Below are 142,881 nucleotides of genomic sequence, written 5' to 3'. Positions count from 1 at the left end.
TTGCTTCAGGCTGCTCAGGGTGACTTAAGATCCCAGCATCCTTTTTAAGAACTCCCCCCCTCAGTTTTGCTGCAGCTAGGAAATCCCAGAGGAGGCTGATGGGATAACATGTGACAGTTTTTGTATACAGATGCAGTAGGCAGAAAGGGGGCGACCACACATATAGGCTGTGCTCATCTTGAAGCAGCACCAGTCCCTGCCAAAGCAACAGCATCAACCTTGCATTCACACACACCAAAAGCTGCTCCTTGCCAGTCGCCTCCCCGATCTCTAACAGCTCCCCGTTTTCTGCACAGATTCAAAATGTACAAATTATTCCTTTCAGGTCCAGCTTTGTAGACACATATGATGTCAATTGCTTTTCACACTGACGGAAGAACACAGAAAAAGAAGCCTATCATTTTGCTTGGCAGAGCAGAAGGCGGCGGCCTGTTTTCAAGAAGTCGCTTCCCTCTCAGCATTCTTACTTTGGTTTCGTGCGTTCTGAGAAATTGCTACATGGCAGGACTTCTCACCTGGGATGTCATTTCACCTTGCATTGAAGAACCAAATTACAGGCTTTCAAAAGGGCCCCACTTCTCAGGATCCACTTCTTGAGCATCATCATGTCACCCTTTTTTGAAGGGATGCCCAAACTACAGTGGTACCTTGGGTTAAGAACTTGATTTGTTCTGGAGGTCCGTTCTTAACCTGAAACTGTTCTTAACCTGAAGCAGCACTTTAGCTAATGGGGCCTCCTGCTGCTGCACTGCCGCCACGCGATTTCTGTTCTCATCCTGAAGCAAAGTTCTTAACCCAAGGTACTATTTCCGGGTTAGCGGAGTCTGTAACTTGAAGCGTCTGTAACCCGAGGTACCAACTGTACTGAGGAGGCAAGAAGTATTCCAGGAATGAGGTCCTCACAAACCGTAGTTCCTGGCTACTCATAAGAGTGGCGCCGTTGCACCCTGTTACCATTTTGCTGCTCCTGACATATGATATTGAGCAAAACCTGTTGCAGATATTAATATTGCACAGCTTGAAGGGACTGGATGCATACAAAATCACTCCTTTTGGAAATGAAGCATTGCCCAGACCCATTAGATATTATTAAAAAGTTTACTTGCAGAACTTTCTTCAAAAACAAAACAAAAGCTCAAAGATGCATCAAAAATATCCACACATTAGCTTGTGCTGTACAGCACAGGCTCAGCATCTTAGAAATAGCTTTAACTTAGAGTTGACAAATATGGCTCTCACTGTCTCTCTCTCAGGTTCCATTGCCTGCATTCCAGCCGGAATCTTGCCTTAGGCTGTTTACTTGGAGAACTTCATTTACAGCCTCACTCCATAGAGCCTTGGGAACAAAGAACTAGCCATTACCCTATTGCATATTCCATTTGCAATATTTTTCACATGATCTGAGGTTAAGCACTCACATGCTAGCTACTAGAGAACAACAATTGGTTGATTATCAACTCAGTAAAAGCTCAGGGAAAGCTCTTCTTGCTGTTCTTTAGCTTTAGTGGAATTTTCCAGTTAAAGCCTTTCACCAATACACAGGCATTTCCATTTCAGTGTGAATTAATCCAATTATACTTACCAAAGCCTTGCTGCAGGATCAGACCAAAGGCCCATCTAGTACAGCTTCCTGGCCAACAGATGCATATGGGAAAGCTGCAAGCAGGACCTTAGTGCAACATGCGAGTGGATCCTAAATGGTGTGTCTCTCACAGACCGAAGACAAGTACAAACCATAGTTCATCAACTCTGAAGTAATAGTAAGCTAAAGTAGATGCAAACCTTAAAGTAGAGGAGGAAGTATATAAGCCCAAGGTATGTTCCTGATCCTGCTACCCATAATTCAAGCATTCAGGATATTTGTGGCATAAAAGTGTAGCTACATCTTTGATTATCTTTCTTATGTAAATCACTATACTGTAGTAGCTTACATACATTTTGATAGGACTGAAATTCAATTAAAGGAATGATTTGTACTATTTGTACAGTATACATTTAGATAATGGCGTGAAAATATTGTATTATAATTTATCCTAGATTTGAATCTTCTGTCACTCCAGATTTAATGGGGGGAATCAATTTATCGCCTTGATCAATCATGGGCTGTTGCTAGTCTTTGTGGTATGCATGCGCTATTTGAAAATCCACCTGATGTAATTTTGATTATATCCTTAATACCCTTCAGACTTTCAAAGATGGCAAGAAAAAGGGAAGATTACATTTCATTTTCTGCACTACCAACAATATGCTAGTGTTTGAAATAGCTTAAGGAAATGAAATGGAAAGACTATATGAACAACATTCTAATAGGTGCTTGATAATGTAGTACCAAGCCAATACCCTATGTTAAATATTTGACATTTTGCAGTTCCCGAGAGTTACTTATGACATAAACCAGCAATATCTCTTTTCTTCTGTGAAGATTAAAAATCTTTACTCTTCACCTAATGTGAAAACTGAGCAAAAAAGAAGACGACGTTTCGATTTCCATGCCTTTGCTTTCCGTCTTCTTTGTGTTTGAGACAAGTTTCTTATATCAGCATTGGAAATGGATACTCTTGAACCAATTTAAAAGCAATTCCAGAGCTTTGAGAAAACATATACCCAGCCTAATGTGAAGACTGCATTATACTTCTGAAGCTGAAGACAAAGCAAGAAATAAAGCGCTCAAGAGAAATAAGCAAGCCTGCATGCAAAACACTCCATTTCTCCTCCACACTTTGCTATTCCAGATTTTACCATACAGGTGCCCCTGATATGAGGTAAAATCCTTCTTCCCATTTGGAAGGGTGGTATGTAGGTAACCATAGCTGCAAATGTTGGAGAATTTCAATGGGAATGGGAATTGCTGGTGGTTTCTTATTTGCCCTATACTGTGGTACCTCGGGTTAAGTACTTAATTCATTCCGGAGGTCCGTTCTTAACCTGAAACTGTTCTTAACCTGAAGCACCACTTTAGCTAATGGGGCCTCCCGCTGCCGCTGCACCACCAGAGCACAATTTCTGTTCTCGTCCTGAAGCAAAGTTCTTAACCTGAGGTAATATTTCTGGGTTAGCGGAGTCTGTAACCTGAAGCGTCTGTAACCTGAAGCATATGTAACCCGAGGTACCACTGTATTCAGAGGAGAAAGCAGTCCAGTAGATATGATCAGTATTTGCTGTAGTTATTCTTTTCAGTCTCTCCCTCTACCAACTTTGCATTGTGTTTCTTTTGTACTGAAATGGATGGGCTTTGCAATGAGTGCAATGAGGGAAAGGCAAGAGTGGTGTGGAGTGATGTAAGGACAATATGCTTAATAGCACAATTAATAGTGTAGAATCCTGGCACAGCCAACAGAAAGCTAAAGAAATATTGTGGCTTTTGTCAGAAGGCGAACTGCAGCGGAATGGAAACAGCGCTGATTGTGACAAACACAGGACAGAGTGGAAATTGATGCCTTACATCCCTAACCATAGTCCACTTCACAGACAACTCATGTGTAGAATTAGAAGTAGGTTTGCCTTTATATGTGAACTGAATCAATTTTTCCCACCATCCCTATTTCTGAGTACACGTTTACAGGATTGCACCATTTCTGGCACACAGAACCAGAGGAGCCAAATCCTGATATGCTTTTTTTGATCACTAATTTGAGTACCTGGTTTGCAATTGTTTTATGGGGTATCCGGTTGCACTTTTCCATTCCCTAGTTTCTATTTCAGGCACCTTTAGGGGGCATGTTGAACTCTGTGACTTTTTCAAGTCTGAACCTGCACCTTGTACACAGGAATGCCTGTTCAATGGGCTGGCAGAGAAAATGTAGAATGGGAGTGCATTTGAGCAGGTTTCCTGTGTTCCTGCTACCTGCAAGGCAGAAATTCATTATGTTAACTTTTTTTCTGACATGAAGATTCAGCAGTCAGCCTCTAACACAGCTCTTCATACATACCCAGTGCAGGAGCATGGAACTTCAGGCACAGAAATGACCCGGAGGGCATCTAGTCCGGTTTTTCACACACATCCCACTTTTCAGTGGTGGAAGATCAATAACTGGCAGCCGAAAACGCAAAAGGCTGACACATCCACCTACACTACAGGAACCTCTTGCAGAGGAAGAGAAATTAGGCCAGGGATTTCTGCCTAGTAAAGAGCTAGAATAATTCACACGGCTCCAAAAAAAAAAAAGACTGCATCCAGCTATCTTTGTGGAAAGGCAAGAGCTTGACACCAAAATGCAACCACAAGGTTTTGAAAAAGAAAATGGCATCCGAACAAAGATGTGCAGCTACATTTAAGTCTCATTATTAGGGATGAATCAGGAGTGGGGGTTTTCTTCATTTTCACTTTTGCTTCATAATAAAACAACTTCCCCAAACTTCCCCAACAGCTAATGAATGCGAGGGTGGAGATTTGGAGGAAGCTTGAGCATAAGTGGAAATATGAAAATTTAGCATTAGCAGCAATCCGTTTCCATTAAATGCATTTTGGATGCCTGGCAATCTCCTCTGCTATAGCAGGGCAAAAACACTAACAGAAAGCTATAAATGCATTTAGGGGTTTGGTCATTTCATATTTAAGCTGGTTACACTTTGCAAAGAGAGCAAAGGTTTTTGTTTTTTTTAAAGGCCTGGATGGAATAACCCTGGTCTCATTATGGTGGAATTTTGAAGAGACCTTTGCCAAGTGGCAACAGGAGTGTTGCTAAGGTTCCAAGAATGTATATACGAAGCCAGTAACAGAAAATGTGCTTTTATCTGCTATAAGCACTGATAAATGAGCATCTAATTAAAGCTGACATTGATCCTGGCACCGCAATTGCTCTGGTCTCAGACAAAGAACTCAGCAAGGACAGAATGGAGCATCACATCCCACTGGGCAAAGCTTTGAATCTGCATGTTGGAGCAGTTTTCTCCACATCTCCCTGCCTAATTATATCCCGTGTCTGAAACACAAATAATGGTGCATTCTTCAAATTGCATTGAGATTTATGGAAGAAAAAGACAATATACAGGGTTGATACTGCATCAGGGGTACTGTTCTGAGAGCTGGGTTGTTTTTTCTTCTTTTTTAAACAACCCAAGATAGCCTTTCTTACCTCGTTGCCCAGATGTTGTAGTCCAAAACATCTGGAGGGCACCAGCTTGACAAAGCCTGCCCCCAGGAGGTCTGCATTACCATATTATCTAGAGAAAAGTATTTTTGTTATGATTCTTGTTTTGCCTTTTAACCCATTCTCTCTCTCTCAAAAAAAAATCCTTTTCTCTTTGCATCTCACAGTGGCCGTATCTGCACCATACACTGAAATAACATTCATACCACTTTACCAGTCATGACTTCCCCCGAAGAATCCTGGGAAATGTAGTTTACCCCTTGTGGAGTTAAAGTTCCCAGAATTCTTTGGGGAAGCCATGTGCTTTAATTGTATGGTGTGGATATGAGCAATGCATTCTCCTCTGCACTATGACAGGACTTGCTGAACACCTATCTTTCTGCAGTTATTACCCAGATGTAACGATCATGTGAGTACTTCACACCACAGCAAACTTCACTTCTAGAGCAACTACTCTTTTGTTGACCACCAGTTCGGAAAAGAGGTTTAAAGACTCTCTCAAGGCAAATCTTAAAAAAAAAAATGTAGGATAAACACCGACAACTGGGAAACACTGGCTTGCAAGCGCTCCAATTGGAGAAGAGACTTTACCAAAGGTGTCATGGGTTTTGAAGATGCTCAAACTCAGGACGAAAGGGAGAAACATACTAAGAGAAAGGCATGCTTGGCAAATCCTCACCGTGATCAACTCCCACCCGGAAACCTATGTCCCCACCGTGGAAGGACGTGTGGATCCAGAATTGGCCTCCACAGTTACTTATGGACTCACTTTTAAAACCGTGTTTATGGAAGACAATCTTACTCAGCTACGAGTGATCACCAAAGAAGAAGAAGAGCTTCACACCACTGACTTTATACTTGCACCGAGCTTCTGTAAGTAAAGAGGGAAGGGGGACCTTGAGTCAAATGAACTAAATGCTGAGCCTGATTTTTCCGGATCTTCTATAATCTATTCTCATTCTCCAGCCAAAATGGCCTCATCCATGCATGAGCAGGAGGTATCAGCAGGCACATTTAAACTCCAAAGATTCCTGATGGACAGAAAGTCTTTATAGGAGGGAGGAGAACCCTCATGGGAGAACCCACAAAACGCTTCATAATAACTAATCATACTCTGTGTAGTTTGCTGATGGACAGGAAAAAATGAAAGCCCTTTGGGGAGGGAGAATGAAATGGAGGTTTCTGGGAATTAGCATAGCTGTCTGGAAGCCTGGATGTGAGCAATCCACACTGCAACCATTTGTTGCATGTCCTGCTGCTACCTGCTACATTGTGAGATAAGATGGCGCCCGGCACTCTTCTGCTGCACCGATGGACGCCTGTGCCGATAGAAAAAACCTGAGCTCTCTTAGCTCTCTTAGCAGAGTCCTTAGCAGAGTTTTGCAGCAGCAGAAAGTGTTGCCTTGTGTGTGGATAATAAATCAGACTGAATGCAGGCTTCTTGCTAATCTCCAACAGCCTTTATTGAGAAGAAAAACATCATAAATCAGCCCAGCGAGAGAGCGGACATCCTTTCATCTCTCAGCCAAAAACGAAAGGAAACTCCCACACAAAGAAAGATTCCCGTATGTGAACATAACCACACCTCAGAATGTGAGACGTCACACAGAACTGTTTAACCCTGTAAGTTCTGATTCTCCTCACATACATTTCCCACCTTTTTTGTGAAAACAGCTGAAGCCCACCTTTGAAACGTGGTCCCGACTAAATGTCTGCATCATCATGTCATTGTTGTTCCTCCTCTTCTTGGACCAAGGTAGATTCTGGAGATTGATGCCATCCTTCCCGCTTGACCTATTTCAGCCAGCTACACTGCATAGCCCACTGCATTGGTCTAATCCAGTGTGTGATGTGCCGGGAGAGGGGAAACTTGGTGTGTTGGCACTAAACACAACAAGGATGAGTGGCGACCATTGGAAAAAAAACTGGTGAGAAAAAGAGAGCGAAGAAAGAAAAGCGGTGATTGACAAACAGGTGCGTGTGGTCAACCTTCAGAGCAAGGAAACGAATGGAGAGCTGTCAGAGATGCCACTGGTGCAGAGAAAAGAGGAGGGGTCAACAAAGAGGGAGCTATGTGGATGGCGCAGAAAAAGTAAAGAATAGCTAAAGGAAAGGACCAGAGTTGGAGCGGGGGGTAGGTGAGAGCCCACTATGGAATAATAGGCAGATAAAAGGAGACATTTTGCTCACAGAGCACAGAGTTCTGTGGAGCTGCAGAGAAGAAACAGGTTAACAGGAACAGCATTAATATTGCATCGAAACTGCTTTTCTGTGACAAAGATGCAGGCCTCCTGAGTTAATAAAAATGGAAGGCATGGCTCAGAGTTGATGCCCCTTGGTCTACTGGTTAATATTTAGCTAGGTTTAAACCTGTTTGGTAGCAGTTGTTGCTACTAATCTTGGAACGCTCTCTTTGCAGCTTCATCGGGTCTGCTTATTTTTAGCTGAGCATCATTGCTAGGCAGCGAGCAATTTTAAATTAGCATACAGTTAAACAAAGTAGCATATGCAAATGAGGAATGGCCAGTTTGATTTCCCACTCTGGGAGAGGTGGAAAGTGCTGTACTCTGCCTCAGTATCATCTGTAACAAAATATAAATTTGGAAACCATCATAACATAGGGAATTCAAGTTGCAAAGCAGCCTAGCTGTGCTAATTAGAATTCTATTTCATTGCTTCAGCTGAAATGTGATTCTTCACATTTTAAATATCAGTGTGGATGTATCTTATATGCACATAAAGCCCTTTATCCAGGCCTAGCACATATAAATAATTTTGATAAATGCTCCTGTAGCTTTAACATTCATTTTCTTGTAGCTGCTCCTATTGTTGTGCCACAGTCCAATCATAAGTGGAATTTGATTAAAAAAAGTTTTGTGTTTATGCATTGGCTTTTTTAACCAACCCGATCAGCATCCACGTTTATTTTTAAAAAATGTTATTTGGAAACGATGAGTTTTCTTGGATTAATTTGTGAACACGATCTAGGATTTCTCTTGGGTGGGTGGTATTCAGCTATGGGGGGCAGGGTGGTGTACCCCGTTTTGCTGCTTGAAGAGAAACAGGAACACACCACCACACCTCTCTTTCCTGCATTGTGTGGCTGCGCTCACACTGTGTGGTAGTGCTTGTTGGAAATTCAAGCCCTTCTCACGAGAAGCTGGCAGCAGTCTAGGCACCCGGCTTGATTCCCTGTTGACCTCCCTGGCTGCATTCCCCAGTAGACGCAGGCAAGGTCTCGATCGGCGATTCTTTTTAAACGTGAAAAGAACACACCCCTCTTTCCTGCCTCCCCCAGGCAGGGGAAAGAGATAGACAGAAACGTATTTACATGCTTTTATTTTCTGTCTTTGCAGCGTTACAAAAAACATGACTGCTCTCTTCAAATTCCAGCAATGTTTCGACTAAAACTTCCTGTACATCCTGTACAGCTCATATTACATTCTGAGGTAATTCCGGTGCTGTGCACTGTGAAATGACTGCCCCTCTGTTCCCACAGCAGTCCCAACATTCCCATCATATTTACACTTCAAGCTAGGACTTTGCAGCTGCATTGCTTCATTATCATAACAGTGCTGACTTCTGGTGAGATGTAGCCAGTCTCACAAGATCTCGTGCACTCTGCGAGATCTCATAAGATTTCAGTGAGATCCTGCCGGAAACTGCTGGCTGCACTGCTTCTCTGCTGATGGCAGCGGTGGTGGGGCAGAGGAGGCGGAGGCAAGCCTTCCACCGCTTGAGGCAGGTGTGTTGGGCCTGGGAGGGGGGGAAGTTGCATAGCTAGGAAAGCCAGTCCTCCCATATTGTAACATTGGCTGCCTGCTTCATAAATCCTGCAGAAGGGAAGACCGACGTGTGAATCAAAACAACTGAGCTTTTCCACAACTCTTGCAATTACAGTGGTACCTCATGTTACATACGCTTCAGGTTACAGATGCTTCAGGTTACAGACGCCGCTAACCAAGAAATAGTACCTCGGGTTAAGAACTTTGCTTCAGGATGAGAACAGAAATCGTGCTCCGGCGGCACGGCGGCAACAGGAGGTCCCATTAGCTAAAGTGGTGCTTCAGGTTAAGAACATTTAAGTACTTAACCCGAGGTACCACCGTATAGGTAAAATGCCTGCTGTCCTAGATTTCTATCCCTTTCATGGCATTTCACAGAACTGGTTTCCTTCACATAAACATGTGTGGAACACTTTGGCTTCTCAAGAGCATGGAGATGAATGCTCAAGCAAGTTGGATATTTATTCCTCCCCACAGCCCATCCTAACCCTATTAGTGGGATTGCACAGACATTCCTCATCATGGACTGGAGAGTACAAGGATGGATACAGTCCACAGGAAGCAGCTTTCCCCATAATCCAGCTAGCAAAAGTGCCATGATGACTGTAGAGCCTGCAGTGACCAGGCTTCATAGCCGTGGCCAACTTTGCACTGTGATTTCTCCATGCAATCCTATGTGAAGAAAACAAGGAACGACCTCCTATGTATGAAGCGTTCTTAAGGATATTGAACCCCTTTGAGAGATGTTGCCTATGAAATATTTAAAGAAGAATATTGCAAATAGGCTAGAGTGAAGAGATTAATTCATGGATTTATCCAGACCACAGCTGCATTGATTTTTCTATAGAATCCCCAACCAGAACACTGCTTGTTCTAATTTGTTTTCAATAAAGTATCCACCACAGATCAGTTTTTGCACTGTATTAAAAGGGTGATTGGTTTATTTTTAGTGCACTAAGTGATTAGAGCCAGGTTAGAAGTTGAGACAACAGACCTGCAATTATTTAACACACAGCACAGTTTGATGCATGGTTACTTGGTGAGACCCACGGTGTTCGACGACGCTTACTCCCCACATATTTATTAATTTGCTAGTGGGTGGATTTAGCAATGCTATCAAGGAGAAGAATATAGCAGATGGGCAGGTGGATGTTTATTTAACACAAGAAGAGCCTTGCTGGACTAGACCAAAGGCCCACCTGGTTCAGCATCCTCTTCCCAAACTGGCCAACTGGATGTCAATGGGAGGACCACAGGCAGGACATGAGCACAGTCGCACTACTTATGCTCTTCAGCCACAGCAAACTAAAAATAAGTTTAGAAACCCACAGGATCCAAAATTTCAGGTTGTGGAAGATGACAACAGCTGGTGGTACCAGTTCTCTGGAATTCTCTTCCCCTGAAAGAGAAGCAAGCCCAACATTGCTGTGTGTTCTGAGAACATCTCTTGTCTCCCTAGTTTTCCCAAATGAGTCTTATTTATTTCCACTGTTCTTAATTCTTGTTGGTTGTTACATTTCAATACTGTTTTTTATGATCAGCATTGTGTTTTATATTCTATTTCTGCATGTGGTTTGGGCATTCTCTGAATGCAGAGAGGTTTTTCATTTCTTAATCAGGCTTCCTTTGGCATGTGCCTGTTCTGCTAGGCTGCATGTCAAGGCCTGGGGATATGGAATGTGGCATATTCTTCATTTTCACGATCATGTAGGGTGGAGTGGAGAATTCTCTTCCAAATAAGATTTATTCATTTGTTTACAAAATATATATATATAGCAAGCCTGAAAATATGCGAAATATCAGCAGACATAGTGGAGCATCATTTACAGGGGGAAACAGGGAAGCAGGACTGGCCTGCCCAGGAGGCTTGCTGAAGCCGCCACCTCAAGCTTGCAAGGACAGTGTTAAGTTGTGGGTGAACATATGAGACGACACAGCGATTCTTCAAACAGCTCTTGTTTATTCACAGGCCAGGACAGAACTGAACTGAAGGGTTCACCCAGCCTGCTTATACAGAGCTCAAGTGCAACGTAACTGTAACAACTTTCTAAAACTATCCAATCACTGAACGTCACTTTCGATCCTTCATTTGCATAACTATCTACAGTATCCCCCTGCTGGCCCAGGGTGAGAACTTCAGTACATAACAGACAGCAGATCCTCCCACCCCAGAGAGCCACCTCTAGCGCTTGTCACCCTCCTCTTGGGCTGTACACACATCACTACTGTCTGCTCTTCTCCGGTGTCAAGGCTGGAGTCCTATGCACCTGCACTGACCCCAGCATGAAGAGACAGAGTTGGTTGTCAGTGAAGTTAACTCTTCATTCAAGGAAACAGCATACAACGCAGCAGCACTTCCCAGATGGTCTTGGTCCTTTGGTGTAGTTGCCAGGACTGAAGGTCCCTGCCTTACACACCTCTGTAACTTCTTCTGGATGTTGCCCAAACAGTCTCAAACTGTGTCTGCACACCCTCTGGTCTCTGTTCTGCACTCCTCATTATCTTGTGTGTTCTTGGAGACCAGGCAGGAGGCAAACTTGTTGCAGTCTCTTGATCGCCCTCCTCTGCTTCAGCCTGACCTGCTCCCTGTCACAGGTTTCTCTTGATCAGTAAACCCTGTTTTTCTTTCATTATCTAGCATCTCTTCCCAAGCTTCCCTCTTTGACCTCCTCTCAGTGTCCCACCACCAATCCCCGGGCTCTGAGCCTTCTTCCTCTGAGATCTCCCTTGTGGATTCCCATCTGGCACCTCCCACCAATCCTCATTGTCCAGCCAGCCTCTGACATCTGGCTTCCATTTTACTCCTCAACCACCTTCCCTGTGCCAACCCTAGTTTCCTCAGGCAAAGGCACTGGGGGTGGTGGTGGCAGTAGCAGTGGTGGAGCTGGGGCAGCATTTTCTGTTTTGCACCAAGTGTCAAAGTACCCTGGGCCAGCTGTGCAGAACTTTGGTCCTCTGCATAGCTCTGTTCCCCTGCTTGCATAACTTGCCAAGTTACCTCAGCATAGAATTGTTGTGTGTATGCAAAAGATGCAAGTCTTATCTTCAGGGAATGGGAAACTGAGCCCATAAACTCTGATCAAGTTGGCAATGTATGCTATTTGCAGGCATTATAAAGTTATTACAGATAACAAAAGGAAGGACAGGGCGTGTGGGAATGATGACTTGCTCTGCTAGGCACTTGCGGCTTAAGAGAGAAATTTTCTGTAGCTGGGGTTGGTCTCTAATGAGCTGCTCATCTTTTATGGATTAGAAATTTCCAGTATTTAAGCAATGGTGAAGGTATATTAATTAATTTTCCTCAGATGTCTCTAAATGGCCTTCAGACACTGCCAAGAAATAAGATAAGCAGTGGAACTGTGGTTTAATTATTTACCCAGCAACAACTAGGAATCAATCTAACCTCTCCAGTTTGCTGCCAAATCGTAATCTCCATTCTGTCCATTCAGTTGTATGCTGCTAACGTCAGAAGACAGGAGGGATTTTATTCTTAACAGCTGCTCAGTCTCCAATATTGTTTTGGTGAATAATCCAGGCACAAGTGTTCAGCCTCTGCTTATTATTTGAGGGGTGGGAGTATTAAAAATTCATCACCACCTAAATTCACACCCTTAAATCAAATTTTGTAACGGGTGATATTGGCAAAAATAACTCGTCAACTTTCCCCCTTTTTTAAGGGAAAGCTGTCAACTTTCCCCTTTTTTAAAGGGAAATTCCCTTATTCCAAATAGAATTCCCTCGCAAGAAAAGGGAAAAGTTGACAGCTATGCTGTCTGGCACGTTGCTCAGCAATGGAAGGACCCTCCTCTAGTGGGGAGTCAGAGGGGGAGGAGAGTCAGCAGGACTGGTACTGTCTGTGTGCACACTGTGACTCTCAGTTTCTAATCCTGTCCTGGAAGAGCCTTCTTCTCCGGATCCTCTTGATCGCTCAAGTCTCCTGTTTCTATCAGCTCCCAGCTCAACCCTTCTGCTGCCTGCTCCTCAGTGTCGCACCAGCAGGCTCCAGGCTCTCAGGTGTCATCTTCAGAGCTCTCCCTGGGGGCTCTTGGGCTGACAGCTCCCACCACTCCTGCTCATCCAGCCTGTCCCTGACACTCTTAGTCAAAAGCTAGGCTCTCCATCCCAAATGCCCTTATCAATCCATTGGTCACATCCATTTTAATGTGGACTTATCTGACAGGGTTCTTTGAGACCGAACTGATAAAACAATTCTGGTTCCATTTCCTCACTCAAAAAAAAAACATAAATCGGATGGACACATTTTAAATTAACGGAAGGGAAATATATAAAAATGCAAAGTCAAATCTCCACAGTATATCTGTGCACTCGGTCTTGGCATCAGCACCTGTCCAGGTGACATACAGTCGCCGTAGAAACATAAACATGGGATGCATTAAACAAAAGCTAACACAGAGAAAACTCTTCTTAAGCGTCTCTATCTTTTCGCAAGTAAAATTCCATCTTGCCGTATTTAAGGACCCAAATTTTACGTGCAAATGTTAGAGCCTGACTACATAGGATTGGGAATCATGTTGTTGCAAATCGTATCAGAGATTCTTGTAAGCATTCTTTGTTTATCTTTATTAGGAACAGGGCTTTTTTCAGCTGGAACTTGCTGGAACTCAGTTTCAGCACCTCTCAGGTGGGTGCCATTGTCATTGTAAGAGAACAAGGGGGTTCATGGTGAGTTCTGGCACCTCTTTTTCTAGAAAAATAGCATTGATTGGGAATGCTACTCATGGGGAAGAGAGGTTTTGCCCATTCCTCCCAGCCATGCCAACAAAGAAAATAATCCAGTTCACGACAGGGCAAAAGCTATGTACACATAATGTTGTTTTGTACTGGACTCATTAGCATGAGGATCACTATACCTAATGCTGTTTTGTACTGGACTAAATTATCGGGTAAAGGGACACGGATGGCACAGTGGGTTAAACCACAGAGCATAGTACTTGCCGATCAGAAGGTCGGCGGTTCGAATCCCCGCGACGGGGTGAGCTCCCGTTGCTTGGTCCCTGCTCCTGCCAACCTAGCAGTTAGAAAGCACGTCAAAGTGCAAGTAGATAAATACATACCACTCCAGCAGGAAGGTAAACGGCATTTCTGTGCGCTGCTCTGGTTTGCCAGAAGTGGCTTAGTCATGCTGGCCACATGACCCGGAAGCTGTACGCCGGCTCCCTCGGCCAATAAAGAGAAATGAGCGCCACAACCCCAGAGTCGGTCACGACTGGACCTAATGGTCAGGGGTCCTTTAAATTATCAGGAGCACACAAGAAGCCACACTTTTATTTGGAAGCATACTTCTACCCCAAAGAGTTTATTGCAGTTATGTTTACCTCAGCACTGTACTACCTGTTGCACACATAATTAGCAATGTAAAATCAATTTTTGGAAATGCCAGGGCAGTGAGTGCCAGTTTTACTTTCTAGCTTGGAAAGTTCACGGACATGGTAATTCAGCATTCAGACATAATCCAGGGACACAAAGAATATGTCACTGCATCAATAGAACTGGAACAATAATTTATATTTTACTAAGTTGCTTTACAAGGAAGAAATAAAGCCTTAGTGCTACAATTAGGTATACAATTCATATTGACAGAATAATGAAAATGTGTGATTAAAATGTGGCCCTGTGTGGAGGAAAATCTGGATTTGTGTGTAGAGCAAAGCAATCACTGCTGTAACTTACTGCACATAATAATTCATTGCACCCTGCAGTCGTTAGTTATGAGATCAACAAAAGAGATAGGATTCTTCATTTATTCCTAAGCACTGCCTAGGGTCTGGTGCAAGGCATGCTTGCAATATTTATTTAACATGAAATGTAAAGGGCTAAGGATATGCAAAACTCATAGTAAACATTTTTAACTTGTACAAGAATCTATGCAGAAAGGCAGGAGGGCCAATAGATGATAAAATGTAAAGCTGGAAACTGCAGAAAAGCTGAATGAATTATTTGCATTTACCTTTGCAACAGAAGAAAATGAAAAATGGCTCTACCAAATGTGGATGGGCATTAGGACCTAGGGACGGGGAAGAAATTCGACTCAGTTCACACTGAAAAGTGAATCTACCTAATTTGCACTTCTTGAAAAAAATACACAAAACAAAACACAGCCAACCTTCAAAATTTGCACATCTCTGAATTTTGCAGTATGGTGTGATGTTCACAAAAATGCCTATACTAGGGTAAAGTATGCAAATAAATGCACATCTTGGTGAAAATAATGTATAGAAGACGCAATATGTTTGGGGAAAATTGTTTTGCAAAAACGTGTATAGTGGGGGGAAATTCATAGAAAAATGCCCCTGCCAGGGGAAATTTGCACTAAAATGCTAATGACTTCCCATGATGACTTTTACAATAATAATCTTGAACCGATGTGCAAAAGTGGAGAATGGAATTGACGTCTGGGAAAATGCAAAACTTGGAGAAACTGAAATTGGCACATTCCCTCATCAGGATGCCCTGTCAAATACCAATGGCAGAGGTCTCTTTTTAAAAGGGGGAAGAAAGCAGCAGCAGCAGCAACAGCAACAGGGGACTGAATGGGACCTTGATCATTATTTTTGAAAGGCCCAAAAAGGTCCTGGGGGAAAAAACCACAGGCATCATGACATAAGAGAGCGAAATCAATTATAGACTGATTAATACGGCCTTTCCAACCTGATGCCCTCTTGATGTTTTAAACCACAACTCCCATCACAGGGAGGATAGGGATCTATATGAACCAAATGGATGGTTTGGGGGAAAGAGAGATAAACAGTGGGGTGGTTCAGATGCAACAATTTCAGCTTACTAAAACATGCCTCATTAAGCTGAGAATGAGTGTCACGCCAGTACACTCCTCACTCCCACAAAAAGGCTTCAGCACTTCTATCATGGCTTGTTCAAGCTTGTTCCTATTAGATTCAAACTGGAAATTGCCACTTAATCTCAGATTTAAACCGCGATATGATACCAGGATCTGATCATTCATGCGCAGCACTCACTAATAAACCATTTATTTGGCCCAGCTCATTATGCTGGAACCAGCCTCACATGTGTGCTGTTTTTCCTTTCTGCAAATAAACCGAAGTCAAGCTGAGGTATCTGAGTTGAGGTAAAACCCTGAAGGATGTTTATACGTGACTATTAGGCATGGTAGCTAAATGGAACGTTCACATTCAGAGGCTGCTTGCCAGTGAATACAAGTTCCCGGTGAGCAACATTAGGAAACAGATATAGCTTTTCAACCCCACTGGAGGCATCTGATGAAAACAGGAAGCTGGAATGGATGAACATTGGACCAGAGCCAGCAGGGCACAGTTTTGCCAAAAACATCCAATTTTCCAGACTGGTAGAATCCTAACCAAATTGCATCTCCACAAGGATCTCTCAGGACTTCCTGCTGCAGGCTTTTGTGATAGTCACTGCAGTAAATGATTAAAATAATAATAATCATCATCATCATCATCATCATAGATGGTCTATCAATGCCTGTTAAGTGTGATAGTTATACAGGGGTACCTCGGGTTACATACGCTTCAGGTTACATACGCTTCAGGTTACAGACTCCGCTAAGTACCTTGGGGTAAGAACTTTGCTTCAGGATGAGAACAGAAATTGTGCACTGGCAACGTGGCAGCAGCAGGAGGCCCCATTAGCTAAAGTGGTGGTTCAGGTTAAGAACAGTTTCAGGTTAAGAACGGACCTCCAGAACGAATTAAGTACTTAACCCGAGGTACCACTGTACATTGGTTCTCCATCTGATTGACAGATACTAGAGGAGAAACAATAAGAACTGATCATCGTCGTCATCATCATCATCAACTGCTTGTGAGTTTCTTGGAGCACCCAGCCAGCTATAGCAAGATGCATGGTGTTAGCCATTTTGTGTTATCGCAGCATGACAATTCTGCACATCTGTGCACGTTTACTTAGGGGTGATGCTGCAATCGATCAGCAATTGCTTGAGCAGGGAGGGGTGCTTACCTGACTTCCCAACAACCAAGTTGTGGGGGGAGGAGAGAGGTGGCGGAGAGATGCTGCAGTGCAAACACACTGGTGGAAACCTGATTGGCTCTGTAGGTGCAACTGCACCATGCTGACCTCACTGCTACCTTGCCCTGCCTTCTTTCCTTCCTGGTATGCCAGAGCAACAAAGGTGATGAGAGCTGCCCTGCCCTGCCAACTGCTGCTGTATGTATGGGGTGTTAGGGGAGATGTAGTATGGGGAACACGTCATGCTCCTTCTGGGGTAATTTGTCCACCTTTGGTCGCCACCCTGCACTCAGTTCTCACCTGCAGCTGTTAGAAACTGCCAGCATGTGAAATGGTTTCAACTGGCTGGCTAAACCAAGTGAAGGTAGCCAATGGGTCTCAAACCCTTGCTGAGCTAGGGATTTCCCCTGCATTCAAAGACAAGGGTCTGGCAGTGTTAAGTTGTGGGTGAACGTATCAGACGACACAGCGATTCTTCAAACAGCTCTTGTTTATTCACAGGCCAGAACAGAACTGAACTGAAAGGTTCAGCCAGCCTGCTTATATAGAGCTCCAGTACAATGCAACTGTAACAACTTTCTGTAAGTATCCAACCACTGAACGTCACTTTCAACCCCTTATTTGCATATGTGGACCTGAGTGAAAACTATATACAGTATCCCCCCTGCTGGCCCAGGCTGGGAACTTCAGTACATAACAGGCAGATTGAGCAGACAAGACCAGTAGTGGGTCTAAAGGTCAAGAAGGCAGTTTCTGCCCATGCTGTAAAGCAGCAGTTCTCAACCTGTGGGTCCCCAGATGTTGTTGGACTACAACTCCCATCATCCCTGAGCTCTGGCCTTACTAGCTAGGGGTGATGGGACTTGTAGTTCAACATCTGGGGACTCACAGGTTGAGAAAGGCTGCTGTAGAGGAAAGTGAGGGGCACGTAGGGGCTCATCAACCTGGTAAGGTGGCCCATCTATGAGAAGGAAAACTCTCATCCTCAACCTCTGCTGCCTTGTAGGATATCTTTGGGAGAAGAATAGGCTAAGGAGAAAACCCTTAGACCCTAAGATGGTTCGAGGATACCTTGTATGCCTCCTTCCGGTAACTCCTGCAAGCAAGATGGTACCAAACATTTTGTTCTGTGTTCCTTTGGGCCATATCAGTGAGGCAGAGATGGGTGTCTTGTCCATCTCAAGGACCTCAATCCACACTGCGCAGGCCTGTGCCCCAGAAAGGTTATACAGCGGTGTGACCTCCTGCCCCCAGAGGCACACTCCATTGTCTCTCAAGACAGACGGGTGCCAGTAACAACAAGCAAATGGGGCTTATTTCTGAGCAGATGTGCAGGGGCTTATTTCTTATTTCTGAGTACACCTGCACAGGAGTACACTATAAATCCAAAATCTTAGTCTCAGCATGCCAATGCAGCCATAAGAGTCAAACCTTGGTCATGTTTAACATGCCATTTTTTCAAACAACACAGCTCCTTGTTTTGCATGTTTTAAGGGCAGATCTGTTGCCATGTAGACGGTGTGTGGGTGTGTGGGTGTCTGCGGGTGTGTGGGTGTCTGTGTTTGTGTGAAATGTGACGAGTTTCCAAAACTCTAGTGAAAAGACTGTCCTACATCTCTATCCATCTCTATACATACCTTTAAAGATGGGAAAAGAATCATTTTTCCTGGATTCTCAGAGTCCTCCTTTCCCCCTCAATGGACCCACTACCTCATTTTTATAGATGAAACTGCCGAATCGAATGTTGTCATCTACCTGGTTCATCTTTCGTCTCTCACATAAGGATGAGCTGCAGCGAGTCTCTGAGCAAGGCGAGAAGGCGAAGGAATGAGTTCTCCGCTAGAGCTTGAGTTTCTGGGGAACAGCAACCACAGCCTTTCTCTGCCTATGGTGTCGTTTTGCATCTCGTCCCCTAGTCCTTCCTGCGTTCTGCCTGCGCTAACACAAAATGATGGCTCTGCCCAGTTAACTCTGAGGGCTCTGACTTCAGCTTCATTACTATGTATGAGCTCTATTTTCACTCCAATTTAACATTAATAGGCTAATTTGCAGGCCTCTTAAGCATAAATCTCCTGAACGACCATTTTATTTGCTTTGTGGGAGCCAAGCTTAATATTTACCATTTCTTCCAAATGAGTTTGTACAACTGTCACACTTTTATTTATTTTTATAATCTCTGCATGAACCACCTTTCATATGAAATGTCAGTCACATAAAGATTTGCTCTAGTTGTCTGCTTGTAACAAAGTAAAGGTAATTAGGCTGGCAGTGACCAGTTTTGAGAAGATTCCTTCCCTGCTGCGACCGCTGCCTCGGTTCAAGAGGAGAGGACACATTGCAGCCTCACAGTGGAACACCTTGAGTGTTTGCTTCACACACTCTGTGATGATTCCTTGGCAGTCTCCTGCCTAAAATCCAGTAGAGATGGGCAGATTGTTTTTGCGTGTGTGTTTTAAATGTCCCCACCCAGTTTTAATGAATATATGGCAGTTTTGTTTGTTTGATTTTCTTTGCTTTGGTAAAGAGACTCTGAGTTGCCTTGGGCAAGATAAAGCATTTAATAAATGTAATTAATAGTAATGGTAATATTTGCTGCCAGACCTGTGTCAATTTCATAAGTGTTCAACCATAACTCCATTCTATTTTGTTTCTGTGCTAATCAACCATTTCTTAATTTTTATTTTAAAAAAAAAATCATGCTAAAAACCAACATACTTGAACTTTGTTTGGAAAATTTCCCTAACCCCCCATTAAGTTTTAAAGCTGTTTTGGGGTTTTTAGGAAAATCACAAAAAAAAAATCAACACTTCTGATATGGGCTGCCATTCACCCTGGTTTTCCCAGACATTTCTGCCCGGACGCCATTGTGATGGACGGATCCCGGCTATGTCTGCGAAATTCCAAACATATGGCAGGCCTAACAAATTACACATTTAAATACATAATTTTACCTTGGGTAGTGGTGAGTTTGTGGTGGGGTTGACCAGAGGTATGCCTCCACTCAGCTCTCAGAGCTGAACCAGCCTCTCACCGGGTGATACATTTCTTCATCAACAGAGTTTTCAAGTGAAGCATTAGACTTTGTGAGGAGTGAATGCATGAGTTTGGGTATTTGACCCAAACTATTATTATTATTCAGGCTTAGGATTCTCTCTCTTCGTGTGTGTGTGTGTTGGGATTGGGATAAGAAGGATAAGTGCTATTTTTCTAGAAAAAGAGGTGCCAGAATTCACCATGAACATCTCCCTTGTTCTCTTATAACGGCAATGGCATCCAGCTGACAGGTGCCGGAACTGAGTTCTGGCGAGTACTGGCTGGCCCCCCAAAAAGCCCTGAGAAGAATGAAAATAGATACATTTTCACCAGAATCTCTCCGTGATATTAATGTCTGGCTGTGATGAACTTTGATTATCTTAGGAATGTGACCGTTTTTAATTAATTAAGCAATTAAAGAGCTATTACATCTAGATCTGGAGCTATTAAAAAATTTAGCCATTGCAACTTTACTACCAACTTGTTAATTAGTAGAAGTCAAGGAGACGGATTAACAATCCAAGCCTGTTCACGGTAGTCAGAGATACAAGTACCCTCAAGTTCAATGAAGCTTATGTGTAAATATCTGTTGAGATACAGGTCGTATCGCTTGCAATTGCTGACCAAGCTTTTCAGATGCCATGCTTTCAGTTCTTGCAACTACTTTGTTTTCTCTAAGCTCTGCTTTTCAGTGCTCCTTACTGATTTTAATCTTCTGCATGGTTTTATGCTGGGGGGTGGGTTGCTGCTTCTGGTGTTGCATTTATATATTGTTTTCAGTACTATAGGTTGAATTTATTGATTTCAGAATGGGGTGAAATCACAGCGATAGCCTCCTGGCAAGGAGGAGGAGGGAAGGTCAGGGCCATGTGGGTTCTGGATTGGCTCCACCAGTGGGTCCACACATGCCCCCTCTCCTGCCCCCTCCTGGTAAATGGCAGCAATGCTACTGCTGGGAGGCTATTGCTGTGTTTCTGCCCCACTGGGTGAGCAACTCCTGGTTGTAAATCAGCAAGAGCAGACAGTTGATTGGAGGGTATAAAAATGTTCCCCTGTTTTTCTCCTGGCTGCAGTGCCCATGGGTAGCTGGGAAGCCTGCAGAGGCAAGAATTTTCCAGACTGCCTAGCTGTAATCATAAATGGTTTTTACAAATATATATGTTTCACAAAAGTCAATAGTACTTATTAGATAAGATTGCAGAGTGGGTGGGATTCCTTTACATGCTCTCGAAGCCTTATGGCTTTGCGTTTGTAGGGTGGGAATCTGTAGTAGCACAAACTGCTGAAATGGTCAAACCAATCTTTTTGTTAAGGGCCCTAGCCAAGCCCGTTATGCACCCTTTCTACATGTCTAAAAAGTCAGTCAAATACAGATGTGTTGCCATAGAAACAGCTAGCTAGTGGTGCCTTCAGAAGGAGGAGGCAGGCCTTTCCATACCCCTCATCTTTCTATCATAATTTTTATTAGTTTTCAATTACAATCCAATAATAGCCTCATTATAGCAATGCCAAATTATAATACAATCATTAGATGCCTTAGCATCCTAGAGCTACAGCATCCTAGAGAACCCTCTAGTCAAGGGGCTAGTCTCATTGGGAGCTGGGGATATAGATTTGTGGCTTGTTCTCTGTACTGGAACCAAAGCTGTGAAGTCACCATTCATTTTGATGGTGCTTGCCCTTTGTCTCAAAAACCCATTCTCCAGTGGTGCATTGGAGGGTAGGAATTTTTTATTTTTTTAAAAAAGGTAGAATGCTCTCTTTTCCTCATGACAAACATGAATATGTCTTCTGTCCTTTCAGCCAGCATTGCAGCTATTCAGCTCATTGAATCCCCGACTTCAGAGCGTGATGCACTATTCATGTATTCCTTTTATATCCAAAGTACAAGGAGCTTTTTATATTCCCTTGCATCAATGTACAAAGAGCTTTATATGGAATCTCTCTTAACACAGCATATGCTTCCTCTCCCCTCTTTGGGATGGAAATACCTGCGAGTTTCATAAATGATGAACGGTGGATTTATATAATCCTACTAATCTTTCAGAGACGAGCATCTCGGGCAGAGAATCATTGAACTGTAGCATCAAAGGGAACCCTGAGGATCATCTGCTCTGACCCTGGACAATTCAGGAATCTTTTGCCCAGTGCTGGGCTTGAACCCACAAGCTTGAGATTAAGAGCCCAACTGAGTTGCCCCAGGTAAGTTAATTTCTCTGGAGACACCGATTCTGCTCTTGGGCAAATTTAAACACTGTTTGAAACTGGAGGAAGTTGTTTCCCCTTTTTTTTACTGCATTTCCTTAACTGTTGATGACAAGGCTATTTTCTTCCCCCCCACCCTATTCTTGCCAGTGTGACGTCCTCCGAGTGACAGGCTGTTCCTACATAGCGAGCAATTTTAGAATATTGAAAAATATCAAAGGGGAGATAAACTCTTCTATAGACATAGCAACGTTATTAATCTGCAACATCAGAGGGGGATTAAGAGCCTGTTGCTGAATGATAGGCGCTCGAGTGGAACTAAAGCTTGCTGATTAGAAGAAGCATCCTTCAGACAAGGCAGTTACAAAGAAGTCCGGGGAACAGGAGTGCATTCTCAGCAGTGTGAAGCATGCTCAGTGATACATCTTGAGCGGCAGCAACTTCACTCAGTCCTTTGCTTTGAGAGACAACCTTTAATCGCTACTGAAAAGTACAGCATCATTAAAGTGGCCTACTAGAAAATCACAATTAACTCCATTGCTTAATATGCAGAGGATCCCAAATTTTGTGTGCTAGAAGTTAGCAACTGGTCTCTGCTAGGCAAAAACAGCTTTGCGGTGCTTTCCCCTTCTTGCCCAAAATTCGTGTCGCTACAAATCTGAATGCTATATGCACTCAGGAATGTAAGGACACAGAAGAGTCCTGCTGGGTCACACCTAAGCTCTATCTTGTCCACCATCCTGTTCTTATAGTGGTCAGCAGGATTCATTGATTGCATGGGAAAGAACCCTTTAAGAAAAGTATAAATATATGGGAATATCAGTAGGAATATTGATCCACTAAATCTGTGTATTTCTGTAAGCCTGTTCCAAGCACATCCCTGAAAGGAACATGTGTGAGCTAAAGTATAAACACCATCAATACTCAACGATGATATGGTTATTGCAAAGTAAGAACCTACAAAATAATATGTGCTGCAAACACTGGGGTTTGATTTTCCCTTCCAGTGGCTTTCAGGGGGGCAGGGATTGCTGCTTCTAATCAGGCTTCTATATGAATAGATCTCTGGGTAACAGCACAGATTGTTTGTTGTGCCAATTCAGCCATACTAACGTTATATGTGTGGAGTGAAGTCTACCCTGTAAATTACCATCCTGTCATAATGGTGGACTGCAGTATATCAGCTGCATAGGCTGTATTAAGGCAGTTGGCTTTTTGGTAATTATTTTGCAAGAAGATAAGCTTTAACGTTACTATCACTGCCTCTATTTCTTGCATTTTATTTCCCTCTCACCTCAATATAGACATCCATGTGTTTGTTTACCTGCGAACTCAGGATAATATTCCATGCCTTTGGTGAACTAAACTCTGGGCCATGAAAGCTTATGCTATAATCAATGCATTTGCCTGAAGACTCTTTGTTGTTTCCAGAAGACTCTTTGTTGTTTCTGCTCCAATAGCCTAACATGGCTACCCCTCTTGACATGGTATGTAAGAAACCCTAGATTTCTTACATACCCTGGCTTTGTGCATCGTTGGTTGTTCCACTTCAGGTAATAACAGCTGTTGCTGGTACAGCAGTGTTGATTGATACTGTTGCACATCCGTAGAGTGTCAGAGTAAAACCACATACAGTATTCTGAAAATTTGCCAGGACACTTGTTCTCTTAGCAAATTCTTTGCACACTTGCGGCACTTGATATGATAGCAACAAGGGAAATGTTTGCGTTGCACCCAAGAGAGGGGAAAATAGCTTTTGGATTAGGGGATGCGGAGTGCTGTAAAGATTGACTAAGTATTTCACTACAAATTCTTTATCTGTAGTCTGAAGAGCACAATAAAATGGAATTGAAAGAAAGCCTCATGGTTCTGTAGCCTGGCCAGTGTACCCAACACCTGTGTTCACAACAGAGCATTCTGTCTTCACCAATCCCCAACAAAGTTGTACAAGCCATCAGTACAGATAGCCCCAGGTGCTTTTGCATATTTTGCTCCATCACACTGCATCATGTATATTGTAGTCCAACATTGCTACATAAGCATGTCTGAGATGTATGTACATACGTGCGACTATGGACAAATGGTTGTGTCCAATGGTACACTCTGTAACTTAAATGTAATGAGGATGATGCTACAAATGGCATTACTAGAAATTTGGTGGGCCAAGCAGATTTCCCACTGAAATCTCTGGCTCCGGCCAAGGTATACCCCAATCTGCTTGAAGTAACACATGTCTACTTTGCACAGGAACTCAGTGGCTTGTAATAATGGAACTGCATATGGTAGTGGGTGGGTTATATCATTTTTCTTATATTCAATATACTTGCGATAAAAGGTATCAGAGTTTATGGGTAAATTTACCAATATGGGCTTAATTAATTGGTTCTTGGCTTGTTTATAGAGCCCACAGTATAGTAAAATATGTAAAATTCATGTGATAATATAACCCTGGCCATGGCAAAAAATTCTCTTGGAGGTAGTAAGAATTAGAAATCAACATGTCTTGGATAAAACACAGTGGCTGCCTAGTAATGTCATTTTCACATTTTTGCTCTACTTTGCTTTCAAAATTGTTTTGTGAGTCTTTGGACCCGAATAAAGAATGCTTGTTGGTTTCTTGGTTTTCATGGGGGGGGGGAGTCATTACATTTGCTACCTACCAATTGCTACATAGGGATTGAATAAGGAATTGCATTACTCAACCGATATGATTGAGAATGCATTTGTTCAATCAAAACTGGATCCTCTCCTGATAGTTATCCCACTTGGGTTCTCGTGGCTAAGATGAGACACATACTGGCAACATATTAAATGGATGTGTCTTTATATTCATAATGGGACTCTGCTGTGGCTCTGATAAGTATTCTGGCTACACTGGGCATTCTTTATGAAAGCATTAATTGCTTAAGTACACAGGGAGAGAAAAGGCCTTAACAATTGATGTGATTGGTGTGATGTGTCATGCATTATATTGAATGCTCCTAAATCAAGCTTCACTAGATTAGATGGCATATTTAACAAACCTAGTCATTTTGGAGCTAATGATGATGAGATTGCGTGTCACTTAAATGTGAAAGACAAGGGTGGCATTCTCACAGGCTGCCAGGGAAAAGGTTTGTTCGCTTGCCCTGTCTTTAGAAAACTCTGCGTGCCTAGATAAAATCTCACCCCAAAGCCAACTTGGACAATTCTTTTAATTGAGTTTTACTTGCTCGGTTTCAGAAATCCATATGGACACCTGGATCCCTGGACTGTCTGATACACTGTGATTCCTCCACGGAAATGAAAAAAAGGGAATATGCTATAGGAAGAGGGTTTCCATGGGCATATTGAAGCTGATACCCAGGAGAGGTTGGATCAGGGCCACAGTCGGGACAGATGCCTCACTGCCTTTGCTTCACCTCCTCCTTGAGAGTTTCTTCTGGTTGCAGTGTAGGCCTTGAATTCCAATAATCTTGCTTCCTCACCCAGATGGTAGATAGAGAGGGATATGTGGATACCCTCCGAGTATCCGATTTTCCAGGGACAGTCCTAGAATTACAAAAGCCATCCCAGCTTCTGATTTGATCCTGGAATGTCCCTATTTTCACCGCCATTGCTACCACCACCGAGCTTGAAGAGGAGGAAGAGGAGAAGGGGCTGGCGGTTGTCCTGAGTGATGGAAGCAGCTGCAGCTGGAGGGAGCATTTCATTGCTTCTCCATGCCCTCTCCATGGCTACTGCTGCTGGCCTTTTCCCTTGGGCAGCTCATAGTGGCTGCTATGATTATAGTCCAATAACCTATGAATGGCCATAGGTTCGCAATTGCTGACCTACAGTACAAAGCACTTATTGAAACAAGGCACATAGTGCTTCAAAAAAAGGGCTTATCACTGCATCCATAAATAACATGAATTTTTAAAACTATACAGCTTTGTTTCGTTTTGAGACGAATACTTGATATTACAGCAAGAATTAGTGATTATAGGGGATTGCCTCAACATGAAGGGTGCCCTTGAATAAAGGATTTCAGTCTTGATGGAAATGTACTGATGAGATAAAATTGCATAATAAATACATAAATATTCATGGTAAGATGCGACCTTGGAGAAATATGTCCAATATATTCATAGAGGCAGCATGTAATGCAGGATTGTACAGGACAAAATCTCTCCCATTTCACTCCAAGCATCCTTTGCTATTATCCTGGTGCCCTTCATGAGACATGGAATAAGGTTCTTTCTTTCTTTCTTGAACTGCAGCAATCTGAAATAATATGAAGCGGTGAATTAACCTGATCACAACTAAAAATAGCATAAGAAACAATATAAAAAGGCAGTGATAGATGCCACTTAGCAATGTCCTGCCTGATAAAATACATTTGATTTTCTCCTTCCCTCCTCACTGCACAACATGTGAAATATACTCGGAGTCGAGTGTGGATTTCATGCTCTTTATTCAGCTCATAGTAGTGAGGAGGAATGGAAGTTCCCCCAGAAATGTCTGCTTTATATACATTATTTACATAATGGGCCCCACGTGTTTGGCTAATTCTGGGATTCTCCTGTAGGCCAATCAGGTTGCGGATTCACTTCCACCTGGAGTTGGATTGGGTGGCTACTGCGGACCAATCAGACTGCTGCATTCTGAATCCTATTGTTCTAGGACCAATTAGACTGCTGCAATTTGGATCCTATTCAACTCAGTACATAACAACATGTAAGCTTCCTGGCCATATTTACTCATCAGGTGAGCATTCGCTGATATTGGTCCAGCCAGGAAAACAATAGCATGGCCAGGGGACAGAGCAGATGAATTTTCAGCATACATATAAAAATCGAAAACAAAAATAAACAAAATAAAAACAACACAAAAAATCAAAAAATTCAAAACTTAACAACAATTAAAAACACATAAAGTTTCAATTACTTATTTTCTTTTACCTTATTTCTCAGACCTCCTCACACCTCCCCTTCTTGTATTCCAATTTAAATTGTCAGTTCAGCAAGTCCTTAACTTATTTCTCCACTTTAGCTTAATAATTTGTTCTAACATGCTGTTGTTTTACTTTTCTTCTTTCTTCCATTTCCTCAATTTATTTTTGCAAACCTTATTTCTATTTGATTTAAAAACCAATTTTAACTTATCCAAATTTACACATCGATACTTATATCTCATCAATTATTCTTAAACCTTTTTCCTAAAGTCGACCAAAATTTCCCTTCCACGGTTTTCCCAATTTCCATACAACTAACAAAAATATAAAAGCAAAGCAAATTATATTTGTATACCCTTTGGATTCCCAAACTCCACCCACCTTTTTCCCGGTTCCAGTCCCCAACCAATATCCATCAGTCTTTATATGTTATTTAGCCTGGAGATCTCACATCCGAGGCTCTCAGTTCCTCTCTGCCGGTCTTTTTGATAGTCTTTGATATTAAACCCCAAATCTCGGAGAGGCTCCGGCCCAACAGGATGCATATTGCTTCCAGCCAGACCTCCATATTTAAAAACAAAGCCTGTGGGGTACTCCAACTCTTGTTTCATACTCCTTTCAAATCCAAATGTCCCCAAAGCTCCAACTTTCACCTTCAGCAAATTTGTAATCCTCAGGTCTTCAGATCTCCACAAAAGGAGATCTCTCCATTTTTCAGTCTCCAATTCAGGCCAGGCTTTCCACATCAAATTTTTATTTTCCTTTTTTGTCATCATGTCAGGCCTCAAATTGCAGCTCTCCTTTGGCATCTGCAGAATTCCAGCTCCTCCTTCATTTTCTTCTAAAGCAACATATTGCTCCATCTTGTCAAAACTTTCAGTTTCATCTGTTTGTTCAGTTGAATGGGCTTCCTGTGTCAAGTCCTTATCAGATTCAACACTGTTATTTACTGTCAAGCGTAGTACTGAAACCTCTGTAGCCAAAACATTGAATTGACCTTGTAACTTTCCGAAGAGAACAAATGCTCTGTCGTCCAATTCTGCTTGAATTTTCCGTCCTCCAGCCATTCCTGTAATGTCACTAAAACCCCTCTAGGGGGATTTTAGTTCCTTAACATTCCTTTCAGCTCAAAACCGAAAGTCCAGTTATTTTGTATCAGCCCTTCCTTATTTTCAGCAAGTTATAACAAATAAACCAGCAGAAGCAACAGAAACAAAGTTCTCTTTTTCCGGCTGACAGCTAACTGTCTGACAGCTAACTTGACAGCTGTCAAACTCTTCAATATTACATCAGCAGGCTTTCTCGCGGGACGCTCCCGGGTCTGGGGGGGGTGATGTTTCAGCTCCCAAAATTTATCTTTTATCCTCCAGTAAATCTTCTTATAATGTCAGAGCCGTGAAGTTAAAATCTTATACTAAAAAACAAAGAAAAATTCTCTCGACCTTAGCTAACAGGTCCTTTGCTTTAGATTGTCTACAAAGAGGGGGGGGGTGGACTTCCTTTTTAACCATTCCCCGCTCGTTCCTGATCCGAATTTTTTTTAAAAAAGTTCCAATCTCCGTATTACTCACGGGTTGATGTTTTAAAGTCCGATTGATCCAAGGAAAAAGTCAGCGCTCTCTGTCAATGGCTTGCGGCTTCACTCCGTAGAAGAGGGAGTACTCTCAGCACTGCGCCGCACCCCGTCCCCGTTCTGAATCCTTTAAAAAGGCTCCTTCACGGATTGTGGGGGCGCAAATGGTGCCCGCCGAGTCTCTGTGTTCACAGGCTTTCACGCCTGTGATTTTAAGGGTCCCCGCTTCACCGCAGTGGCAAGACCCAGACTCTACGGAGCCGATTCCCTCCGGAGCTCGGAGGGAATCCGCCATTAAACGATGGCGCCAACCCGGAAGTCCGGGACAGAGCAGATGAATGAGGAGGCACCATGGCTCACCTGAAAGTGGACCAAGACCCACTGGCTTGCCCCCCATTTAAGAAACACTGATGTAGGTGACACAGTGGGACACATACCATTCCCAGTATCTCCATCCCCACTTTTAACCTTCCAATGTTGAGTGGGAAAGTCTGAAGGGGGTTTATCAATGTGCTTGGATGAGCGCACTTAGAAGCTCCCTGCAATTGGGCTCTTCTGCAGTCAGGTGTGCAAAAAATAATAATAATGCCCCTTCAGATCTTCTGTCAATTAAGTTAAGATTTGAGGCTGCTACTGACAGGGATGCTTGAGATGGAGAGTGGTCAGAATGTGACCACTCAACACATTTCCAGGTGAACATCAGCTTCATGCCTGCTTCATATTCAATGAGCCTGAGGTGTATCTAACTTGCTCCGGACAGCATTCAAACTGTCTTTATTCAAATCAGCAATGAACAGTACAATTCCCTTACATATGGTAACCACATCTGAGGGTTTTTTGGGTGGTAAATGAAAAACACATTTGTATCATAGTGATTTTGCAGAACTTACGCTGCTTAAATATTCATTACAAAAACAATTACTGTGGATACCACTTTATGCTAAGAAAATCTTTATTTCTGCACTGTGTTCATTAAGAAAAAAAGGATAATGTTTGTATGAATTCTAGCTGGTGCCTTCTACCATGGGCTAAAGAGTGTTACTGATCCGCTGCAAAGGAGCAGTTAGCATATCTTTCTCCTAGTCTTAATTGGTCAGACCATTTGCAGATATTAAAATTTTCTTTTTACCACAGCCATCCATAAACTCTATGTACCTCCATGGAAACGAGCTTTTAAATTGGCTAATTTTTCACTCATGGTTTTTTTAGCCTGCTACAACTTGTATCAAAAGTGAGACTCAAATATTACTCATGGCTCCTGATCCCCACACCAACTCTGTTGTCCTGCTGATACATATTCATAGGATTTTGTCTTAACGTATTAGCACTGGGATTATCAATTTGGTTTCCAAAGTGTCATGCCACTGCAGGCTCTGTTATCATCTAGCTTGGTCATATATATATTTATCTACATTCTGGACCAAATTCAAGGTCACAAGGAGAAAAATATCATTAACTCTGCATGGCAGGAAAAGCAGCATGTTTGGGCCAGGAAGAGAATCTTGGAGAGCCAGTGTGGTGTAGTGGTTAAGAGCGGTAGTCTCGTAATCTGGGGAACTGGGTTCGCTTCCCTGCTCCTCCACATGCGGCTGCTGGGTGACCTTGGGCTAGTCACACTTCTCTGAAGTCTCTCAGCCCCACTCACCTCACAGAGTGTTTGTTGTGGGGGAGGAAGGGAAAGGAGACTGTTAGCCGCTTTGAGACTCCTTAAAGGGAGTGAAAGGCGGGATATCAAATCCAAACTCCTCCTCCTCCTCCTCCTCCTCCTCCTCCTCTTCTTCTTCTTCTTCTTCTTCTTCTTCTTCTTCTTCCTCTTGGTTTCTGCTCTTCACAAAGGCTCATGCAATAATAATAATGATGATGATGATGATGATGATGATAATTATTATTTATTTATACCTTGCCCATCTGGCTGGGTTTCCCCAGCCACTCTGGGTGGCTTTCAACCGAATATTAAAAACATGATACAGCATTAAACATTAAAAACTTCCCTAAACAGGGCTTCCTTCAGATGTCTTCTAAAAGTCTGGTAGTTGCTTATTTCCTTGGCATCTGATGGGAACGCATTCCACAGCACAGGCACCACCACTGAGAAGGCCTCTGCCTGGTTCCCTGCAACTTTACTTCTTGCAGTGAGGGAACTACCAGAAAGCCCTCGGAGCTGGACCTCAGTGTCTGGGCAGAACGATGGGGGTGGAGACACTCCTTCAGGTATACAGGGCCAAGGCCATTTAGGGGTTTAAATGTCAGCACCAACACTTTGAATTGTGCTTAGAAATGTACTGGGAGCCAATGTAGGTCTTTCAGGACTGGTGTTATATGGTCTCGGTGGCCGCAACTAGTTTGTCCGCACAGGGACTGCAATTATCACATTATAGTTTGGTTGTACCTGTCCATCACCTGAAATGTCCATCACTTGCTGACTCCCTCAGTGACATGTTAGGCAGGAGTTATAAAACTGATGGAGTAGTATTATCACTGCTCTTCAATGTATTATATTTTGGAAAGCCGGAATCTGCTCTCAAATTCTCAGCACCCCACCCTGCCCTTGAATGGCTTCGTTCTTCTGACACTCCATGTCCACTCAAGCCTCCTGCTTCTACCACCTCCCAGCTTGCCCCCTCCTCAGACCTGTCCTCAGTGTCCCACCACCACTGTCCTGGATCTAAGTCTTCTTCTTCTGTGTCATCCTTGTGGAGATCTTGGACTGGAGCCTCCTACCGTTCTTTGCCATCCAGCCAGGCCCTAACAATCCCCTAATTACACCTGCCTAGCTAGTCCCAATGCAGCAGAAAAGAGCAAGAACCAACAGGTACATCTTTAATAGGTGTTTCCACAGATACTTCTTAAAGCACGAGTAATTCCTTACCCCTCCCCCTTTTTATTGGAACCTGGGGCTGTTGATGCAAATGCTTCCAAGCTTCCTAGACGGGATTGTTTTATCTTCGAAATCTAAAACTAATTATTCAGTCAATTGGAGTGTTTGACAGGACCTTTAGTCGCCAGTTCTCAGGAGGTGTGTACCCTCTTGTCCCCTGATCTGGTGCCTCAGCCTACCTGCCCCTCTGCTGCAACCCAAACTGTCAACTTGGCTTCAATTGGATCACCTGCCAAATGGAGGAGTTGATGGAATCTGAGATGACTGGCAGCAAATAACTGTTATCGTGCCCATCAACTCTGATGAAAACGACATTGGGAGGGCCCTCTCTTATCCTATCTGAACAGATGGCATAATTTGAGGAGAGAGAGGAAGAGCCACGCAGGGTTTACATCAGCCGTATTTCTCGTGCTTACCTTGGAACACTTAACAGCATCCTGAAATAAACAGAAAGGCGCCATAATGTAGCAGGCTTCCTGGCAGGGTGAGTCATCCAGCAGAAAGCAATTATCAACCAGTCTTAAGTAGAAGCCTGCTGATTTCTTAAATGACCTGCTTGCCGCGTGGATGGTAGGATGCGACAGGGAGCGGCACAGCAGAGTTGAGAGCTTGAATCCTGCTTTTCCTAGTCATGGGACAGCAACAGAAATGAGGTTGTGCAGCCCATAAGCCCATCGAAGGGATGCAGAAGGAATTGGTTTTGCTTCTAAAATGAACAAAGTGCCTTACGGAGAGGTATTAGGGAAATCACTCCCAGATAAAATTATTTTCGGCACCAAAATGAAATGAAATAAGAAGGACTAATCCCCTGAGAATGCTCCCCCTTTCCTTTCCTTTTTCGTTGTTAAAACAAACTTTTGATTCTAACAGAAATGTTAACACTATTGACTATGGACGCTATTCATTATGAATTTACCTATTTTAAATCCTTAGCACACGGAAATCTAAAATGTAACCTCAAATATTAAAAATGTTCATCATGGGTGGCTAGCATCTATCATAATGAGAAATACACCAGTCTGGGATCCCAACGTAATGTGAGATTGGATTTAGATTCCACAAACAACAGCCCCTAATGTTTCATAGCAACTCATTTTCAAATGGAAAAAGCGCCTTTAGATCTGCAACCTGCGCTTCAAAGGGAAAAATAAAGCAGTCAAAAATCCCACTGGGCTCTCCAAAACCCTTTTTGCATGTTTAAGTAATTCTTTGAATTCCAGGAAGCATTAAATGATCGTTTTCAATATTATTTATGAGTTGCTAATTATGCCAACCTGCCTGTTCAACATTGATCTCTTGGACATTTGAGTATCTGTGGATCATTCAAAGTGTTGGTGCTGACCCTTAAAGCATTAAAGGGCCACAGCCCAGTAGACCTGAAGGAGCGTCTCCACCACCATTGTTCAGCCCAGACACTGAGGTCCAGCTCCAAGGGCCTTCTGGTGGTTCCCTCACTGCGAGAAGTGAGGTTACAAGGAACCAGGCAAAGGGCTTTCTCAGTAGTGGTACCCAGCCTGTGGAACACCCTCAAGGAAATAAACAACTATCTGACTTTTAGAAGACATCTGAAGGCAGCTCTGATTTTAATGTTTGATGTTTTATTGTGTTTTTAATATTCTGTTGGGAGCCACCCAGAGTGCCTGGGAAAACCCAGCCAGATGGGCGGGATATAAATAATAAATTGTTGCTGTTTTTGTTGTGGTGGTTGTTGTTGTGACCAGCTGCAATTGACAGGGCTTATCAGACTTTAAGTCACTGATGTCACCTGCCACTTACTGGGATGCAACGTTGTTGGGTTCTGCGAGGTTCTGCTGGATCCTAACCTGGTTCAGCTACTTGAGATGGACCTGATACAGGCCTCTCTGCAGCACCAGCCTTGACCTTGCACAGCGACAGCAGGCATTTTTGTTCCCTTCCACCTTCGATCTTGGTCAGTGGCAGAGCTTCAGATGCAGCAGTAACTCTGCCGCTCTGATCAGCCCTGTGGCTCTGGGACAGGAATAAGGATCACTCGACGTGCTTAAGACTGCAGCCTCAGTAAGATAGCATTACAATCAGTGCCATTCAAATGTACAGAGTCGTATATGAAAGAGGAAGTTTTATAGAGAAGATTGGAGGAAACCAATATACAAAGCCTCCTGAAAGATTTAACTGCAGTGCAATACAGATCGTATTTCGAGAATAGCAGCAGCTCTTCACATACAACAGATAAAGCCTGTGTTAGATACTGTCCAGAAAAGGAATATACAGTGGTACCTCAGATTAAGAACTTAATTCATTCCAGAGCTCTGTTCTTAACCTGAAACTGTTCTTAACCTGAAGCACCACTTTAGCTAATGGGGCCTCCTGCTGCTGCCACACCACCGCTGGGCGATTTCTGTTTTCATCCTGAAGCAAAGTTCTTAACTCGAGGTACTCTTTCTGGGTCAGCGGAGTCTGTAACCTGAAGCGTCTGTAACCTGAAGCGTCTGTAACCCGAGGTATCACTGTACATTTTAAAGGTGAAACAATATGCTGTGTTTCCTGTTTTTGCAATGGCCTGGCTTTCTCTTTTCTGCCCAGGCTGAAGGTGTTATTACTAATGTGGGTTGGGGGAATAGCGGTCAACATGCTGTATCCTAGGCACACATGGGCCTGGTTTGCACATAACATTAAACCATGGTTTAGTGTTACAAGGAAGGACTGGCTCATGCATTTCCAGTTCTCCTTTCCTCCTCAGGTAGGGCCACAAAGAGGAGATTGGAAGCTTCCTAAAGCATGGAAGGGATAGGTTAACCCATTTTGTCCTTGCACAATCCACAACCCCAGTTCCTCCCATGTCTGCTAGACATGTGGCAGAGAGGAAAAGGAGTGTGAGAGCTAAGGGGCAGCCAGGTGCCGAAGTGAATGGGCTCCTGTACCTGCAGTAGCTGCCGGAATTCCCTCTTCTACACAACCTTCAAAGGTGCAGGGGCCCAGTGGCGTAGCGTGGGGAGTGCAGGGGGGGCTGGCCGCACCGGGCGCAACATCTGGGGGGCGCTTGCACTCGCAGCTCTCTGCCCCTAGGGCAGAGGGGGCGCAAATTACTTGCCTTGCCCTGGGTGCTGACAACCCACGCTACGCCACTGCAGGGGCCCTCCCCTCCTTTGCAGCTGGCACCATCCTAGCTTGCCCGTCCATTTCTATAGCTCATACATTTTTCAACTTTATAGTTACCCCAGCAACATGGCTAGGAAAAAAGCACTCAGGTCAGCACTGAAAAAGAAAAAGAATGTTTCTATTTTAAAAAATAATAATAACCAAAGAGAGGGAACCCCCACAATAATGAGCTTATTGTCACATTTCTGTACTGTTAAGTTTATTTATTGTATGAATTTTCACACCATCTGTCAATTATTTTACCAGGGATTTTTATAAAAGAAGAAGAAGAAATTAGTTTCCTATGCTGACATGTAATTCTATTGAGTATATTTGTGTGTGTTTTATAACTGTTGGTTTTCAAAAACTTATTATCTACTGTCTTTACAGTTTTGTTTTTATTGTTGTTTTAATGAACACTTTAATATAGACTTAGAGATTAATAATAATAATAATAATAATAATAATAATAATAATAATAATAATTTCTTATTTATACCCTACCCATCTAGCTGGGCTTCCCCAGCCACTCTGGGCGGCTTCCAACCAAATATTAAAATACAGTAATACATCAAACATTAAAAGCTTCCCTGAACATTATTATTATTATTATTATTATTATTATTATTATTATTATTATTATTATTAAGTAGTACATAAATCTTGCTATAAATATATAATAAACAATGCTTATCGAAAATGCAGCAAAAGGCACATTGATAGGGAGTGAGTCCTGGCTCATTGCAGTGGGTCCTGAGTCAACAACCCCTTCCTTTTTTTCTATATTTAAAGAATGTTTAACAAGTAGCTGGGCAAAGTACAAGGCTGATGGGATTCCAGCCTTCCACCATTTTAATTTCTCAGAGGCAACTAGATTACTATCCAGCCTACACCCCTTTTGTCAGGCTGTGGTGATTTGGATTGAGTCAAGGCCTCCTCTGCTTGTTTCTGTTGTCTCATCCAACCTTCTGTCAACAGAGACCTCCCCCTTACATTCGCTGAATGGCCTATTGGTGAAACCAAGAGGAAGCCCCAAAATGGGGCACACCAAGGGCAGGGAGGGGGTGGGTGGGAATGAGTTGATCCAGGACCCACAAGATCCTAAGCCTATCTTACAACTCACATCAGCCAGCATTGGGCCAATCCAGGGCCTGAAGCTGGCACAGAGATCAGGCCCAATCTGCCTGCCTCCACATCTTATGCTGTGGTTGCCAGGTGTGGCTGAGCTGTAGAAGTGTCCTAGCAATGCAGAACTTGGGTTGAGCTGCCTTATATATAAATTAGTGCATGGAAATTTGCAGGTTTGTGTCATAGGCCTGTGGCCGTGAGTCTAGCAATGTCTGTCTCTCTCTTTGTGTGTGTGTGTGTGTGTCTGTATCTATATCATCTATATCTATATCTATATCTATATCATCTATATCTATATCTATATCTATATCTATATCTATATCTATATCTATATCTATATCTATCTATCTATATCTATCTACCAGTATATCTATATCTATCTACCGGTATATCTATATCTATATCTATATCTAGATATAGACTCACTGGTCTCACTGTTGCCAAATATAAAATCCTGTGGATTTTGAAAAAAAATCATTCTACTGCACAGTTTTGCTATTATTATTATTTTCCTGGGTGAACAGTAATAACTGAAAATTCAATCTCTGAGAACGGTCTGAAACTTTTCTCAACAGCCTTATACCAGCGTTAAAAGGACATGCTAAATGAAATGTTAGAACAGCAGGGATCTGATTCTCTTTTAAAACCTGTAGCATGGCTAATAACAACAGCATCCCATATTTCCCTCTCTCTCTCTTTCCCTTTCTCTATCAGGCTTCACCATATGGTGGGACCAACACAGCTTGAAAAGCGAGAGAAACTTCGTTTCTGTGCCAGCCACCTGGATACACTGCAGGTGTGAGAGCGGAGGCAGACAGTGCAGCAGGCTATGCAAAATAGATTCAGGTATTAATAGCAGAATGCGCAGAGCATGTAATTGTATCTGTACAGGCCCCATTAGAATATGACGACGGTCTGGGTGCAATAATGGTTCTCTGGCGGATACCGCGAGCCTGGCTTATTCAAATTGAATCAAAATGTAGTCAAATGTTGTCCACAAAGGGTCAGTTTAAGTTACGAGAAGCTGTTTCTCACGCAGCTATGGCGCTGAGAGTACTGTCTATGTCTGAAAGTTCATGCGTCAACCCAGAGTTGCTAGTGCGCACACAGAGTTCCACAGAATCAGCAGCTGATCCATTCTTATCCAAGTTGGGAAATGTTCTACATGACTAGCAGTTAGGGATGATGGGAGTCCTAGTTCAACAACATCTGCTAGACCATAGGCTCAACATTCCAGATATAAACAATACTAACCAGTGGTCTCACTCTATATAAGACAACTTCCTTTCATCCGTCACATTTTTAAATCTGTAATTGGACCATAATATTGATCACGTTACCATATGTATCTCAAAATGCAAATTGGATTGAAAATTGTCCTTCTTTGCTTCCAGTGCTGCATTTTTTAAAAAAAGGGGGGGAATTACTTATGTGCACGAGTTAAATAAGAGAGACTATTAAGTGCCCTTAATGGCTGTTTTGCTTTTTTACAGAAAATGCACAAGGTCCAGAACCGCATCCTAGAAAGAGCCATATCTTCTGTTTAAACTGATATATTTCTAAAGTTTTTTTTTAAAAAAAAAATCTTGCCTTGCCATGCATTTTAAGGCATGACTCACTGTTAGTGCCAAGCTGAAAATGTCTCACACCTCTTTCTTTGTTCAACCATCCTCCATCAATTAGTAAGAAAAGAAAATGTCTTTGAAAACTATCAAAAGGGAGAGAAAATTTCAGTGATATTCTCGCATACAGGGTTTGTTGTTGTTGTTAATTAAATCTGTATACAGTGGTACCTCGGGTTACAGAGACGCTTCAGGTTACAGACGCTTCAGGTTACAGACTCCGCTAAGCCAGAAATAGTACCTCAGGGTAAGAACTTTGCTTCAGGATGAGAACAGAAATCGCACGGCGGTGGCGCGGTGGCAGCGGGAGGCCCCATTAGCTAAAGTGGTACCTCAGGTTAAGAACAGTTTCAGGTTAAGAACAGACCTCCAGAACGAATTAAGTTCTTAACCCGAGGTACCACTGTACCGCCCTTCATCCGAAGATCATAGGGCAGTTTACAACATAAAAATACAAAAATGAGAACACAAAATATATAATAAAACAAACCAATAGCTCCCCTCCCACAAACCCATTTATAGAATATTAATCAGCTAAAAGCTTGGTAATAGAGAAATGTTTTCGCCTGGGTGGCAGGCGAGCCAAACTGGGGAAAACATTCCACAAATGGGGAACCACTTTTTGTGTTGCTCTGAACCTCTCGTGGAGGAAGCACACGAAGAAGGGTTTCCAATGGTGATCACCAGGTCAGTTCATACGGGGATAGGCAGTCCTTGCACTTCCCTTGCAAAGGGGTGTTTGTAAGTGTGTCTTTTATCATCACTTTGTTGAGCTGCAATCTGCAGCTGCACCTTGAAGGGGACACCCTCACTTTACTTCCAGCCAAGCCTACTGTGTACCAGACAGCTGTGAAGTATTTTTACTTTTAAACAAATCAGCGAGGAAAGACTTTGTTAAGGTAAAAGGAAGCATTTCCCTTAAAAACAAGATCAGGGAGTGCACCTATCTAGGGCACTTTGTAGCTAGCTTCTCTGGCTTCCTGCACAGCAATGAAACCTAGAGGGAAGTATTGGAAAGTAATTCCTCTCATAGTTGTTGTTTTTCAGATTAGGAAGGCTGCAGAGCAGTGGAAAAATATTTAATGGAAAGAGAAACGCACAAACACTCCACCCATTTGCCACCTTGCAGTAGTAAACTAAGCTGTTATGTATTTGGAACCTCACAGAAGGACAACTGGCTTCTAAGGGCATTCATGGTGGTGTTAGGATTTATATCTATCCGAGCTGCTCAGTGAGTGGTAGTATGATTTGTGTACATCATGTGAGTGTCTGAGAGGGTGTGAGAAAGGAAGTCTGTATTATCACTTCCTGAGTACTATTGGAAGTTTCACTTCTGTATGTGTTGCACAGTTGTGTACTGGTGTTCAGAGGGCACAGACGTACTGATGGAGTCTCAGTATATATATGACCGTAAATAAAGTAGTTTTAGAACTACAATTGAGTCTTTCTTCTGCTATGATATGCCAGAAGACTGGCGTGCTCTTTTCAGAAGAGAAGGGTCGCCTATCACCGGTCTCTGTGGACTGAGGGAGATTTACAGGCAGGGAGGACCACCGGAGAGACGTCCCGAAGACTTGGGAAGTTGGCAGCCATTCCCGGGTGTTTTTCCAACAGAAACATCTAACATATTGGAAAAGGAAGTCTACCCCCACCAAGCACACACACATCGTACAGTGGACACAGGACATTATTCAATAGGCAGGATATGAAAATGTGGCCTTCCGTAAATACAAGAAGGGTGGGGAGTTCTCTGACATATGGTCTCCTTATACTGTTATATTTGCTTGAACGTCTCAGAATCAGGTTGGTCTGAACCACCAATTGCTCCTCCTTTCCCTCCTCCCTCTCACATGTGCAACTAGAATACATCGTCTTAGTTTATTATTATGTGTTTTGTGTTCTTTGACTGTATTTGTGTGTTTGTTTTGTTTTTTTGTTTCCTTATGGAAAATTCAATTTAAAAGCTATAACCAAAAATGACAAGAATGAAGTAGCTCAATCTCTATACTCATCAAAATTCTGAAGGATGTCTAAAGAACAAGGCAGAAAAATAGAAGCCCCTCTTGTAGGCGAAGAAATCTTTCAAGAAAGGATACATTTCGGCACAACTGTATTCCCTGCTCATCTACGGTCCCTACCTTTTTGAAAAGCTTCCCTAACATTAGCTAATTCTCATGTCGCATATAAGGGGGAGAGAGAAATTGCTATTACTGGAGCATTACTGTTATGGTTGTGATGCTGCTAAGTGGATGGAACATAAATGTCACCAGCCAGATTTGTCTTTGCCAGCAACTCGTGCATCCTTAAACGGCTGTTCATGACTCTCAGCTCAATTTTAAAATCCCTGGAGAACCATAGGGCAAGGTTTAAATTTCTTGGCTGAGACACACCAATATTCCATAGTGAAACCATTGGAATCAGAAAAAGTTACTGCTTGCCACCTCTTTCGGCAGCTCAGAAAAGACAGAAAACCTTTGTGGCCTAACATCAGTGATCTGATGCTATGCAATTTTAGTTAATATTAGAAGCAAATTCCACTGACTTTGTTCTGTGGAGCATTTAATAATAATAATTTTATTATTTGTATGTGGCTCATCTGACTGGGTTGCCCCAGCCACTCCCAACAAAATATTTAAAACACAATCAACCATTAAAAACTTCCCTGTTCAGGGCTGCTTTCTGATGTCTTATAAATAGTTATTTATCTGTTTGGCATACAATGAGAGGGTGTTCCACAGGGCAGGTGCCACTACCAAGAAGGCCCATTTCAAAGTTTGTCTCTTTTTCACCTACCTGAAGTGCAACTGTGGGTGAAGAAAGACCCCTTGCATAATTTAAGAGGTGAATGAAATTACAGCTAGTCAGAGGAACCCCCCACCTAAAAAGAGCTCTTCTGGATTAGATCAAAGGCCCATCTAGTCCAGTATCTTTGTTCTCACAGTGGCCAATGAGATGCCTACTGGAAGCCCAAGAAGGGCAAAAACACAACAAGTCTCTTGGAATTCAATGGGTAAATGGCCACAGCATCAATGACACATGGAAACTAATTTCTACATCTCTCTAATCCACAGAACTACTATATACAGTGGTACCTTCGGTTACATACACTTCAGGTTACAGGCACTTCAGGTTACAGACTTCGCTAACCCAGAAATAGTACCTCGGGTTAACAACTTTGCTTCAGGATGAGAACAGAAATCGTGCTCTGGCGGCACAGAGGCAGCAGTGGTGCTTCAGGTTAAGAACAGTTTCAGGTTAAGAACGGACTTCTGGAACGAATCAAGTTCTTAACTCAAGATACCACTGTATTGCATTTTCTGTTCAGTTAAAAGCAGTGATATGTCTTTAGTCCTTTAGATCTCTCCCACCAGGTACAGCTCAGAATAGTCCACCAAATAGTTTATAGGAGATCAATGCAGTCTGCATAAGCTAGTCTTCCTTCCCTCTGTCTGTAGGTCTCTTCTGTGCTGGAGTGCTGGCCTCTATTACAAGATAAAATTCATATTATAATGTTTAGGAGTGAAAATCATGTAGCAACTTCCTTGGGGGGACCACCTTCATGGCCTACTAGTCCCCAAAGTTTAGGATCACCAAGACCAAGGTTGGATTCACAGCATCCTTGGGTAGACAGAAACTTATTTCCTAGAAAAGTCATTCAATGTTTATAGACATGAATAAAGTCTTAGCATTTGACTAAGGTTGCAAAATGTTAGTCTAAAGAGCACAGACTAAAGCTACCAGGGACTCAGCTACACAGCTACAAATATAACGTTTTAAGTGCGTTTTAAGTGCGTTTTAAGTGCATTATTCAAATGTGACAGTAGGTGGTGGTGGTGAGCTTATGGCAAATTCAATATATTTCCCAAAACTTTGTTAAAAAAGCATTTTCACAGTGGTTTTTATATGTGTCTAGATTCTACCCAGGAATCTTACTCAGACTTAAGCCCCATGGACTCAATGGGCTGGCTTCCAAGTAAGTGAATTTAGGATTACAGTCTAAGGGGTGTGTTCAACAGTGTTAAGCAGATCATTCCTTCTGCACTCTCACCAGCAGCCCTCTTAAACTTATTCCAGTGTAACCTGCGTCTGAGTTAACTCTCAAACATGAATGCCACTGATAATTCTTTTAAGCATCCTAGGAGCTTTGCCAATTTGTTCAGTTGTAAAATACCTTAAGGCTTTCCAGCCTCCATATCTCTCATTTGGACTTTGCTTGGGTTCACTCAACAACATCGAAATGCAATGAAGTGCATCATGTTATCTCTTTTCAACCATCAAAAGATGACCCAGTTGCTTTACATGACTTTGCCATGTGTAAACATTCTTTTTAAATGAATGAGCAAAAGGAAAAGAAAAAAAAGGTAGCCCTTGTAACCTCTTAAGTTGATGGGACTTATGAGTCCTAGGTCATTAAAATACAGTGGTACCTCGGGTTAAGTACTTAATTCGTTCCGGAGGTCCGTACTTAACCTGAAACTGTTCTTAACCTGAAGCACCACTTTAGCTAATGGGGCCTCCTGCTGCTGCTGCTGCGCCACCGGAGCACAATTTCTTTTCTTCTCCTGAAGCAAAGTTCTTAATCTGAAGCACTATTTCTGGGTTAGCGGAGTCTGTAACCTGAAGCGTATGTAACCTGAAGCGTATGTAACCCGAGGTACCACTGTAGTTCTCAGGTCAAACAGTTATGCAGCTTCAGGGATTGGAGGAATGTCACATGGAAGAAGGCCAAAAATTAAGGAAGAAGTGCATGGTTATTTATAGCATTTCTTGAACACGATCAGAAAAATAAGCACTCCACTGATTACTTGCAAAAAATTAAAAATGTTGGCAAACATATCTCAGAAAGCTTTTTATTCTGGGAAAAGAATAATCCTTCTGAATGGCTCCTCTCCCATCTTTCTTTTTAAAAAAATAAATAAATCACACTATGTGCTCTTTTTTTGTATATAGCACAGCTCTAACAGCCTAGAAAGAAATCAGTCTAACTAAAAGCATGAGATCCTTATAGGAGTGAATCACCAGGAAGATAAAAGCATTTTTAAAAAAATTGACTGCAGAGATCTTTACAAGGTTCCATGCTGACACATTGTATTTCATCTACCTAGTGACTGAACAATAAAAGGACACATAGATTGTTTATGTGGGGTATTTTACCCCATGAGTTCTGTGAACATATTGGTCCATGCAGATGGTGATCATATGTCAGTGTGTTCACAAAGCAGTTGCTCTCTGTGATGTGCACATATCATGCTGGTGATAAATGACAGGGCAAAGGGAATTAACCTTAACCATCTCCTAACAGCACCACACATATGAGCTGGTACTCTTAAACCGTGGCGAATCAGAGACTGCTTATTTGAATCTGTGGCTATTGATCTGGGGGAAGAGATAACAAAGCTACGTGGTGCTGTTATGTGTAGGCTTGTGAAAAGCATTATGTTGGAATGGACTGAACACGAGGGGGGGCTCAAGACATTTTGTTTTAGAAGGCAAAGGATGAGATGGCGTGCTCTGTCCCCCCCGTCCATTCCTAGTGGACAGGCAGCTGAATCTTAATCTAATACTTGAGACGGGACAGCATTCTCCAATGCACTTGAAGGTAGCAGATGAGCTTCGGGGACTCAGACAACCCTGTCTTCATGCACACAGCTCTGACTCTAAGAGAGGTGAACAGCCCTCTCTTAAAAAGCAGTGCTTTTTTATATAAAAATGGGATACTCAAGGGTATGCAGTACCGGCACCTCTTTTCTTGTTGTTGTTGTTAAAAAGTGTGGTGTTTACTGCAACAACTTCATGGTGAATACTGGTACCTGTTTTTCTAGAAGAAAAGCACTGATGGTAAGAATGGCTGGCGAGTGAGACTCTGCTGCTGTCTCCCAACCCCAGCATCTCCCATTTTAGGCAGCTGCCACACTCTGTCCAGTGGTAGGGCCAACAGTGGAGCTGGTGAACACAGCATCTTCAGACTCACCCCTCTTCGAGTGGGTGGAGTCAAATCTTCCGTGGTCCAGTGCCTAAGCCAATACCTTCTCACTTGCTGTAATCAATAAAGTTGTGGCCTTTTTGAAATATACTCAGAGTCGCAAAGTGATTTCATGCTCATTATTCAGCTCATAGTGGTGAGGAGGAATGAATGAAAGTCCCCTCAAAGTATCTGCTTTATATACATTATTTACACAATGGGCTGCACATGATTGGCTAATTCTGGAATTCTACTGTAAGCCAATCAGGTTGTGGATTCACTTATATCTGGAGCATGATTCGGTGGTTCCTGCCAACCAATCATACTGCTGCATTGTTCTAGGACCAATCAGACTGCTGCAATTTGGATCCTATTGTTCTAGGACCAATCAGACTGCTGCAGTTTGGATCCTATTCAACTCAGTACATAACACTTTTCTTGCCCATTAACCTTATATTCTGTGTCAACATGTCTTTATTCCACCAAGCGGGGGTCGGGTCCTCGAACCACAAATATTTTTTCCTGAGACACTCACTTCACACTCCCTCATAGTAAGGCCCACCCTGAAGACTAACCATTTCCTGGTTCACCTCACTAGCTAAACTCAGCAGTGGAAAAATCCCTCATAGTACCCAGAAACTCTAACCATCAACTCTTCTCAAATATCACTGGTTCAGGACACATCTCCAAGATGCTTAGTCTCCTGTTCCTACCTTCTTGGGTTCTTCGCTCAAGTTCCAGGAGTGGCAAGGAGAAAGAGAGAGGGACCAGGGATGCGCAGGGGGATAGGTTTTCCTGACCACATGTATTAGGCCACATTTCCATGGATTCAAATGCTGTCCAGAGTGTCAGCTTCAATTTCCAGAAGGAACCTTGGTCCAACATGTATCATATTCTGAGCATACAGGAAAATTGCAGGTGATAAATGACTTCTCGTGTTATAACTTTTGAGTATCAATAGGAACAAGCAAGAATTCAGGAAACATGAGAAAGCGGTCCGAGTCTCTACGTGGGGAAAACTTGGTGGTTTGTGGATAAAAGTTCACTAGGTTATTAGCTTAAAGCTTACCACATTTCTAACATATGATGTGAAAAACCAAAAGTTTTGTTGAAGCAAGCTACCTCCACTTTTTAAGAATATATTTTATTTAGTTACTACCTTGGCACGTTTCACTCCCCCCCCCCCTTTAGAAACATAATATCTATTGGAAAGAAATTCCACTTTAGAATATGGGGGGGTCCTTTCTCTTTTGGCTTTCGCAGAGTTAGAATGGAGAACAAAATGGAGCCCATTTATACCATCTCTTTGTAGCTAGACCCAAAAGATTGTGGTTGCAGTATCATTGAGCCAAGGACAGGAAGGGAAAGTTAATAGAATGCATATGTTGGACCACTTACTGTATTTTTCTGAAAGAGCTGGCAATAGGGAGAGCAAGCAACACAAAGTTTTGGTGCAAGCTGAAAGTGATGTTTCGGGATAATATTGCCACAGGGGAATTGGTAATGGTATTCTGCTTCCACAGAGCTAGACATAAAAAGGAGCTGAACTTTCTAATGTATCCAATTACCATAACTATAAGAAACATCTCTTACAACCTCCTGAAACCTTGCTCCACTAATACTTCTGTTCCATTTGCTCCCACACCCCAGATAAGGAGATGAAACATTTATCATTGGGCTAACAAGGGATGGGGGGGAAATTTAGGTTAGTTTGTGCTTTCTTGTGTACTTATTATTTAACTTGCACTTCCTGAAACAGTCTGCAGGTGTAAAGGCATCTATCCTTTGAAATTCATACCCCCTCCAAATTTTGTGATGCACTTCTCTAAGCAAACAATCTGCACTGAAATGTGGACAGTATGTTCAGGAAAAGAGGGCATAAAAACCCACACGTTAGTAAAAGCAGCCTAGTAAAGGTAAAGGGTAAAGGGACCCCTGACCATTAGGTCCAGTCGTGACCGACTCTGGGGTTGCGGCGCTCATCTCGCTTTATTGGCCGAGGGAGCTGGCGTACAGCTTCCGGGTCTTGTGGCCAGCATGACTAAGCCGCTTCTGGCGAACCAGAGCAGCGCACGGAAATGCCGTTTACCTTCCCGCCGGAGCGGTACCTATTTATCTACTTGCACTTGACGTGCTTTCGAGCTGCTAAGTTGGCAGGAGCAGGGACTGAGCAACGGGAGCTCTCCCCGTCGCGGGGATTTGAACCGCTGACCTTCTGATCGGCAAGCCCTAGGCTCTGTGGTTGTTTTTTTTAAAAAAATAATTTTTATTAACCGGCCAATCAAATCAAATCAAATCACATCATATAAATTCCGAATTACAAAGCCGAATTTTAAATTTTGTTGGGGGGACCCATATTTCAAGATCCGAAGGGGGATTCTGATCATCTTCTTGCTACTGCGTTAATGTCCAAATCAGTCCAAACAAATTCATAATTCTATCCAGTCTTGTCTTGCTGTTTCCACATCACATCTTGTTCATATATTTTCTCTTTTTTCTTTATGATCTCTTCTGATAGTCTCCTTAAGCCGATAAACACCAATAATAATCCTGTGTGAATTTTCCGTTCTTCCAATCCTCAAATAGAAATGGTTTCCATATATCATCGCCTTCATAGATAACAGCGCTCTTTCCATCATTAATTACAGAACTGTCGTTCTTAAGTCCCACTGAGGAGTTTCACCCCCAATATAAAAACAACTCTATTTCTCTATTTCTCCTCTCAGACTTAAGTCCTCCGACAGAACTTCCCAATATGGCGACGGTATTTTTAACTGCGTCATTCCAAAGCCCTTATACATTCCACGCTCTTCTTAAAACATGCTTGCGTTCGAAAGTTTATCTCCACACAGCCTTAAATCCACAGCTTAAGTCCTTAAAACGACATTCCTGACTTGTGAGGGGGGGGATTCTTTTTTAATCGCATAAAGGAAAGAAATGAAGGTTTTTTTCCCTCTCCCCCATCAGTCCCTTTGCCATACCGAGTCTTGGCATATCTTCTCATGATTTATACTTGTTCCTCCGACTCGTCTTGTTTCATCAGAGATCTCTTCTGTTAGCAGTCTTTTACTCCCCCTTCTTCCTTGAAATATGTGCATTCGCTTCATCCAAATTGTTTCTTTTGAAGTTCTTGCAGCTAGTGGCGCGGATCAGAGACGGCATCCAAGAGCGCCGAAATCCCACAGGAGAGCATTGTGCCTAGTGCCCCCATCCCCTCAAATTCGGGGGTGGTATAGGGCACAGCAGGCAAGGGCAGCCCCCCCCCCAATCCTGGGGGGGTAGGGAGGCTATTTACTCCCATCACAGCCTCCAAATTACCTTGTGTGGGTTGGAGAGATGTTATTGTCATCTTCTGATGCGCCCCCTAGTGGCCCCTCCCTAGGCTCTGCGGTTTAACCCACAGTGTCACCTGTGTCAAGCATTACATTTGGGAAATTTGTTGTACTAAAATGCCAGTGAATTTCTGTGAGTTTCTTTTAACTTGGAGATGTGTAGAACTTAAATTTAAGATTGGGGTGGGGGTGGGGAATGAGAAACTGGGAGATGCCAAAACTGACAAGTTTGCCCCATCTATACTAAGGATTCCACTTTATTTAAATAACAAATGTAACAGAGATATGCAGTGGATCCTATAGTACGGGACACTATAAGAATGACAGAGACACCCTACAACTACCCCACCCTCCCAGTTGAGTTATACAAAGACTATATTGAGAATAAGGATTGGGAGGAGGAGGAGGATAAAGCTGACAGCCAATGCCATTTCATGGACAGGTTGGAAGTAAGAAGGAGGCAGATGTGGGTTTACTGAGGGCAGACTGAGGTTGTTGGGACAGGGCCCCATTTTCCTGAGTGGACCTGCCTCCACTGAACATCAGCATCAAAACAATGCTTCAATCCACTCCCTTTATGGTCCACCTCATGTACCCAGGGACGGATTTAGGTTTGATGAGGCCCTAAGCTACTGAAGAAGAAGAAGAGGAGGAGGAGGAGGAGGAGGAGTTTGGATTTTATATCCCGCCTGTCACTCCCTTTAAGGAGTCTCAAAGCGGCTAACATTCTCCTTTCCCTTCCTCCCCCACAACAAACACTCTGTGAGGTGAGTGGGGCTGAGAGACTTCAGAGAAGTGTGACTGGCCCAAGGTCACCCAGCAGCTGCATATGGAGGAGCGGAGACGCGAACCCGGTTCCCCAGATTACGAGTCTACCGCTCTTAACCACTACACCACACTGGCTCTTAATGTCAGTGATGGAAGTGTTCTGTGACTCCAATCTTGCACAGCTAGGATACTCAAATCCCATTGAAATTTAAGGAAATATATGCAGGATTGAAGCTTACTTTACTTGATAAATGCTATATTATAGACGCGAACCCGGTTCACCAGATTACGAGCCTACCGCTCTTAACCACTACACCACACTGGCTCTCAAAGTAATGGGTAATGGGGCCCTTTATATGTCCAGCTGTCCTTTGTCACCAACAACTAGTCACTGTTTTTTGTGTTGAATCTATGCTAATTTATGGACCTAATAGGTATCTAAAGCCATTTGCACATAACAAAATATGTATTTTATCAAAGTAACTGTTAAAGTTATCTTATATTGTGGAAATGTAGCTTGTTTAGCTTATACAGTGGTACCTCAGGATAATAACTTAATTCGTTCTGGAGGTGCGTTCTTAACCTGAAACTGTTCTTAACCTGAAGCACCACTTTAGCTAATGGGGCCTCTCACTGCCGCTGCGTCGCTAGAGCACGATTTCTGTTCTTATCCTGAAACAACGTTCTTAACCCGAGGTACTATTTCTGGGTTAGCAAAGTCTGTAACCTGAAGCATATGTAACCTGAGGTACCACTGTACGTAAATCCAGCACTGCAACAAGACCACATACACAATAAGCAACTACCAAACTGGGCAGGCAAGTAACTAACTAACTAACTAACTAACCTCCTAAAGACAAACAGAGCATATAAAAAAGAACAAATTCTGGTTAATTGGCTTTGGAACTTGTAGCATCCTTACAAAGCTGAGTCAGCAAGGAATTTGAACAACAGATCTCCAACTGCCACGGTATCAATTAACTCGATCACACGCACCTTTAGCTCAAGACTAATTTGACAAATTCCACAGAATTCATGGCCTGCAATTAATACATCGAGACAAAAATCTGAACACAGTCCTGAGCACTACACATTGGCCCAAGTATAAAGGACCGTAGCAAACCATTGTCAGTGACTTCCTGCTTTGTTCTTTTAAAATTGTATGTATATGCTATGGGAATAACTTTAACTCACATGTTGGGCATTGCTCTGGAATCTTCTAATGAAGGTCAGCTAGAGAGAGAGCTAAGGCAATAAATAAATCATAAATCTTTTAAATAAATAAAATGTGGTCTTTTCCTCAGGGTCCAATCTCATTAACACAGTGAGCTCTAATCCATGATCTTATGTCGCAATAAATTGTTTTGTTTTTAAGGTGCCACAGGATTCTTGTTTTTTTTCTTTTTTACTGCAACAAACTCTCACAGATGCCCCGCCGGTTTTCAGTCACTTATTCAGTTACCACAGGACACTGCTGTCAAAACGCCAATGACTATGAATCAGCCCTAATTCTACTCCTGTTAAAAAATAATTGGGACATATCCCATTAATTTAAACCAAGCAATGATTGCAGGCCCAGGGAATAATTTGGGAGGCCATTCATGAGTCATGGGAGTTAGCCAGGGGCATTCATTCATGAATGATTATTGAAGCAGAATGTGACTTTGTACATATATTGATTTTCCTCTAGTCCTTTATTCATTATTTACTATGGTTTGAACTTGGACTAAATAGAGGCCACTGAACCATATTTCAGAGGGGCTTGTTCATGAGTTTCTCTGCTTAAGGATGCAACCATTAATTAATGTTATTCGTGTCATCATAAGAAAAGGGGCAACGTGGCCTTATGCATCAAGATTACCAGGCTGCATGGCATAAAAAATAACTTCTTATCCTACAAGCCACCTTGTAGAATGCAAATAGAGAAGAGATGCCTTGTGCTGCCCCACTGACCATAAACACTCAGGGGGTAGGAAGTTATGCTTGGGCACCATTTTCAGCCTGGGGGTGGCATTTCCTTCTGGATAGTATTCCAGGCAGGGCCAGCCCAAGACATTTGGGTACATGCAGTGCCGGATTTACGTATAAGCTAAACAAGCTATAATTTAGAGCCCCACTCTCTTGGGGCCCCCCAAAAAAAATAAATGGGAAAAATACAATTACTTTGATAAAATATGATACATATTTTGTTATGTGCAAATGGCTTTAGATACCTGCTAGGTCCATAAATTACCATATAGCATATATTCAACACAAAAAACAGTGACAATTTGTTGTTGACAAAGGACAGCTGAACATATAAAGGGCCTCATATAAAGTAGCTTAGGGCCTCATCAAACCTAAATCCATCCCTGGGTATATGAGGTGGACCATAAAATGGGTCCTCTCCCCTCCCTGTTGGGAAGAAGGGGTGAGGGAAGATCCACATCAGAAACAGGGGACTGGGAGAGAGCAACATCTGCTGGCCATGTGGATCTTGCTGTCTGAGGCGGTCAGCTCAGCTTGCCTCATGGGTGGGCCGGCCCACATGCCAATGATAGGCAGAACAACAAATGTGAATTTTTGACTTCGTACACTCACACAACCTATTTTTTTAAGTCCTCATGATAAACCATCAACATTTTAGTTACAGATAGGTAGCCGTGTTGGTCTGTCATAGTCAAAACAAAAAAAATTCCTTCCAGTAGCACCTTAAAGTTAGTTCTTGGTATGAGCTTTTGTGTGCATGCACACTTCTTCAGATACATTGCAACAGAAGTTTCCAGACCCTTCTATATAGTGAGAAGGTGGGGAGGGGTATTACTCAGAAGGGTAGTGGGAATGGGTGATTGGCAGATAGCTGTGATGAGCCTGTTGACGACTCTTAACGACTGCAATAGGTCTTACAGGAAAAAGCAAGGGGTGAGAAGGTGAAAAATGGCTTTGTCATGTATAATGAGATAAGAATCCAATGTCTGAATTGCAACTTATTACCAAACTTAAAAACTTAAAACTTACCAAACTTAAAACCATGGAGAGACCTGGTCTGAACAAAGACATTGGATTCTTATCTCATTATACATGACAAAGCCATTTTTCACCTTCTCACCCCTTGCTTTTCCCTGTAAGACCTATTGCAGTCGTTAAGAGTCATCAACAGGCTCATCACAGCTATCTGCCAATCACCCATTCCCACCACCCTTCTGAGTAATACCCCTCACTATATCCTTCATGGATCACTGCCTTGCCGTGGTGAAGGGGCTTGAAGAACTCAGAGAAGCTATGAACTATGCCGAGCAGGGCACCCAAGATGAACAGGTCATAGTGGAGAGTTTTGACCAAACGTGATCCACCTGGAGGAGGAACCGGCAAGCCACTCCAGTATCCCTGCCAAGAAAACTCCATGGACAAAGACAACAGGCATATAAAAGTTATGACGCTGGAAGATGAGCCCCTCAGGTCGGAAGGCGTCCAACATGCTACTGGGGAAGAGCGGAGGGCAAGTACAAGTAGAGCCAGAGCTGATGAAGCGGCTGGGCCAAAGCCGAAAGGACGCTCAGTTGCGGATATGCCTGGAAGCGAAAGGAAAGTCCAATGCTGTAAAGAAAAATATTGCATAGGAACCTGGAATGTAAGAACCATGAACCTGGGTAAGTTGGAGGTGGTCAAAAATGAGATGGCAAGAATAAATATTGACATCCTGGGCATCAGTGAACTAAAATGGATGGGAATGGGTGAATTCAGTTCGGATGACCATCATATCTACTACTGTGGGCAAGAAACCCGTAAAAGAAATGGAGTGGCCCTCATAGTCAACAAAAGAGTGGCGAAGGCTGTAGTGGGATGCAATCTCAAAAATGATAGAATGATCTCGATACGAATCCAAGGCAGACCTTTTAACATCACAGTAATCCAAGTTTATGCACCAACTACTGGTGCTGAAGAAACTGAAATTGACCAATTCTATGAAGACTTACAACACCTTATAGAAGTGACACCAAAGAAGGATGTTCTTCTCATCATAGGGGATTGGAATGCTAAAGTAGGGAGTCAAGAGATAAAAGGAACTGGCAAGTTTGGCCTTGGAGATCAAAACGAAGCAGGGCAAAGGCTAATAGAGTTCTGTCAAGAGAACAAGCTGGTCATCACAAACACGCTTTTCCAACAACACAAGAGACGACTCTACACATGGACATCACCAGATGGGCAGCATCGAAATCAGATTGATTATATTCTCTGCAGCCAAAGATGGAGAAGCTCTATACAGTCAGCAAAAACAAGACCTGGAGCTGACTGTGGCTCAGATCATCAGCTTCTTATAGCAAAATTCAAGCTTAAACTGAAGAAAGTAGGAAAAACCACTGGGTCGGTAAGATAGAATCTAAGTCAAATCCCTTATGAATACACAGTGGAAGTGAGGAACAGGTTTAAGGATTTAGATTTGGTGGACAGAGTGCCTGAAGAACTATGGATGGAGGCTCGTAACATTATACAGGAGGCAGCAACGAAAACCATCCCAATGAAAAGGAAATGCAAGAAAGCAAAGTGGCTGTCCAATGAGGCCTTACAAATAGCGGGGGAGAGAAGGCAAGCAAAATGCGAGGGAGATGGTGAAAGATACAGGAAATTGAATGCAGATTTCCAAAGAATAGCAAGGAGAGACAAGAAGACCTTCTTAAACAAGCAATGCAAAGAAATAGAGGAAAGCAATAGAATGGGAAGAACCAGAGATCTGTTCAAGAAAATTGGAGATATGAAAGGAACATTTCGTACAAAGATTTCCATAATAAAGGACAAAAGTGGAAAGGACCTAACAGAAGCAGAAGACATCAAGAAGAGGTGGCAAGAATACACAGAGGAATTATACCAGAAAGAAATGGATGTCCCGTATACCCCAGGTAGTGTGGTTGCTGACCTTGAGCCAGACATCCTGGAGAGTGAAGTCAAATGGGCCTTAGAAAGCACTGCAAATAACAAGGCCAGTGGAAGTGACGGTATTCCAGCTGAACTATTTAAAATTTTAAAAGATGATGCTGTTAAGGTGCTACACTCAATATGCCAGCAAGCTTGGAAAACTCAGCAGTGGCCAGAAGATTGGAGAAGATCAGTCTACATCCCAATCCCAAAGAAGGGCAGTGCCAAAGAATGCTCCAACTACCGCACAATTGCACTCATTTCACACGCTAGCAAGGTTATGCTTAAAATTCTACAAGGAAGGCTCAAGCAGTATGTGGACCGAGAACTCCCAGAAGTGCAAGCTGGATTTAGAAGAGGTAGAGGAACCAGAGACCAAATTGCAAACATGCGCTGGATTATGGAGAAAGCTAGAGAGTTCCAGAAAGACATCTACTTCTGCTTCATTGACTATGCAAAAGCCTTTGACTGTGTCGACCACGGCAAACTATGGCAAGTTCTTAAAGAAATGGGAGTGCCAGATCACCTCATCTGTCTCCTGAGAAATCTCTATGTGGGACAAGAAGCTACAGTTAGAACTGGATATGGAACAACTGATTGGTTCAAAATTGGGAAAGGAGTACGACAAGGCTGTATTTTGTCTCCCTGCTTATTTAACTTATATGCAGAATTCATCATGCGAAAGGCTGGGCTGGATGAATCCCTAGCCGGAATTAAGATTGCCGGAAGAAATATCAACAACCTCAGATATGCAGATGACACAACCTTGATGGCAGAAAGTGAGGAGGAATTAAAGAACCTTTTAATGAGGGTGAAAGAGGAGAGCGCAAAATATGGTCTGAAGCTCAACATCAAAAAAACGAAGATCATGGCCACTGGTCCCATCACCTCCTGGCAAATAGAAGGGGAAGAAATGGAAGTAGTGAGAGATTTTACTTTCTTGGGCTCAATGATCACTGCAGATGGTGACAGCAGCCACGAAATTAAAAGACGCCTGCTTCTTGGGAGAAGGGCAATGACAGGCCTAGACAGCATCTTGAGAAGTAGAGACATCACCTTGCCAACAAAGGTTCGTATAGTTAAAGCTATGGTTTTCCCAGTAGTGATGTATGGAAGCGAGAGCTGGACCATAAAGAAGGCTGATCGCCGAAGAATTGATGCTTTTGAATTATGGTGCTGGAGGAGACTCTTGAGAGTCCCATGGACTGCAAGAAGATCAAACCTCTCCATACTGAAGGAAATCAACCCTGAGTGCTCACTGGAAGGACAGATTGTGAAGCTGAGGCTCCAGTACTTTGGCCACCTCATGAGAAGAGAAGACTCCCTGGAGAAGACCCTGATGTTGGGAAAGATGGAGGGCACAAGGAGAAGGGGGCGACAGAGGACGAGATGGTTGGATAGTGTTTTCGAGGCTACCAGCATGAGTTTGACCAAACTGCGGGAGGCAGTAGAGGACAGAGGTGCCTGGCGTTCTCTGGTCCATGGGGTCACGAAGAGTCGGACACGACTAAACGACTAAACAACAACAACAAAATATAGAAGGGTCTGGAAACTTCTGTTTCAATGCATCTGAAGAAGTGTGCATGCACACGAAAGCTCATACCAAGAACTTAGTTGGTCTTTAAGGTGCTACTGGAAGGAAATTTTTTTGCATCAACATTTTAGTGTGACTTTTTCCTAATGTACACACTTTTTTCAGTGCAGCTTTGCCTAACACACACATTTTTGCAAAGCAATTCTCCCTAACATAGTGCACTTTTGTAAGCCATTTTCACCTATGTATGCATATGTGCTCTTTACCCTAATATATGCCCTTTCGTACACATCATTTGGCTGGAGAATTGCAAAATTCAGACATGCGGATTTTGAAATATGGCTGTGTTTGGATTCACGTATTATTTTGAAATGTATGGATTCGTTAGGTCTGCCTTGAAATGTGAACTGAATGGAATGTTTCTCCATCCCTACCTGATGGTTGGGCTGCCTTCCCTTAAGTGAAAAAGTAGAACTGGTTACCTGCAGTCTGATCATACTATTTTTCTAAATGTGAAGCTCAGCTCTTACAGACAGCAGAGGTTGTAGCAGTACAGCAGACATATGGAACTGCCCACATGAAAGTCATTGTTTTATTTTAGGCCTGGTAGCAGGGCAGCTGTATTTTGCAGCTCCATGTTTTGTGATGTTTAATTTCTGAACAGTCTGTTTTGTGCAATTTATCCATTGACACAAGTGTGATTTATCAATTAATAAGACGTTATTTTTTTAAAAAAAAAAATCAGACATTTTGCAAGCTTTTCCTTTTGTTTATTTTTTCCTCTCTGGCTTGTAATTAGAGCAATCAACATGCTTTGACAAAAAAAGAAGCAAAGCGATATCAGCATTCCCATTCTTTCCACAGCGAGCCTCTCCTGTTTGAATCAGTTTATCACAGATTATACTGTACATAATTACCAAGTTGGGAGGGAGTTTTTGTTTTTTCGAGTCTCAAGGGATTCTGCAATTACCTTTTCAAATTAAAATTGATTAAGCCTGAGTGTCGGAGGAAATGAGAATTAAAGGTTTATAATGTGCAGCCTGCTACTGAAGGTTGGAGTGTATATTTTAATAAGTCCTGCCGGACTTCGGATGAAAGGCTGCCATGAATTCATTGACAGAGTAGGCATTTGGGGCAGATGCAGAGGGTGTTTAATTGGCAAGTATAATCTAGGAGGCACTAAATTCAGTTGCTGAGGCAATTTTGTAGTATTGTTCTTTGTGTGCGCTGTGTGATCTGAAATCTACGGGGCTGTTCACACTGTGAGATTCCTCTGTGTGATTGTGCATTTAAAGTACACAACTCCATGGAGAAAGGCCGGTGTGATTTGGGCTTTACACACAATTAACTGGCCATCACAGGAGGGGGGGGGGGAACCTGTGACTGGCTGCCCAGAAGGGTCACAGATCCAGCTACAGCAGAAGAAGCATTGAGGCAGTCAGCTAATACTTGGAGGAGGCTAAGTTGATTTCATCACACAGCTTGTTAGGATGGGATTCTGTCCTGAGGGATGGCTCAGTTGATAGAGCACGAGACTCCGAATCTCAGGGTTGTGGGTTTGAGACCCACGCTGGGTGAAAGATTCCTGCATTGCAGCAGGTTGGACTAGATTATCCTTGTGGTCCCTTCCAACGTCACAATTCTGTGATTCTGCCAATAAATACAAAACCTGGTTACGTAGCAAGTGAAAGAGGAAAGTGGTGCCTGGGAGCTCTGCACACTAGATCTAATAGTGCTGCTCTTTCTTCCAAGTCCCTTCCCACTGGGACTTGGATAAGAGATTGGCATGGACAGAGTTCATTAACTCTTGAATGCTTCTGGGGGAAAGCGCAGCTCATTCCCAGAGATGGTTGTCTGCCTGCAACATTGACAGCCCTACTGACGTTTATCCATGAAGTTGTCTATTTCTGATCCACAAAACTTTTGCATGTTTGGGGTTTTGTTTTGTTTTTTGCCATAATCCTGTTCTATTCCATTTCTGCATTTTCAATCTTCTAAGCATACAATATTTAAATGCCTCTCAGTATTTCGGGGAAGGGATAAATCCAGTAGGTAGTTATGATCCAGTCTATGCATTAGTTCTGGAAGGTACAGATCAGGTCATTTCAAAGAAGAACTCAGAAATTTCAAATCCCTCAAGCATCCCTAGTCACATTGTCAAGCTACAGAATGAGCTGGCGTTCTGGTGTGTATGCATATGTTTTAAGCAGTGCCTCACATCTACAGACATCAAGCACTATTTGTACCTCTAAAAAACATCTCTCCTGTTGAAAGCACTCAAGCCTCCTTATTCCATTTCTTACTCCGTTGCCTGCTCTCTGCGAACTTCAAAAAAGACTCCTCCACCATTTCCCCACTCTCCAGTTGTCAGTATCTGAAGTCAGTAGCTTGATCTAATATGCTCGGATCTCGTACAAGGGGACTGAAGAAGCCTGTTGAGGAACCTTGAGGCAAGGAGATTTGCTACAATATTTATTGTTATCGATTACTGAATCAGTGAGCCTGAATTGCTGCTGCATACAGTGACATTTGCTGTTTTGAAAACTGCCTTGCTCTCTTGTATCAGGCCACACAAAAACAACTGGCCTTTTAAAAGCAAGACGTGATATGTGTGGTCTGAGAAAGGAAGATGGCAGAAGTGAAAGCCCCCGCCCACCAGGTGGCACCTATTCCTTTGTCATATGCAGCGTGTTATAAAAAGGCACATCAATATACATCAAGTGCAGAAGAATGATGAACTTGTTGTTTTTATTTTCACCAGCAAGCTGCAGCCTTCCGGATGGTATTCGACTCCAGCTCACATCAGCCCCAGTCAACATGACCAATGGTCAGGGGCTCTGGAAGTTGGAGGCAAGCAACATCTGCATGGCCACAGGTTCCCCACCCATTTTACTGTTGGGATGCGTCCAGGGAGGTGGGGACAATTGGCAGGTCCCCAGCTGGCTCCAGCCCACCGGCTGGCAGTTGGGCGAATTCTGGTTCTCGGAACAGCATCAAAACTGTGACTCAAGCCTCAGAAGCCTTTAGAGACTGAGCACGCAAGCCAGCAGAGATAAGAACTCTTTGCAACAGAAGGGTGGACAGTGGCATATGTAAGTGTATTTACAAGCATTTATTCAGCATCAGAACAAAGGAAAAACATGTCTGCGTCTCTTTGTGTCCAAGCAAAGAGCAATAAGCAAAAGCTATGTACAACGGAAGTTCACAGCAGGATGTGCTGGAAGTAAACAGACATGTGACATACAACTCCACATGCCTGTTCTAAAGGTGGAACAGAACTACATCCTAACATTTACATGGTGGCAGTTATCAATGTTCGTTGCTGCCAATAATTCAGGACGGGGTGTATTTCCAAGTTCATAGTCAGTGTTTGCTTTTGTTTGTTTTTTTAAATGTGCTGCCTTGTCTGCAAATGCATTATGCTCAAAGTAGTTCATAGGAAATAGACAGTCATCAGCAATAAGCCATAAGAACATCAGAACACATGGGCACACATGCTAAGTTCTGAATGAGAATGGGGAACCGGCGGCGCTCAGCAAATGATGCTGCATGCACAACGTCCAACGTTGTACGTGTGACATATGGACACCAGAGGAACCGGGGCGGAGCCAAGGACAGGGTGGCCGCAATGGCTGCAGTTCCAGCTCTTCTTTCTCCTCCTCCTCCTCCTCCTCCTGTAGTTCATGGTGGTTTCCTGCTGCAGATGTTCACCCTTCAACTTGTGGAGTGCTATAATCAAAGGGAAGATGATGAGCCAGAGGAGGCGCCCACTCCCCTCCACTCTCCCTGGACCAGCCCACTCATGAGGCAAAGTGAGGTGGTTGCCTCAGGCAGCAGGTTCCACAGAGGCAGCAGATCCTAACACAGATCTTGATTCCCCCATTGTTTCTGATGTAGATCTTCACCCACCCCTTCTTACCTGATGGGGAGGAGGGTGCCATCTTGTGGTTTGCCTCAGATGCCAAAATGTGCCAGGTGGGCCCTGGCTCCCCCTCACCTGATTTTAATTGTGTGAGGAGAAAGAATGTCTTGAGAAAGGCTTAGGCCTCACTGATTTCAGTGAATTAACCTCTGCTCAGGATGCCGAGAAACAATTTGACCATGTGCAAATATCTACTCGTGTAAAATGTTGTTTTCCACACCAAGCTTTCTTCCAAAGTCCCTGGGTGTGCAGAGTTTTTCAGTTCTTTTGGGGGGGAATCAGATGCTCTCAGTGAGTAATACTCTCAAAATATAACTCAGCGCAAAGGAAGTGGCATGACTCCTGAAGCAAGAACAGAGCCTAGTTAATACTTTGCCCGTTGTCAGCTGACAGCTGTCATTTGTGCACTAATTTAAATCTCAAACCTTTAGACGGCGCCTCACTTTGAGAGATTAGTGGAAGAGAGAACATTTCCTATTGGATAATTAGGGAGGTTGTAGTGCCTTAATTGAGAGTCTATATAAATAATCCATCTGTGCTGCTAAATCATAATGCACGAAAACTGATCCCTTCCTTCAGATGTGCAGTTCTGACTGCCTCTCGCCAACATATGCACCCCCACAAACCTTTGAGGGAAGGCAGGACAACATCGTGCACAAATGCAAAACACTAGTAGGTTAAGAGTATGGAGCCGTATGACTATCACTCCTATGTGTTCTACATGCATGGCAACTAATTAAATTAATGAAGGTCATTGAATCCCAGGGCTAAAGCAAGCCCCTGCATAGTTCCTTTGGAAGCTAAAAGGCAAGGGAAGAAGTAGGTTAGGTTAGCTGATGCCTGGATTTTTATTTTTTTATTTTTTGCAAAATGTGTAAGCTGTAGTGGGGGGAGGGCAGGGATATCTCCTAATTAAACTCCCATACGCAATAATCGGGTTTTTTTCTGCAAGCTCAACCCATTCTCTTCTATGCCCACTTTTTGTTTTCTTACTTTGGTACAGTCAGTGCCATTTCAGCCATGCAAACATTTCTGCTTGCACACATCTATCCATTGTTCAACTAGGCAAGCAAAGGGTGTCACTGCAGTTCAGGGAAACATCCCAGCCTTTATCACTGCATGTCTGGAGAGATGCTGTTCAGTGTGAGGCAGTCAGTGTTGGCCAATGTGGCTGCCGGAATACAGGCATACCTCAGGTTACAGACAGTTTAGGTTGCGTTTTTTCAGGTTACGGACCGCCGAAACCCAGAAGAACCGGAACAGGTTACTTCCGGGGTTTGGCAGTCGTGCATGCGCAGAAGCACTAAATCGCACTTTGTGCATGCGCAGAAGCGACAAATCACAAGCTGCGTGTGCACAGACGCACAGATATGGGTTGCGAACGCTGCGGGTTGCGAACATGCATCCCGCACGGATCACGTTCGCAACCCGAGCATCCACTGTATCTGAAAGTCTGTGAGCCTTTCTCTCTGGCTGGATGTCTGGCGGGAGCAGATATCTGTTTATAGTTCTGTTTCTTATTTTATGTGTAGACCAGTAGTGCTGTGCAACTTGTAATGTAAATAATAAAGACTTTAGAGAAGAACTGGATGGGTGAGGTGGTTATTCCTGTCATGGGAATTCACCAAGAGAGGGCGGTTGCTGCTATAAAAATGCAAGAAGACTTTCTGACTAACTCTGTTGAGACAGAGAAAAGGGAACCCCAAGAGTTGGTGCTCACGCACTAACAGAGGAGAGTCTTGAGGGACAGATTCACTGCATATATGTAAAGCACTAGGATGCAACTCTGAACAGTCCTGCTTTTCCCTAAAGAATTATGGGAGCTGTAATTTGTTAAGGGACCCCTGTTCTGCTCCCAGAGCTACCATCCTCAGCGTTTCCTGTGAAGAAGGACTGGCTGTAAAACCACTTTGGAAATTGAAGCACTGGGAGTCTCCTGACAACCGTCAGTGCCCTTAACAAACTGCCACACCCAGAATTCTTTGGGGGAAGCCATGGCTGTTCAAGGTGGCATCAAGGTGGTTTTGAGAAGGATTTTAACTTGGGTCTCATCGGTCCAGTTCTTCATTCCCAGCGCCACAAAGCCACAGTTGCCAGGGGGAACCTAACTCACTGCTTCCCAAATCCACTTACAATGTCTTTTCATACTTTGCTGTCTTGCAGAGATCCATAACATTTCTTGTTTTGCTCTGAGACCCTTTATAAGCCTTTGTTGCATTATTTCTCTACACACATCTACCTTCAAAAAACTTATCTATGCAACAGAATGAAGTTACTACAGAAAGACATGCAAAGAGTAGAGGTGCTTTCACGAATAATGCTACAATGCCATGTGACTGTTTTTCATATGAAAATATAGCTCCTGCATACAAATTGGGGAATCGACCATTTTTACGTTCAGTGTTATGGCAATTCAATTAAAATTATCTGATGAACTTATACAGTTGTTTTTCTTTGTACAGATGCAATCTTAAAGCTGTTTCAGACCTCAGTCCCCTATCACCTCAAGCTTGTGCACTGAGCTGCCACAGAAGCGCTAGGTGTGTTGAATTGGTGCCTCCGTATGAGTAGTATCCTAATGTCCCAATGCCGGTGGACTCAAACCAGTGTTGACTCCCATTAACAGGGACTTGATACAGGAAGTCTGTCCCATACCCCGTCAAAGCAATTGTATGAGATCTTCATTGCCACTCAAGCCATTTTCTTGCCATCAAGGAACAAAACGTGGGGGCCTCCTTTGAGAGCTTGGTTTCTCTGACCACAGGGATTAGATGGCATTTTCTTTTTCAGAACATGTGGCTTGGTGTAGCAAAGTGGTGGGGAAACCTCCCAATTTTGATGGGCTTCCATCATCCCCAATGCTGGCTGGGGCTGGTGGGAGTTGTTGTCCAACAACATTTTGGTTTTTGCCAATTAGTTTTTATTGCTTTTCAAGAGTCCAACAGCATCTGATGGGCCACAGTTTCCCTACCACTGGGTCAGTGTCTTCACAGACATTATCTTTACAGAGAGATGACACATACAAAAACCAGTATGTTCCTGGTGGGGGGAAAGCCACATCCCACCCCCCACCCCCCTAGAACTATAGAGTTGTTCCCAGCCTAGGCAAATTAATTCACTTTATCTTTCCCCTCCCTGCTGTTCGTGTTCCGATTGACTGCTCTGCCCTGGGCCTGCCGGATTACATGACCACTTGCACATTCTGTAAAAACAGGATCCGGTTGGAAGGACGGAACTGCCTGGAAAATCAAGAGTTTCCACTCCTTTAGCAGCACAGCTTGACAGAGACAGCCCATAAAATATATTCTTCACCGGTGGTACAAGGCAACTTTCTCTTCCACCCAAGAGTGCCCTAATTTGCCCTAATGTTCTTTCATGCTGGTCCTCCCCCACTAGCGATCAGCCCTCTGTCAGCTTACACGCCATGCTGAGATGAATGGAATCCTACTGAGTTCAGAACGCTGCAGCCTGAATGCTAACCCCTCATTAAGAACCATGAAATGCATTATTTGATATGGTAAGATTATGGGCAATGAAGAAGCAAATACTTCAGCTTGTGGCTTATGAATAATAAGCCCTGCCTTTAAGCCGGAACAGATTTCAGTCATTTAGGTAAGTCTTCATTAAAACAAAAATAGCTGCGAAAATACGCATGCACCTTTTGAGGCCAAGGAGTATAGAGCTGGGATAGGGTGGGGGAGAATTTTTCCTGTGCCTTCTACCCCAATCTCCTGGATTTTCCCAAAGCTACTCACAACATAAACTATGTAGCATCCCTAAACACCAGATTTGCTTTCTTCTTGTTGTTGTCACAGACCCATAGATAAGAACAAATGCCTTTTTGTCAGGGAAAGTGCACCTTCCTGCATATATTTTTTGCCAATTTGCCTCCTGTCCTCTGCAGTAATAGCATTTAGGATGAATCCCATTTTCTTTCCAGCAGTATATTTAAAGCCACCTCCATGATGTTTGTTCTGATTTAAATGCAGCCCAGAAAAGGCAGGGGGTGATAAATGCATGAACCCAGGTCAAATGGGTCTGGGATGTGCGAATTTCCACAGAAGTGTTTGCCATTAATAACAGCCTCCAGCAAACGCCTCCTTTAACGTTGCCCTTGAGTCTGATGAGCTATTGTGGCAAAGAGGCTTCATTTAGCTTCATTCTGTCTTCTTGGAAACATTTCCTTTGAATTTAACTCACTGAAGAATCACTCCAATTTCTTCTCTCAGCCTCGTCTACACAAAAATAAGGATTTAAAAACATTTAGGCAATGCATCACCCCTCTCTCACACACCACCTGTACTATATATTTAAAGAAGCATCAAGCCACCTTAAACAGTCATGTTGTTATTGTTTAGTCGTTTAGTCGTGTCCGACTCTTTGTGACCCCATGGACCAGAGCACGCCAGGCATTTCTGTCTTCCACTGCCTCCTGCAGTTTGGTCAAACTCATGCTGGTAGCTTCGAGAACATTGTCCAACCTTCTCGTCCTCTGTCGTCCCCTTCTCCTTCTGCCCTCCATCTTTCCAACATCAGGGTCTTTTCCAGGGAGTCTTCTCTTCTCATGAGGTGGCCAAAGTATTGGAGCCTCTGCTTCATGATCTGTCCTTCCAGTGAGCACTCAGGGCTGATTTCCTTCAGAATGGATAGGTTTGACTTCTTGCAGTCTATGGGACTCTCAAGAGTCTCCTCCAGCACCATAATTCAAAAGCATCCATTCTTCGGCGATCAGCCTTCTTTATGGTCCAGCTCTCACTTCCATACGTCACTACTGGGAAAACCATAGCTTTTTACTAAACAGTCATGTATTCCCCTAAAGAATCCTGTGAGCTATGCTTTACTAAGGGCACCAAAAGTTGTTAGGGGATCCCAAATCCTATGATAGAGCTACAATTCCTAGAATTCCCTGGAAAGAGGGACTGAATGTGAAGTCACTTGGGGAACTGTTGCTGTTTAGAGGGGAATAGGGATCTCCTGAGAAGTCTCAACACCCTAAGCCTGCAATTGCCAGGATTTTTTTCTGGAATGGGATGAATGTTTAAAGTGGTATAAGAAAAGTATTCTCCTGGACTTCATTCCCACCTAAATGCATACAGACAACCTGAGTGCAAGAGAAACCTGCATGCTAGCACCTATTCTTATTTCTCCATGGGCCTTTCCACATGTTCAGAGGTCTCCAGTCTTTGGGGGTCAATAGATAACATCTGGAATTTTGAAAAGTTGTTGTGGGTGCCAACCATAAAATGGTGCCTGGGTGGGTTTGCAGCAAAACACAAAGTGGCAGCTGTAGGGTGTGGCATAATACAAAATGGCACGTAGTAAACACATTGCAAAAGGTATCCCTGAGTCCCTAAACATACAGAGGATGCTTGTTACTGAGTCAAACAATCAGAGGTCCCTGGTATGTGTTCTTGATAGGGTCGGGACTGGGACCTGCCCTTTATACTTAACCTTTTTTGAGCACGAAATCCGAAGCAGCCATGGCACAAATAATTGCATGCCTTCTGAAATTTCACACATCCATCACTCATGAACGGATGTTGCTAGGATGTTGCCTGGTGACATGGTAAATAGGGTCAACACAGACTCAGATGTGCCACATGCCGAACAGGAGGCAGAGATAAAAGAAACCACATAGAAACAGATGGTTCCAGTTGACAAAAGTAGAGAATCAAACTATAGGTGGCAAGACAAGGCATCACGTTGCCACTTAAGACCATTTAGGGAACCACCAGTGGCTTTGCTGTTGCTAAGAGATTGAAGGTCACTTCACATGTTATGTTTTCAAGTGTACACCTAAGATGCAAAAAGCAAAGCACCGAAAAGTATACAGTGGTACCTTGGGTTAAGAACTTAATTCGTTCTGGAGGTCTGTTCTTAACCTGAAACTGTCCTTAACCTGAAGCACCACTTTAGCTAATGGGGCCTCCTGGTGCTGCTGTGCCGCTAGAGGACAATTTCTGTTCTCATCCTGAAGCAAAGTTCTTAACCCGAGGTACTATTTATGGGTTAGCGGAGTGTGTAACCTGAAGCGTATGTAACCTGAAGTGTATGTAACCCGAGGTACCACTGTAAACTGAATGTGGCAAAACCCAGATGTCACAAGCCCTGTTCCAAAGCACAGGGCTGATGCATTGATTGAATGGGTGAGTGAGAGGTGAGGCTGCACTGGCTAGCCCTGCCCTGGTGTCATGCTCCCTGCTCCTCTGGACCCAGTTTATACATGGCAATTCAACAGTTTGCAAAGAGGAAGCCTTTGCACTTGTGGCCGTACATGCAAAACCTATCGTGCGACAGGGATCCCAGAGTCATCTGGTGAGGCCAGGAGGCAGGGCTGGAGATGCACAACTGTGAACTGAAGTTCAGAGTGTGAACTGAAACTTCCAAAAGCAACTCTCCTGGTGCAATCCATCAGGAAGCTGTGGCAACAGCTGAGCACCAGCACGTTCTCAAGTTTGCCACTACATCATGGCTCCCATATGCTAGCATTTTCATATCCTTCACCCCCGTTCCCCTTTGCATTTGCTTTCCCCCCTTGCTTTTCCTAGAGAATATTGATTTCTTATTAGGGTAGGTTTAAGCGACAGTTTTATTAAGAGTCATTAGAGTTAGATAACACTGTCCATTCTCACAGCCATTTTAATGTCCTGTCTGTTAAGTTGTGGGTGAACATATCAGACAACACAGCGATTCTTCAAACAGCACTTGTTTATTCACAGGCCAGAACAGAACTGAGCTGAAGTGTTCAGCCAGCCTGCTTATATAGAGCTCAACTACAAAGCAACAACTTTCTGTAAATATCCAATCCCTGAACGTCACTTTCAATTCCTTATTTGCATATGTGGACCTGAGTGAAAACTATCTACAGTATCCCCCCCTGCTGGCCCAGGGTGAGAACTTCAGTACATAACACTGCCATTGGCACATTTGCAAGCTGATTGCTTCCTTTCGGCCAGGGATGGAGAACCTCAAGCTTATCTGGCCCTTCGGACTCTCCCCAGCCCATGCCCTTTTCTTCCCCAGGCCACACCACTCACCAGCCCTGCTTTGCCTGCTTCTCAGGTGTTTCATAGAATCATAGAGTTGGAAGAGACCACAAGGGCCATCGAGTCCAACCCCCTGCCAAGCAGGAAACACCATCAGAGCACTCCTGACATATGGTTGTCAAGCCTCTGCTTAAAGACCTCCAAAGAAGGAGACTCCACCACACTCCTTGGCAGCAAATTCCACTGTCGAACAGCTCTTACTGTCAGGAAGTTCTTCCTAATGTTTAGGTGGAATCTTCTTTCTTGTAGTTTGGATCCATTGCTCCGTGTCCGCTTCTCTGGAGCAGCAGAAAACAACCTTTCTCCCTCCTCTATGTGACATCCTTTTATATATTTGAACATGGCTATCATATCACCCCTTAACCTCCTCTTCTCCAGGCTAAATATGCCCAGCTCCCTTAGCCGTTCCTCATAAGGCATCGTTTCCAGGCCTGGCTAGAAAGTTCCCTTGACTGCTGACAATGTTCCTTGCTTGCTTGGAGAGAGGGAGGGTAGAGAGGGGTCTGTGGTTGTGCATAAAAACAAGCCTGCCATACAATGGTAACATTTACATCTGTTGTTCCACCCACTTCTGCTTCTGGCCTTTCTCAGCTTTGGCATGTGGCCCCTGGGAGGTTGCCTAGAAGGGGATGTGGCCCTTGAACAATTTTCTTTCCCACATCCGCTTTGGGTATTCTCATACCCTCCAACTTTTCTCCGATGAAAACAGGGATGTTAATAATAATTTTATTATTTATACCCCACCCACCTGACTGGGTTGCCCTAGCCGCTCTGGTGGCTTCCAGCATACAGTGATACCTCGGGTTACATACGCTTCAGGTTACAGACTCCGCTAACCCAGAAATAGTACCTCGGGTTAAGAACTTTGCTTCAGGATGAGAACAGAAATTGTGCTCTGGCGGCGTGGCAGCAGCGGGAAGCCCCATTAGCGAAAGTGGGGCTTCAGGTTAAGAACAGTTTCAGTTTAAGAACGGACCTCCGGAAGGAATTAAGTACTTAACCCAAGGTACCACTGTATATAAAAACATAATTAAACATTTTAAAAAAAAACTTTAGTATATAGGGCTGCCTTCAGATGGCTCGGGGGGGGGGTGTCATGTAACTTCATATCCTCCAACAGTTCTCTAATGAGAATAGGGATGTTGTAAGGAAAAGTATGGCATTCCAGAATCATATCAGAAACTGGTATGGCTTCTGTAAATCCGGGACTGTCCCTAAAAAATAGGGACGCTTGGAGGGGCTGCATTCTACAAACAACTGTTCCAGGTTATCATCTTCCCCTCTTTAAAAAGCAGCCATCAAGGAAAGCCACAGCGCTGCGCAATGGGACAATGATCAAGTTTTGCACAGTGCTCCCGCATTCTCCACCTGGCAGCGCCTCCTCAATGCAAGGAATGGATTTTCCCCCACCCCACCCCAAAATGGCAGGCCCTGAATAGAAGAAAGACTGCAATGCTGAAACGAAGAGGTTGTCAAAGGTGAAAGGAAAAGGAAGCTTTTGTTATCTGTTTGGCTTTCTCCTCAACGCGATAGCCACGGCTCTGTCACAAGCTGGCGATTAGCTACCGCGGAAGAGGTGCATACATTTTGTAAGGGCAAAAATTCAGCTTGGACTTTCCGCGGGTCTTTTTGCCTAATCCCAAACAGTACTTACTCGTGTGGCATATAATTTCCACAAAGCCTTCTTACCGGCTTTATGCATTAAATTAATACCTTTTCAAACTGTCACATGTCTGTATATTATCTCCGCTGGCAGACAAACTGCTTAATTTTCTATTAGAAATGTGTCCTATTTTAGGTACCGGCTTGATTTATTTTGCCCGCGGTAATAAATGCAAACCCTGTTTCGCCCTTGCTCATTCTCCTGTCTCCATTCCACCAGCCATATCTTTCCACACAGAGGCTCCAAAATGAGCAGCGGTGACATCCAAAATGTATAACAATACGGAACACACACCTTGAAACGAAGAGTCCAAGAAGGAACCAAAAAGAAAAAAGAAAGGTCTCTTTAATTAAGTGCAGTGTGGATTAAACAGAAAACCAGCTTTATCTCCTTGGCAAATCTTAGGGGTGCAAGTTTGTAAACGGATTACAAGAAATATTTCTATATTCTCTTTCCCCTCCTAGTTTTCTCTTCATTGAAGCCAGTGCCATCACACAAACACTCAGGTATATTTCTTTCCATTTCCCATGTCAGGACAAATCTCCCTTCATTCTTCACTTGCTAAGTCCAGTTCTCCCTAGGCTGTACTCCAGGAACAGTACTAGCCATTTGTAATGTTGATGCATTATTTTTTTCCAGATTAGAAAGCTGACTACATTTCTCCATGCTGGTTGTGAAGAACACATGTGAAATAGCCCTCAAAAACGGACTGGAAAGGTTCCCTTGCTTCAGCAAAATGTGTCTTCTTCCAATGGAAGGACTCATTCTGTCAGCAGAAGATGCTTCCCACTGGAGGAAAATAGTATTGGGAAGGGAACTTTTGGATCCAACACTATGTTTGGAGAGAACAAAATGGGACTTCTGGGGGCTTCTTTCCCCAAAATGGAAAGAAGCAGAAGTCCCAGCAAATGAAGAATGGATACAAAAACTTATGAAATGTGCAAAAATGTTGAAACTTACTTTTTTTGGCCAAAAAGACAGCAGCTATCAGAGGTCAAACAAATCAAAATTTAATAAAAGAATGGAGTTGCGTGAATGAACATATGAAAAAACACTGCTCCATTACAGAAAGATTGATATGTAAAGAACAAAGTTTGTAAGGGGAAAAGGTTACAAATGCAAGTAAAATCAGAATATTTGTCAAATACTATATAACAACACAACTGTAAAGATAAGTTGTAGAATTAAGGTCAAGCAATGATGGAAGGAAGTCAGATTTTAACTCACATTTCGAGTTATGTCAAAGCAATGGTGGGGGGGTGAGGTGGGGGGGTGCTTTGTGTTTCTAACATGTACATATGTGCAAACCTTTCTTTCTGTTATTTTGTAGAGATAAAAACTTCAATAAAATTTTTTAAAAAAAATGTTGAAACTTACCAGAAGAATAAGAAATCAAGATAACATTTTTTTAAAAAAATAAAAGAATGGAAATGGTTTGTTCAATATTTACAGATAAATTATAAACAGGTAAAAACATTGGCAGATTATTGTAATAATAACCTGCAGTTTTATACGAGTATACATTTAAAGATAAAATAAATGAGCAAATTGTTCATTTGGATATGCAGAAGATATTAAAAATAAATCTAAGGAACTGCAGAAAGAGGGGGAAGGAAGTCAAATTCTGTAATGTCAACATGATTGTAAAATTAGTGAAATGTATAAAATTAGTGAAATGTATAAACTTGAAAAGTGTAAATAAATAAATAAATAAATAAATGAGAAACAATAAAAGAAAAGAAGGCCCTCTTCAGTTGCTGGCAAAAGTTGCTCCAAGGCCACACATAGTGCTATTTTTCTAGAAAAAATGGTGCTGGTACTTACTATGAATGCCTCTCTTGTTCTCTTAGAATGGAAATGGCACCCACCTGACAGGTGCCGGAACCCACCTGACAGGTGCTGGAACTGAGTTCTGGCAAGTTCTGGCTGAAAAGCCCTGCCCACACACACTAAGCTCCACCCCCAAAGTTGCATGGCTCCACCCACCTACTGTCCCCTTGATGGGTATGACAGCTGCATTGGGTAGCCTGATACCCAGGTATAGGAGACTCTGTGTGATTTGGAACCCTGAGTCCTTGGAACCCAGGACTCTAAACCATGCAGGAAGCCCCACCACAGAAAGCTTCAGCAATTATGCCCACCCAACAACTTACCAAGGCTGTATTCCTATCCACAGTTAACACACCCTCCTGAATTCTTAAAGTTCTAGCAGGTAGAGAGTTAATATACTCATTGCCTTACAATTGAAGGAAAGAATGTTCCCTGCAGTGAGTTAATTGGCACTGTGAAGGGGGCAAAGGGGGAATCTCTGCTTTCTTATTGCCACTGGCAAAACTTCAACTATTCAGCATAGCTGGCTGCTAAAAGCAGTTACCTTTTTAGGTAAGGCACAGCGCTGAATACAGAGGTGAACACAGACTTTTCAGAGACAAAGAGACATATAGATGGATAGATAGATAGATAGATAGATAGATAGATAGATAGATAGATAGATAGATGATAGATAGATAGATGATAGATAGATAGATAGATAGATAGATAGATAGATAGATAGATAGATAAATGATAGATAGATAGATAGATAGATAGATAGATAGATAGATAGATAGATAGATACCCATCACTTCTCAGGAAGGTGGCACCTTACCCTCCCGCTAAGGGGAGGTGGCTGGTTTGTCTGTCTTTTTTGTGTGAGAGAGGAATGGCAGGTTTTGAAGAGACAGGGGCAAGGAGACTGCTTTGAGCTGGGTGACAGCTGGGCTATCTGCTGTGGAGCAGCAGGTCTTCTATCCTGTTGGATATTTTTTTAAAATAAAGCAAACCTGGGGGGGGGTCTGTTCTAGCATCCAAAAATGGTGGCTCACTGGGCGAAGGCGACAGTGGTGCTAACAAAAACTGTCTCCTGTGTTCAGATAGGCAGCAGGGTATTATTTGCCTCCCATTATATTTAACAGTGCTTCCCAGAAAAGGATTTAGAGTTGGACTGAATGTTTTGCTTTGGGCATCAATCCCTACTGCATCACTAAATTCACTCTTATGCAGATTTCTGACTAGTGCTGGGTAGCAGTAGGGGCTGGCCTCCTTTCTCTCCTTTAAACCTGTACAGTATGGGCATTATACCTGAGCAGCGTATATGGCAACTTGTTTAGAGGGCTTGAGCTCAACCCTGCTTCACCCACCTGTTGCCTAAACTACCATTCACCTGGGAAGGACCTCATGGAGACGCTGGAAGGACCTTGAACTATTTGACTGCCTGCTTTGAAGCGGTCAACTGCCCTTGCCTTCTGTATTTATGTCAGGTTCACAACCAGCCACAGAGACCAAGGCAGTGCAGGACAGTTGAGACTTCCAGACTATCATCCAGAAAAGGTTGGCTGCATAAGTCCCAGATATGAGAACTGCCTGCCCACATCACCTCTGTCTTATTAGGATTCAGCCTTTGCTTGTTGGCTTCTGCCTAGCCCATCAGAGAGAAGGGCCAGCGTCTTCTGACAAGCACAGCTCTTTAAGGTGAGCCCTTGCTCTCTTCATCAGCTGAGGAGGAGAAAGAAAGGACCTCATCTCCATTGTGATACTTCAGATGCAGCAAGAAGACTCGTAGCTTTATGAGTGTCCCCTGAGGTTCAGCACAATTTCCTTTTCTTGCCATTCTCTTGGGCTGAAGTCTACAAGGCATCATGGAGAATCCTCATTCTCTTCCTGGTATGGAAGAAGGGCAGCAGTTGTTATTGACCTTGTGCACTCACCAGAGCAAAAAATGTACTTAGCAGTGGTGAATTGATAACTGTATTTGTAGACCTTGTTTACCAGTATATCTACCGATAATACCAGAATACGTTCGTGATAAGTTGCTGGCTGTGCTCTACTGAAGGCATACTGAATGTTAGCATTCAGTAAGCCTTTCATATACAATTGGATGAATAAAAAAACAATTGGCATGAAAGCACTTTTCTCCCCAACAGCAATGGAAATATTCTGTGCTTATTGCATTGATGCTCCTGATGGCACACAATTTAAAAATATCTGGCCCTGAGTGCAGCCTGACATTTAACAAGGGCACTGAAACAAATTATTGTCACCCTCTGCCCATTAAATCTGAACATTTTGTTATCATGCAAAGTCACAACTTCCAGAAAGGTGCAAAAAACCAAGCCTCAAATTTGCTAGCCTGCTTCAAATCTGTCTTTCAAAATATTTCAAAAACTAAGATTGCAGTCATAACATCCTAAATGGTGTCATATTAAAGTGATATGTATTAAAAAAAAAAACAACCACCTCATGGTTTACTACTGCTCTGAATCCATAATGTCAGCATTTCAAAGAGTCCCTGTTTCAAACAGCTTTAAAAAATAATCACAGCACAAAATGATCACAACACACAAAAAGAGAAACCAAACATGCACACTGGGGAAAATGTATTGTAAAATTTTACGGACTTATTTTGCAAGCTGCATTAATAGTCTTCTCAGCTTTTAAATAGTTGCCCGTCAGGTATTGGAAGCAGGAGCAGTAAATTTTATAGGTTGTTCTTCACCTACACTCCCTTCCTCCATCCATTTAAATACTATTTAAAAAATTCCCAAGAAGGACTTTCTGAGGTCATCCGAACAAGCAGCCTATCCTGATACTGAGCACAATTGTTGGCTACCGAGTCCCACAAGAAGTTGCAGAAGGAAAGCTTTCAAATCAAGATGAGCTATTATGAAGGGACTAGCCCAAACCTTAAGGACTTAATTTAATCCTCTGCTACATGCATGTCTAGGAGAAAGGAAGTTGTTCTAGCCCATTGATTCCTTTCATTGGAAGACTACAGAAAGAGAAGTGCCCTAAGGCAGTTACCCATAAAAGCTAAGTTCATAGCATTGTAAAGATGAAAGTAACCTTGGATATTGTTCAGTCCAGTCACCAATCCATGCAGGATATAGCAGCACAGTGGACGCTGGGGTTGCGAACGTGATCCGTGTGGGAGGCACGTTCACAACCCGCAGCGTTCGCAACCTGCAGCACCGTGTCTGCGCATGCGTGGGCTGCGATTCGGGACTTCTGTGCATGTGCAAAGCATGATTTAGTGCTTCTGCGCATGCATGAGCACCAAAACCCGGAAGTAACCTGTTCCAGTACTTCTGGGTTCGGCACAGTGCGCAACCTGAAAACGCACAACATGAAGCGTCTGTAACCCGAGGTATGACTGTGCTATCTTTCTAGAAAAAGAGGTGCCAGAACTCGCCATGAACACCTCCCTTGTTCTCTTAGAATGGCACCCACCTGAGAGGTGCCAGAACTGAGTTCTGGTGAGTTCGGGCTGGATAAAAACCCTGGATATAAGTACAGCAGAAGTGGCTCACTGGGAGGGGTGGAACAGCTACACTAGCTTCCTGGTAAGGAAAGGTTGCTGTTGCTTACTAGGAGGGTTAAGGTGGCAAGCAGGTCAGCACAGTGCAAACACACCAACAGGAACACCAGAGTGGTTCCAGTGGTGTCTGCACTGTGTCAACCTCCCCATCACCTCCCCCTATCCTTCCCAGTTAACAACCTACCTGCCAGGAAGCTAGAGCAGTGGTTCTGCTCCACCCTTCTAGGCACTTCTGAACTACAGCATCTCTGACTGATGTCCACCCAGCTGATGTCCAGGACAGGCTACCGCTTCCCAAGGCAGTCTGCCAATATTCTGCCAATATTGGCACTGCCAATATTCTGTTTCCCTGCATTTTCCACTGCCACAGCAGAGAAATTGTCCATAGTCCAGCTCCTGCACTATTTAGTAAGGCTGCTTATTTAGGCGGAATGGGCTAAAAAAAAAAAGACTTCAAAAAAATGGGAAGAGACAAAAGGAAGAAGAAGAAGAAGAAGAAGAAGAAGAAGAAGAAGAAGAAGAAGAAGAAGAAGAAGAAGAAGAAGAAGAAGAGGAGGAGGAGGAGGAGGAGGAGGAGGAGGAAGAGGAGGAGTTTGGATTTGATATCCCACCTTTCACTCCCCTTCAGGAGTCTCAAAGCGGCTAACATTCTCCTTTCCCTTCCTCCCCCACAACAAACACTCTGTGAGGTGAGTGGAGCTGAGAGACTTCAAAGAAGTGTGACTGGCCCTAGGTCACCCAGCAGCTGCATGTGGAGGAGCGGGGAAGCGAACCCGGTTCCCCAGATTACGAGTCTACCGCTCTTAACCACTACACCACACTGGCTCTTAATGTCAGTGATGGAAGTGTTCTGTGACTCCAATCTTGCACAGCTAGGATGCTCAAATCCCATTGAAATTCAAGGAAATATATGCAGGAATGAAGCTTACTTTACTTGATAAATGCTAAATTATAGGATTTCTATAGTAAATACTCTCCTGCCAACCTAGCAGTTCGAAAGCACGTCAAAGTGCAAGTAGATAAATAGGTACCGCTCCAGTGGGAAGGTAAATGGCATTTCCATACGCTGTTCTGGTTAGCCAGAAGCGGCTTAGTCATGCTGGCCACATGACCCGGAAGCTGTACGCCGGCTCCCTCAGTCAGTAAAGTGAGATGAGCGCCACAACCCCAGAGTTGGTCACGACTGGATCTAATGGTCAGGGGTCCCTTTACCTTTATAGTATATACTACTATACTATACTATACTATACTATACTATACTATACTATACTATACTATACTATACGACTAGACCATTTTTCCAGGACACGCCATAGGTTGGCATGTGTTCACAGCTGCCCATGCTCCATTTGAGCTTAAGCCAGAAGTCTGATTCTTTCCTGCTTGCCACTAGCTGTTGTTCCTTTCTCAACTTTTAGATGAGCAGAACGTCTATGGTGCTTCTGAGACTGCTCAGTAAATTATTGCCCCTGACATTTACTGCATGCATTAACAATAATTTACCCACCATTAATCAGGAGCATCAGATCCATACTTCTCAATCATTCTAAACCTTTGCTTTACTAGTTGGCTGGAATATTTTATACCGCCATTAGTCTCAAAATCTCAACAAACAGCCAGTAAATTTAGAAAGAGCCTGGGATCTTGAAATGCACAGTGCCCTATTTGTTTCTAATTTATAGTCTGTGTTTATGTTTGTGCCAGATCTTGGGCTTTACCCATGCTCAGGCTCTGAAATATGGTGTCATAAAGTCTGCTCTTGTGTTGGGCCATTAGATTAGCAGGAGGGGGGTAGAATCTTGTTCTTGTTACTGAAATCATTAGTTGCAGGGTAAGCTGAATATCTAAAAGCTCATATCTAAAAGCTGTCCGGGATGAATTACTGTATCACATGACTTTCCTGTTCAAGCAGCTTATTGCACAACAAAGTGAACTTGTTTGTCCATTGTTGTATGCAATCTGTACATCCTTTCTCAGGGTTGCACACCTGCATCTCATGCTTCAGAACACAGTCACTGCATTCAGACATCACAGTAAACAATGGTTTACCATTATGGGGATGAGTCTAGCCTCTCACCTGGCTTGCATGTTCCCTCCACCCCTCTCCTCTGATGTGGCTGTGAGGACAAATTCAGAAACTTTCATTAACTACAGTTTCTCATGTTTTCTGAACCCAGCCAGTTACGGTTTGTCTGAAACATGCCTACTGCAAACCATGAGTTCTGATGAAGTTGGCTTATTTAACTTAACAAACTTAGTTAGGATTAGCAACAGTTTATGGCTTAGGTGGAATGCTAAACTAAGACCAACTTAACTAAGACCAACTTAGTTGGTCTTTAAGGTGCTACTGGAAGGAATTTTTTTTGTTTTGACTATGGCAGACCAACACGGCTACCTATCTGCTAAACTATGGTTAACATGAAATGAAAGCAGAAGTTTCTGATTTCCTACTTGCAGTGTAGGAGGATAGAGAAGGGGAAGCATGAGAGCCTGAAGGGAAGCTGGGTTTGTACGTGTCATGATAAACCATGGTTTACTGTGATATATGTATGCAGTCAACACCATCAGCTATTTCACCTATCTGCATCAGTGAATGCTGAGACAACAAGGCCTGTTCCATTGGCTCACGGGAGATCATTTCCCATTTGTCTCCTTTCTCCCAGAAGTGTCTCCATCAGTGGCTGTTCCCCCTGATAATTATCACAATGATGTAAGATTATGCAAGAATTAGTGCCTGCCTTTTCATATTTCCCCCTTCTCTTGCTATTCCACTCATTTTGTATTTAGTAGAATATAAACCTATTTTGTTTTTTTAAAAGTATGTAGGACCTAGAAGAATTTGGTAGTAGCAGCGATACTACTACCAGTACTAATTCATCATCATAATAAATAGAAGTGATAATTTATTGCATTTCATGGTGAGGGGGGCAATCCATGTAATGTATTACTTCCTATCCACCACTAACAGTGATATTCAAAAATATCTCTAAATAATATTCATGTTAGTGTATGGGCCAGATGGAGCCTCCAACCAGATTTCCCCTGACTCTCTGGGTCTTCCCTCAATCGCTCGCTGTTCATTGAAGAGTAATTGAGATGGAAAAGGGCTTTGATGTTGTGCAAACTGTTCAACTGCAGCTCCTTCCTCTGCAAGATCTGCTCCAGGAAGATCAGAGGAGGAAGCGTCTCAATGTATCTGTGCTCATTGCAAACATGCAAAAAGTAGCCTGGGGATTTTGCAGTTGCATACATGCAGTTTCAAGATGCAGTTACATGTCGAAATTTGGGGCAGTGCTTGCAGTTCAGCTGTGCAATAACCATATTTGTATTTTTCTGCACAGTTGGAACAGATACAAGATTCTGAATTGCTTTCTTTTTCTCTGCAAACTTTGTGAAATAGAAAAGCAAGTATATGGAGAAAATAGATGGTGAAATTAGAGTGCAGTTGCTAATAATCAAATTTATGCCTGTTTCCGTGGGCAATAGGTTTATGTATGGTTGTATGTGTTCGTGTGATTGTATCTGGGCCGGATAGCTCAGTTGGTTAGAGTGTGGAGTTGATAACTCCAAGGTTGCAGGTTCGATCCCTGTATGGGACAGCTGCATATTCCAGCATTGCAGGGGGCTGGACTACATGATCCTCAGGGTCCCTTCCAACTCTCCAATTCTATTGTAATTTCTATGAAAGGTGTGTGGTTGTGTATGGATCTGATACTGTGGAATGTCTCCCTACCCAGATGTTTTCACTAAGGTAATGTGATCCTTGGCCCAAAAATGTTCCCCATCCCTGTTAGAAAAGCCATTTGAACACGATGCAGCTTCCACACATAATACACCTTGAGTGTCATTGTTAATTCCTGGCTCCTCAATCTCCACAAGTTGAGGGCAATTCCACACCCTGATTTTGGTAATTGAAGTCCCTGAATCCATTTGTAGCTTTCCCTTGGTTGTTGTTTTTTTAAAAAAGAATCTTTGTACGTTCAACCATCAAAAACACATAGTCAACAAAGTCCTTTTCAGAGCAGACCCACTGAAATGAAGGAACCCAAGTTAGTCATCGCCATTTATTTCAGTGGGTCTACTTTGTGTGGAAATAGTGTTGAATACCACCCAAGAGGTATTCAACTGAGTCCAACTCATAGCAAAACTATTGAAAATAATAATGATGACTAAGTTAATAAATTCAAAGTGTCTGCACTGAGTAAAAACTTAGTTGCTTACTACCCATTTTCTTTATCACAACTAGGTCTTATTCAGCACAGACCCTAAAGAAAAGGTGCACAAATTATCCCTTTGCATTAGTTGCTATCATACCAAAAAACAAAAACAAAAATCACCCAGCATTTTTCCCCTGCCCATTAAAAGGTAATGGTGCATACTAAGCTATAGTTCACATAATGTCTTCCATAAATTTGGCAGTCCGGTTGTTTCCACAGTAATAAACACATGCCCTTTTCCTTTGCTTGCAGGGGAACAAATAAAATAATGAGGGATGTTGGAATAAAGCTAGCATCAACCTAGCCAGCTACTTAATAAAGCACAGGTCCCTAATTGCAGGGACATCACAATAATCACCCTAAGGGTGCCCAAAGGGGGTGGTCTTGGCCACAGGCCCTACCGCTGCTGTAGAAAATGAAAGGAAATTAAAATTGCACCTGACACAGATGCCTTACCTCCTTTAAAGCAGCGGAGTCTGAAATGGTCAACAACTGGCAATTCTGCTGTTCTCATGTCTGCTTATTCTTGTATGTTGAGACTGTCTGGTAAACAGAAGGTGGCAATTGCTGGCAAATGGTGACATATTTGGCACTGGTTAATCCCTTGATGGAGACACGGGTGGCGCTGTGGGTTAAACCACAGAGCCTAGGGCTTGCCAATCAGAAGGTCGGCAGTTTGAATCCCCGCGACGGGGTGAGCTCCCGTTGCTCGGTCCCTGCTCCTGCCAACCTAGCAGTTCAAAAGCACGTCAAACTGCAAGTAGATAAATAGCTCCCGCTCTGGCGGGAAGGTAAACGGCATTTCCGTGCGCTGCTCTGGTTCACCAGAAGCAGCTTAGTCATTCTGGCCACATGACCCAGAAGCTGTACGCCGGCTCCCCCAGCCCATAAAGCGAGATGAGTGTCACAACCCCAGAATCGGTCACGACTGGACCTAATGGTCAGGGGTCCCTTTACTTTTACCTAATCCCTTGATGACACGGCTAATATAATTCAGGTGGAATCTATGCACATATAAAAAAGTGTTCTGAAAATGCTTTTTAAAAGTGTTTTTAAATTTAATTTTCCATAAGACTCACCATCACCATCTGGTGTATATTGCACTTGAAACACACTTAAAATGTTTTATTTGCAACTGTATAGCTGAGTCCTCTGTCTGATAATGAAGTAAAATGAGTTACACTTGTTGAAGGCATGTCTGGATTCCAATATGTCAAATGGGTTCTGTGGCTTGGAGTGTTTATGCCTAGCTTATGCCTCTTCTTGGACCAGGAGAGCCTGGCCTCAGTTGCCCATGCTATGGTGACCTCTTGCCTGGACTACTGTAATGTGCTATATTGCAAGGCTTCTCTTGAAGATGAACTGTAGGCAGCTAAGTTGATACATGGATCACCCTGATGAGACCCTGTAAGTTACCACACCCAAGTCCAGGTGTAGTAGGATACAAAGCCCTAAACAGCTTGGGAACCAACACCTAAAGAACCTCAATAATAAGCACCTCAGGCCCTACCATTGGCAGAAGAAGACTTTTTGGTGGTGCCACTTCTGGGAACTGTCCAGTCAGCACTGACTCCTGACTGGACCTTCTTGGTGCTGTGCTCTCCTTGCTGAGGTGCATCCATCTTCTTCATTATTAACTTTCAGAAATAGCTTTTAAACATTCATTTTCTCTCAAGCATTTAATGACCAAAAGAAGCTGTTCCTGATCACCTTGAAATTATTAACTTTGAGGGAATGTGACGCGACAGCTTTAAATGTTTTCTCATGTGGTTTCAAATGTTGTCAGTGGTTAATAACATTTTTAATTTGTTTGTCTTTTATCTGCAATAGTACCGCTTTACCACTTTGGTGTTTGCCACGCTGGGCTCCTTTGGGAGGGACAGAAATCTAATAAATAAATATAAAGCACTTGAAATACTACAGTTGTTGTTTGTTGCACAAATATCGAAGGGTGGAGGTCCCTCCCTTCGATTGCACTTGGCCACTCTTAAGCTGTTGACAGGGCTAACGTCACCATCGAAAACCAATCAAAATAAGGAGGTCTCTACATCGCTTGCAAAATTGCTTTAGCTGTGGTGGCGGCACAAAAACTTCTCTAATTGTGCAGCAGCCATGGAGAGGGCCTCTCTGAGTGAATGGTAGAGACATGCGGGTGTGGGCCTGCTTGGCTGATCTGTGAGATTGTGATGGGATATGCATGCCTCAGTGATCTCACTATCGCCATCAAATAGTTATCAGATATAAGTGTTGTCCAAATCTGTTGCATAGCCTGAATGATAAATCGTTAGTGATAATGTAAAGCTTCTCTGTAAGATTTCGGCATTTTTCAAATGTGCACGCAGACTCAGGAAGCTGCCACTAGATAATGTGTCCCTGCAACAAGCCAAAATGTGGGTCACCTTTGCAAAAAGGCGACGAGCAATTTAGCAGCATTACAATGAGCACATCATAGATCTGTTTCTAAAATGATGCACCCAAAATAACTCCTAACAGTAGGAATGTAAATGTCTCTCTACAAATAAGGTAAAAAACGTGACCATCTTCTTTTTCAATAACTTCCATCACCAGCTATAGCATTGTTATTTTGCGGCAGCTAATACACATCTACACTTCAAAGAAACGAATAAACCTTATGAAAAAATTATGGCATAGGGCTCATTTAAAAGCCATTCATTTGCTTTCTCTGTCTTTTTAATTGAATGTCTGGGTAAAATTTTGCAAAATGACTTATAAACCCAATAAGCCAGTGTAACAATGCAGGTTATTTGGGGAAAATATTGTGTATTCAGATAATCATATTAGAATCCTATTAGCTCTTTACGTGGTATTGGCAGCACATTGGACAAGGAAAGTTGAAGGAGTGAGTATGAGAAAAGACATTGGTGTTAGGCAGCATTAAATAAGTTGTATACTGAAATTTAGATTCCATGATTCTACTTTCTTTTTTTAAATAACTTTTTATTCAAAATTAAAACAAAACATATTATCCAGAAACATATCATCCTTATTTTTCCCCCATTTTTCCTCCCTCCCCCACAGAACCCACCCACCCCCCGACTTCCCTCAGTTCCAGTCTTTGATTTCTCTAAAAATGCTGTTTTCTGCATGTTACACAGTTGTATAAATCCTCCATTTAGCTGATTATTATCAATAAAAAGTTTGTGAATGTTTATTCAAAACCAGCCAAGGAGTCCAGTTCGCTTTGTTGCATGTCGAGGTCCCCAAGCCACCCCCCCCCAAATAACTCACAACGCACACTTAATTTTTGTTTAAGGTTTTTGGCATAATTTTGGCCACAGCTTTATTTAAATACAAAGCCGTGAGTGGTTGTTTAGGCATTGGTTAAGACTATCTGTCCCCCCGCCTGGGGATAGAAGTGACTTCCGGGCACCACTGAAAGACAGTGCGGGGGAAAGCAAGTCGGGGAGAAATGGAGCTGAGTCACAGACCCTCAATTCTCATCCGCATGCTCCCCGAAGGCTTGCCGGCCCTAGTCCCATTCCAGGGATTGGACGAAAAGATGGCAAGCCCCAGGATTCCTTTAACAGAATTCCCTTTCCGCAGCAACCATGGAGGGGCAGGCCCAGCCTATCCTAACCCCTCCTCCACCAATTTATAACCAATGCCTAACCACAACCTTACAAATTGTGACGATTTGCTACGCAGTAGGCAAAAACCAAATGGCCCAGCCAATCAACCAGATGGACAAAATTGCTACCAGGCCCCTGCCCCAACGGCAGACGACCACATGACAGGCATAGCAAAGTCAATGCAACAACCCCTTACTCAAGGGCGGGTGGGCGGGTGATCCGTTGCATGCAGCAAAGAGAAAGCTCCAGGCTGCGTGCAGATTATTTAAACATTTTACCCCTCCCACAAAAATTGCAACATAACTTTTACCCCAGCAACCCAGTGAACCAATCACTGCCCCAGGCCATCTTTAGAGACCCTGCCTGGTAACAGAGGGGTGGCTCAGCAGACCCCACCGCAACACGTGCTCTCCATGAAGGAGAACACGCTTTGTGTCTTCAAATACTTTGTAAAGGGTTCCCGTTCATCTTTAAAGTCACAGTTATCTTTGTCCCGTAGCTTGTATGTCATGTGATTCTACTTTCTAAGTAGAGAGTTTTTAAATGGCAGCACTTGGTTTCAGTGGGTGCAGTTGTTTGGGTGTTAGCCTAGGTCTGGGGAGACCCAGGTTCAGCCCTGGAGCTCACTGTGTGATCTTGGACCAGTTACTAAGCCTAGCCTGCCCCATAGAGTTAGTGTGGCAATGACAGAGGGCATGTATGCTGCTTCAAGCTTCATTGGAAGATGTAGGGCTCAGTGGCATAGCGTGGAGGACACAGGGGCATTGGCCCTGGGTGCTAAATTGTTAGAGGGTGCAAAATGTTGACACCCAGTGCTGCCTCAATACAGCTGCATGCTTCCATCATTGGGCTCCATTGAAAACGGTTTCTCCGTGTGAACCAGGAAATGACCTCTCCAGGCAATGGAGCGACTCTTCTTTTCTTATCTCTGCAGCTGTGATCTCCTGGGTGAAGCGTATTCTGTTAGGCAGTTGAATGTGCTTGCATACTCTGTCCATGTTCCTCCTTCCCATGCCCCCCTTGGTGCAACCCTGGGCGCAGGTAACCCATGCTATGCTACTGATTGGGCTAAAGAAGTAATGAATCATTTTGTAGATGGGGAAGGATAGATCCGAGTGTTAATAAAGTGCTCTTAGAGTGCTGCCCCAAAGCAGCCAGCATGATGCAAATGTAGGGGGGTGGGAGTGGGGGTGTTGAGTCTAGAATTGCTCAAGTGTCTAGAATTGCTCAAGGGCACAACTGCTCTGTTTGGGGCTGGGCCAAAATCTTTCTCCAGATCCATCTAGGACAGGGATGGAGAACATGTGACCCACCAGATATTGTTAGACTACAGCAGGCATAGGCAAACTTGGCCCTCCAGATGTTTTGGGACTTCAATTCCCATCATCCCTAGCTAACAGGACCAGTGGACAGGGATGATAGGAATTGTAGTCTCAAAGCATCTGGAGGCTGAGTTTGCCTGTGCCTGGACTACAGCTTCCATCATTCCTGATCACTGGTAGAGTTCAACAACTGGAAGGCTGCAGGTTCCCCTTCACTGCTCTAGGAGGGTAAGGTGTTGCTCTTCCTGTGGAATTTGGCTTAGCTTACATATATTTTGTTGCTGGGTAGCAGAGGTCAGGGTGGGAGGCAGCCAAGTCTGGATTGTATAGGATGATCAGTGGGAGGGATGGTAGATAACAGATCCTGCCTTGTGGGATGAAGAAGTGAGACCATATGACCTTCTAAACCTTCCATTATTCTACGCACTTGATTTATAGTCAAATAGGTGACCCAAGTTTTTCCACTATTTTGCACGAATTCCTTTACAGGTAAAAGGTAAAGGTAAAGGGACCCCTGACCGTTCGGTCTAGTCACGGACGACTCTGGGGTTGCGGTGCTCATCTTGCTTTACTGGCCAAGGGAGCCGGCGTACAGCTTCCGGGTCATGTGGCCAGCATGACTAAGCCGCTTCTGGCGAACCAGAGCAGCGCACGGAAACGCCGTTTACCTTCCCGCCGGAGCGGTACCTATTTATCTACTTGCACGTTGACGTGCTTTCGAACTGCTAGGTGGGCAGGAGCAGGGACAGAGCAACAGGAGCTCACCCCGTTGCGGGGATTCGAACCGCCAACCTTCTGACTGGCAAGCCTTAGGCTCTGTGGTTTAGACCACAGCGCCACCCAAGCCCCATCCTTTACAGGTGCATACATTTAAACTGAAAACTGGCAATGTGGCATTCTTAGCAGCAACTTTTGAACTCATTTCAAGGTGCCAATGAAGGGTCAGCGTCCTCTAATGAAGTAACAACGAGTTAGCTCAGTCAGTAGAAAATGAGGGTCTTCATCTCAGGGTTGTGGGTTTGTGCCCCACGTTGGGCAAAAAGATTCCTGCATTGCAGGGGGTTGGACTAGATTGCTCTCACGGTCCCTTCCAACTCTACAGTTCTGTGTTCCAAAAGGATACTGTCTCTCCATGTTAAATATAAGACTAGAAGTGTTAACTTTGCAGATAATATTGGATGAATTCTGGTTGTCTCCCAGATCCTAAATGTAGCGTGTCTTGTTCAAACTGCCTATGTGGCTGTTGAATGGCTGTAGGCTAACAGGACTGCAGAAGCATAATTTTGAAACTGTGACCTGCCACCATTCATTTACATCACTACAATTTCTGCTGAATTTGTTAAATTTTCTTTATGGATGGAAGAGAGAGCGCTAGTATGATAAGTACATAAATCTCTACGCCCAAATGAAGTTACATTTTTTTCTGATTGGATTCTGAAAGAACTGTGATACTTGGGAATTAAATGACGAGGGAGGTATTATTTATTTCTCAAGCTGTGGAATTTTTCTGCAATCTAGCCATATAAATATGCATCATAAATGTTTCATAAGCAGACTTAAAAGTAATGGCTGCATTTTCACTAAAAGCACAGCACAGTATAACTTTGGATAAGAACTCTTATGAAATGTCTACTTATGAAGCCCATGTTTTATGAATTAATCATATCTATTCCTTTGAAATATCACAGATACAGTAACTGCAATATAGGAGCAGCACTGAATATTTTTGCTGAGATCTGCTAAGGTGTCTATACGTTTCTGCAAACGCAGTGAACCTTTACCCCTTTCTTTACAGCAGCTGCTTTCTAAAACTTAGGGTTTTACTAGTGATGTTTATTTTTGTAGGGGGAGCAATGTGTAAAACAGTCAGCTGGAGGGAGGGAAAAGGTTCCTTCTGCAACAACAAAAATTCACCATGCACAGAAGTCTATTTCTTTGGGTACAATTCAACAATCATGACTGTTTTGCACTCAGATTAAAACACACACACACACGACAAATTTGGTTAAATATCCCTTTAAAATCACATTTTAAATTGTGAAATTCAAAAGGGGTTATCCATCCTGCTTCATAGAAATCAATAGACTTGTTGTTAGTCATGAGGACATGAGGGACTTACTTGAGTTCCACTGATTTTAATGAGTTTATTGTAAGCATGAGTAGGTCTGGATCTGCCCAAAAGTTGAGTGAGAAGTTTCAGAAGTTCACATGGACCACTATAAGCAAAATGCAAGCGATACAAGCGATTAGAGCTGGCTTAAAACTAGGGAACTGACAAATGGCAAATGTGTATCGCACAAGTCACAAAGAGACAAGTGCAACGTTTTCACGAGGGTCGTGCCTGTGTCACGTGTGCAAATGCAATTTGTAATACAAGAGCTGTGGTGGTGAGTACTTCTTTGGACTTGAACGGTTACTCCGCACAATCTATAACAAGAGATCACAGTAAAATATGGTGTCTCCTTCAGTTTAATAAAAACTGGCCCTTACCTCCGACTTCCAAACTTCTCGCATCAGACAGAACAGGGGGATCTTCACATTTTCCACTAAACACACACTGATCTAAGACTAGGCCCCAACTTACTAAAGCAAGACATATCTTGCTTTTAATGTGGTGTTGTTTGTTCTAAAGCACAATTACCCTGCTGAATACTGGTGCCATGCCCTACCCAGATGCCCCATATTATTTGCATGCTCAATCTTGCAACCATGTTTGAGGGAATAATGCAAGGTCGTGAGCAAGAAGCTTTAAACCTGGAATCTCCAATAATAAGAGAACAAGAAGAATATATGTTTAAAGGAGAGTGGAAAATGTTTAATGAATATATGGGGGGAAATTGTGTACATTTAAAAAAAACTGGCAGCATTAAGAAAAAATTCAACAGTGTAAATAAGTTTTGATGGATGTAAAAATGGGATACTGAATGGCTTAGTTCATGTAAAATATGCAAGGACCCATGGCATGCAAATTGAACCATGGAAGGAGAAGAAGGGAAGTCATTGATATTTTATGGTTGCTCAAATGAATATTCTAAAATGTAAAATAGAAAAACTTAATAGAAATTATATATTATACATTATATATTATACATGGAGCCTGGGAGCACCAGGCTGCTTCCAGACATACACAAATCATTAATACCCTTTCCCAGTTGCTTAGTTATTTTGGCACTGTTTTGTTTTGTTTTGTTTTGTTTTGTTATGCTGGTTGTCACCTGCGTTCTTTTTTTTGGGGGGGGGGTTCCTGCTTTGTCTCTGTTTTATTTGCTTTGCGGGGGTATATCCTTTGTCTATTTTTGAGTTGGAGCCTGAGTATCAGCAGTTTTTCTCCTGTACAATGGGTATTTTGTGGTGACACTGACAGTTCCTTAAATTTTCAGATATGCCATTGAGCCAGCAGAGGGCAAGTTGTGTGTGGGCCGGAATGGGGAGGCTGGGTGTCAGTCAGTTGTGCCATTCATATACAGTGGTACCTCGGGTTAAGTACTTAATTCGTTCCGGAGGTCTGTTCTTAACCTGAAACTGTTCTTAACCTGAAGCACCACTTTAGCTAATGGGGCCTCCCGCTGCTGCTGCACCACCGGAGCACGATTTTTGTTCTCATCCTGAAGCAAAGTTCTTAACCCAAGGTACTATTTCTGGGTTAGCGGAGTCTGTAACCTGAAGCATATGTAACCTGAAGCATATGTAACCTGAAGCGTATGTAACCCGAGGTGCCACTGTTGGCAGGCCAGGGAAGGGGAATATATGTTAAACTAGATGCTGGAAATTATGCTGGTCAATTTTAAATTTGCGGAAAATGCAGCTCTAAGCAGTTTCGCTGATCCTGTGAATTAGAGGCATGCAAAGGGCTTGGGTGCCTGGTGCAGATTTTGAAACCTGCTTGAGAGTATCAGAAATAATTCAGCAATACCTAAAGTTTAACTTAAAATTATGTGTGCCTTTTATTTTAATCGTGCTAGAATGAGAAACCAGCACCCAGAGAGGCTGTTGAATAACCGAGCTTTTCATTAACTTGGACTTAAATAGGCTAAGCATATCCATTAGCTGTTTAAAGAGTTGGGCAGTAATGAACAGCTAATTGGTCCAGATGACAAAGAGTAAAAGCCATAGAATGTCAGGAAATTAAGGCATGAATATTGCAACATGAAATATCGTTCAAAGAGGTTATGGCCACAATCCAAATCAGAGTTAGAGGTGTGCTTGAGCCCATTTGTTTTCAAAGTGCTGTGGCACACCTGGTTCTGTGGTGGATTGTTGCCAGTCAATTTCTGGAAAGAGTCTTAGAAATACTACTAAGAAGTTGGAGAGGGAGGGAGGGAGAGAAGCACGCTGAAAAAGGACACCTTCATTTTTAAAACAAAGCCAGTTGTCATTATGACATACTATTCTGTTTCCACCCCAGCATTCTGTTTCCAACAGTGGACAGCCAGATCCCTTTTGGAATCTCACAAACAGGGAGATATGGTGAATCTGTCAAGTTGGGTTTCTCGTCTTTCCAATTTCAAGTACATTTCTCCACAGTAGTTTGAATTTTATTTTAAAAGTGAAAATTCACCACCATTTCAGCGCGAGCTTTTCCTAATATACACGCTTGTGTGTGCGATTTTTGCCTAATATACACATTTTTACATATCCCTTTTCATATCTCATTTTCTCTAATATATGCATTTTGTAAATGTTATTCGGCTAGAAAAAAATCAGAGAACTGTGAATTTTGACTTAGCTCAGTTCTGACTTAGTTCAGTTGGTTAGAGCATAGTGCTGAAAATGCCAATGATGCAGGTTCAGTTTCTATATGGGATAGCTTAGGCTAGATGATTCTTTGGGTCTCTTCCAACTCTATGATTCTATGATTATACTTAGTGTAGACAGCACTAAGTTAGATGGACCAATATTCTGACTTATATCTAAGGCAGCTTCCTGCATTCCTATCAGTCAATAGCACACTCTCATATAAAACTGCAGGATAAGAGAAATTAAATTTAACAACAAAGCTTAGCTGTTGACCGTGGTTAATGGCCATAGATGGGCTGGTCCTCTGTACTTGCAAACTGCTTAGAAGCCATTTTAGAATATTAGGTAAAGGTAAAGGGACCCCTGACCATTTACCTTCCTGCCGGAGCGGTACCTATTTATCTACTTGCACTTTGACATGCTTTCAAACTGCTAGGTTGGCAGGAGCAGGGACCAAGCAACGGGAGCTCACCCCGTTGCGGGGATTCAAACTGCCAACCTTCTGATCTGCAAGTCCTAGGCTCTGTGGTTTAACCCACAGCGTCACCCGCGTCCCGTTTTGGAATATTAGTGGTATATAAATTAAATAACAACAACAAGAAGAAGAAGCAACATCTAATAGAACTGGTTCCATCATAATCCCAGGAGAGCTTCAAGGCTGTCTGCTTTTTGCCAAACCCCCTTCCTTCCCTGCCGCCCTTTCTGTGTTGCATAGAAAACTACTTCAGGAACTGATGTTCAAAGGTAGTTTGTGATCTAAGCTGGGAATCAACAGTTCCAAGAGGAAGAAAAGGGATCCTAAGGGCCTGTGCAAGCTCCATGCATGAGCTTAAGAAGTTTGTTGGGTCCCAGCCAAGATTTCCACTATAACATACTTGCCAAGCAAGGCAGGAAAAGTTAACAAGGTGTCATTATATTAAATACATGCTGTAAATATTAAAAGCCACATAAAGCCGCTCTAGGTGACCTTCTCAGGTATGGCAATCCTGACTTACATGTCTGTTCCTTGCCCAAAGAGTTGTGATATAATTATGTTTTTATAACGGTTACAAACACTTCATCTACAGCCCTTTAGGCCGCTATGAGAGAAGTATTTTGCTTGGGGCCCAAATATAGCAAGACGTGTGTTCTTATGGAATAGCAGCTGCTCAAGTGACCCTGTCAACCTGACAAAGGAACGATTGTTCAGCCATTTCGCACCAGCCAGCTGCAGCTAAGATAGTTCATTCAGGAAGCATGTTGTAGTCTATCAAGTGATGGTCATTAGGGTGAACGCCACCAACAAAGAACAACCGAAATTTGTGATCTCTGTTGTGTTGTCAACTGATTGGTGCGATGACCCAGAATGTGATGACTGGTGAGAACGTTTAGCTTCTTGGGAGGGCGAGGGAGACGCTTTTCAGTCCAGCTTCTGTGAGGGAAAGAAAGTTGTCAGTTTGGTTGGGAACAACACCCCACAGATGGGATGGCCGAAGGCTGAGAAAAGGTAAAAATGTAAGAAGAGCCTTATCTAGTCCAGTATCCTCTTTCCCACAGACACCAGCCAAATGCCTATGATGGAGCCACATACTTATGGAAAACCCAGAGGCACCTATGGGATTCTCTTTCTCGCTATTGTTCCCCTGCAACTGGTATTCAGAAGGAGTCCCAAGGGCCTATCAGTGGCTTCGCAAAAAATTCCTAGAGAGACTAGCAAAAATTCCTTTCCCAAAGGGGAAATGACGTTATTAGAGGAAAGTGTGTGTTCAATGTATATTAAATGCACCAGACATATACATTATTGAAGGTAGCATTCAAAATTGCATTACATTAGAGAAAGCTGCCTGAGAAAAAAAGAACAAAATCATCACATAGTTTCTGAAAAAAATTATCTGCAGTTCCCAAGAGGGTCAACAAAAGATTACCATTTTGTTTGTTTGTTTTCTAAAAGTCTCTATATATACCACCCACTCACATAAACTGCAATATATGTAAATGCAATAAAACATAAATTCCTGTAAAACAATACAAAGGAATCCCAAGAATGACTAGCTAATCTAGAAAAGGAAATTAAAAACACATGCATTTATGTGTGTGTTTTTTTGAAATATATTTACGCCGATTGTCCATCAAAACAATCCACTAGGCAAAAAGTAAAAAGGTGCTAGGTGTGGCATTAAAAAATCTGATAAAAACTATTTCTATACTGTTACCTCTCTGGTTGCTCACAACATTTTTCAATCAAACTCTGGCCTTGAAAAGATAATTAGATTTGGTATCATCTAAAATTCCTGGTACAGAACAAAGCAAAGTAGTGCAGAAAAGGGGGGGGGGAGGAAAATGATCAATAGCATACTATTATTTTTGACTCAAAAGTAATTCAAACAGTCCCAGCTTTGAACACATAATGATATTTTCCAGGTTGTTCTGTATTCATTAGTATATTTCATAATCCCATTAAATGTAAGTCTGAGCAGCTATCTTCACTCTCATCATATTAGTTTCATACGTCTGCCACAAGTATACCAGTGACTTTGATATCGTTATGTTACAATGAGTATGTTATGAATTTTGCATGAAGAAATGAAATGAAATAGTAGACTGGCTGATTTAATAAGCTTTTTGAAGCTGCGTTGTGCAGATTTACTACCATCAAACACCCCCCCCCCAAAAAAAAAAGCTTACCCTAAGAGGTTCCTATTTATAGTCTTACACTCATCTTTTGGAAAAGAGTTTCAGTTCTTCTGTAATATTTCCTGCCTGATTCTGTGAAGATTTGTACGTACAATTAATGCTGAAGTCCCTAGGTTTGGGGGCGGAGGGAGGGGATGGAAAGAGAAAGAGAGGGAGAATCTTCAGATATGATGGCACAAAGAGCTACAGCAGGATATTCTTGCCATTACTGAAAAAGAATACCTTGTGAGCTATAAATGTGTGCAAAAACCATCAAATTCTCTGAAATAGAATTTACTTACTTTAAAAGCGTTACTTTAAAAAGTGTAAGAGGGGGAGGGACATTATGGGTCATACATCCTCAATCTGCCTTAATGGAGAACGCAGTACAGTGGTACCTCAGGTTAAGAACTTAATTCATTCCAGAGGTCCATTCTTAACCTGAAACTGTTCTTAACCTGAAGCACCACTTTAGCTAATGGGGCCTCCTGCTACCACTGTGCCGTCGGAGCACAATTTCTGTTCTCATCCTGAAGCAATCTTAACCCGAGGTACTTTTTCTGGGTTAGTGGAATCTGTAACCTGAAGCGTCTGTAACCTGAAGCGTATGTAACCCAAGGTACCACTGTATTCCAAAATGTTAATACTAAGAAAGAATTAGATCACATTTTTCAAGAGGCCACAACATTTCATATACGTACACACACACACTGTCTTAAGTAACACATTGCTTTCATTACCAGCAAAAATGGCACTAAGGGAAATGTCTGTATGTGAGGGACTTGTTCCTTAGATATATTACCTTGAAGAAAAAGCTGAACACCATAAAGAGAGCTAATCATACAATGAGCCACACTGCATGAAGCCCATTACCCGACCCACTGATTTTCACAAGATATTGACTTATTTATAGCTCTGTGCCAAATATCATCTGCCAGCGACTTTCACCCTTCCCACATTGTATGGGAAAGGAAGGATACACTGATGGCCCATTTAGAGACCTTCCGTTTATGTGTACACTTCAGAAATGGCCCCCTGCAGTAGTCTCAGCATTTGCTTGCCAGACAAGGCCCATTTCCCACTTCATTTATTCATATGCAATGGAAGTTCTTGAATAAGTATCATCCCGGTGAATTTCAAGAAGCAGTTGACAAAGTCCGTTAGACAAAGAGCTGTGACAATTAAAATCAAGTAAAGTTCGAAGTGATGTTCCACTGGGAAAACCCCCAGAAAGGACATTATGAGTTAAAATGCTGAGGATGTTTGGATTTAAATGCAGCCAAATGACATAGCACATTGAATGTGGAGAAATTATCAAGTATCTCAGCAAATAGCATTAAAAAAAAATCCTGCCATTATGTTGTTATAATTATCCAATATTAGGCCAGATGGCAAGTAATTTCTGAAGTCACACCAGGTGTTCCAAGATGCAAAGCTAATCACAAAGCTGATGGCTGTGGTGGAACTAATTAAAAATGTGTAGCAATAGCAGCGGAAGGCTGTGCAGGAGAGACTGACCAAATAATAACAAGACGGCTGAGAGACTATGACAGACACATTGACTGTGCAGATTGAGAAATAGGAAGCAAAAACAGATACAATTGAATTAATTTAACTCATCAAAAAAAAAAACAAGAGCACCTCACTCAGTTTCTCCATATCTTAATTTGAAGTGGAGTTGTTTGTAAGGTGAGCTATTGAGAACAATTTGGAGGAAGATAATTACCATATTTTTTGCTCTATAAGACTCACTTTTTCCCTCCTAAAAAGTAAGGGGAAATGTTTGTGCATCTTATGGAGCCAATGTAGGCTGCGCAGCTATCCCAGAAGCCAGAACAGCAAGAGGGATTGCTGCTTTCACTGCGCAGCGATCCCTCTTGCTGTTCTGGCTTCTGAGATTCAGAATATTTTTTTCTTGTTTTCCTCCTCCAAAAACTAGGTGCGTCTTGTGGTCTGGTGCATCTTATAGAGCAAAAATTACGGTAATAAATAGGTTGGAGTATAATGTGCCAATAAATGGGCTCTTGATTCAGATTCAGACTAGACATTGAAACTGGCTGAGTTCTGGCTGGAACAGTTGCTTTGCTGAGCTCCTATGGAGTAAAATGGAAGAACAATGAATCTGTAAGATAATTTTACCTACAGTCCTGAAGAAAAAAGATTGTCCCAAGTACCAGCAGCTGCTGTATAGCTCCAGAATGGGTAAGACATGGTATACTGCATTTATTTAATTAAAACTGTTGTTAATTACTCCACATGAGAGTATTTAGACATATAGCTTGTCCAGTCCTCATTATTATGCTCTGAAATTGAGAATATTTCCTATCAACTGATATCAACAGCAGTTGCTGTTTTATGAGACCAGTTAATAGTGTTAATTGTAGAACCTATTACACAAACCTTTCAGCTCTCTTTGAGCATGCAGTAAGTATATTGATAGGTGTGATCTTGTAGACACTGTGTACGTAGACTTTCAAAAAGCTTTGGACAAAAACCATCACCAAAGACTCCTTGGGAAATGCAACAGTCCATAAGCAGTCTGTGAGGTGGGGTGGTACCACATTGCCACTTACAGAGATGGGGCAGGAGTCAGGTATTAAGGTTAGGGCTGTGACTAGCATCATATATACTACCAAGATGATATCTCAGTGGTTTCAAAGCATCAATCTGACCCTGCCATCTTGTTTCACTCAATGGCTTAACAATTATACCTACAGTTTGATACAGTTTGCCCACACTAAGTCAATGCAGAGAAATAGTTACAGATCTGTTGAACCAAACTGAAGAAACTAGTTGCTTCTAGAACACTTAGTGGCATCATTGATTACCAAATTTAAAGAGTGTGCATTGAAGGGCACAGAAAAGGCACGTGGGTTTACGTCTAGGACTCTGTCATACACCACTTTCTTTGCCTTTCATTCTACTCCCATTATCATAACCTTGACCACATAGATTCTCAACTGGTAATCCCATTTGCTCAAGCTGTCCAAGAAGAGCTTGTGTCATAAAGGCACCTGAAAGTCTCCTTTACTGGAACAAATCCCAAGGAATGTTCTCTTATAATAACCTCAGGCTCAGACCATCTCATTATCTGATGGTTTCATTACATCAGCATAACGTACAATCACTGTCGTTTGTTCAATACAACTAACATCAGGTGTGCAGTCCAGAATAAATGAGTAGTATTCAGCTGAGTTTGCTTTAAAAATTCTGCTTTATAACACCATATATATATATATATATATATATATATATATATATATACCACCAATCAACTCTATGGTCTTTCTATTTCATATATGCATAAAAGGCCATTCTAATGTATGAATTACTTCACTGCTCTGTGCCCTAACAGGATGCCTAGTTGGCCTAATGATATCACCAGCCGTTTTTATAATCAGAGGGAAAATTGTTTATTTTCAGTATAATCATGTACTTCTGAACCAGATGTTGTTTGCTTATTGTCTCCCGAATAAATGATAAATTTGTGTTTATTCCAGTAAGCTTTCCTTTCCTCTCTCACCTTTTCTTTTCTTTTCTTTTCCTTTCCTTTCCTCTCTCACCTTGAAAACAGGTGAATAAATGTGGGACTGACAGTTGTTTAAAACAAGCATGCCATGTGTAAACATAGCAATGCCTGAAACTTAAATGTAACAAGACAAAGGGCTCACTGTAATCGTTTCGGAAATTGTCGCAAGTTATTAACTGAAGCCAACCTAACATAATCTTTTCTTTGTTTACAGATGTTACAAAATTCAAAATGATTTAGCTGAAAAGAGATACTATTAATTAGTTGGAGTAGCAGAATGCCCTTTCCATAACACTGTGTAAATGTGTTCAAAAATAAACATTTGCAGAATGCTTAATTTATGCAATTCATGTGTCCGGCAGCAAGGAAGTGATTGGGATTACAACATTACTACATTCTAAGGGATGCCTCTCTCTGCTTTAGCGCTACATTTCTAAAATTTCTGGGTTTTGCTATTTCACGTATGACTAGCACATTATGATGAGTGAGAGAATGTGCACAGCTTGTAAATTGCACAGAAGTTGCAGCTGTTTACTTTTCCCTGTTGGAAAGAATGGGAGCCTTGCATGTGTATAAGAGAAAAAAGAAGAATTCACTCAGGAACACCACCTGGTGAACCCCTGCTGACCCCAACCATTAAGAATGAAGTTTGAGCTTATTTGCATAGCCTCACCCCTTGATGTAGACAGCACCATTCTGGCTTCAGTTCTCAGTCACTCCAAAGGGTGACAGAATATTAAAAGAGTGGGATGGAGTGTTAAGAGTGAGCGTCTCCACCCCTATCGTTCAGCCCAGACACTGAGGTCTACCTCCGAGGGTCTTCTGCTGGTTCCCTCCTCACTCGCTAGATCATCACCTTGTCGTGGTGAGTGGGCTTGCATGTTCTTATGACCCTCATGAGCGAAGCCTTCGGGAATGTCGTACTCCCAGCAGGGTCACCCAAGGTGGTAAGGTCAAAGGGGAGGAGCTAGCCAAAGAACGATCCAAAAAGTCCTCAATGGCAGAACAGGTGGAAGATAACAAGCAGTATGTTACAACAGCTGTGAAGGCGGATGAAGGCTGCAGCAGATGAGCATCTACCAGTCGTCACGATTACTCATGCCACCAGTATAGAGCCTTACTGCGAAGACTGTGTGTTGGTCAGCGTGCACTGGTCTACACACATAAAACAAATTCATGCACAGGCTTCTTCCAAAAACGCGCTAAGAGGAAGGCACGCTTGGCAAACCCTCACCATGATCAATTCCCGCCCGGAAACTTGTGTCCCCACTGTGGAAGGATGTGTGGATCCAGAATTGGCCTCCACAGTTATTTACGGACTCATTTTTTAAACCGTGTTTACGGAAGACAATCTTACTCAGCTGTGAGTGATCACCGAAGAAGAAGAAGAAGAAGAAGAAGAAGAAGAAGAAGAAGAAGAAGAAGAAGAAGAAGAAGAAACTGGTTCCCTCACTGCAAGAAGTGGAGTTACATGGAACCAGGCAGAGGGCCTTCTTGCCAGTGGCATCCTCCCTGTGGAAGGCTCTCCCGTCAGATATCAAGGAAAAAAGAACTACACAACTTAGGAGCTCTTCCAACTCTGCGAGTCATGTGAGTCATGTGGGAGCATGGCCCCAAAAGACGCACCTCCCTATTTTCCTCTGTAGCACGTTTAGGGTATGATACTGCCCACTGCCAAAATCGCCCATGGGATAAAGGAGGTCAGAATCCACCCCACTGACAGGTTCCTGTTCATTCCCACCCTCGCTGTAAAGAATCAAGAAATAAAAAAGGGATGATTATAGGAAACTTCTAATGAAGAAAACTATTATATATAAGCACAGCCAACATATGAATCTAGGACAAATCATATAATACTGATCGGCAGGGTTCTTCATTTTATGTAGCAGTGACTATTTTTACACCAACATAATACTGTTGCAGAAATGACCTGTCAGCAAATAGCACATATAACAAAGTTGTTGCCAGGAAATTTAGTGCCCTATTATATCTATGAGCCTGAAACATTACTGTGGAATATAAAAGACAAGAACATATAGGACCCAAAGTGTCATTATTCTTCAGAAAATTACTCACAATAAAGCAGGGATATAGTATATTGGTGAATAGGAGACAATGGGGACAATATTTGATACAGCAGCTCCTTAGATGATAACACCTGATAACAGAGGCCTAAGAAGTCTGCAGTGCGTGGAAGGAGTTTGTAGAACTGAATACATGTGAAAGCACTTGAAAGGCAACATAGCATTCTCAGTGGGTATACCTAAAGCTGTTTGCAAAATAGTGTCTTGAAATTCCCCACTAAATTTGTGAGCAGAGAATCTAGGGACAATTTCACCATATTTCTCCTGGGAAATGAAATATTCCCCAGGGGGGTGGTGCACAACTTTTTCCTGTTCTTCCTGCGGTTTTTAGGTTTTTCTCCTGGTGCAAGCAGCAGCAGCAGCAGCAGCAGCTGTGTTACTGTCCTGGCCATAATTTTGCATTCTTTACAATGTCCCAGATCTAGTATCATTCTGGGTCAATTAACCAGATTGGGGGAGGGGAACATGGTGCGGAATATTTGGAGAAAATTCTATCAAGTACCTTCTTGTTCTTGGTGTGGGAGAAAAAAGAAAAATCTCAGGAATGTTCTCAGGAAATGTCTTCTGATAAATGTTGGCTCAGCTCCAGTTACACCTGAACTATGTCCACAAATGATCTGGTGACCCATGGAAGGCCATCAGAGGCTGCCTTTCGCTGAAAATTTAAGGTCAGTCCCCAACAACAATAATTTTTATGGAAGTTTTGTACCATTGTCATTTTGGGTGGAAATGAGAGATACAACTAGATAGAGGAAGGAGAAGAAACATCGTATGTCTGGTCATCATTTCCTGAGCAAGTGGTAAGGGGCACTTGATGGCCATGTGGTCAAAGATTTGGCCACAACTGTATGTTTCAGTGAGGAAAGGCACTGCATCAAGAAAAAGAAAAAGAGGAGGAGGAGGAGTTTGGATTTGATATCCCACTTTATCACTACCCGAAGGAGTCTCAAAGCAGCTAACATTCTCCTTTCCCTTCCTCCCCCACAACAAACACTCTGTGAGGTGAGTGGGCTGAGAGACTTCAGAGAAATGTGACTAGCCCAAGGTCACCCAGCAGCTGCATGTGGAGGAGCGGGGAAGCGAACCCAGTTCACCAGATTACGAGTCTACCACACTGGCTCTCCAGTGCCCTGTGGACCTGCCAAGCAATGCTCTCCAGTACAGAAGAGAGAGCCCTACTCCTTAGAAAGCAATACCAGGTTGCCATCTTTATTTTAAATGATCCCTGTGCCTCTGGATTTGACCCCCCCCCCGAATATTAGTTCACGCTCATGCCCACATCAAGCACACCTCCACCTGCAGATTTCTGCGTCTCAAACTGCTGTTAAAGGCACATGAAGAGAACAAGGCCATTCCCACCAGCCAAAGGCAGTGGTGGTGTCCGGGTTGCGCATTCGGCCCTGTTCCTTTCCGCTGCCTTTCCCCTTTCCCCATAAAAGCTGAGAAATAAAAGCATAATAAATGAATCGCTACCTATCAGGAAGATAAAAAGGTGGCTTAACTATATGTAACTAATTTTGAATTGATCTGCCGGAGTCGTTTGAAGAGGTAAGCGCTCCCGCGTGTCTGCAGGAGCCAAAAAGGGGTGATTTATCAAGCGCTAAGAATAACAAGCGTGTTTACAAGCCTGCTATTATGTTTTAACTGCCAATTTCTCTTCCCCGAACTAAAGCAGTTTACTTTTACTATTATCTGGGCTAATTGGAACTTTCTTTCGGGGTAGGGAATGCAAAGCAGGTTGTCCCGGAAATGAAATCCACTTAACTCTCTGGAAATATTGGCCTTAAGACATCTTCACACCTAACATGGAATATGAGTCACTGGCCTCCCTCCCCTTGAACGAAAGTCTCTGCTTTTTAAAAGTGCTCCATCCACTTGCCTTTAATTGTCTCCAAGTGTATGTGTTCCCTGTGCCAACAAACAGGCCTCTCTCCCACAAGATTCGGTTTAATTTTTTTCCCCCCTAATTGGAGCAGCTCTTCCCCACCTCCACCATCTTTTCCTTGCTAACAACTGCAGGTTATTGTTTTTCTTGCGGCATCTACTCTTTACATGTGCTAGCCCAGGAGTCTTCCGTATTTTCAGACCTGAGACCCAAGTTTAATTCAAACATGCCTGGGGGCTACATTTTTATTTTATTATTTTATTTTATTTTATATTTTATTTTTTGGATTTGATATCCCGCTTTATCACTACCCGAAGGAGTCTGAAAGCAGCTAACATTCTCCTTTCCCTTCCTCCCCCACAGCAAACACTCTGTGAGGTGAGTGAGGCTGAGAGACTTCAGAGAAGTGTGACTGGCTCAAGGTCACCCAGCAGCTGCATCTGGAGGAGCGGGGAAGCGAACCCGGTTCACCAGATTACAAGACTACCACTCTTAACCACTACACCACACTGGCTCTTTTTAAAAAGTTACTTTTTTAAAAAGTTACCATATCTTTGTCATGAAAATTCTACTCAGTATTGATCCAGAACTCCGGGCATATACTTAGCAGAGTAAAAACTTAAACACGTTGCAGGATTCCCGCAAAATAAACCAGAGGCAATTAATATTTCATTCAGCTGCTACTGAAGGCAAATGAGCATAAGGGTCACAAATCCATTCAGGATTGGCACTGTCCATAAGAAATCCAGTTGCAGCAGATTTAACTCAAACTAACAATAACTTATAATAAGTCTAAACCTTAACACTATATACAGAACACCACACCAAAAGGAAGAGAGATAGAAAGAGAATACAAAATCCACGCTCCTTCTGGTCTCTTCTTATAGTCAGCATGACCTTGAACAGAAGAGATAACAGAACCAGTTCAAACCAGCTTACTCAGCTTCTCTGAAGGAGTAACCCAAACATCATGAACCTTCTGCTTGTTTCTTTCACACAGGGAAGCTTCCAGAACCCTTTTGAATTAATTAGAATTGAGAAAGATCTTTACACATCAGGTGAATACTTTCTGTACAAAGAAATGCAAAATGACAATAATGATAGAATAAATTATGAGAACATGAGAATCAAGGTTACAAGTGTTTGTACACAAAAATCCACACCTGGGGCCATTCCACCACACCACCCTGCCTTATTTTTCAGCATCCTGTCATTGAGGGGAGGCAGAGCTTTGTTGCTGCTGCCATCGTTAGATAGTTGAAAGCCAGAAACATTTGCCAGTCTACTGCAGATCACTCAGAGATTTCCTAGTAGATCCTAATAACGGAAGAGGAACCTTGCTGGATCAGGTGAAAGGCCCATCTGGTCCAGCATCCTGTTCTCATAGTGGCCAACCAGATGTCCTTTGGGAAGCCCTCAGGCAGAACATGAACGCAACACCACTACTCGCTCCTGCTGTGTGCACAAAGAACTGGTATTTAGAGGAATGCTGCCTCTGATTCTAGAGCTAATACACAGCCATCATGGCTAGGAGCCACTGATAGTGTTATCCTCCACATTTGTTCCCCCTAATTGTCTTCTAAAGCCATCTAAATTAGTGGCCATGGCTGTCTCTTGTGGGACTGAACATAATTTCACTATGCACAGTATGAAGAACTTTAATCTTTCTGCCCTGCCAACATTCAGCTTCATTTGAGGTTCTAGAATTATAAGATCTACGTTTTGCCCTATCCTATATTGATTTTACACACACACACACACACACACACACACACACACAGCATTTTGCAACAACCTAGAACCTGGAAGTGTTATATTATTCCACTGGTGTTCGGTCCACCACAAAACACAGTACATTCACAGAAGTTTAATGTGTTTTAGTGATAATGTTCTTTTGAAAAATCTATAGAGAAGCTATTTCTCCTCCATAGAAAGACCTATATACATCAGATTTAGGGGATAATTACATTCATTAGATTAATGGAAGAAAGCTGAAGTGCTCCTCCTACTCAGTATTCCTATAAATTATAAATAACATTCAATTTGCTGTAACTCCATGGAGGAGACAGTGCCCTTAATCTTCAAATGGATTTCAAGCTTGAGTTTTCATTAATCAGGGGGGTAGGGAGGGGGGCAGAGAGAGAGAGAGAAAATGGTTCTTTCCAATGTATTTCATATTTTAGCAAGAAATAGCAAAGGTGACAGCAAGTCTTAGGTGGGGAATAAAAATAAAATCTTGCTGAGGAGAAGCCCACAGAAAGAGATTGAAGATTACTCTAGAGAACTTTCAGTAATGTAATAATATTCTGTGTCAAGAACAGCCTTAAGCCAACGGTTCACATCTCATTATTTTAGAGGAGAGGCAGTCCGTGGTAGGTGACATTCTGAGATTCAAATCTGAGGGCACAATGGTGTTCTCATTCAGCTTTCTGATGTGGAGCTAAAGTCTCATGATGACCTGCCATATTTTGATTTAGCAAGCCATGGTGTGTGGCTAGAGTCACAAAGGCACTGGCTTTTTCAGGCTAATTCCAACACCACTTTGGGCTTCTCGCTGATATCGCTGCAGATAAACGGAGATAAAACAACCGGTAGAATTAAAGCAGCTAAAATGGATGGGATTATCTAGGAGGTAAAGAATTCTAAGCAGAGAAGAGGGGCAGAGATGGAGCATCTGGGAGTACATTTTCTGCAGCATTGCCTTCTTAAATAGACCATGCCCTGAACTCCTGAAACAATTGGTGTGCATAGCAGTTGGTTATACAGCTAAAGGCCAAAGTGGAAGGAAGCTGGAGATTAGAACTGATGGGGAAACAATATCAACAGAAATTGGAACCAGGGAGGTGACGGAATTCATGAAGGCTACTGGGCATGGTTCAGAAGGTCTACTGAGTTCAGTGGGTCTTACTTCAAGTGCAGCTTGACAATGGGAATTAAGTCCAGGGTTCTTGAACTTATTATGCAGGTCACATAAATATGTGGATCTTTAGGGTGGCCAGAATCAAAAGAGGACAGGGCTCCTGCACTTTTAATAATTATGTGGAAATGAAACATACAGGGCAATGCTATACAGTAAGTCAGAAACGTACGTGAGGGTCACACTCTAGGGCAGTGTTTCCCAACCTTGTGCCTCCAGCTGTTTTTGAACTACAATTCCCATCATCCCTGACCACTGGTCTTGCTAGCTAGGGATGATGGGAGTTGTAGGCCAAAAACATCTGGAGGCCCAAGGTTGGGAAACACTGCTCTAGGGATCACACCTAAAGCCAAAATTGTGTATGATCAGAACACATTGGGTTCAACGATGGGTGGGATTGCCCAAGTTATTTCCCCCGGATGTCTTTTCCCTTTTCATTTTTGAAAATATTGGAAAGCCCATAAAGCTGAATGCATGCAAGTTAAATGTGTGCAAATTGCGGATTTACTGTACAGGTCTACTCAGAAGTAAGGCTCCATCTGCACTATAGATTTAAAGCAATATCACACCACTTTAAACCATCATAGCTTCTACCAAAGAATCCTTGGTATGTGAAGGGTATTAAGAGTTCTGAATAGACCCTTTTGCCCTGACGTATGTCTGGACAGAAATTGGAATATTGATTGCGATATGTTGTGTAAAATAAGCTCAGCAACTTTGGAGTTTTCCTGAAACAAAACATTCAACCATTTCTGTGGTTTCCATTTCCTACCTCACAGAGCTATAATAATTCCTGACTCTCAAAAAGTTCTTCCTGATGTTTAGTTGGAACCTCATTTCTTGTAACTTGAATCCACTGGTTCAGGTCCCAGCTCCAGAGCAGAAGAAAAGAAGCTTGACCATCCTTCATTGAAGATGGTTATCCTATCTCCTCTCAGACTCCTCTTTTCCTGGCCAAACTCCCTCAACCATTCCTCATAAGACTTGCTTTCCAGAGCCTTTATCATCTTGGTCTCCCTCAGTAAGGAGCTAGGTGTTGGTTGTCTGGTTGGAGGGAGGGAAGACTTGATCTTCTCTGGCTCAGGTTAAAACTGGGCCATACAAGAATGTGGGCTGGAGGGAAAGACTGTAATCCTTGTTTCTTAAGCAAGCATTATGGATCACCAAGGTCATATCCCAAGCCAAGGAATTATGGCACTTGACATATCTAATTATTAAGCAGACTACAAATATTTATTTTTGTACCTCTGATTTCCTTTTTGCTGCCCTTTCCTGTCCTGTGGTGTATTTCTTTAAAATGTTGTTTTCAGAGCTACCTGCTTTATTGGAGATTAAAAATGCAAAATGTAGCCTGCAGCGCTTGGGTTCCCAATCCCTTTCTGAGCTACAAGTTGGGACCATCCAGCATCTAGTCACCTTTTGCAACACTTTGGTATTCATAAACTATTCATACGGATATCCCACAGTTACATCTCCACCCTATCGTGTTCTCTGAATATACTGCTCTGCCTTGAGCCTGAAATGCAGCAACTATTTCTTCTCTTCTCTTTTCTTTTGTCCTTTGTTTTAAAATGTTTAAAACTCCCAGAAAGACACTTCCAGACCTGCAGCTCCGTACTGCAGATCATAAAACCAACACAAATAATTTAGCTTGAATTTGTAAGTCTGTACCTGCTAGCGATCCATATTTCATGGCAATGTACATTTTTTATGAAATAAAGAACAGCATTCCATTCCAGAACAGAATGAAATGAAGAGAGACTATAAATGAAGAGAGTACGTTTCTGAGCACAATTCAAAGCCCTAAACGGCTTCGGCCCAGTATACCTGAAGAAGCGTCTCCACCCACATTGTTCATCCCAGACACTGAGGCAGTTCCCTCCCTGCGAGAAGTGAGGTTACAGGGAACCAGGCAGGGGGCTTTCTTGGTAGTGGTGCCTGCCCTGTAGAACGCCCACCAGATGTCAAGGAAATAAACAATTATCTGACTTTTAGAAGATATCTGAAGGCAGCCCTGTTTAGGGAAGTTTGATGTTTTAGTGTGTTTTTAATATTCTGTTGGGAGCCACCCAGAGTGGCTGGGGGATGGGCGGGGTATAAATAATAAATTATTACTATTATTTTCTCTCTTTTTTAAGTGCAGCTCCTGACTTTTCCTATTCAAAGTTCTTTGAGTCTGTTATGGATGAACCTTTCCTATATAGTCCAGGCGAAAGGTACCAGCATCCTACTTGTGTCAACTCTGTAGAAGCTCAGGTATGGCTTGTTCTGGCTTGTTCTGCCAAAGGTATTAAAAGCTTCCCATATGGATTCTGCCTCCATAGGTCAGGGGAAAGGCTGTAGCTCCTTGGTGGAGCTTCTGTTTTGCATGCAGAACTTCCCCAGTTCAAATCCTGGCATCTCCAAGTAGAGCTGCTGAGAGATACATGATGGTGGGTTGATCTAACACATATTCCAGACTGAGGCCCACATCTGCTTCTGGGCAACCTACCAGAGACCGCATTCCAGCAACAGGCGGGACAAGAGACAAAAAAACAACAGGTAGAGAAGAGCTGGCAGAGAGGCAAGAGCTGGCAGAGAGCAATGAGTATGAATTTTACCCTTGTACAGTAGGACCCTTGATGCTTTTGAATTATGGTGCTGGAGGAGACTCTTGAGAGTCCCATGGACTGCAATAAGATCAAACCTATCCATTCTGAAGGAAATCAGCCCTGAGTGCTCACTGGAAGGACAGATCGTGAAGCTGAGGCTCCAATACTTTGGCCACCTCATGAGAAGAGAAGACTCCCTAGAAAGGACCCTGATGTTGGGAAAGATTGAGGGCACAAGGAGAAGGGGCGACAGAGGACGAGATGGCTGGACAGTGTTCTCGAAGCTACCAGCATGAGTTTGACCAAACTGCGGGAGGCAGTGGAAGACAGGAGTGCCTGGCGTGCTCTGGTCCATGGGGTCACAAAGAGTAGGACACGACTAAACAACTAAACAACAACAGTAGGACAGTTTCTCTATGCTCCATCTAGGCAACCATAAGGCATTGTCAGATCTCAAGGACATAGTCCAGCCAGACAAAAACACTCAAAGAAAGTGCAAAGTGCATGACCCCTTCCCGTGATTCTTCCCCTTCAAACTACTGGCAGCTTTGTACTGTAGTGTTTTTAAGGTACTACCTGCATAATATGGCACTGAACTATATATTTGTGGGGGGAAATTAAGAAATAAAGAGTATATATTTTACGAAGAGAGAGTGCAAAGAAGCAGGACCAGTGAGGGATGTGACCTGCTTGGGGGAGAGTCAGGAGGACCAGACAGAGAGATCTACAGAGGAACCCTTTGGTCTGAGATTCCTCCTCTATCAATGCAGTCTAGAGCCTTCTTCTGCAAGCCAGCTCTGTGTGCATTTATCTATATGCAGTGTATATTTCCAGAATGGCAATTAGAAAACCCCTTCTTCTGTGTGTGTCTCTGTGTTTGTGTGTGTGTGCGCGCGCACACCATATATGTCATATATGGTTACCGAATGACAATTGGAGGACTTGTTCCTCATTTGTAAGCCTCTTTCATCCAGATAATTGTATACATCGCCTAGGCAAGGATTTGCTATCTCCCTGCAGAAAGGCACACAAGCAAATCCCTTTCGCGTTCTTCTTTTTTTCCTGGATCACAGCCACTGCTGCTGATTCCTTTCGAGAACAGGCATACGATTCAGAAAGGAAGGACCCCAGTCTGTGAATATAAGTGGTGCTTTGTTTACTCCTCTCCACGTCCTCTCTCTCCTCCCCCCCCCCCCATTTTCATACTCAGTTCAAAAGAGGATATTATCACTGTTAGAGAGTCTGAGCAAATGAGATTTGGAAGGGAATTAAATTGGCCACACGCAACAACAAAAGAAAAGGAAAATGGAAAGCAGGCACTTGCCTCTTACTTAAACTACCTTTGGCATTTGGGACAGCGGGCCATTGGCAAGGCAAGATAAGGTGGCCAGAAACTGAGCTGCAGATGTCATTGGCAGACCCCTCCAGAGGAGGAGGGGAAAACCTTCTCCTTTCATAAGAGCTGCACAAATGTGCAGTCAGCCCTGTCCTAAAAGGAATAAGGGCGGAATTATCCAAGAAGTTGGCAGACTGCCATGTTGTTAGAAGGATTAATATACTGTATGCAGAGATACCGTATTCATATTTTGATTCCAAAACAACTTCCTTTTTTAAAAAATAAAATATTATTATTTGTAACGGCAGCCAAACCTCATTAGAAGGAAAAGGCTGGCGTTTCACCCTTCGGAAGAAAGACAAATTGTAGAAGCCGTCCCTAGAAGAAAGACAAATTGCAGGAGCTGTCCAAAGTGTTAGTTAATGGGGCCCCTTCCGCGAGGAGGAGATGGTTTGTGTAAACTTTTTAATTGGCTACACCAAGGCAAGATCAAACCCTCTAAACGTTTTTGCTCCTCATGATCGATGAGCTCGCGGAACCGCCACCAGAAGGCTTATTTTCCAGGCGGGACAGGGGGCAGTGGAAACAAATAGCTTGATTTGCCTCCATGTTGATTTGACATTTGAGCGGCAAGAGTCGTTTTCCGCAGTCGTCTCACACAGCCCACACTTCAGACACATCCCCTTTTATTTGCTCCAGCTACCAGATCCTTGTCAAGATTCTTTCTCCTACAGCGCCCTCTGCTGAAAGGAAAGGGGCATGGAAAGGCCAATAAAATGAAATCACCCCAGCCATTCTCCCTCAGAGCCTAATAAAGATATTGGATTTGAAATTAGGGCTTTAACTGTATTGATTAGGATTCGTATTAGATCACTTCGGACAAGTTCAGGCAGGCAATCCTGCTGCCAACTGGCCTTTCGTGTCAAAATTCGGCCAAGGACTTTGACTATCACGGCCATGATATGTTTTAATATTGCATTTTTTGACATTCTTGTTACCTGCCCTGGGATCTTATAATGAAGGATGGGTAAGAAATCATTATTATTGTCATTATTATTAATTTAATTATCAGACTTAACTCCACCACACCTAGTAAGACACGTATTCACTACCATTATCTATTTACGTTTTGTTTGTTTTTGTAAAAGACAAGGCTACAAATCTTTTTTATTATTATATTTTATTCCGTTTCAATACTTTTAACATATGCAGTCAAAACACAATTTTGTCTTTTCTCTTGTTTTTGTCGACTTCCCAGCCCTTTCTCCATTGAATTGTTGTTTCTCTCCTTCTGCTACATCCAATCTTCTATCTATCAAATCATAACCACAATATTATTATCTAATTACTTCTGTTGCCCATAGCTCAAATCCTACTCATGAGTTCATCATACTATAATATTTCTTTAAATAGTCCAAAAAAGGCACCCATTCTTCCATAATACACTCTTCCTTAGATTCTCTTAATTTTGCTGTTGACTTTGACAGTTCTGCATAGTCCATCATCTTGACTTCTCCATTCTTCTTTCGTTGGAACGTCTCCTTCCTCCCATTTCTGCACATATAGAATCCTAGCTGCTGTTGTTACATACATAAACAGCTTTAAAATTTGGGGTGGGGATTTCTACCCCTGTAATCCCCTAAAAAACATAATTCGAGCTTTTTATATACAGTGGTACCTCGGATTAAGAACTTAATTCGTTCCGGAGGTCTGTTCTTAACCTGAAACTGTTCTTAACCTGAAGCACCACTTTACATAGCTGTCAACGTTTCCCCCTTTTTAAGGGAAATTCCCTTATTCTGAATAGGATTCCTCACAAGAAAAGGGAAAAGTTGACAGCTATGCACTTTAGCTAATGGGGCCTCCTGCTGCCCCTGTGCCGCCGGAGCATGATTTCTGTTCTCATCCTGAAGCAAAGTTCTTAACCCGAGGTAATATTTTTGGGTTAGCAGAGTCTGTAATCTGAAGCGTATGTAACCTGAAGCATATGTAACCCAAGGTACCACTGTATATACAATCACTTTAAACATCTTTTTTTTATCTCATTGTGTATCATTTCCCAAAATGCCCTTGTTTTCTTCCAAGTCCACCGCATGTGAAAAAAGGAAAAGGAAAAAAGATCCATTTACCTGTTTGCACTTCCAACAAGGCTACAAAAGATAAATAGCAAACTCGTGAAAAAATACCCCCAAAAGGTTCCTGGCAGGGCCATCTTTAGCATATGCACCACAGAGGTGCAAAGATCTGCCCAGCGCCCCAAATTGCCCCGCACCCCTTGGCCATCATCTGAGCCTCTGCGGTGGGGAAGAGGCTGCCTCACGGCTGGCCAGACACTGAGAGGAGCTCCAGGAGGACTGCAGAGAGGTGGAGGACGACGATGGGGAAGGTAAGGGCAGCAAATCTCTAGGGCGCCACCACATTGGATACAAGATCTTTGCCGACTTCACAGAGAGTCATTGCCCAGTGGAGGTGAAGGCGCTCCTTCCCCTTGCTGCTACTGCTGCTGCCACCGCCACTTTCCCTCACCTTCCCTGTCATCCTCCTCAACCTCTCTGTAGTCCTCCTGCAGCTCATCTCAGTGCTTGGCTGGCTGTGAGGCAGCTGGCACCCCCCAGAATTTGGTGCCCAGGTGCCCCACACCCCTTGCACCCCCAGGTAAAGACGGCCCTGGTTGCTGGGTCAATGGCCATTGTCTGGTGGACCACCCAGTGTTTTCCTGGTTTCTTGTTGTTGTTTAGTCATTTAGTCGTGTCCAACTCTTCGTGACTCCATGGACCAGAGCACGCCAGGCACTCCTGTCTTCCACTTCATCCCTCAGTTTGGTCAAACTCATGCTGGTAGCTTCGAGAACACTGTCCAGCCATCTCGTCCTCTGTCGTCCCCTTCTCCTTGTGCCCTCAATCTTTCCCAACATCAGGGTCTTTTCCAGGGAGTCTTCTCTTCTCATGAGGTGGCCAAAGTATTGGAGCCTCAGCTTCAGGATCTGTCCTTCCAGTGAGCACTCAGGGCTGATTTCCTTAAGTATGGAGAGGTTTGATCTTCTTGCAGTCCATGGGACTCTCAAGAGTCTCCTCCAGACCATAATTCAAAAGCATCAATTCTTCGGTGATCAGCCTTCTTTATGTTCCAGCTCTCACTTCCATACATCACTGCTGGGGAAACCATAGCTTTTCCTGGTTTCTAGATTCTTGCAAAGGATGCAGTTGAACTAGCTGTACCTAGAACAACTCCAACAAGACACCATGTTCTGCAGCAAGAATGCAGACACAAGATCAGCTAGCACTGATGAGTTGTGCCTTAACCATGAAAAGATAGACAATATGCACTTACTCTAACATTTTAAAGCACATCAGTGCATGGAAATCCTTGGCACAGGGGAGATTAAACAGATTGTGCCAGAAGACTGCAGTTAAGAAGACTTCTCTTCAACGTGCCCATCCACCTATGGGTCAAGTTTGGTAGCCCCATCACAAGCCACTTGAGGAAATGGAGTCTTCATAAATCAAATTATTTTTTTTAGCAAAGAAGAATGCACAGAAGAACCGAAGTAGAATGTAGGAAAGGGCTGTCAGTCGTGGAGCTAATTGGAATTGATGTCTAAATGGTGTGCTGTTAGTCAGTTTAAAAACTCTATTGGAGTAGCTCTTGTTTCAGGCGTCGGCATCAGTTGTGTCTCAATTAATTTGAGTCACAGGAAGTAACAATGGAGGCCGGCAGCCAAGCCAATTATTTACAGCAGGCAGACAAAGATCTTCTGTGCAAAGGCATGCAGGGAAACAGAAATTTACAGTAGGTGAGTCATGAGCCTTTTCCTGTGAAATGTAGATTTACTGTGCAGAACCTTTAAAAGGGCCATGCATGGTGGCGCATGCTGATCTAAGGCCAAAAATACATACTGGATGAGGTCATTTCAAGGCTGTTAGCTTACTATGGAGTATTGCACATGAAAGATATTCCATTTGCCTGCTAATGCAACACACATGTTAGTTAATGTCTCTCATCTTTATAGTTTTCAGGATTATGTAAGACACGCAGCAAATATTCTCGGTGGGGGCTCAGTTCTACCACCAAACAGCTTGGTACGGTTGCTGCTCATGACCAGGAAAGTTAGTGGTGGGTGAAGTCAACCACAGATCTCTTGCCATTCAAATCTGTCTCTGGAAACTGTTTGGGTTTTTTTGTTTGTTTGTTTGTTTGTTTGTTTGTTTGTTTTAAGAAAGGAAGGAAGGAAGGAAGGAAGGAAGGAAGGAAGGAAGGAAGGAAGGAAGGAAGGGCCAAATGGTGATAGAGATAGAGATAGAGATAGAGATAGAGATAGAGATAGAGATGAGAGAGAGAGAGAGAGAGAGAGAGAGAGAGAGAGAGAGAGAGAGAGAGAGAGCCAGTGTGGTGTAGTGGTTAATAGCGGTGGATTCGTAATCTGGGGAACCGGGTTCGTGTCTCGGCTCCTCCACATGCAGCTGCTGGGTGACCTTAGGCCAGTCACACTTCTTTGAAGTCTCTCAGCCCCACTCACCTCACAGAGTGTTTGTTGTGGGGGAGGAAGGGAAAGGAGAATGTTAGCTGCTTTGAGACTCCTTCGGGTAGTGATAAAGCGGGATATCAAATCCAAACTCTTCTCTTCTTCATAGAGATAGAGACAGAGACAGAGACAGAGACATCCCAACTAGGCCAGTGGCTTCCAAGTGTCAGGCTGCTGCCACCGACTCCCGGCTGGTTGCCCAGGAACATACAAAGACAAGGGAATGTTTCTTACCGTCCTATTTTTATTCTGTATTTACAGAGAGAGGCTATAGAACCCAGCCCCTTGGATAATGGCATTGCCCCAAGTGAATCTCCACACACAGCCCGTCTCTCCTACTTCCTCATTCGTCATCCCTATGGGTGCTGCTACGTGCCCTTCTCCCATACCTTAAAGCCCCATTCCAAGGCAAGGCTACCTGCAAGCACAGATAGCTGAATACTCAACTCTGCGTAAGATACCTTCATACCTCGGGTTACAGATGCTTCGGGTTGCGCGATTTCAGGTTGCACACTGCGCCAAACCCGGAAGTACCGGAATGGGTTACTTCTGGGTTTTGGCGCTTTGTGCATGCACAGAAGCACTAAATCATGCTTTGTGCATGCGCAGAAGCCCCAGATAGTGACCCGCATGTGTGCAGACGCGGCACTGTGGGTTGCGAACACTGTGGGTTGCGAATGTGCTTCCCGCACGGATCACGTTCGCAACCCAAGCGTCCACTGTAAATGCATTTTTCAAAATCACCTCCCTATCTTTCAGAGTATCTGCAGACTCAACCTATCACCAGCCATTTCCAAATCCTGAGGTCCTGAAGGGACGTCGTTGGGTCCCAGGCCTCGGGCACTTTCTTCCCACAGATTTCACCAGTAGCGCTTACGGCACCGGGACTGTTGTGCGTGCCATGTTCAGCATGGGAAGATGGTGGAACGGGGGCGGAACTGGACAGAATGGGAGCAGGGCCAGAGTGGAATGAGGCAGGTGGGCTTCCACATGCTCTACCAATGCACTATGGCCCAGAATATAACCCCTGCATAAATGGGGGTGGAGTGGGTTGCCTGTACAATAGTACAATTTACATCAATTGTCCCACCCATTTCTGCCTGTAGCCACACCCACCAATGGCGTGCAGTCCTCGAAAGGGTGCCTAGAAATGAATGTGGCCGCCAGGGTGCAAAAGGTTTCTCATCCCTGCTCAGGTCAATGCCACGTAAGTGGAGCACATGTGGCAAGAGAAAGGTGAGATCCACCAGCGTCAGATGAACCAATGAGAGGAACCCAGTGACCACAATATGCTCCTCTCCAGCAACCCTCACCCTCATACTTCCACACTGCGTCGTGGTTTGGCTTAGAATTGCACAAGAGCTGTGTTGTGTTTAATAGGGCTTTTTGCTGTGTTAATATCCATACATGGCAGCCTCTGTGTGAAGCAGCTCTTGCTTGTTATATTCCATTCAAAGAAGGGGCACTTCCAAGCCTGTTTAGGACGCCAGACAATCACGAATCTTAACGATCTTATTTTCTGCTTTCTCTTTAGATTCAAAATATGCTAACTTTGTCCAGCAGGGGGCACTATGCTACCTATTTTACTGCTGCTTGTATCGCACATAGCAACTTTTGTCATGACGTTTGGGGAAAGAACTATTTGTGTTTTAAGTTTCCTGATAGACAATATTGATAATCAGTGTGGCTCTTTTTTTTAACTACATACATGAAGCTATGTGCCAAATTTGTTCCCAGCTCAGAGGTAAGAGGCCATTTTGAAATTTAACAGCAACCTAATGACCCAGTAAGTCATTTTAACAATTCCAAAGTCTGTTGTGTTCGTTATTCTAAATGTCTATACCATGCCTGGTTGTTTTAAGAATGTGCCAGTATGATTTCAATTGTATGTTGTATTTTTATGCAGTGAACTGACCTGAGATCTACAGATGGAGGGCTGTAAGTAAGTACGTAAGTAAGTACTGTAAGTAAGTAAATATAATAGCTTCACAACCTGGTCCCAAGTTTGGCCCTGCCATTAGCCACAGTGAAGCCACTACCTCTGTCAGAAATAGGGATGAGGCAGAAAATTAATTCAATTTGCATTTAAATAAAAACTTACCTAACTTTCACTGTTTGAAGATAAGGACTGAAGCAAAGCTGCAAGTTGCATTTCTCCAGGCAAGTACCATTTACAAAAATGCATACGCTGAAGTAAGGTGCGCATATAAATGCACACGCTAGTCAAAAAAAAAAAAAGGACATACAGAAATGCATTGTATTGTGGGCATCTGCTTTGCATATTAAACAAAATTGCATTACAATATGTATATTAGGAGAATTTTGCAGTAAAATGCTGGTGCGTTTTCATGAGGACTTCTTTTAAAAATGCAAACTGTGCCAGAATGTGTAGAAGACCTGAACTTAAGAGTAGAAAAATGAGGAACTGAGATGAATCAAAATGGACAGACTGCCTGCCAATTACCTCTGTTGTCCCTAATCTGGCCTGCTGCCTCAGGTGTGGCAGACAATGCTGTCTTGTCACCAAAGGTGAAGCAAGATTCAAATGCCAATCCACTTGACTTCTGCATGACAACTTGCGAAGGGATACCATCCTTTGCTTCAGGCATCAAAATATTATTGGCCTGCCCTAAAATCTCACTTTAAGTATTCTGCAAGGCGAATGGATTTTATATAGAACTATACAAGTTCTATAGGTATAGATATAGGTATAAGGCATTTTGTTTTGGTCAGTACTCCCAAACCTCAGTGTAACTCCACCCCCCTCCCACAAACAAACAAACACCCCTAATTCCACACATTCCAGTGCCCTTTCTTTCTTTCCTTTTGCTCCTCGCCAACCCAACACCCAGACGTCTCCTCTCCCATTTATTTCCTTACCCCCTGAGCTCTGTGCCTGATCAGGAGTCATCAGCTCTCATGGAACTGGCATCCAGTAAAGTGTGCAGATGTTCCCGTCGGGATGATTTGCATGAGAACAAAACTTCAAATGTCGCATGGAAAAACCACGCAAAAGTCACCATTCAAAGCCTCACGGCCTCATCTGAGAAATGCATGAGGCAACGTTGTCCAGGAGTGCGGCTGTTTTTATCCCATTGGCATTTGTGTTTGGCAATGCTTTGTTTAATGATTTTATTCAATGTTCCTAACAAAACAAAATAAAAGCACATCATAAATCGGAGGGTGTTTTTTTGTTTTGTTTTTAAAGCTTTGGAATACTTTTTTTTTTTAAGCCTCATGGTTCTGGTCTGAATTTCAAACAGAAAACATCGCTGAAGATGTTAACATAGGGTTACCAGACATCCCCAGTTCCCAGGGACAGTCCCCGGATTTGCAAATCTGTCCCCAGATTTCTGTCCCCGGGAAACGTGGCAGTAGCAGCCTCAGCAGCCCAGAGCCGGCCTGGTAGCACAGTTGGCTCTGGCTGGCTTCAGGAACTGCTTGCTGCCCCCGCCACTGCTGAAGGGGAACCAGGGACGTCCAGTGGTACAGATCTCCTGCCCCCTTCCCCCTTTGTTTTGACAGATCGGGGGAGGCTCGGGAGACACGGGCAGGCAGGCGCTGCCCAGGAGGGGCAGAAGGCGCATGGTTTCTCTGCCAGGCAAGGTGCAAAGCCCTTCTTTTGCACCCTGTGAAACATAAATGTGCAGAGTTTTTTTAAAAAAACTGGGCAACAGCTGCCCACCTGTGACTCCCAAACCTCCCCCGATCAGTCAATACAAAGGAGGAAGGGGGCAGGAGATCGGGGGAGCACCGTTGCCCAGTTTTTTTAAAAAAACTGCGCATTTATGTTTCACAGGGTTCGAAAGAAGGGCTTTGCGCCTTTATATAATATGCATATGTACTTGGGCCCAGGGTCTTTTGCCTCACCATCTCCACTACTGATTCCCTGTTGCTATGGTAAAGGTAAAGGGACCCCTGACCATTAGGTCCTGTCGTGGCCGACTCTGGGGTTGCTGCGCTCATCTCACTTTATTGTCCGAGGGAGCCGGCGTACAGCTTCCGGATCATGTGGCCAGCATGACTAAGCTGCTTCTGGCAAACCAGAGCAGCACACGGAAACGTCGTTTACCTTCCCGCCGGAGCGATACCTATTTATCTACTTGCACTTTGACGTGCTTTCAAACTGCTAGGTTGGCAGGAGCAGGAACCGAGGAATGGGAGCTCACCCCGTCATGGGGATTTGAACCGCCGACCTTCTGATCGGTAAGTCCTAGGCTCAGTGGTTTAGACCACAGTGCCACCCACGTCCCACCCGCGTCCCTGTTGCTACTCAGCTTCAAAAAAAAAAAGTGTCTCCGGATTTATTGAAAAAAATCTGGTAACCATACCTTAACAGTGATCTCAGTTCTCCAAGTGGCAGGATTTACCGCCACTAAAATGGCACCACCCACCCACCACACCTGCATGGGGAAACGTCAAGGGTTGCCAAAGTAAAACAACAACAACAACAATTAGAGAGAGAGAACACCTATGGGAGCAAAAGCCCAAAAAGGAATAAAAAGCAGCCTGTCTTACCATGCTCAGTAAGGCATGGAAAGCTGTGGTTCATTACAGGGAAAATAGAACGGGGTATTTTGAATGATGAACTGAGGAACTCCTCGCTGAACCATGAGGCAAGGTGAGGTGACTGCCTCAGGTGGCAGGATCCACAGAGGCAGAAGATTAGGCCTTCAAGGAATGCATCGCCTGCTTCAGTGGTGGTAGCGACAGTTGAAGTGCTCTCCTTGGAGGCCAGATTTAAAAATTAACCGCCACAGTGGCCTGTTGGCAAATGGGAGGCACTGCTGGTCTTCTTCCACACTTGCTCTCGATGTAGATTTTTATGCTCCCCCCCCCCTTTGTTCCTGATACAGATCTTCACTCAATCCTTCTTCTCTGGCTTGGTGAGGCACCATTTTGTTGTTTACCTCAGGTGTCCAAAATGCCTGTTATCCTAGTCAGCTCTCTTGTAACTGTTCACATGGACTTGAAGGTTGTCCTCAGATAATAAACTGGGCTCAGAACTTGTGGGAAAGTTGTGACACTGTGTACAAAACTACAGTCTGAGTAACACCCTCAGAGTAAGCTGAAACAGCCAGGACTCTTAAGAAGACTAATAACATTTATTGAGGCATAAGCTTTCCTGGACTAGAGTTTACTTAATCAAATGCATGAAGTATTATTATCCTTGCTTGACAGGAGTTTTTCTCTCAGGATCCCAGAGTTCCATTCCTGTCAAAACTGAGCAAACAGGAACAATAACAATCAATAACTTATACGCAGAAGTTGGCAGACATCCTGAAGGAATTACTCTAAAGGTATTTCAAGAAAGCTAGGCATTGAAATAATTCTGCATACAATTTTTTAAAAAAATAAATATTCCAGCTCAATGAATAAAATGTTTGCACAACTCTGCTCTGCTTCAGTTGGCTTGCTTGGCAGTAAACTGATGGGAATCACATCAATGCAAACATGAAAGAGAATATACTACTTCTTACTTTGCTGCAAATAAAGAAAATTGACAGTTTTAATATCAAGCAGGCAACATTATAATGTCTGCACCCATGGGGGGGGGGGACGGCTTTCCCCTCTGTCAGAAAAAAAGCCTCTGTCCAAGAGTACATGATTATACCTGTGCAAGAAAGTGGAGAAATTTCAGGATATGATAACAGAATTGTAATTGGTCATTAGGTTTTTATGAATAGGTGGCAATCAAACGACAAGCCCTAAAGTAATCATCATGTAAATGATAACAAAACTAACTTAGCTACCCAAATTGAGGTTGGAAGAACACCTGGATTTCCACAGACCTGGATTGCTATCTACTTATATGTGCTTTATGTATACACATCCTCTCTGTGTGTTTCTGTCTGCCTCTCTCCTTCTGTGAGAGGTGCTCCCTTAACCAACTGGGATGAGGAAGACTTTGAAGTCATCAAAAAAGAACTAGCACTCACATTACAGTATTGTTTGTGCTTCTATAATTCATACAAGTTCATAGCTTTGATTGGAATTTTGATGGAACAGGTGCCCTGATTATTGTCATCTGGACAAACAAATTTCAGGTGGCTAGCTGAGTTCTGGGCAAGTTTCCATCCATGTTTACCATTTTGTTTTTGTTGCTGTTTGCTCAATTGCCTTCGTAGCATAGTTTTTCTGTCTTTTCATAGACCCTGTGAAATTATCCTGTTTTGCTCTCCATATTTCCTCAGGTCATTTAACATGCTTGGCTATATTTCCTTTTGTGTTGCTGCATGAAAGATTGATGTGAGGAAGGGCGGTGGGGGGGGGAGCATGTAACAGACGAGTCGTTGTCAGATAAAAGATTTTGGCAGAGAAAAAGTCAACTGACATATCCTAGCCCTCTTTAAAACATTCTTGAGATTCTGGATCAAATTTGTTTATTTTCTTTTTAGAGTGAGGGGTTGTTTGTTATTTTTGCATCCCAACATTTGATTTATTGCTAATACATGGATGTACAATGGTTTAGTTGAGTCCAATTGCAGCATTTGTTATGAAATTAAAGAACAGCAAAAGAATTAAAAAGCAAAACATTTAGGGGGCTGAAATGAAAGAGCATAGGAATATATGAAAACACGAAGCTGCCTTATATTACACCAGGCAATTGCTCCACTATGTCTCTTAAGCCTTCCCAAATTAGTCTATTTTATTGTCGCTGTTCTTAATTCTTGATAGGGTTTATGCTTTAACACTGATTTATTATCTCTATAGGGTTTTATGTTCTGTTTCTGTACACCATATATTCTCTGAATGTAAGGATGTTTATAAATTCTGAACCAAATAGATAAAATATTGTCTACACTAACTGGCAGTGGCTTCCCAGGATTTCAGACACAGAGTTGTATCCATTGCTGCACCAGCAGGGTTCCACTAGTACAATGGGACTTCTGTTTCCTCTCCTCCCTTCCAAGTCTGCTCTGGTCCCCAGCCCTCCAGAGATGACTTTGTGTAAAGGTTCTGGAAGTAACAGAATGCTGTTGAACCAGTGGAATTTACAGCATCAAATATGGCCCAAACAGTCTTTCCTAGCCTGATGACGCCAAGGATGGAACCTGGGACTTTCCACATGCAAAGCAGAGGCTTTACCACTGAGCTACGGCTCTTCTTCATGTTCTCTAATTTTTTGAGACAGCAAAGGGAGATGGGGAAACAAGAATTTCAGTGTGGGACTCATCTTTTTCTCCACTTTCCTACCCTTTGTCACCAAGAATGACAGGCCCAGGGAGACAAAAGGAAAGCAATGGGGTGTGTTCTGTTATAAAAACAACCAAGTTAGTTTTCCTTCAGATTATTTTTTAAAAAAAAAAACCAAGGGCACAAACCCTTCTTTGACAAATGCGATCCTCTCACAACCCCATTGAGAGTACTGGATAATGTCTTTCTGACCCCCTAAATAGGCAGTCTCGCTCCCAGGCTTGTGTGTATAGGATTGATTGCTGTTTTAATAATGCTTTACACAGACTTTCTAACCTGATGTCCTCCAGATGTTTTGGACTATGACACCCATCATCCCTGATTATAGGCCATGATGGCTGAGGCTGATGGGAGTTGTACTCCAAAACGTCCTCACGGCATCAAGTTGAGGAAGGTTGCTTTAATAGAATCATTCTATTGTCTGGGGGTGATGGGAGCTGGAGTCCAGCAACACAGGTTTTGAAGCGAGATTCGTTTTAACAATTTCTCTTGAAAACTCCCCCCCCCCCCCAAAAAAAGCAGATCTCACAAATCCAGTTTAAAAGCTTCAAAAGTAAATGCATGGGACACTTTGCTCTCTGTCCATGGTGCTGATTAGCTGTGTGCTTTGTATATCTCCAGCATATAATAAACAGAAAAGACGAATACAGTGGTACCTCGGGTTAAGTACTTAATTCGTTCCGGAGGTCCCTACTTAACCTGAAACAGTTCTTAACCTGAAACACCACTTTAGCTAATGGGGCCTCCTGCTGCTGCCGCGCCACCAGAGCACAATTTCTCTTCTCATCCTGAAGCAAAGTTCTTAACCCGAGGTACTATTTCTGAGTTAGCGAAGTCTGTAACTTGAAGCGTATGTAACCTGAAGCGTATGTAACCTGAAGCGTATGTAACCTGGGGTACCACTGTAGTGTTGTTTGAACCTACTGGAAAACAAATTAGGTATATTACATAAACATATTACACCCAATTGCACAGGCACTTCTGGGGAACCTCAGCTGCATATCTTTTATCTGAATTGAGCCATAATATGAATATGGTATTTTTAAAAATTACAAAAGGAATTGAAATGGTTGAGTAGCTTTGGGAAGATTAGTCCTTGGATGTTTGTAGTAGTCACATTTCAGATATATTGTAGTTGCAATCCTATACCTATTTACCATTTAATTTAGTGGGACTACTTCTAAGTAGGCATGTAGAGGATTGTGCTGTAAATAGGTGGAATCCAGACTAAGTTAATTGCACCCAAGTCCTGCCCAAATCAATGCAAAATGTTAGTTATGGTTTAACTCATCTCACTGGTGTTAACAACTTGGACTGGATCCAGCCCAATGTATCCACTTGCATCTTGGTCATTGCCCTTCTTTTCTCCTCTTTTGTGACTTCATTGTTGTGTGCCTGTCGCATAAACTTGTGATATCTTGAAAGGCCAGATATTGTCATCTGATGTACAAGCTTTTGTTTTTAACAGAAAAGGCAAGAATAAAGCAAAAAGGGAAAATTCACAAAATCAGCACATTTTTCCTCAAAGGTCTAGGGAAGGTCTAGATCCATGGGCAGAATGTGATCTCAAAGCAATGTTATCTACACCCTGGCAACACTACCAAATACTAATCAAGGTGGGGTTGAAAAAATGCTGATGGAAAAGGACATTGTTTTCAAAGTTGTTCAAGACAGGCATAGTCCACGCATGCTCCAGACATCCAATATTTGTAAACAGCTTTTCCATCAACAGTGTTGATCTCAAACCATCTGACAGTAGCACATCATCAAAACATATAAATAAAATATCCATATCAACATAATATCAAGTAAACAGAAACAAGACATATGACTGTAATTTGTTTTAATATTGAATTTTAAGTTGTTGTACCCCACCATGCGCTGTGGGTTAAACCACAGAGCCTAGGACTTTCTGATCAGAAGGTCAGCAGTTCGAATCCCCACGACAGGGTGAGCTCCCGTTGCACGGTCCATGCTCCTGCAAACCTAGCAGTTTGAAAGCACGTCAAAGTGCAAGTAGATAGATAGGTACTGCTCCGGTAGGAAGGTAAACGGCGTTTCCGTGTGCTGCTCTGGTTCACCAGAAGCGGCTTAGTCATGCTGGCCACGTGACCCAGAAACTGTACGCTGGCTCCCTCGGCCAATAAAGCGTGATGAGCGCCGCAACCCCAGAGTCGGCCATGACTGGACCTAATGATCAGGGGTCCCTTTACCTTTACCCTACCATGAGACCTGATGGTGAAAGGTGGGTTAAAAATGGAATTCATTCATTCATTCACTCATTCATAACAATAAGTTCAATAAATACATGAAAAATAATTGAACAATATAAAGATTCTAAATGTAAAAAAGTTAGAGTGTTAATACATGTAAATGTAGAGGGGCAAGACTAACATTCACAGAGTAAGGAGTGACTACCGTATTATATATTAAGGAGTGACTCCGCGCCGCCGGAGCACGATTTCTGTTCTCATCCTGAAGCAAAGTTCTTAACCCGAGGTACTATTTCTGGGTTAGCGGAGTCTGTAACCTGAAGCGCATGTAACCTGAAGTGTATCTGAAGAAGTGTGCATGCACACGAAAGCTCATACCAAGAACCAACTTAGTTGGTCTTTAAGGTGCTACTGGAAGGAAAAAATTTTGTTTTGACTATGGCAGACCAACACGGCTACCTATCTGTTACCGTATTATAGATCTAGATGCAGAAATGTGACCTAGATGCAGAAAACAAAATGGCACCCAAGAGTTGTGCAATTGGCTACCTAAACGACCCTGGCCAATTACACTGAGTGCTTTCAGGAGAGGGCAAAAGAAAAAAATTCATGGGGTATGAAATGGAAATTAGACACCCAGAAATATTGCCTTTTTCTAAAATATTGTCTTTTTCTAAAATAGATTATTGGGGGGGGGGCTAATCCTGTTTCTAAATGGATGAGCAGTGCAGAGACCAAGTTGAAGAAAGGTTTCTTCTGGGATAGGAGTGGGGAGCCTGTGGTCCTCCTGGTATAGCTGGATCTCAGCTCCCATCATCCATGACACTTGACCACACTGGCTGGAGCTGATGGGATCTGAAGGGCAAGAACAACAGCTGGATAACCAAAGGTTCCCTAACCCTATGGAGCATGAGTAACAGAAAGGAGAGAGCCCTTGTGAGACTCTGGTTGTGAGGGGTTTCTGTCAGTAAAAACTGATAGAATTAGCCCCCATGCTGAATATAGGCAGCCCTGGCATGAGTAAAGAATGGAATAAGAAGCATGATTTGACTTTGACTTTGTGAGGCTTCCTTAAACATTAGCTGAAAGGATTTCAGGTTCTTGTAGGTTTTATGTCGTCTATTTGAATCGCACAAGGCCTCTCATGTTTTCTCATTAGGTCTAACAACTGTGTCGCTTGCATAGCACCAGTGTATACATAATAAATTATGAACCACTTTTGAAATATGGTTTTATAAAAAGCTTTCTGGGTGGGGGGGTGGAAGAGGGGAAACAGAGAGTCTCTGTGTAATTTGTTTAAAGTTATAAAAGCAGAGGCTGCGACAACCTCCTAATAAATCTGCAGAAGCACCACTGTACTAAAAAGCAGCTTTGTGAAAATAGACTAATTTATGGCCTTTCTGTCTCACTTCTTTATGGGCACTTCCGTCTACAGTGTCAAAAATGAATACAAGTGAAGAAGACCTGGAAAAGCTAAGTGAACCAGGTCCAATATTGCAGATCCATGTTATCAATCCACATGTTTCTCCTCCCTGTACAAACTAAATAAGCAAATCTGTTCTCTCTATACAGTGGTGCCTTGGTTTATGAACTTAATCCGTTCTGGAAATCCGTTCTTAAACCAAAGCATTCTTAAACCAAGGCGTGCTTTCCCATAGCCGTGGGGGACTCTCCTCTATCCAGCACACAATATGTATGCAGGCCCTCTGAAGTTTTATCCGGATATGCTTTGGGCTTGGTCAAAGAACAGTACAGTGGTACCTCTGGTTACGTACTTAATTCGTTCCGGAGGTCCGTTCTTAACCTGAAACAGTTCTTAACCTGAAGCACCACTTTAGCTAATGGGGCCTCCTGCTGCTGCCGCGCCGCCGGAGCACGATTTCTGTTCTCATCCTGAAGCAAAGTTCTTAACCCGAGGTACTATTTCTGGGTTAGCGGAGTCTGTAACCTGAAGCGCATGTAACCTGAAGCATATGTAACCTGAGGTACCACTGTACTGGATAACAGATATGAACAAAATATAAAGATGTGCCAGACAAAGTTTTGGCTGTTGGCCTTAGGCTTTCAGTGAGGTGAGGAGTGGCATGTCAGTGAGGTAACTGGGCTCCCATGATGAGGCCCTGTGCATCACAGCTGTCATGTAAAGAGAAGAGGCCTTTAGGCAAGGCAAACATCATACGCTAAAATGGTAAAATGGCTGCACCATCCATTTGTACCACAATGATGATCAAGCAATGAGGGGGAGAGGGAAGGCCATCAAAAAATCCTCCACAAGCCCTCCTTGCAATTCTAGCCCAAACATGTTAGCATCAATTTAGGGTTAATCACAAAAGGTGAAGGGAAGCGGCTGGTCCCCTTCTAATTCCAGTTCTGTCCTTCCTTCAGCTGGCTGGGTGGACTATTTGCTTAAAACTGCAAGGTTCCTCTCAACTCACCCTACTCCAATTGGACTGAATGGGGAAAGCATAACGTTTCCACTCCACAACCCAGATGGTCAAGCAGAACTCTTTTTAATCTCTCATTTAGGACAAGACAAAATGGTTATGGCTCCTCCCACCATTTGCAATGCTTTCTCCTGCTCCTTCCCTCATCTGCTGCATAGCACACCCTGAAATCTGTAGACCATAGCAGGTGGGGGAAGGATCCAATGACAGGACCATGGAGTGAATAGGGAAGAGGAGCTGCAGTAGAGCTCATCTTCTACTTAGTGAATGAGTAAACAGTGAAAGGGTATGTCCAGGATCCAGATTGTGAGATGTGAACCCTAGAACAGGGGTTTCACCCTTCAGATAAGTGACAGGTGAACCTGTAGCAGAGGTTAGGAGACTTGGCTAATTATTGTTAGTATCCCAGCTTCTTCTTAAATATGCTTTTGGGGAGTTTGTGGCTTAGTTCTAAAGTGTGCAGTGCACACTAACAAGGACCAGTCTCTCTGCACAGCCAATCGCCATGGCTAAAGTAAGGCACTTATCTCAGTCTTATTGTAGTATTTGTTATCAAGTATAGCCTAATTTTCCTCCAGAAGGAGATCAGAGCAGCATACGTTAAAAATACTAAAACAATATAAAACAAGGAATGGCAAACTACGTGTAATCAAATTGAAAATGGGGCTTTCGGTTAGTGTGGGCTTTCCCATTAAAGCCAGGTTTGCAAACTTTTTGGGTGGCAGATGCTTAATTTAAGAAATGCTTTACAGCAGAATTATCAGAAAGCATACACACATACATACAGAACTAAGGCTGCAGACTGAAATTGTGGCATTCAGGATGTCATTCATCTTGAGTGTCCCAGTACAATTTCTTTAAGCAACTACAGAGTCCCCAAAGAAATTATCCAGCCATTGATTAGACAAACCACCTGCCTGGAATTGAAGGGGGAGGGGGGAAAGAAGGCATGGAAATGGAAAATCTTTCTGAAAGAAATCAGCAGTCACTGATTGCTTTGAGGGAAGATGTGGATGGGCTTGTGTGCTCTTGGAGTCCCAGAGAGTCTATATATCATAGTGATGAGGTTCTTGGTCATAAACTCACAGAGAGCAAATGAGACCGTTTAGTTGCTTCTTTCATTTGGGTAATAGTCTTCTACTCCATATGAAAGCACACTACAGTACTTTGCTTAAGCTTGTTTTGTGTAGGATAACTTATCAGAATACTTGCAAGGGAGGGGGTGGACCCAAAACACCTGCCACATACCTTCATTATGTATATTTCCACTCTTTTTCCATGTTACATAGTCTTATTTAAGAATAAAAAATGTTGGTCTACTCCCCTGGAAAGATATCTGTTACATCATTTAAGGGTTCATAGCAGCCTGCACCATAAAGGAATTGAAGTTTGCAAGGGATGTTCTTCTAAGTGCACTTATTCAGATGTCAGTTCTGTTCAAGGAAGTCAATAAGCTGAATGTGCTGAATGTCTCATCTGAAAGATCCTATTTAAAAAGCCACATAGACTTTTGTTAATATGGCAGGTAAGGAACAGGGTGACATATAGGATTTTGCAGAATTTGTCATTTGAATTTTTAAGCTAGTTTTGTAAGCCGCTGTGAGAACGCCTGTGTGCAATACAAGTGCACAAATTTAATAAGGGAAAACAAATGTCTGTGGAATGTAAACCAAGAAGCTGTAATCAAGAAGCTATATATACTTTTGTCGTTTCATATCTATACAGCCAGTCCTGCGCATGCAAACTTCAGTGGAAACTTGTTTCCACAAAAATGCCCTTAGGATTTCAGGCTAGTGTGACAAAAAAGAAAACAAGTGCAATACAACTTCTTGCAATATTATTCTTGTTTGTTCTGTTTATCTTGAGCCAAGTGCCTGGATAATGTGCCCTTGCACCTGAAAACTGCCATTGTCCAGGCAGCCTGGATCTGAGCCCTCTTAAGAGCTGACTAGGTACAATTCAACCGCATGAGACATGGGCTTCCTCTGCCCATACTCCACACAATCTTCATGATTGCCCACCCCTCCCACTGTATACCTTCCTCTTCCTGCCTATAGCCTGATCAGCAATGTTCCTTGCACAAGCAAGGACTGCAGGCAGGAAAATGAAGGGTTAGAAATCAGCAGCCTGAGCCATGGACAGATATTCATATATAAGGATCTAACTTTTGGGAAATAACTGGGGGATGCCAGTTAATTCTGAAATCCCACTTGTGTGGGAAACTACAAAAGTAAAAAAAAGAAAAGCTGACTGCCTGAATTAAATAATGTGGGGCTCGACTCACTCTTTAGCCAAAACAGACCCCAGTAGAGTTTAAAACAGAAATACGTGCAGCGTTTTCAAAGTGTGGGAAATATAGGTTGTTAGACCTGTCAATATCCCAGTTTTAAGCACTGATAATGTGCTTCCCCACCTCTACCCATCTCAAAGTGAATAGACTACAACCTTAAGTAATTTTAAATGCTTTACTTACAGTAAACAGTGGTCTCACCCATGCATCATTGAATGCTACAGCAGAAACAACATTGGTAAGGTATTCTTGGTTATGAAATACAGAAGTTTGGAGCCTCAGCCTCAGGCATCTGCTAAGTTACATGGTTCAAAGAGGGAGAGAGAGAGAGAGAGAGAGAGAGAGAGAGAGAGAGAGAGAGAGAGAGAGAGAGAGAGAGAGGAACAGGAACAGGAAACAACCTTTGCTTCCTCCCTCCCCAAAGGTGAGAAGTCATGACCAATCTGAGTCTTCTCTACCAATACAGAACTTTGTGATCTTTAACCCCTTTCTTACTGCTGAATATGTACTGTTATATTTGGCTGTGTTAATCTCCCACACTAACAACCCAGAGAAAGATGCCCAAACAATCTGGGATAGTAGAAGCACTCATTTTATTATGGGGTCACTAATACTTAGCTCCATCTGGAGCTATTTACTGTCTTAAAGCAGGGATGGGGAACCTGTGTCCCTCCAGATGTTTATAGACTGCCAAATCTCATTTAACCATCTTTCATTTCAGAAGATGACCATGGGCAAATGGCCCACAATGGTCCCCACATGGAAGCTGGTGAACAGTGCTCACCTGCATCACCAATAAGTACAAAATTTAAAAGGGCTCTTTAACCTCATACGTATTTACTCAAAACTAAGTCCTGCTATGCTCAACGGGACTTACTCCCAGGTTCTGCACCTACACTCCTGCACAGCTGCTATCTCGTATACTGGGAGTAAATATTCAAGCTTTGACTGGGTCTTCTTGGCGAATAAAATAGATTATTTGAGAAAGGTAGGAAATTATAGGAGATGGTTTGCCACAGATTTTGCAATTTTATGGCAAAACACTGTGACAGCCAAGTTACTGGGACAATAGAGAATCCCCACAGTGATGTTAAAATTCCTGAATTCAGCAAAAGTAATATGAGCACTCTGTCCTTTTTGTGGAGGCAAGTCAGGATAAAAATCTAATAAACCTAATCATTTTACTTAAGCCGCTTGAATGTTTTCGAACAATGTTACAAACACACAAATACAGAGAGAGAGAGAGAGAGAGAGAGAGAGAGAGAGAGAGAGAGAGAGAGAGAGAGAGAGAGAGGAACGTCTACTGCTGACAAAGTCTCCCTTTCCTGATTGCTCACTCTTGGACCCTAAAACTCACCCCTTGGCATTTTGTCTCATGTTCCAGTCCCACACTCATTGTCTTTTTCCACTCTTCTCTTCATTCTCTCCCCCACGTAGCAGATCACGCTCTGTTGAGTCATCTCTGCCCCACAGCCCCCATTTGCCCTGTGACGTGTTTGTCCCAGCTCTGACGGATGCAGTCTCCGCACCCCACTCCTTTATAACGGAATCGCCTCTTTTAATCCAATAACCACATGCAGGCCCCCAAACGAGCATAGGTTCAATAGGAGGGGGAGAAGAAGGGAAACAGCATCTGTGGCAGTGGGCTGGGTAGTGGGTTAATCCAGGCCAAGGGCCTTCTGTTTTGCTGTTCCTGATCACCTCCTGAAAGAATTGCTTCTCCCTTGAGAGTGGAGCCCTAGGTAATTCTCCCACTGAGAATGGCTGATGCTCTGACTGCCTCCATAGCTGTAGTCTCACAGAACCATTGGGAACGGGGTGAAATAGAAGGGAAGGCACCAGTTCCCCAAAAGTGAGGAAATTCAGCCTCTTAGGGAAAGGAAGATGTCTGGCTTCCCTTCTGTGCTACACAGAACCCTGGATGTGTACAGACTAGCCTGAAATTCTCGTAGGACTGGAGCTCTTTGCAATTGTGCCTGTCCCTTTAAAGAAAGGGAAAGCCGCTTCTCACACTCTGCCTCTGTGGGTGAACACAAGGTGCTGGGATTGAGCTGCTTGATGCCAGATCAAGGGAAAGTAGAGGCAGAGCTCAGAGGAAGAAGGGAGAAGAGGATATCTGCTGGAAAAAGAGGTGAATTGGGGGTGAGGATAAGTGAAACAAAAGGGGGGAGTTGGGAGGAGGTGATAGTTGTGCCGGGAACAATGCCTGTTTTTGCAAGGGTTGTGAGTAATCCAATAAATCTAACTTGTTACTGACGCTAGTCTGGGAGTTTAGAAATTGGCTGTGTAAAGTCAAATGTCACCTCCGGCAAGCTGCTTTTGCTCAAACTTTAGAAGCTGATCAACAATTTCTAAGGAAATAGTCACTAATGATGGGGTGGAGGGAAAGGAATTACCAAGCCCTGCTTGGATGCCCCTGCTTATGTCAGCTAATTGGATCATACTTTACTCTGATTCTCACGGAGACTTAAATATTTATGTCACACAGAAAACCTTTCATGGACATTCTTGTTTTGATAAAAAACGCACTTTTCGATTCCATGTTAAATGTAGGTTAGCTGTGAAAGCAAAAGTAAATTCTGAAGGAATGGGGGGAGACAGACTAAGGTACATCAACTGTTGATAATAGTTCTACTCTTTTCTGTCATTTGTTCATGTGAGCTATTGATTTTGTTGGATTCTATTCACACTTTAAATCTTCTAGTGATGAGTTTCTTTTAACAGCAAACTTGAGGCAGACCTTTTCAAGGGACAGAAATGTCATTCTTATGAAAATGAGAGCTGCGCTTGCAAAAGTGGCAGAAATAACTTCATTTCTGACCTTCATTCTTTGAGCAATAATTTAATTGTTTTGTGATACTGGTTTCTGGTTAAGGAAGCGTTGGCTCTTTTTTAACCAAAAAAGTAAATGTGCTCACCATTGTATACTATTTTAAGCTGCTTTTTTCATATTCTTGAGGTTTATGGAGAATTCTTTGATTTTGAACTGACATTTCAGTTTTATCATCTATAAGAAAGATTTAAATAAAGTGACTTTGTTTCAACCAAGTTTCTATCTGACACTTTGATTTTTAGATTGAAATATTTGTTTGGAGATGTTACATTGTTTAGGAAATGTGTGTGGATTATCTGAAACATAAAACAGGTTACATCTGAAGTAGCATAATCATATCAGGATGAACTGTAGGATAAGACAATCATGTTATTTTCTGATATGGACTCAGGGTTGTTGGGGTTTTTTGCCATGCACAACTGATATGCATAATATGTTATTACCTTTTGTCTAGCTCTCATGTTAATGAAATAGCAATCCAGAGAAGTGTCAAGAGGCTTCAACATGGCTTTTCATGTGGCGGGACTGATTGCTATCATTGTGTTCTACCTGGCTATCCTCTTTGTTGGAATATGGGCTGCATGGAAAACCAAAAACAGCGGTAGTGATGGAGATCGTAGGGAAGCTATTATAGTTGGCGGAAGAGATATTGGCTTGCTGGTTGGTGGATTTACCATGACGGGTATGTTCCTCTCTTTTTACCTGTTATTCCAGTGTCTACATCCTTCCTCTGACATGAATTTAAATGTACGCCGTGCAAAGGCACAACTTCACGGTGCTGCTTAGCTGCCAGTAAAATTGCATGCCACATAAATAGTTCTGACAGGAAGGCTTCAACCAGTTGCTTCTGAGTAGTCACACTGAGAACTTGTGTGTTTTCTTTTCACCTCTGGAAAATGCACCCCACTGGGCTTACTGAATAATGCAGTATGAACAGGTCGATATAACCATGATTTATAGAATATTCCCCCCTTGTTGTTTGTTATAAAAACTAGCTAATGAATGAGTCGCATCTCCTGTTACCTTCACAATATCCAACAGGAGCCAGAGCAGTTTATCAACGTGGCATGCATCATATGTATATGGCTTCTGAATATTGCAAGGAATAGGACAATCATGTTGCATATAGGGAAGGATCAAAATATCATGCGACAGTTGCCACTGTAGGTGCACCAAGTTAAATCTAAACCAAACGTAGCCATCAACTACAGTAGCGCTTCACAAAGAATTTCACTGGGCCACCCTTATTATAATTTAACCACATACTGTAATTTGGGATCTCACATGCTGATCTTCAAAGCAACTTAGGCAAGATATTTCCAGTTAAGCCAACGTAGCTAAGTAGTTCATGCAGTTCAATCTGGTACATGTTTACTCAGACGTAAGTCTGACTCTGTGTCATGGGACTCAGTCCCAAGTGAGGCACATAGGATTGCAGCCTTCATGTTGCATAGATATCAAAAGAAAAAGATGGGTCAATATACACGTCTACTTTCCTATACACAATGTCAGGCCACGTTGACTCCATGATGACATCATCAGAGAGGGCAAAGGAGCCGAACGGTGAGTCATCATGCACCAAAATGTTTAAAATGTTTGTGGCTGGGCCTTCAGTTACAAGAATTGCCAAAGTGACATTTCAGATTGGTGCAAAATGGCATGAGATATGAAATGTCCCCATTCTACTTGTTATAAAGGGCTTTGCTTCAGAAACAAGATAATTCATTCAAAAAGAAAAACCATTTCAGTTTCAAATTTGATTATTCTTTCAGTGTTTTCTTTCCTTCTTTGTGCAGTCAATTTCAGGTTTACGATTAAACTTGTCCAGCACTAATTTGCAAATAAGTGTATAACTTTCCTGTTGATTTCATTGAAATTTTCATTCAAATACAGGCTAGGTTGGGGTTCAGATTTGTAACTGGGGAGGGGAAATAGTATATCAGTTAAAGCAAGAAAAAGTCTGCCTTCTTCCACCATTTTGATTAAGAATTGGAGCCTTTATTCTCCTTTTACTTCAAGGTGTAATTATTGCTCATGATTTGAAAGGCTGCCTATTGTGAACAAAAATTCCAGAGTAGCGGCCACGTTAGTCTGTGGAAGCAAAAACAAGGAGTCTTGAAGGCTAATCAATTTATTTTGGCATTAGCATTGATGAAGTGGAGAGTCAGAAGACTCTTTGTATAAAAGGTTAGATTCTGGAGCCATGCACCCGGGATCCCCAGCCTTTCTAGGTCCAGGGACACATTTTAAAATCTAAGAAACAGTTGTGAACACCACAAAATACCCGTTTCACAGAAGAAAAAGCGGTGATACTTTGAAAAACAACACCTCAAATAGGCAAAACATACACACACATGCCTCACAAATGAAAGAAACACAGACCAGAAAAACAGACCATGCTTCCACAACTAAAAACCTCCCCTGGATAACTTAAATTTTTAAAAATTTGGGAGGGAAGAGGACCTTGGTGTATGCCATGGGAATTTCTAAGGTTTCCAGGGTGTCTACAGCTGCCACATTAGAGAACCCACTCATAAACCATGTAAAGAAAAGAGAATATTTGGTAGGTTATAATTCCCAATTCTGCTAGCATTTATACTTTTGCAGTGTAAGTAATTATGCACTGATTTTTAGTGTTCAAATTGTAAAATAGCATTCAGGGGGATGTTTGCTGATCTGTGTTTTGTCAGCCAGGAATAAAAGGTTCTAACATTTCAAAGGAAACTAGATGCAGTTCTGTCAACAGAACTGATTGCCAGCCGTGAAAATGATGAGAATTTTGTAGGCAGTTTCGTCAGGAGAAACACCAGCTGTCTGCTGTGATTAGTGATGTTAATAAATATTTAGAAAGTGGCAAAATGTGTTCAATGATACCTATAAGACAAATAAGACTGCAAAACATCTAAATTTTAGAAAAGAATTCAAAGCTAAATGTGTCTGTTCGCAAAATGCAAACAAATCCTACTGGCAGGACTAAGAAGAAACAACATATTTAAACAGATTTAGACGCAAGGAATAACAAAACACATTTAACTAGCACCGCATATATAATCATTTTTCCTAGTATTAAAAAAATCTCATCTCCAGAATAAATGAACTTCCTGAGTTTGGAATTGATTGCATTCCAATAAAATACAGATGCATACTTTTGTCTACAATTCAGCTACACATTTTGTCTACGCACCCAAGATAGTCAACAAGCTTGTTCTTAGATTGTTGTATTCTATTTGCCCCACAAGCCAGAAGCTGATCCACAATAGACCCCATGGACTGTAATCAATAACAAAACAATCCTATGTCTTTACTCTGAAGTAAGTCTCACAGGGTTATATCCAACTAATATATTCAGAGTAGACCTTTGAAATGAATGCACCTAAATTAGTCATGTCCTTTAATGTCATGGGTAGGGCTCTGAGGAGCAGACTGGCATTGGAGACAACTCTCTGTGTTAAACGGGACTTAAAGAGGCAGAAGATTGCAGTCTGTTTCCTTCTCTCCTTAATTACATACCCTTTTGTGTTGTTACGTCTTTTCTTCCCTTTTGTTGACTGAATTTGTAACTTTATTTCAACATAAGATTCCCTAGTTTTAAAATATCCTGAGTTACGATTACCAGGGGAGGGGAGGGACTGCCTTGATATTAAAATCAAAACTCTGCCATTTCTCGCCCTAGCAAATGCTCTTAAAACCAGATGAAAGACAGCTCCAGATTTAGATACCTTTTTCTATTTGCTAAGTTTATACCCCAAACACCAATTGCGGGTGCAAGAAATGAGCTCCTAAAGAAGGCTGGGGGGGGGGTTGGACATTTTTAAGAAACCGCTTTGTTTTATGTTTGCTGAACTGGGCTTCTTGTGAGGAAGAGTGAGGTAGAATTGTAAATAACTACTACAACAATGTACAATGAATCTCTATATGGCTTAATGATAACAGCTGCATGCCTCTGGCAATATCTATCTGTAACGATAGGAGATAGACTGTGGCTTGTAGAAAACTTGGGCTCTATTCAGAGTCTCTGAGGTAAGCATGCAGTTCAGCACTGCTTAAGGGAGATGGAATAATCTTAGTGCATGGATTGTGGGAGGGATGAGTAAATTTGTCTGAAAGTGACTTGGGAGTCATTCGCACTGACAGGAATGTTTTTGGCAAAGTATTGAAATTGGCTGCAAAGCGGGTCTGGTATTTGATAATCCTACTGTTGAATAGATAACAATAAAGTCATGCGGGTGAATTCTGAGGTTAGTCATACTCAGAGTGAAGACACTGAAATCAATCTACTCATGTAACAAATCCACTAATTTGAAGCTGTCTAATCTGAGTATTACTTAATAAGGCATCACCCTAGGTGATGGTGTTCTTTAGTGGGTTTTAAAAAAAAAAACAACCCCCAAACACCTCAGATATGAACTGAATACTGATAAAATGAAATCAACCTGAAGAGTCAGCAGTTCTGCGCTTTGGTAATTGGCAAAATCACTCAGCAGATCATGTCTGTGCTTCACATAATAAAAGAGATTAAGAACCTACCCATATATCTATCACACACACAAAAGATTTTTAGCAGCATTGACCATCTGTGCCATCCCATTGCATTTTCTTGACAGGCAACCATGCTAAGTACACAACAAGCTTCTCCACCATGACCACAAGCAGAGCAGATAGCAACATGAGTTTTGCTATTATTTGCCCCTTGCAACTCTTCCATTGTGGGGAGCATGTACGGAATTAGTGTTGGGATACATGCTTCACACAACCTCTGTTTATGTCTGTTATCCATCACTAAACCACCAGAAACATGGTACTGGATGAATGCTTTATTGTGTCCCTTTCAGTCTGTGGGGATTTTATCCCGCAGTGAGTCAGGAACTAGGTGGTGGTGTGCAGTCTGATGATAGACCAGCAATTGCCTTCAGCGAGATCACCGGAAGAATATCTAGCCACATTATATTATGATGTTATACTACGTCAGGCTTTGCTTCTAGCTTACATCACTCTACACTCTGCTCTCAACTCTGGCTTTGTCTTTCTAACTACCCACAAGTTGAGGGAGGGCGCCCCACCCATTTGCCATCTCACACAGTTCCACTTCCTTTGTCCCCCCTAATGGCCCATCACCCAGGCAATCACCTCACCAGGAAGATAGCCTGGCTATTCCAAGAACTAGAAGGAGACCCAGGCAAAGGATCTCAGCATACAGTCTACTCCTCCCCCACCAAACTCATAACAATAACATATCTGTTCTGTCTGTGAGCTCCCTATGAGCATTCAACATCCCCCACCCCCATTTGATGGAGACGCCACTGAGAATCAACTCATTAGCTGCTCAGGAGAGAGCTACATCACAGATGCTGCCATTTCCTCTGTGTGTACAGGCAAAACATATGAGTAAAGCCAAAGCTTAATTCAGCCATGCATCTGAAATAAAATAGCAAACGCCGTCAAGGTTAAGACATGGGTGGGTGTACTAGATTATTACAGTTTACTTCTCTCTCTCTCTCTCTCTCTCTCTCTCTGTGTGTGTGTGTGTGTGTGTGTGTGTTATCTCTAGTTCTGTAGAGTAGCTAAGTCTGCAGTCCCAAGCCACTTACCTTTGAGTAAACCTTGCTGAATTCAATAGAACTGATGTCATAGTAGATGTGGCTGAGTCTGTGCTGTAAATCTACTATGAATTCTTTAGCCGAGATGCGATTTTTTTCCTCTCTATGATTCTGTGTTTGATGCACAAATAAAGGATGTTGTTTCTCTTTTTCCTGTCTATGACATGCTTTAACGCTTATCTCCATTTCTTCAGCCACCTGGGTTGGAGGTGGTTACATAAACGGGACAGCGGAGGCTGTGTATGTACCAGGCTATGGGCTGGCCTGGGCCCAGGCACCCATCGGATATGCACTTAGCCTTGTCGTAGGTAAGCTGGAGTTATGACCCAAGCCAATGTCAAGTTTAATTGAATCAGTATAGTTAAAGCTTAAGCTAAGATGAATTGTTTCACTGAGCCCACCAGCTAGAAGACTGACTGTCTCCTTGTTCCTCTTTTCATTAAGACATATTTCTGGGAAATGGGCGGGAGGGACTCAGCATTTGAGACATGACATGGGACCTATGTTTAACTGGCCTGCAGTAAGAGATGGGGCCTCTCCAGACATCAGTTTACTTGTGCATTCTTGATGATTTCCTGCTGATGATGTTATTGGGACAGTAAGACTCATTCCCACTTTTAACACTGTTTGGGGCAGTCACACTTCTTCAACCTGAATCAGTGCATAATCTCATAACTTCCTGCTGAAATCCTGTAACTTGTCATGCCACAAATGTTTTGGTTTATTTTTGACCGGTTTCTGTTGCACTATAAGACAGCAATAATGTGATAGCAAGACCCTTGCAATGTGTTCTTAAACAAGACTGCTGTTATATTGCAGTTATATTCTGCAACTTTGTTCTTGTCTTCTTTAAGAACACATTGTAGGGGTCTTGGAGAGGAAGGGAGCTTTAATGCAATTGTCATAGGTATTCTCTGCGATGTGTACTTTTTTCCACTACACCTTTGTGATGATGAGTAAGGCTGCCAGCAACAAGAGCCAACCCCATGACCAGATTGCCATTTCTTTGGCAGTAATTAGTAATGGTGCATTGGACAGTTTATGATGGGTAGAGGGAAAGCCCTAGTCTGTGCTTAGACACCAGTTATGTTACTCACAAGCTTAGTAATGTAACAGCACATCAAAACTGCTAAGCACCATCATCATTATTTGGTTGCCTCCACCAAACTAAGGAATTCACGAGAATCCAAAATCTTTTCAATGCTTTCAGCACTTCACAAAGTTAACATTTTTGCTTGCATCCTGAGACAGAATGCAATTGGGCATAATCTGAATTTGAATGGTGCAATGATTTACTTCATTCAGGTCTGTATCAATGGCCCTTAAGGAAGGAACTGTTCCAGAGTCTTGAATATGGGAGGGATTTTCCTTCTTCTCATCTAGATGAAAAGTAATTTGCAGTCGATACATTCACTTCCCCCTGTGTGAACATGTATATATATATTAAAATAGTGCAGAACCACAGATTTTGATTGATTACTGGAGATGGGGCTTACATGGAACCAGGCATGTCTGAGATCACTTGCTATTATTCATGTCTATTGTCTTTCTCATGTTTGTTGCTTCAGGTGGTTTGTTCTTTGCAAAGCCCATGCGTTCCAAAGGCTATGTGACAATGCTGGACCCCTTTCAGCAAATTTATGGAAAACGAATGGGAGGGCTTATCTTCATACCTGCCCTAATGGGGGAAATGTTCTGGGCTGCAGCCATCTTTTCTGCATTAGGTAAGGAATACTATGTCATAGCATGGAGCCAAGAAATCCAACCAGTGGCTCCAGGACAACTATTGAAAAGCCATCAATACAAATGCTAACAATCCATGTGGTATAGAGCAGTGGTCTTCAGCTTTGGGTCTCTAGATGTTGTTGGAATACAACTACCTCATCCCTGATGTTTGGCTAAGCTGGCTGGGCACAATGGGAGCTGAAGTATAGTAATATCTGGAACTCAAGCCTGAAGTACACTGGCATAGAGAAATGCTCTAAACCCAAATGCTCACCATAAAATCATGTGACCCTACCATTTGGTGATACTTGTTTATCAGAAAACTGACTGCAAAAAAGAATCATTATTATTTATAGTAACATTTGAGAAGATTCATCATGAAAGGCTTTAGCTACCCAACTTGTTTTAATATTAAAGAGATTACATTGCAATTGAAAATGCTCTTGTTGATTTTTAGCAATTCAGCCTTTGTTGTGAAGAGCTCAAAACACAGCAATGATATCTTTCATTACTAGTGTTTGACTATTGTACTTTGATTACCATAGAAGATTTCATGGGAATTTTTTTTTTAAATAATTCTGCTGCATGCAATGAACTGGGACTGATCAAATAATGTAGAATACATACAGTGGTACCTCGATTTACAGACACTTCGGGTTACAGACTCCACTAACTCGGAAATAGTACCTCAGGTTAAGAACTTTACCTCAGGATGAGAACAGAAATCATGCGGTGGCAGGTTAAGAACGGTTTCAGGTTAAGAACGAACCTCCGGAACGAATTAAGTTCATAACCAGAGGTACCACTGTATATCTTTTAATCTGAACTAATGATGTGCAATGCAATCCTATACAGATCTACTCAGAAATAAGGCCCAATGAGTTAAATAGAACTTACTACCAGATAAGTATGTGTAGGATTGCACCCTTAAAAATCTAGGATCCAGTTTGGTTGGTAGAGCAGCTAGTGGCATGTCCCACATATGAAAGAGTTAACATGGGATATGACTACTACATACCTAAAGCATTGTCTGTGCACACATAAACCTGTGTATGTGCTATGTCTGCCTTTCGTATTTTGTATAAAGAGTGTGGGAGAGTGTGTTTTTATAATGTGTGTTTGCACTTCTCTAACATGTGAAAAATATATTTTTTTCAACTGGTAGTAATGAAACTGCATGATGCTTTCCATTGAAACTTCATGTTCAAAATTATTATCTAGAGTTTTTAGTATGAAATCGCTGAATTTCAGTCCCTGGTGGAATTTTGTATCTGAATGTTTTTCATTCTGTTGCAAGAACCAAGTTTGATAACTCTTCTAGCATGGGGGGAAACCCTTCAGATGAATTACTGTAAGTGACCTTTGCAACTTTTGCTACTTTAAAAAGCACACACACACACAAACCCCCATCAACTGCACATATAAAGTTGTTTGGTATTGCACTCTTTTAAAAATAAAATAATCAGCCTTATTTCCAGCTGTGCTCTGATTAGCTGGAAATCAATGGGGAACTTTTTAACCATAATTTTATTGCAAGTGCTCAAGAGTCTGAGAATAACTGCATGCTGAGGTGATGGAAGCTGAGTGGCTTAAACAACTTTCAGGGAATTTAAAATATGTTCTTTTTATTAAAAAAAAAAACCACACAGCTCAGCTCAAACTTAATAAAGGTTTTCTGTGGTTTCACAATGAGAAAGCGAGCACTGTGAATGCCTTTCAACCTGGTAGGCTCATAAAAGGGCAACTTGCAGACTAGGAGCTAGGTGGAATTAAGGCAACACAATGCATGGCTGAAATCAACTCTGAGATAGGACCTTGGACAGCAACATACTCAAGTATAAGCTTGTTGGTCCTTCCAATCCACGTAGTGCATGAACGCTCAGAAAGACTGTTGCAGATTTAAAACCACAGATAAAGCTGACAGATCACCTCAAATGCAACATTTTAAGTGGGGTCAGGTAACCCCACTATTCAGCGGCAAGCCATCAAGTGCATAGCAATTAAGTGCAGTGAAATTGAGCCATAGTGTGCATGACTGTATAGTGCCAAAGAAAGTGAACAGCAAGTTCTCGTGTGAAGACGCTCCATCAAAGAGCGGCTATAGGAGGTGTAGCTGCCATATAACATTATTGAATGTCATAGGAAAAGATCTCTTCTGGGTGGCTAGATTTTTTTAAATTCTAAATCTAGTTATCAGATCACAACTCAAGAGATCCTGTGGGTGGGTGGGTTTAGGTTCTATTTCTGATAGAATGATCTCCCCTCTTCCCCCACCCCAAATGCACTGCTCTGAGAGCTGACCACACACAGCTGATGGAGGTGAGATAAAGGGGGGAAAGCAGAGGGACTAACTCCCACTAGCACAACTATTTAGTTTAATCTGGCCCAGACTTTTGACTTACAACCCCAAAGCAGATCAGAGCCTACCCCTCTAGGTATGCCTTTAGCATTTTATCTCAGAGACTGGCGCTGCCTTTAAAGTTTGAGTAAAATATTTCAGCATGCATCGAACAGTTTTGCCTCATAATGACTTTGTGCAAGTTTGGAGAGTTTTGTTGTCACAGAGCTCAGGGTTCGCCAGATCTTCCTTCTTCCTTTTTTCTGAGTTTTCTTCTCACAACTCTACATGCTGGTTTCCCTTTTTCAAACAAGATAGTTTGCGGTGATAGTGCGTCGTGCAGTTCTCCTGCATGGCCTACAGAATTTTCACACCAGTGCTGAATGCTTCTAAAGATGGCCAGTGGAGACTTTGAAGCACTTGAGCAACTTGACAGTGGTAGTTTTGAGAAAATACCATGTGGATATATTTTCAAGAAGCAACTACTTTTTTTTATTAAGAAATCGTGTACCTCAGACTTCTGAAAAGACATAGTTGCAGAATGAACAAAATTGCAGAATGCACAAAAAGTATACATTTCCTACAAAGGATTAGACTATTTCTGAATCTGTCTTAAAAGATTCCAGCAAGCAATAGTGTTGTTTTAGAAACTGGGGAAAACTGAAACACATTGAAAAGGGCGTGCATTTCTAAAATTGGTTTGTTTCCCTTCCTTAACCCCAACCTCTGCTGCAGGTGCCACCATAAGTGTGATCATTGATGTCAATATCAATATATCAGTTGCTATTTCTGCCCTAATTGCAACTTTGTACACACTGGTGGGTGGACTTTACTCAGTAGCCTATACTGATGTGGTCCAGCTGTTCTGCATTTTCCTTGGACTGGTAAGTTTCTGTATAATATTTATGTGTCTGAAACGATGGCTGTCTTGCAAGTGCTTTATTTAAGCCTGAATTGTGAGAGAGGTGCTGCACAACTCTGTGGGTGGGTGGAAGGAGGGAATAATGTTCTCATCAGTCAAACTGTACAGATGTAATTATGATTATAGTATCTGTAGTGTGTGTAGAAAGAACATGCCTTGTTCCTTTGCAAAGTTTACAGTTTTAACTGACTCCTATTGGTCAGGAAAGAACTAGAAACCAAAGATGTTTTGTGCCCACCTCTTTACAACAACAGGATAACCTTACCCCAATAGCAAATCTTCCATTTTGAATACTAGTACTGTTCCCACAGTGTTTCTCAAACTTGGGCCCTCAGCTGTTATTGAACTACAACTCCCACCATCCCTGACCACTGGGAGTTGTAGTCCAACAACTGCTAGAGTCTCAAGTTTGAGAAATACTGGACTCTAGGTGATTCCCCTGTGACCCTTAAGGCTGGATTACTAATAATGACTTGTGTGTAGCGCAGCCCATGATAAGTACTGGTAGACACAATTGTCTTTTGACAAGAGTGATTACTAGACCACTGCTCTGTTCCTACACTGGATCCCTACTATGCTTCAGGCTCAAGTCAAGAGGCTGGCTTTGACCTTATATATTTTTGACCATTTATATTTTACAGATATTATTTCCAAAATTAATCAGAGCAACATCTTAACTTTGTGTTTAATGCATGTGGGAAGGGTGCACAGAGAAATGTCCACATTGTTTCCCATTGGAAACTTAGCAGAATCAGAACCCAAGTATCTTCCAGGGATATTGCATTGCCGTTTGATTTTGGCTTGATGTTTTTTCAAAGGGGAAAATTATTATTTTTATTTTGTTGGGTCTATCATTTTTAAAGTTTGTTTAGTTCATTTATAACTTGTGTATGTGTTTTGGTTGCAAAACACTGCGTAGTGTGTCCTCACTCTTCAGAAGAGAATATCCTACACAATACATTCACAGGTCTTTATCAATCTCATTCAAGGTAGGACAGGTATTACACCTGCCCTATAGGCTCAGCTTAGAAAATATCTTGTCTGCAATATGCTCATTTTATGTTTCCATTTGAATCTGTTGTTACCTATGTTCTGTGCCAAATTTTACAGAAATCTATATTTGGACCTGAATAACTGTTAAAAAGAAAAAGGAAAAAGAGAAAAATATTAATTAATCAAATATTGCTGCTATTTCTTCATTATTTCCTTAGTGCCCAATTTTGAATGATAGCTTCTCTTTTATTTTAGTGGATCAGTGTTCCATTTGCCATGTCCCATCCTGCAGTGACAGATATTGGATACACAGCTGTACACACTGTCTATCAAGAGCCTTGGCTTGGAAACATTAAAAAACCTGACATCTACAAGTGGATTGACAATTTTCTCTTATTGGTGAGCACTCCTGTGACAAACCATGGCCTGCCACTCACAGTCTTACTCTATGAACTCTACAATTGCAAACCAACTAAGCAAGAGATGCTCAATAACTGCTTTTTAATTATCTAACCATACGTTGAAGCAAACCACACGCCACTTAACAATAATCATGCATTGATGTAGCAGCTTTGAAAAAGTGGACAGACACCTCTGTTGCAGGTGACTTAGGAAACTCTTATTATGATTGGATTGGCTGGATACTGAGGTACATTAGATGACTGAATCTGTAATTAAAGGGAGTGGGAAGGTGGGATACCAATAGTCAGGAGGAGGAATATGGTGGCACTTGATAGATTTTTTTAGAAGAAGAAGAAGGAGGAGGAGGAGGAGGAGGAGGAGGAGGAGGAGGGGGGGAGGGAATCAAACTGATTCTAAGCCAAAGACCAGGTGGAACAACTCTGTCTTACAGGCTCTGCAGAAAAAAATCAGATCCCGCAGGGCCCTGGTCTCATGAGACTGAGCGGCAGTCCCGTAGGTACGAGGGTCCTAGGCCGTGAAGGGCTTTAAAGGTCAAAACCAGCACCTTAAATCTGACCCTGTACACCAGGAGCCAGTACAGCTAGAAAAGCACTGGGTGAACATGCTCCCATGGCAGAGACCCTGTGAGGAGCCTCACTGCAGCATTCTGCACCCGCTGGAGGATAGAATGGAAAAATAATGAGGGAGCAAGGAAAGTAGACTGGTAGATAATTTGAACAAGACTGGAAATGAGCAGGGTTTGGGGGGGGATGCTGTGTTTGAGAAGAGAGCTTCAACACACCACAACAGGGTACACTATGTTTCTTGAGGCTTGCCACATCTCCCTTTTACAAGGGATCCCCTCTCTGGGATTACGCTTTGTTCAGAAAGAAGAGAGCACAAGTGTTCCTGATGTTAATAGACTGAGGAGTTGACCTTTCCTGCTGTGTTTTTAGCAAGTGTGGGGTGCTGAAAATTTGAGTCAATGTTCTCCTCTGATACTGCTCTCTAGACACTTGGGCCAAGGAGCAACTGTAGCTGAGCAAATCTAGCTTTATGGGAGCAGACACCCTCTTGCCTCAATTCCACATGTTGCCATCAGAAGAAAACCCTTCCAATATTTGTTTTTAAATACATTTTCGAGCTGAAGGTGCAGCTATTTCATGATTACAGGTTTAAATACTGGGTGAAATCATAAAAGAGTAGCTTGGCATGTATTCAAATGAACTCAAATGATCTTCTGTTAGCCCAGAAATGATGGAGGGTTTCCTTATTTTTCCTTGCAGACGTTAGGAGGAATCCCATGGCAAGCATATTTCCAGCGAGTTCTCTCTTCCTCTTCTGCTACATACGCACAAGTGTTATCCTTTCTGGCAGCTTTTGGATGTCTTGTGATGGCAGTGCCTGCCGTACTCATTGGTGCCATTGGCGCATCAACAGGTACACCGAGTGCCCAGATCGCCGTTACTTAAAGCAGTGGGTACGAAGGGAATGACCTTACTGCAGGGATGGCGAAGAAATCCAATTCAGTTCTCATTGAAAAGGAAATCCGTAGAATTTGCACTTTCTGAAGCAATATGCAAAATGAAACATAACTATCCATAGAAATTTGCACGTATCCCAATTTTGCAATACAGTATTCGGACAATGATCAGGACCACAGTGAGTGGTGAAAGGGATTAGCACTCTCCCTTCTGCTGAAGATGTTTTTTGACCCACCAGGGAAGCTGGTACTGGCATCAATAGCAGCTTCCTTTCTGGCACAAACAGCAGCTTTGAAGGTGAGGGGGGAATTTCCATCGGGACCCTGACATGGAGGGAAAGGTCCTCTGCGCTGCAGTCTGGATTTGATTTCCCTTGAAGTTCCTTTTTTAAAGCACAGAGAGATGCATAGAACATTTATATTATCACACGTTAAATGTGTGGATGTCCCCAAGCTGAGCCACCTACCAAGCAAAGGCTGAATTGAGGTTTTCTAAGGGTCAAATTGTTTATTAAATGTGACCATACATGTAGCAACTAGTATGAGCCTTAGAAAATCTGTATTCAGCACTTGCTCACACTTGGGGTGGGGATATGGGGATTGTTTGCTATATGCATTTTTAGAAACTGGAAAATAAAGTAGTAATATATATATATATATATATATATATATATATATATATATATATATATATATGCTTTCGTAGATTTTCACGGGTACAGGAATGCAGGTTTTGGTGTCCTCGGGTGTCTTCCCGTGTAAAAGTTGGGGTGTCTAGGCGACGTTTCGACGAGGTCTCACTCGTCATCTTCAGGCTGGTGCTTTCGGCTTCTTGTTACTGGAACAGAGCAGGATCTCAGTGTTTGAGTTCCTATAAATACTGTTGAGGGGGTGTGGTGTATAGCCTCCAATGTTCTGGGCAGAGAGGAAGTTCCCAGGCTAGTGTGCCTTTTCTTCTTTTGTTCCTTAATTACTTGAGGGATATCTTGAGTGATTTCTTGAGTGATATCCTGAGTACCACTTAGGTGGGTCATTAGGGGTGGATTAGTTGCTAAAGTCTTTGTGTCTTGACCTCTTGAACTTTGTGAAGAGTTTTTCTGAGAAGATGGCTGTACTGCACTTAGTTGTGCTCTGGCTTGGCTTCGTGTATAGGGGCGAGCTGTGGTTTTGTGGCCTGTGTCAGCCAGATCTGTGTAGGGATTGCAGGGGGGTGCACCTCCGGATGCTGCACCCCCCTGCAATCCCTACACAGATCTGGCTGACACAGGCCACAAAACCACAGCTCGCCCCTATACACGAAGCCAAGCCAGAGCACAACTAAGTGCAGTACAGCCATCTTCTCAGAAAAACTCTTCACAAAGTTCAAGAGGTCAAGACACAAAGACTTTAGCAACTAATCCACCCCTAATGACCCACCTAAGTGGTACTCAGGATATCACTCAAGAAATCACTCAAGATATCCCTCAAGTAATTAAGGAACAAAAGAAGAAAAGGCACACTAGCCTGAGAACTTCCTCTCTGCCCAGAACATTGGAGGCTATACACCACACCCCCTCAACAGTATTTATAGGAACTCAAACACTGAGATCCTGCTCTGTTCCAGTAACAAGAAGCCGAAAGCACCAGCCTGAAGATGACGAGTGAGACCTCGTCGAAACGTCGCCTAGACACCCCAACTTTTACACGGGAAGACACCCGAGGACACCAAAACCTGCATATATATATATATATATATATATATATATATATATATATATATATATATATATGTGATCTTGGGAAGTTTTTCTTCTCCCCATCCCATCCCAAAATCAGATACATGATAGATAGATAGATGATAGATAGATAGATAGATAGATAGATAGATAGATAGATGATAGATAGATGATAGATAGATAGATAGATAGATAGATAGATAGATAGATAGATAGATAGATTATAAATATAGATAGATATGGACACACACACACACACACCCCATACTTGAAAATACTACTCTTATAAAAGAAGGGTTAATGCAGAGGTATATAACATCAGACTGAGGGCCAAGACATAGTCCTCCAGGCCGATTTATCTGGTCCTCAGTTGTTTCACTGCCTCATTGTTCCTGCCAAAGCAACGCCTCTCCTTGCTTTTGCCTCACACCGTCCTTGAGAGTTTTTGCCTAGCTGGAAGGTATCCTTGAACAGTGACAATGTGTTCTGCTTGTCTGGAAGGAGAGGTGAATTGGTATAAAAACCTGAGTTTTAGGTGAGTGCGATGTAGCCTGTTGTCAAAGGTAAGAATCACATCCATCGATCCACCCAACTTTTGTCTCCGGCCACAACCACCGCTGGCAGTGGACACCCCTGAAAAAGTTTCTCCAAAGTGAAATGCTCCAAATGGGGCTCCAAACGCTTCCCTCAGTGCAGAAGTCAAAGCTTCATTTGTGCTGATCTGGTCATAATACTCATGTGCTTGCATTATAGATTGGAACCAGACAGAGTATGGTGATTCAGACCCCAAAGACAACTATGAAGCTGACATGATTTTACCCATCGTCCTCCAGTACCTTTGCCCAGTGTATATCTCCTTCTTTGGCCTCGGGGCAGTGTCTGCTGCTGTCATGTCATCTGCCGACTCTTCCATCTTATCGGCGAGTTCCATGTTTGCCCGGAATATCTACCAGCTTTCTTTTCGGCAAAGTGTAAGATTCACTATTGCAACCACAGCTTCGTTCTGCGATAGGATTAGCCATGCTGCCAATAGTGGCACAATGAACACAGAAAGAAAAATGAGCACTTAATTGTTTCTGAGCTGCACAAAATATAGAGATATGAGCAGGGCTTTCCCCCCCCAGCTTGAAGTCACTGGAACTTAGTTCCAGCACCTCTCAGGTGGGTGCCATTGCCATTCCAAGAGAATGTGGGAGGTGCTGATTGTGACCTTTTTTTCTAGAAAAATAGCCCTGGATATAAGGAACCTACAACTGTTGCTTCTGATGCCCTGAAACTCTGGGCTGTGTGCAAATGCCTTCCTGGTTCTACCCACAAGGAACAAGGGAAGGCAGTTCAATGCCTTGAGCACACATTAAATTGGTACACAAAGAAGGCCGGATTTTCTTGGTAAACTCAGTGGTTGTATATTCTGAGCAATGATCCTCTGCCTCAGTTCAAGCTACCTGTTGAAATTGATTCACAGTCCTCCCCTGTCATTTTGCTGTGGCACTGCACTGAGCTAAGTCATAGTTTGGCTTAGTGCGTCTTCCAAATCTGGGATCACTGTTTAGGTCTCTCCAGATTAACCTCAAGCTGCAACCAATGTTTGTTCTATTGTATACAGCTCATGGTCTGTGATATTTCAAGACCTGTTCTTGACTTCGGTAATATTAAGTGCCATGCCCTACAACAGGATTTCCTCTCCAAAGCTCTGTAGTCATTGGAGATTTGAAGAGTGAACCTGATAAATATCAGAATCCTTTCAGGTCAGTTTGGTTATGGATGTCTAAGATTCAAGAGTTTCTTTTCCGCTAATCGCGTTAAATCTATATAATTCTGTCCTTTATGGATATTCCTGTAAGAAAACTCACTGGTAGAAAACAATGTTTTGTTCCTTTCTTTTACAGGCGTCAGACACAGAAATTGTCTGGGTCATGCGAATTACCATTTTTGTGTTTGGAGCAGCAGCAACAGCGATGGCCCTACTAGCTCAGTCGGTTTATGGGCTCTGGTACCTCAGTTCTGACCTGGTTTACATCATCATCTTCCCCCAGCTCTTGTGTGTCCTCTTCATCAAAGGAACCAACACCTACGGTGCCGTTGCAGGGTATCTGTTTGGTGTCATACTACGAATTACTGGAGGAGAACCGTATTTGCACTTGCAACCCTTGATTTTCTATCCTGGTTGGGATCAAGAACAGCAAATTCAGAGATTCCCTTTTAAAACATTAGCCATGCTTACCTCTTTCTTCACTAACATTGGAGTATCCTACCTGGCAAAATACTTATTTGAAAGCAGCACTTTGCCACCCAAATTTGACTTCTTGGATGCCGTTGTTGCGAAGCATAGTAAAGAGAACATGGACAAGGCCACTCTTGTGAAAAGTGACAATATTGTTTTAAACGAGTTGGCCCCTGTGAACCCTCGACACAGTTTGACTCTAAGCAGCACCTTCACAAACAAAGAGGCCTTCAGTGATATTGATTCAAGTCCCGATGTATCCGCAGCAGAAGATAATTGACAACGGCCCAACGGAGGAGAGAGATCGCTTTCACATCCCCCACAATGCAACAGGGTATGCAACAAAGGGAGATCAGAGGTGTTTTAGTTGAGGGAGAAAGAATGGACAGGGAACAAACAAACAAAAACCACTGCACAATCCTCTTCAGCTCATTTCTAGGAATAGTCTGTGGGATAAATTGTTGTGTTTTACGATAAAATGCCCTGGAATAGAATAAGTTGCTCTACTAGCATTTGAATGAAGCCAAGTAACTTAGTATTTGGGAGGGGAATGTTTGAAAATAAAAGATTAAGTAACTTTTTTATTTTAAAATTACTTTTATTCAGGTACCTGAAAGAATCAACTATAGCCATAATGAATGTTCAGCATCTGGTTCGGAGGAAGTGTAATAAGCAATCCCTACTGAAGATGAACAGAACCCCCATGCAATTCATTTGTTGCTTGGTTGTCCCATTTCAGTGTGTAGGACAGTATTGAATGTTTCAATTAAACTTGGAAATGAACTGCGAATTGGAAGGGCAATTGGAGAGGCATCACTCCATTGAGTTTGGGTCCATCTTAAAAGGTGGTTTAATAATAATAATAATAATAATACCAATAATTTTATTATTTGTACCTCACCCATTTATTCAGCACCTCAACTGCTAGGCTGTCCTCCCCTGCCAATCCTTCATCCCAAGCAATAAAAACCTTAATTTTTCAACGAGAACATGAGCAACTAACATCAGGGAGGGTTCACTACATAAGGGAGGAAACTGGTGGTGCCTCCTTCTAACTGAAACTGGTGCTAAGGAGTGTTGTTTCCCGCTGGGAATTAGGGAGTTTGTCATTTTCTCCCTTCAAATTGAATTGGGAGGCGGGGGACGATGACTAAAAATGCTATGCATCTCAGCCAGTATTTGCTGATCTTCATGGGTTTCAATTTGTGAAGCAGAGAAAACTACAAATCCCATGATCCCCTGAGGAAAACTATATTTCTTGGCTGCTACTTCTAGCTAAAAGCACCCCTGACCATGGGCCATGATGGCTGAGGAATGG

The 142,881-nt window shown here is 42.7% G+C and overlaps 2 protein-coding genes across 7 annotated transcripts; one reads left to right on the top strand and one right to left on the bottom strand.

The window, feature by feature from the left end:
* Window positions 1-74,307: 74,307 nt before the first annotated feature.
* Window positions 74,308-111,798, bottom strand: LOC309367851 (uncharacterized protein). Its single transcript, XM_081907492.1, has 4 exons — window positions 111,706-111,798; window positions 109,289-109,406; window positions 83,054-83,150; window positions 74,308-74,495 (listed from the first exon to the last, which is right to left on the bottom strand). The coding sequence occupies exons 1-4, from the start codon at window positions 111,737-111,739 to the stop codon at window positions 74,430-74,432; spliced, it is 315 nt and encodes a 104-aa protein (XP_081763618.1). The 5' UTR covers window positions 111,740-111,798; the 3' UTR covers window positions 74,308-74,429.
* A 195-nt stretch (window positions 111,799-111,993) lies between these two features.
* On the top strand, window positions 111,994-142,443 carry SLC5A7 (solute carrier family 5 member 7). Of its 6 annotated transcripts, XR_014167370.1 has the most exons (10): window positions 121,722-123,462; window positions 124,619-124,846; window positions 129,956-130,069; window positions 131,330-131,485; window positions 134,560-134,708; window positions 135,995-136,138; window positions 137,428-137,581; window positions 140,093-140,310; window positions 141,229-141,897; window positions 142,170-142,443. XR_014167370.1 is itself a non-coding variant. In XM_081907396.1 (9 exons), exons 2-9 carry the CDS (start codon window positions 124,669-124,671, stop codon window positions 141,841-141,843), a joined length of 1,728 nt encoding a protein of 575 aa, XP_081763522.1. In that variant the 5' UTR covers window positions 111,994-112,073; window positions 124,619-124,668; the 3' UTR covers window positions 141,844-142,060. The 6 variants fall into 6 exon arrangements, 5 of the variants coding, with proteins under 5 accessions (XP_081763522.1, XP_081763523.1, XP_081763521.1 ...); XM_081907396.1 differs by lacking the exons at window positions 121,722-123,462; window positions 142,170-142,443 and adding an exon at window positions 111,994-112,073 and having other exon boundaries at window positions 141,229-142,060; XM_081907397.1 differs by lacking the exons at window positions 121,722-123,462; window positions 142,170-142,443 and adding an exon at window positions 118,353-120,566 and having other exon boundaries at window positions 141,229-142,060.
* Window positions 142,444-142,881: the final 438 nt, after the last annotated feature.

The sequence above is a fragment of the Podarcis melisellensis genome, assembly GCF_964234715.1.
Source record: "Podarcis melisellensis genome assembly, chromosome: 4".
NCBI classification, from domain to species: domain Eukaryota; kingdom Metazoa; phylum Chordata; class Lepidosauria; order Squamata; family Lacertidae; genus Podarcis; species Podarcis melisellensis.
The sequence above is the reverse complement of the archived record's forward strand: the minus strand, read 5'-3'. Positions and strand labels throughout refer to the sequence as shown.

What these genes read in the sequence shown, in the direction of transcription:
- LOC309367851 (XM_081907492.1), bottom strand. Translation starts at nt 111,739, where the DNA reads ATGAACCACAGCTTTCCATGCCTTACTGAGCATG. An exon ending in CTTCAAACAGTGAAAGTTAG is followed by an intron (nt 83,151 to 109,288) that starts GTAAGTTTTTAT and finishes TTTTGCTTATAG; the next exon opens with TGGTCCATGTGAACTTCTGA. An exon ending in TTAAAATCAGTGGAACTCAA is followed by an intron (nt 74,496 to 83,053) that starts GTAAGTCCCTCA and finishes GATAATTATCAG; the next exon opens with GGGGAACAGCCACTGATGGA.
- SLC5A7 (XM_081907396.1), top strand. Translation starts at nt 124,669, where the DNA reads ATGGCTTTTCATGTGGCGGGACTGATTGCTATCATTGTGTTCTACCTG. An exon ending in AGCCATCTTTTCTGCATTAG is followed by an intron (nt 131,486 to 134,559) that starts GTAAGGAATACT and finishes CCTCTGCTGCAG; the next exon opens with GTGCCACCATAAGTGTGATC. An exon ending in TGCCATTGGCGCATCAACAG is followed by an intron (nt 137,582 to 140,092) that starts GTACACCGAGTG and finishes CTTGCATTATAG; the next exon opens with ATTGGAACCAGACAGAGTAT.